The 125,409-nt window shown below is 39.2% G+C and overlaps 6 protein-coding genes across 7 annotated transcripts; 5 read left to right on the forward strand and 1 right to left on the reverse strand.

The window, feature by feature from the left end:
• Positions 1-27,703: 27,703 nt before the first annotated feature.
• Positions 27,704-30,116, reverse strand: LOC132144174 (microfibril-associated glycoprotein 4-like). The gene is made up of 4 exons (XM_059554937.1): positions 29,913-30,116; positions 29,736-29,832; positions 29,465-29,632; positions 27,704-27,967 (listed from the first exon to the last, which is right to left on the reverse strand). The coding sequence occupies exons 1-4, from the start codon at positions 30,108-30,110 to the stop codon at positions 27,714-27,716; spliced, it is 717 nt and encodes a 238-aa protein (XP_059410920.1). The 5' UTR covers positions 30,111-30,116; the 3' UTR covers positions 27,704-27,713.
• Positions 30,117-33,880: 3,764 nt separating this feature from the next.
• On the forward strand, positions 33,881-40,788 carry LOC132144297 (zinc finger protein 883-like). The gene is made up of 3 exons (XM_059555075.1): positions 33,881-34,039; positions 34,156-34,561; positions 39,725-40,788. Exons 1-3 carry the CDS (start codon positions 33,881-33,883, stop codon positions 40,744-40,746), a joined length of 1,587 nt encoding a protein of 528 aa, XP_059411058.1. The 3' UTR covers positions 40,747-40,788.
• A 9,842-nt stretch (positions 40,789-50,630) lies between these two features.
• Positions 50,631-70,191, forward strand: LOC132144167 (zinc finger protein 239-like). 2 transcript variants are annotated; one of them, XM_059554930.1, is made up of 2 exons: positions 50,631-50,987; positions 54,627-55,982. In XM_059554930.1, the coding sequence occupies exon 2, from the start codon at positions 54,920-54,922 to the stop codon at positions 55,646-55,648; it is 729 nt and encodes a 242-aa protein (XP_059410913.1). In that variant the 5' UTR covers positions 50,631-50,987; positions 54,627-54,919; the 3' UTR covers positions 55,649-55,982. The 2 variants fall into 2 exon arrangements, 1 of the variants encoding a protein (XP_059410913.1); XR_009434335.1 differs by lacking the exon at positions 50,631-50,987 and adding an exon at positions 70,127-70,191 and having other exon boundaries at positions 53,812-55,806.
• LOC132144298 (zinc finger protein 845-like) lies at positions 57,032-70,067 on the forward strand. The gene is made up of 9 exons (XM_059555076.1): positions 57,032-57,037; positions 57,718-57,885; positions 58,002-58,404; positions 58,731-59,805; positions 61,879-61,933; positions 62,458-62,625; positions 65,198-65,365; positions 65,482-65,734; positions 69,002-70,067. The coding sequence occupies exons 1-9, from the start codon at positions 57,032-57,034 to the stop codon at positions 70,033-70,035; spliced, it is 3,330 nt and encodes a 1,109-aa protein (XP_059411059.1). The 3' UTR covers positions 70,036-70,067.
• A 4,850-nt stretch (positions 70,192-75,041) lies between the features above and the next one.
• On the forward strand, positions 75,042-89,203 carry LOC132144165 (zinc finger protein 664-like). Its single transcript, XM_059554927.1, has 2 exons — positions 75,042-75,394; positions 88,134-89,203. The coding sequence occupies exons 1-2, from the start codon at positions 75,214-75,216 to the stop codon at positions 89,150-89,152; spliced, it is 1,200 nt and encodes a 399-aa protein (XP_059410910.1). The 5' UTR covers positions 75,042-75,213; the 3' UTR covers positions 89,153-89,203.
• A 4,585-nt stretch (positions 89,204-93,788) lies between these two features.
• Positions 93,789-99,767, forward strand: LOC132144299 (zinc finger protein OZF-like). The gene is made up of 3 exons (XM_059555077.1): positions 93,789-93,947; positions 94,064-94,463; positions 98,094-99,767. The coding sequence occupies exons 1-3, from the start codon at positions 93,789-93,791 to the stop codon at positions 99,116-99,118; spliced, it is 1,584 nt and encodes a 527-aa protein (XP_059411060.1). The 3' UTR covers positions 99,119-99,767.
• The last annotated feature ends 25,642 nt before the right edge of the window (positions 99,768-125,409 follow it).

Raw genomic sequence — 125,409 nt, forward strand, 5'->3', positions numbered from 1 at the left:
AGTTGTCATGAAGGGCAAAATTAGCTATATAGATCAAAATCATTTTTTGCACCAGGCTGAAAACATGTTTTTTTCTGCTGTAAAGTTGGGCATTTTAACATGGGTAGTCTATGGGATTGACTCTCTTTTGCAGCCAGCCTCAAGCGGCCAGTCGATGAATTGCAGTTTTAGTCACTTCCTTATTGGCTTCACTAGAGAGAGCGGGAGGTTGCCGCTCGGAATTCATACTGTTTTAATGAAAAACAGTATGTTACTGTCAAAATTTGGCCTTTTGTTTACAGCAATTTTTAACAGTGTGTAGCTGTAGTGTTTTTCTGAGGGGTCTCTGGGTTTCTGGTAGGGCTGGGCGATATATCGAATGATATGATCATGCGCATCTAATCAGTAAAGCTGCTTCCGTGATCACCGCTAAAATCTCTATCACCTGCTTATAATTGGAGTGGCATTTAATAGACAGAGCCGTAGATCGCTGACAAGCCACGCCATATCGCGTTCATTATTGCAGATGAATCGCCTTCGATAATGAACGCGATATGGCGTGGCTTGTCAGCGATCTACGGCTCTGTCTATCAGAGGTGGGACTTTCAAGTCACAAGCAAGTCTTCAAGTCATATTCAAGTCCTCAAAGGGTTAACGCTAAAGAGATAATTAAGTGACTAATTAAATGATGATTGTACATTAATGATGAACATCTGCTGTTAACAATCAACATCACTGAAGTAAAGAGAACCACAAGAACTACAACTGAATTTAGCCACAGCCTTCAAATGAAAAAAAAGTAAAAGAAAAAAAAACACTATGCCACCATAATTGTGGTCAAGGTTTGCTTTAAGTAGTGTCTTGACCCTTTTACTGATTCAGAGCAATTTGATTCAAAACAATTGCAATGTTGTATTCGCAACAAACATGTATGCATTGCTGAGTTGAACCTTGCAGTAACAGATGACCTTATGCTTTTTCTGCTTATAACTCATGATGACTGAACATCATGAAATTGTGTTTATCTTTGGATAGTAGACTGACACTCAGCCATTACTGAACTGAAGTAAAAAAAAAATCACAATGCTTCAATGTTTAAAGACACAAAAGGAGACAATCAGTTCAGGTTTTTAGACAAACACACTTATCACACGATCCTCAACAGTGGTGACAATTTTTCATACTGCAGTGCATGACGGGAGTTTTTACTAAGGTTTTACCCAGCATGCAACATTTTGTTGTCACCACTGTTGAGAGTCATATGCTGGTTCTTGATGTCTGTGTGTGTCTACAGAGTGTAGTTTTTTCAAATTTTGTATGCACTTAGTAGATTTAAAATTCACTTATTTTTTTCCATAGTGTTGTTTTACTGGGTTGATTATGCCAAACTTAAATAGAGCTAATGTTAATTTGATTGTAATCTGACCACCTATCACATACAGATTAATGTCTTCTCTCTGCTTTACAGCACCTCATGCAATGCTACATAAAGAGATCTAACATGACAGTCAAGGGTCAAGAGCCCCACTAAAGCAAACACTGATCTCCATTATGGTTGCATCATTTTAACCAATAAAACATCAACATCTGATGCTCTGTAATTCTCAAGAACAGCAGGTGTTCATCATTAATGCATAATCATCACTCAATCACTTAATTATCTCATTAACTTTAACCCTTTGAGGACTTGGGATATGACTTGAAGACTTGCTTGTGACTTGAAAGTCCCAACTCTGGTAAAAGCTGAATGTCAGTCAACAATCCAAAGACTATCTCACGATGTCCAAGTCAACATGAGTTATAAGCAGAAAAAGCATAAGGTCATCTGTTACTGCAAGGTTTGATTCAGCAATGCATACATGTTTGTTGCAAAAACAATATTGAAATTGTTTTGAATCAAATTGCTTTGAATTAGTAAAAGGGTCAAGACACTACCTAAAGCAAACCCTGACCACAATTATGGTGGCATAGTGTTTTTTTTTTTTTTTTTTCAGTTGAAGGCTGTGGCTAAATTCAGTTGTAGTTCTTGTGTTTCTCTTTACTTCAGTGATGTTGATTGTTAACAGCAGAAGTTCATCACTAATGTACAATCATCATTTAATTAGTCACTTAATTATCTTATTAACTTTAACCCTTTGAGGACTTGGATATGACTTGAAGACTTGCTTGTGACTTGAAAGTCCCACCTCTGCTGTCTATTAAATGCCACTCCCATTATAAGCAGGTGATGGAGATTTTAGCGGTGATCACGGAAGCAGCTTTACTGATTAGATGCGCATGATCATATCGTTCGATATATCACCCAGCCCTAGTTTCTGGGGGCTGCAGGTGTTTCTGCTTTCCTTTGGATGTTGCTGGGCTGTCATACTTGTCAACTTGTACAAAATGTGCATCCGATGGCCGCTTTAATGCGGTCTCACACGAGAGTGTGCTGCTGCTCTGCGCCGCTAGAGGGAGCGCGAATGTCCTTCGAGTCGAGCTAAAAAACGAAAATGAAAGTAGCGAATACAACAATTACAAATATCTGAACGTTGCGCTTCACATTTTTATGTTTAAAAGTAAACAACAACTAACAAATATTCAAGAACATTTATTAAAAAGAGAATAACAGCTGCTTGCAACAGCTGTTCAGTTCAGTTTGAAAAGCTGCTGTTGTGTTGTCTGGGCTGATCTGCAGCTGTGCTGTATTAAGATGAATTTCATTTGAAATGAAACTTAACTATAATACCCATGAAGTCCAGCAGATTACTATATCTGTATTCAACAGCAGATTATATGCATGTTTAACAATAAATGATTGTATGTCATGTCTGTACTAAAGTGTATTACTTAAATAGAGAGTCCACCCAAAAATGAAAAATCATTTGCTGTCCCCCATGGAACTACATCCTTCTCTGTAATGAGTTTCCATCACTTTAAAAAAAAAGGCAAAGGCCACCAAATGTTTACCATTAATGGCAATAACAGTCAAAGACCATCAACTGAAGTAACATGTTTAGACTGAAAGAAAGAGCAGAAACATAAGAACTACAAGTGATTTCCAGCCGCAGTCTTACATGAATTCAGCTGAAGATAAAAGACATTAAATCTGAAGATCTCAGCAGAAGAGGATCAAACAACACAAACAGCTTCACCAGCTTCACACTAACCAGACTGACTTTTTAGTCTACAGGAGATCGTATTGGGAATTACATAAATTTAAATGATAATATTTATGTTGATTTTTTTTTTTTATGACGCAACTGTAGCATACAGACAAATAATTTAAATTTTTATCTTATACTATAATTATGATTTATCTCACAATTTCAACTTTTTATATCAATATTTTTAGTATAATTTCCACCATGTCAATTTCAAATTTATAATTACAATTTAGTATGTCATAATATTGAGTTTTTATGTCATAATTATCACTTTTATTTCACATATAAATGTGTTAATGGCTGTATAAAAGGCAGCTCCAGTCATTTCTTCCAGCATTCATCTAGACACATAATTTTGTGCCTTAAACCAACAAATGCAAAGCAAACTAAACTAAGATTTCATCAGAAGCTGATGCTTAAGATTATTGCATGATTGATTCAGTTTTAACAATCATTTAATATCAGACAGAGAGTTATAAACACAGGTGCAAAGTGACTCAGGGAAACCTTTACCAAAAATAAAAAGCCCAGATTATGAGAACAGCGTCCTCTGCTGGTCACTCTTGATGCCTTACAGTGACAAGCCTTTTACTCATAAAATAAAAGTGTGCTTAATTCATTTGCAAATCTCACACTGTTAAACCTACTCCTGTAATTTATTTTCCGTTATCATTTTTCTTTTTCTGCATGTTTGTGTAGTAACATGAATGTGAAAAAGGTTTGGCCCAGCTGAGAGAGCGGGGAGCTGTACTGGAATCATCCCGAGCTGACGCTCACAAGTCCGGGGTAAGTATACAGCGTGCTGTTAACAGTCCCACCATGTCTACTCCATGTGTTTCTCTGCACAGGCCCGGTGCACCCAGGACACGATCTTCCCAGAAGTCCTTCACTCCGGCGCCGGGACACCACGGACCCTGGGTGCATCCACAGCGGAGGACGCGAGCCAGGCCCCGGGCGACGACTTCTCCCCCACATCTGACAACATCTCCAGGACACTTTACTCCATGTGACTAGTAAGACAATTCTCAAATAACTATTATGATGACTTTTGTTCCACCCGCTTAAATGATAAAAGTACTTGCGCTGTACAATCTATTAAGACTGTGTCTGTTCCCCCAATAATGAGGTCAAAATATAAATTGAATGTAGGATCTAGAAAAAATCTTATCATGATTAAACCAGAAACATGTAAAGTAAATGAACAAAAACAATCTTTAAAGTTTGGGCTCATAAATATTAGATCACTCACACCCAAAGCAGTTATTGTAAATGAAATGATCACAGATAATAGTTTTGATGTACTCTGCTTGACTGAAACCTGGCTAAAACCAAATGATTATTTTGGTCTAAATGAGTCTACTCCACCAAACTACTGTTATAAGCATGAGCCCCGTCAGACTGGTCGTGGCGGAGGTGTTGCAACAATATATAGTGATATTCTCAATGTTACCCAGAAAACAGGATACAGGTTTAACTCTTTTGAAATACTTCTGCTAAATGTTACACTGTCAGACATGCAAAAGAAATCTAATGTATCTCTTGCTCTGGCTACTGTGTATAGACCACCAGGGCCGTATTCAGAATTCCTAAAAGAATTTGCAGATTTCCTCTCAGACCTTCTAGTTACAGTTGATAAGGCGCTAATCATGGGAGATTTTAATATTCACGTTGATAATACAAATGATGCATAAGGATTTGCGTTTACTGACCTAATAAACTCTTTTGGAGTCAAGCAAAATGTCACCGGGCCCACTCATCGTTTTAATCATACACTAGATTTAATTATATCACATGGAATCGATCTTACTGATATAGATATCGTACCCCAAAGTGATGATGTTACAGACCATTTCCTTGTATCGTGCATGCTGCGTATAACTGATATTAACTATATGTCTCAGCGATACCGTCTGGGCAGAACTATTGTTCCAGCCACCAAAGACAGATTCGCAAATAACCTGCCTGATCTATCTCAACTGCTATTTGTACCCAAAAATACACATGAATTAGACGAAATGACTGACAACATGGGCACTATTTTCTCTAATACATTAGAAGCTGTTGCCCCATCAAATTGCAAAAGGTTAGAGAAAAACGTACTGTGCCATGGTATAACAGTAATACTCACGCTCTCAAGAAAGTAGTCTTGTAGTCTTGAACGCAAATGTAGAAAAACGAACTTGGAAGTTTTTAGAATTGCATGTAAAAACAGTATGTCCAGCTATAGACAGGCTCTAAAAACTGCTAGGGCAGAGCACATACACAAACTCATTGAAAATAACCAAAACAATCCAAGGTTTTTATTTAGCACAGTGGCTAAATTAACAAATTACCAGACGCCACCTGATTCAAATATTCCACCAACGTTAAATAGTAATGACTTTATGAATTTCTTCACTGATAAAATAGATAACATTAGAAATACAATAGCGAATGTAGATTCTACAGCGTCTAACACTTCAGTTTCATCCATCGCACCCAAAGATAAACTGCAGTGCTTTACAAATATAGGACAGGAAGAGCTAAATAAACTTATCACTGTATCTAAACCAACAACATGTTTATTAGATCTTGTACCCACTAAATTACTGAAAGAGTTGTTACCTGTAGCCGAATAACCACTTCTTAATATCATTAACTCGTCGTTATCTTTAGGTCACGTTCCAAAACCATTCAAGCTGGCGGTTATCAAGCCTCTTATTAAGAAACCAAAACCAGATCCTGGTGAACTGGCAAATTATAGGCCTATTTCAAATCTTCCATTTATGTTTACAAAAAAGAAAAAGTTGTGTCTGCTTGTTCGAGCACCTTCCTGCACAAAAATGATCTGTATGAAGAATTTCAGTCAGGTTTTAGGCCCCACCATAGCACAGAAACTGCACTTGTTAAAATTACAAATGACCTGCTCCTTGCGTCAGATCAAGGCTGCATCTCATTTCTAGTCTTACTTGATCTTAGTGCTGCGTTCGACACCATAGATCATGACATACTCATAGATCGATTACAAAACTATACAGGTATTCAAGGGCAGGCTCACAGATGGTTTAGATCCTACCTGTCCGATCACTACCATTTTGTTTATTTAAATGGGGAGTCATCTCATTTATCACCAGTAAAATATGGAGTGCCACAAGGATCCGTCCTAGGTCCCCTTCTATTTTCAATATACATGTTGCCCCTTATAGTCACATCGCAGGATGTGCGATGTAGGCTGTCGTAGTTGAACTGTTATTCATTAACTGTACGGGCCAACTGATCCCCGACCCTTGACGAATGTCATTCGCGGAGAGCGCGCGCGAGAGAGAGAGGTGAGAGAGAGAGAGCGCGCGCGCGCCACAGAGAGAGACAGAGAGCGAGCGAGCGAGCCCCGGCCACATGCTCACCGTCTTCAAACAACACGAGCGCTGTCTTGCTCTCTCTCCCTCGCGCATATTAATCACTTGACACGATGGTGTCAAAGTTTAAATCATTTAAAATGAAAATTGTGTGCTCACCCTATTTTTGTTTGTAAGAAAAAATTAGATTAGATTTCATATCGCAATATATATCGCAGAAAAATAAAATATTGCAATGTCATTTTTTCCCAATATCGTGCAGCTGCAGCCCTAGATGATACTCAGCTATACTGTATATCTCAACGAGACCAGATTCAACTTCTAAATTATCTAAGCTAAAAGAGTGTTAAAAATGTAAAAGATTGGATGACCAATAAATTTCTCCAATTAAAGTCGGATAAGACAGAGATATTACTTATTGGACCAAAAAACAGTACACAGAATCTTGTAGATTACAATTTGCAACTAGACGGATGCACTGCTACTTCCTCTACAGTCAAAAATCTGGGTGTAATATTAGACAGCAACTTCCCATGTTACAAAAACTGCATTCTTCCATCTTAGAAACATTGCCAAGCTACGAAACATGTTATCGGTTTCTGATGCAGAAAAGCTAGTTCAGGCATTCATGACCTCTAGACTGGACTATTGTAATGCACTTCTAGGTGGTTGTCCTGCTTCGTCAAAAAACAAGCTACAGGTAGTCCAAAATGCAGCAGCTAGTGTCCTTACCAGGTCAAGAAAATATGATCATATTACCCCAATTTTACAGTCTCTGCACTGGCTACCTATTAAGTTCTGTAGCAGTTAGAAATTATCATTACTTACCTATAAGGCCCTAAATGGTTTAGCTCCTGCGTACCTAACTAGCCTTCTACCACGCTACAACCCATCACGCACCCTAAGGTCACAAAACGCTGGACTTTTGCTAGTTCCTAGGATAGCAAAGTCCACTAAAGGAGGTAGAGCTTTCTCACATTTGGCTCCCAAACTCTGGAATAGCCTTCCTGATAATGTTCGGGGTTCAGACACACGCTCTCTGTTTAAATCTAGATTAAAAACACATCTCTTTCGACAAGCTTTTGAATAATGTATCTTAAATTGTGAGTGTAGTTGCATCTGATCAAATGCACATTCTTATTCTTTACCTTGGGTTAAACTAATTAATTTTACTTTGTTGGAACAGCAGCTATGCTAATGATGTCTCTATTTTGTTTCTATGTTTTGCCTAGAATTTTAACTAGGATTTACACAAGCTCCAGTCTGGATCCAGAACACCTGAGAAGAGATGATGCTGACCCTCAGAGGACCTCAGATGATGCTAACCATGAAACAACAAACAGAACTAACAAATATTGCTACAAGTGTGACTGCATCATATAATAATTATTAATTATTAATAATATGAATAATGTTCATCATCTGGCTGACTACGTCTTGTATTAATTTTTCTAAAAATCCTGTCATACGTGCACAAACTGATAGTCACCACTTATAAGATACTACTAAATATTGTAGAAACATAATTTTCTGTAAAATTGCTTTGTAACGATTTGTATTGTAAAAAGCGCTATGCAAATAAACTTGAATTGAAAATGCCCCTGTAGTTTATTCATTAAACAATCAGTGAAACTACAGACACTTGTACTGATTGTGCAACCACAACCTTAAATATTATATATTATAAACCATATGCACATTAATGGCATCCAAATTTGGATTTACACCAATCCTGAAAGCACTTCTCAGCCTCCTCCACTTTCTTCTTCAGCTCCTCTTTATTCCCATCAGTTGTTTTGTAGTAAACTCTGACCAGCTCTTCATTAAACCTCGGTGGCAGGAAACTGGAGAGCTGACAAAACAAGACCATTCATTCATTCAGAATCATTCATATCTAAAGAATGATTTGAAATATAATGGTTTAAATGTGATGGGTACCTGATAATCTTTAATGGCAGAAGCTTCGTTGGGTTTCCTCTTGCTGTAGAAAAAGACCTTTTCAATGGGGTTTTTGTCCTTCATGCCGTGATCCAGATCAACCACCTGAGTAAGAGATGAAATGGTTTATGAAGACATGAGGAAAAGATGAATTCAGTAAACAGCTGAGCATCTTATTTCAGTGCAAAAACCTGTATCTAAACTCCTGCAATCTAGTTTAAGTTTGCAAATCAGCCCTGAAATACAACATAACTTACATAAACGGAGAAGTCATCAGCGCTCAGAGAAACAGTCGGGTCTGCAGGTTCATACTTGTGTACAGCTGCCTTCCATGAATCTGTCAGCTTTTTCTGATTTGAGAGAGTCAGCAGTTACTGGCTTGTGTTTGTGACTCAGAGTTTAAAAGATCATGTTTGTAATGACATTTGGACTGACTCCTTGTGATTTTATGATTATTGTCTGATCTGTAGTTATTTAAATAAATGATAAGGCATGTTTTTTTTTATATTGGTCATGTCAGACAAACACTAAACCAGTGTTTTTCAGTTACCTTTGACATGCTGTTCTCAGTCAGTCGAGCTTCTCCAACAAACTTTGGCAGTTTTCTTCTGACGATCTTGTTCAAGATGTCTCTGGATTTCTTTAGATTATCAGAAGTGGAGGATGAAATCTGCTCAAAGATTTCATCTGATAGTAGAACAGAAGAGTCATTATTAGAAATAAATAGAGGTTTCTCAACATCATCTCATATGTACATAATAAAAATCATTATTTAATAATAAAAATATATAATTTTACATATATTACATATATATTTACATATCACCATGAATCCCCAAGAAGCAAAATGTTAAACTCAGTACATGGAATATGTACTAAAGGCAAAATTAACCAAATACACAGCAAAATATCTAGAATGAAATTAACTCTGCTGGGAGTACATGTGAGACCACACACAATAGTGTGAAAGTGTTAAAATAGGAGTGTTAAATTAACACTGAAGCTGAGTTAAAGTTAATGAGATAATTAAATGATTAATTGAGTGATGATTGACCATTATTGACGAGACCTGATGTTAACATGCAGAATCAACAAAGACGAAAATCACTATTTTAATGTTGTCACCATTATAGTGGTCAGTGTTTGGTTTAGTTGGGCTCTTGAGCCTTACATTTTCAAACTCAGATTTGGTTTGGCTGTTACAACTGAATTTTAACAAACAGACAAGAAAAGAAATCAAAACGTGGGCATTTGACCTGAATCACCAAACTCAATTAAAGCCTAAACACATTTGATTGACCTCATTGATTATAACAACCCTGTGATTGTACAGTATCCGCTAATTAAAAGGATTTCTTAAAAGTTATGCTTTTTGTTCTGAAAAAAAAAGCTTGTTTTAGGCAAACACATCCATCAAAAACTAGCAAGGAATCTCAACATCGGTGACAAACAGCATATACAGAAAAACAGAACAACTCTAAACATTAGAAAACTAACTACTAAAATTAACATAAAAAAACAAAAGTAGAATAGTAAGAATAAACGAAATTACTGAAACAATTCAGCTAATAGTTTATTCATTCTGCAATGCATCATGGGAGTCATGGATGATTTTTAATAGGCGGCACCCAGAATGCACTGCAACATGATTTTTGGATTTTCACCATTGTTTCACCATTGTCACAGGTTGATTCTTGATGTTTGCAAGTTTAACCGAAAGACCCTTTTGAAAGATTTTTGAACAAACAACTTTTAAGAAATTCCTCAGGTTGTATTTAAAATGCTGGAAATACTTTGTTGATTATTGCAGCCCTATTATTCTTCAACAATGTAACTTTAACTCAGTAATTCAGGGATAACAATAGACTTTGCTTGTCCATCATTTTTATAGCTCAGTTATAACAGCCAATTAAAATCTGACTAACATTTTAGGGGTCAAGGGCCCAACTAAAGCAAACACTGACCACTATAATGGTGACACCATTAAAATAGTGATTTTCATCTTTATTGATTCTGCATGTTCAAGTTCAAAATGGTGCGCAACGTTTTGCTACAGTTTCCCCGGTTGAACGTCATGTTTCCTGGAAATGGCGTGCACCGGTGTGCAATGGGGTTTGAGATGCGTTTTCTCTTGTTTGGTGGGTGTGTCAGAACTGCAGTCCAATCAGCAGCAACATGTATATAAAGCACGCGGTAATAAAGTGAACTCGCACAATGGCTTCAAGGATAATAATGTACAAATGTGTTCGTTGCAGCTCGGTATACGCAACAACTGAGGATATTAGAAGACTTGTTTGTCATAAGTTTTATTGTACAAATATAGGATATCAACATAATGGTGTAGTTGTTTATATTTTTAGCTTCATTGCAGGTGTATGACATTTGGTATAGAAAACAATGGTAATTAAGTGCTTTTCCTAAAAATGAGAAAGAAAATACAGGGTATTAAAACCATATGAACTACAAATAAAGTCAGTATGTGAGGCTAAATAGATGGCGCCGAAAATTCTTCACAAAGAACGGCCTTCTCAGCTGCCATAGTTGCAACTCTTGCGTCATCAGAACAGTGTGTTCAACGCATCACCGTTTCGGTTTAAAAAACGTTGTGCAAAGTTTTGTCGGGGATGAACGCAGCCCAGGACTTGTCAATAATGGTCAATCATCACTCAATTAATCACTTAATTATCACATTAACTTTAACTCTGTTAAAATAGGAGTGTTAAATTAACACTGAAGCACTTTCACACTCTTAAGTGTGGTCTCACATATACTACCAGCAGAGTTAATTTCACTCAGATTTTTTTTGCTGTGTACTGTCTAATATATGTATTTGACCTTCAGCGCGTCTTTCAGCTGACCTGTGAGTTTGCTGTAGTCTTCTGCTGTTTTTATGGATTCAGAAATCTTTAGCATATCTTCAGGTTTTCCTTCATGAAGATCACGATCAGCTAGTACGAGTGCTTCTGCAAACCTAACAGGGAGAAAAACATCTGAGTTAGAGTTTGTTTTAACATGCATAAAGAGCACAGCCACAAAAGATGAATCTGTATAATCTTCATAAAAGAAGAATTGGTGATGCAGCATTTTAATATCGTGGCATCACAGATGTGACATTCACTGCTGTTTGGTATCTGCAGGTGTTTTATATCCACATCCTCTTCATTCCAGAGAAACTCACATGGTGTCAATGATGTAGCCCATCTTGTGCTGATAGGCCTGGCGATGGAGAGTGTATCGAGTGCGAAACATGTCATAAACATTATCAGCCTCCTGTTAGACACACAAACATCAGTGTATCAGAGATCCCATAATGCAGTGCTCACATTAAATCTCAATATGGGAAAAACACATTGAAAAAGTTCCATGGGTGACTTTAAATTATTGACTGTAGGGCTGTCCATCAGCGTAATATTGGTGTTTTTCCAAACATGTGCACACGTGAAGATGCTGTTTTACCTGGATATTTGCACACGAGTGAATAAAACTAGTTGTGAAGTTTATAATAGCCTAATTATTGTTTAGAATTAACGCCACTGTAATGTTTATAATGTTTGTAAATGTTTCATTTACCAATACGTTACATTATTTTTGTGTGTGTGATAACTGAATCAGGCACCTTGTCTCTGAAGCAGATGTGTTTTCTGCCGTTAACTTCACAGACTCGAGCAAACTTCAGCAGACGCTGATGGTCAAAACTGTTTCGAATGCCCAGGTGATGACAATCTCTGTCAAATAAATATTCAATATGGGTCATTAATAATAGGATGACCTTTAGACCAGCTTGTTGATGGATAACTTTATCACACGAACAAATGAACAAGACACAGCTAAATTTAAGTTGTCACATATAACATAATAATATTAATACATGTTTTGTTTCAGCTCCATTGTGGAATTAGAAAATAATAACAATAATAATAATAATAATTAAAAAATGATTTAGCTGAAAAGTTGTACTTCAGTTCATTGACTTGTCATTGTCTTTATACTCAAGAAAGCACATCATTTAAAAGCATGAGATGTAAATAATCAAATTAGGTTAAACATGTCAACACATTTTTAGACGGATGAAAAAATAAACAGAGATAATAATATTTACCGTGCGAAATAGTCCCATTTGTCCACATCGATGCCGTTCTGTTTATTTGCAACAATCTCATACAGGAAGGATTTGTCTTCATCTCTGCCTTCGTATCCCCACTGAAAAATAATCACTTTAACATTTTCCACCACAGACTGTGAGTCGATTAGTTTAATTAACCACATCAATATGTACACAGCAAAATCTCCAGTGTTAATTTAACACTCTGAGTGTGGACTCATATAAACACTGAAGCAGTGTTAAAAGTAACACTGAAGCAGAGTTGAAGTTAATGAGATAATTAGCTATATTGAAGACACCTGATGTTAACAAGCAGAATCACCAAACGAGAAAATCACAATTTGTGTGTCACCATTATAGTGGTCAGTGTTTGCTTTAGTTGGGATCTTGGCTTGTGGCTTTTTACTTTTAAAATTTGTTTTGCAAGTCAAGAGCAAAAGTCGGGTGGTGATGATTATGTTTTAATGCAATCGTTGTATGACCTGAGTTGCTGAACTCATTTACAGTGTTTTCTCTAAATACTTCTCCATTATTGATTGTAACAGCTTTGATTACACAATGAAAGCATCTGCATTTTCTATTCATTTTGTAGCCATCTCTTGCAAGTGATTCAGATTTTTTTTTTTTTAATTAAGGAGTCTTAATTAAAAAATTAGGCACACAGAGATAACAAGAATCAGCGTATGAATCTCAACAACGGTGACAAACAGCATAGATAAACAGATAAACAGCCAGATAAACAGATCTACTCTGAACTTCACAAAACTAGATACTAAAAATTCACATAAAAACAGCAAAAATGAAATATAGTTAGAATAAAAAGTTAAAAAGACAGTTCAGCTCATAATTTATTCATGCAGCAATGCATGATGGGAGCCATGGATGAGTTTTTATTGGCTACAACATGCTTTTTTGATGGTCACTGTTGTTGTGATGCTCACACTGATTTTTGATGTATGTGTCTCTAAACTAAAGAATTATTTTCTTTATGTAGAACTAACTTTTAAAAAGTTGTCATATTGTGCCAAAAATGCTGGATTGCTATCTTTTTTTTTTCAACTTAATTTATGTATACATTAATGAAACCTAAACTCACACATTCAGGTCATTCCATGACAATTAGGCCAAACCACAATCAATAGCACACACGATTGCCTTTGCTCTGGTCTGTATGTTATAACTCAGTTACCACAGCCACACAAAGTCTAAAGTAAACAACTGAAGGGTCAAGATCCCAACTAAAGCAAACACTGACCACTATAATGGTGACACACAAATTGTGATTTTCTCGGTTGGTGATTCTGCTTGTTAACATCAGGTGTCTTCAATAATGGTCAATCATAACTCAATTAACTGCTTAATTATCTCATTAACTGCCACTCTGCTTCAGAGTTTATATTTAGTCCACAGACTCCACACTCAGACTGTTAAATTAACTGGAGATTTTGCTGTGTACCTCTGAAGTTTTTGCCCCTTTGATTAACTCTTTAATGAAGGTGACGTCTTTATCATCCAGTTCATGTTCTTTAAACACATCTTCATTCTCAGCCTTCAGACTCTTCACAATGTCAGCGAACATCTGGTCTGACATTTGCTCATGCTGTTGGTAAGAAGATTGAATGTAAGCAATTATGAAATTGTTGATTATTTTCAGTATCTACATTTTTAACTGTTTTCAATCAGTTGTTGCAGCCCTAAAATTGCTCACCTTCCAATTTTCAGGAATGTCATCAGGTAGGCCTAAGAAAAACAATGAACTCTCGATCATATCAGGTTTAGTGTGATCACATACACACTGTCCTTACATATAACTTGAGTCCTGCATGTCCAAATATAACAATGACACAAGTACGATACTTGCATGTTCACTGATCCTTCTGATTAGATTTCATTTTACACAAGCACTTACCTTCGGATCTTTTAATTTTTTTGGCTTCAGGAATAACCCGACCATCAAATGAATGAGAAATTGGACCATGACCTAAAAAAAGAAATAATAATAATAACAATAATAAACAGTATTTTGTGTAGAATTAAAAATATTACAGCCAAAAAAAAAATATATATATATATATATATATTAAATGTTATAAATATTATACAAACCCGATTCCAGAAGAGTTGGGACACTGCACAAATTGTGAATAAAAACAGAATGCAATGATGTGGAAGTTTAAAATTTCTATATTTTATTCAGAATACAACATAGATGACATATCAAATGTCTAAACGGAGAAAATATATCATTTTAAGAGAAAAATACATTGATTTTAAATTTCATGGCATCAACACATCTCAACACAGTTGGGACAAGGCCATGTTTACCACTGCGTGGCATCTCTTCTTTTATAACAGTCTGCAAACGTCTGGGGACTGAGGAGACAAGTTCCACAAGTTTAGGAATAGGAATGTTGTCCCATTCTTGTCTAATACAGGCTTCTAGTTGCTCACCTGTCTTAGGTCTTCTTTGTCACATCTTTCTCTTTATGATGCACCAAATGTTTTCTATGGGTGAAAGATCTGGACTGCAGTCTGGCCATTTCAGGACCCAGATCCTTCTTCTACGCAGCCATGATGTTGTAATTGATGCAGTATGTAGTCTGGCATTGTCATGTTGGAAAATGCAAGGTCTTCCCTGAGAGGGACGATGTCTGTAAGGGAGCATATGTGGATCTAGAACTTGGATATAGCTTTCAGCATTGATGGTGCCTTTCCAGATGTGTAAGCTGCCCATGCCACACGCACTCATGCAACCCCATACCATCAGAGATGCAGGCTTCTGAACTGAGCGCTGATAACAACTTGGGGTGTCCTTCCCACTGGGCAAAGTTATGTCCAGTTGACTTCTTGTGGACGTCTTTTTATGTCTTTGCAGACGTTGAAAAGACGTCCACTGAGGAGTCAGAATTAAAGTTTTTATGACGTCTTTTTTTGACGTCTTCTGTACGTCCGATTTAGACGTTCACAGAACCTCCTTACAAGGTTAAAAACTAGTTCAAAAGTGGTCAGCGGAAATATTTCAACATCATTTAAGGTTCATTTAGACATCATTTATACTGTTTCTGGACCGAATCAACAGTCTCAGGATGCATTAGATTTAGACTCATGTTATTTCAATGTAATTTCCAGACACTGTGTTTGTCCTAAAATCAAGAAAATAAAATAATCTTCATGAAATAATGAAATAACTGATGATTGAGCATGTGGTAAAATCAACTGCAAATCAAATACATTAAATCTCTGAAGATCTCAGCAGAGGAGGATCAAACATCTCCACAAACATGAGAATCATTAGATTGACTTTATTTCTGTCAGACATCTAGAGAAGCTCTTATTGAGAATTAACAGAGGTTTAAATATTGATATTTGATTCATTTGAAGTCACCATTGTGGTGATCAGTGTTTGGTTTAGTTGGGATCTTGGTCCTCATACTTCTTGTGTTAGCTTGTCTCTGGCTGTTATAAGTGTGTGTTAGTGAAACAAAGGATTGTTGTAGCAAAGGAAGACAAATTTAAGAGAGTTCAGGTGTTATCAGCAAGAGTGTTTTATAACACACAGTTACAACAACCAAAGACAAGCTAACACAAGCAGTATGAGGACCAAGATCCCAACTAAACCAAACACTGTCCACCACAATGGTGACTTCAAATGATGTTGATGTAAATGATGTAAATTGATCCTCCTCTGCTGAGATCTTCAGAGATTTAATGTCTTTGATTTGCAGTTGATTTTACCAAATGCTCAATCATCAGTTATTTCATTATTTCATGAAGATTATTTTATTTTCTTGATTTTAGGACAAACACGGTGTCTGGAAATTACATTGAAATAACATGAGTCTAAATCTAATGCATCTGGAGACTGTTGATTTGGTCCAGAAACAGTATAAATTATGTTTAAATTAACCTTAAATGATGTTGAAATTATTTCTACTGACCACTTTTGAACTAGTTTTTAACCTTGTAAGGAGGTTCTCTGAACGTCTAAATCAGACGTACAGAAGACGTCAAAAAAAGACGTCATAAAAACTTTCATTCTGGCTCCTCAGTGGACGTCTTTTCAACGTCTGCAAAGACATAAAAAGACGTCCACTGGACGTAACTCTGCACAGTGGGTTGTCCTCTTTAGTATGAATGACATGGCATGTTTGGCTGCATCATGTTAAGATATGGCCTTTTTTTTACCTATAGAGTTTTAGCCGGCAACGGTGAATGGCACGGTGGATTGTGTTCACCAACAATGTTTTCTGGAAGTATTCCTGAGCCCATGTTGTGATTTCCATTACCTTATTATTCCTGTATGTGATGAAGTGCCATCTAGTTGCACGAAGATCACGGGCATCCAGTATGGTTTTCCGGCCTTGACCCTTAAGCACAGAGATTGTTCCTGATTCTCTGAATCTTTGGATGATATTATGCACTGTAGATGATGATATCTTCAAACTCTTTGCAATTTTTCTCAGAAAAACTCCTTTCTGATATTGCTCCACTATCATGTTGCCAACTGACCTAATAAGTTGCAAATTGGTCCTCCAGCTGTTCCTTATATGTACATTTAACTTTTCCGGCCTCTTTTCCAACTCTTTTGGAATGTGTAGCCCTCATGAAATCCAAAATGAGCCAATATTTGGCACGACATTTCAAAATGTTTCACTTTCAACATTTGATATATTGTCTATATTCTATTGTGAATAAAATATAAGTTCATGAGATTTGTAAATTGTTCCATTACTTTTTTACTCACACTTTGTATAGTGTCCCAACTTTTTTGGAACCGGGTTTGTACTCCTCCTTATGATTTTAATCTATATTCATTTTGAAATAACTTTAATCCACACAAATAAATACACACAAAAAAATCAACAGCAATTCAAACAAAAGTATCAAATCAACACAAATATGAGATGAAGATATTAGGACTGACTAATAAAGGTTGCCGTTTTATTTTTTTTGCTGTATAATTTTCCATAAGCATTAGTGCTCCTCACCCAAGTCATGACACAGACCAGCGATCTGAACACACAGGAAATCCTGTTTGGTAATGTTGAGCTCAGGCTGATTGTCATGAAGGATCTTCACCAGACAACCTGCTAAATATGCCACACTAACACACACACACACACACACACACACACACACACACACACAAACAAACAAGATATTAGCTTACTGATTCTAGAATTTTTACTGAGCAGACTGAGTGATTATGCAATACAATAATGTTTTTAAAATAGTCAATCAATAAATGAAACAAAAGATATAGAGCGCCCACTGAATGTTGGAAACCAGCTTTCTACAGTTTCACAGTTTTGAAGGCTCAGTTCAGATCATTTCTCACCTGAACTGAATTTAATAAACCTTTGAATATAATAATATCTCACCCAAGCGAGTGTTCAAAGCGATTGTGAGAAGCGCCAGGATAGACCAGGTATATCCCTCCCAGCTGTTTGATGTGTCTGAGTCTCTGAAACTGAGGAGTGTCAATGATCTTCACCAGCAGGGGGTGCAGCTCCATGTGTCCATGAATGGGGTCATTGAAGATCTACAAGACAAAAGGCATCTGTTTGCTAAGTGCACTAACTGGTTTTAACTTATAACTAAATATAACTTAACCAACTGGGATAAGATAATAGTTACATAAAATACCTAAAGATGTTATTTTGAGATGTTGACCAATATATTCGCTGCCAAGTAAAACGCCGAGCCTGGGATGGAGTGTGTAAAGCACACTAATACTGGACACTGACTCGTCTCAATTTATCAAAGCATGTCCAATAGCTCAGAAAAACTGTATATAACAGAAACTATGGACTCTTTTATAGCACTTTAGATACAGTTACTCCTTTACAGCCCAGAAAAAGGAGCGCATCACAACTAGATGTGTTTCATATAGCATGGAGGGAAAGTACTTCTACTTATAGAATAGCTCTTAAAACTTCTATGTATGTTTACGTTTTGTCTCTTTTAGAAGAAATCAAACAAAACCCCAGGTATTTATTCAATGTAGTAGCTAAATTAATAACATATAAAACATCAACAGGCGCAGACATTTCCCAAGGAGAAAAAATATTTAAATAGACAATCCGTGGTGATGGTTTTGGAATTTTATTGAGGTTTATAAAGCATACTCATGAATTCTTAAACTGTTCCCTTGGTTTAACAAATTGTGCCCTTGAATGAAAACATATACACTTCCTTCTAAACATGGCGCAATATCCTGTAATGTCCAATTCTCAGGGCATTTACTGTCAAATAGAAAAATATGTGTATTAGAGTTTTGTATAGTTTCGGTTTGACTTGCTCCGTGTCCAATGGTATAACGTATTCAGTTTTGCTGATTAAAATGTCTCCCTTTAAGATAGGTTTGTAAATAAATTAAAACAAATAAAATAGATACAAAAATATTATCTTAAATATCTCGGATGTGGAAACTGTGCTACTCAACTAAACGCTAGTACTCAATTTCAACATTCAACATATTTCAATGAAAAGGTAATTCAAATGATAGATCATAATTTATAGTGTCAGCACATGTTTACTGGAGGTTGTAAAACCGATTTGGAATTTGTTGCTGTAAAATGTGCTATGTAAATAAAATTAATTGACTGCAGATCTCTGTCACATGCAGATATTTAGGTGATAAAGTGCTTTAGTACAATGTGTGCTCTTTCACTCTGCAGCGAGTGCACGAAACAATGTAAACAAGAGCTCATAAAAGTAAGTTAATGATAAAACTCATGATTTCCCATAGAGGAGATTTTCTGCTTCTGTTTTAATGCTTCACTTGCCTTCATGACATCTTTTGAAAAGAGTAAGGAGTATTTATGCAACTCATCGATTTTCATCTGTTTTGCCACTGCAGAGAAAAAATAAATGCTATTTTATACCTGATAGAGAAATATAGAATTGTTTCAGCTTTAAGAAATAAAAATAAAATAATATTCTGTATAAATAGCAAAATTAGTAAACAGAAAAAATATTTACATTCAAAATTATTACCATGCCATTGAATTTGCATTCTTATATTTATCTAAAATATTGATTAAAAACATGCAATTCTTAAATGTATCAAATGAGAGCTATATCTTAATTTTGTTTATACATCTTTTTTTCTTCTCACCTTCTTTTGTACCTTCAGATTCAGCCATCTTCTCTTCTCAAGTATCTGATGATGTTCTTGTGTGCGGTTGGAGATGATGATGATGATGATGGTAATGAGGATCAGTAGAACTGTGTATGATTTTATGGACCGAGAGGCTCCGCCCACTGCAGCATGTTATCAGGGCTTTAAATGATGAGGGTGTGTCAGAATGACTGGCGAGTCAATATCGAAATGAACAGCTCTTACTGGAAATGAAAGCTGTTTTCAGGTTGTCAAGGTTCACCTCACTTTCTTTCTTAATATTTCTATTTTGACAACAATGAATCTGTGAGTCTGTTAAAGGCTGATTATTTTGAAAATGAAATAGAAACACAGAGATCATATAAAAACCATCAGCAATAAGAAGTGGAGAGATACTGTTGTGAAATATAACACTGTTGAACATAAAAATATAAGAGGATGTCAGTAACTGTCTGAAGCAGTAAAGCTCAGTGTATTGCAATTGGTATGCATGCAGTGATTTCAGCTTTGTTGTAATAAAAGTATTGTAGTAAAAGTATAGTTTTTTAAGAGCAATATTTTTTAAGGACACTTTAATTAGTTTGGTATTACATTTTTAGGGTGTAAACTTATTTACTTCATATTAATAATTCTAATAAATTAAGGTTTTAATTTTGACAGAGCTAACTGTACTCAAAAAAAAATCTACTACTGACAATAATAATAAGACAATAATAGATTACAAAACAACAACAGCAGTGTGAATGTAAAATGAACTGAGAGCCCAACATATTTATCTAAATGTTAGTCAAAACTGTAAAACGAAACCTTTCCAAATAAACGTTCCTTGAGGAAATCAATAAAATGCGGATACCAATAAAAGAAAGACAGTAAAGACTTTGGACTTATTCTCAGGTCTATGATATAAGTATTTTATTATAGAGTTAATTGGGTTGTTATGGTCATTTAAGCACTCCCTCCTCGATTAGTTTCTCATTATCCATATCACCCAATAAAATATAAATCAGTCACTAAACCTTTTATATGTGTGTGTGTGTGTGTGTGTGTGTGTGTGTGTGTGTGTGTGTGTGTGTGTGTGTGTGTGTGTGTGTGTGTGTGTGTATTTAAATGTATACATGATCTGAAAGCTGAATAAGTAAAACTTTACATTGATGCATGGTTTGTTAGGAGGACAATATTTTGCTGAGATGCAACTATTTAAAATCTGCAATCTGAGGGTGCAAAAAAAAACCAACTAATCAAAATTCATTTTTAATACATTTACATTATTTTTGGCATTAAAGAAAAATCCACAATTTCTACCAATACAATGCATTTTTTGCCTATTGCTACAAATGTACCTGTGCTACTATGATGACTGCTTTTGTGCTGCAGGGCACATACAGTATTTATATCACAGAGTCTTTGTTATTGACCTCCAGCACACAAACAACAATGACACACAACACGTCACTTAACAAAATACATGCTCTTTAAATTTATGTCCAGAACATCCATTACATCCAGAAAACAGATATGATCAGTTCAACATACTCTAGGACTCAATACCAGACACACAAACCTCAAGAAAGGTGACAACCAACACATGTTAAAAAGATAAGCTCTTTACATCACAGTAAGACAAATAACTAACAATAATAAAAAAGTTGAAATTAAGTCAGCAAACAGCAAAACAATAATGCTATAACAGTAACTGCATAATTTATTCACGCTGCAATGCATGCTGGGAACTCACTAAGCGTTAAGATTTCAACAATATGAAATTCTTTGTTCAGACAACTGTGTTTGACTAGTTGGGGCAACATTTGGAGTAATTTTGTTGGTCTGACAAGGATTTTTGTGTAGTTTCAAGAAAGCTCCTATGAAAATCCTTGGAAAGCCTGTCCAGCCGGTTGCCATGACAAATTTCAAATGAGCATGTGCAGATAAGTTGACCTCACTCTAAGGGCCGTTACATAGTCAACGCGAGAAACGCGAGCAAGCGACGCGCTCCCTTTCATAGTTTAAACAGTGGATGCAAGCGTCACTGGCGATGCGTGTATGCAATACACCACTCACGCAACAGGGGGTAGTAGAGTCAGGGTGATATTAGTAGAGTCGGGTCGCGTGATATTCAGATCACAATGGCAACTGAAGAGGAGTGTATTCTGTTGCTGATTTTACATCGGCGGCAACAAAGGCAACGCAGAGATAGGGCCGTTAAGTTTGCATAATTTTTCCTCTTCGCCCGCCATTATATTCAAACCTTCTTCTTCTGTAAACACAATATACTTGAATTAATGTACAATACTTGCAATGTCGCCCCCACCGACAACGCAAAGTATTGCGTGCATCGGCGTGTCACGTATCAAAAACTAGGACGACACATTTGGCTACGCACCGACGCATAATGGCGGCCGAAGCGTAACGATGCGTAGCCTCGGGGACGCGTATGCGTACAGATGCGTTGACTATGAAACGGCCCTAACTGGGTGTCAACTACAACTTCAAAATAAACTCAACTCAATTTATAAAATAAGATGAACTTTTCCTCAGAAACGTCTGAAAGTGAGTTCAAGTTGCTTACAACAGATAGTTCAAGTTCCAACTAGCAATTTTATTGTCAGTGGATGCAAAAATCTTAGTAAGGTGAACAATTTTGAGTTGTCGTTTTTACAGCGTAGTTTGCACTGCACAAGACATGGTTTCTTTATAATAGATAAACATTCACTGGTTTTATGTGGTAATATAAGTCATCCGGCGATGCAGGTTGTCATTAAGACCACCGGAACGGTTTCTGATGGACTAATATTGTAGTTGCTACTTCCAGTAGACTGATGCAATAGCCAGCTCCAGACGTGCGCTCTCCATTAGTGAAAGTGAAAGTGAAAGTGAAGTGACATTCAGTGTTCAGTGTTGTGCGTTTATGCAAACAAATGTGAGTAATCATGTAAATATTTAATTAACACTTTGTAGTTATAATTGTGAATGTCTGGCGATCTGTGGAATGTTTTTGAGATGTGTAATGAAGATCGCGATGTGACCGCGGATAGGCGCTAATTCCATAAGCCGCGTTAGTCTGATCACATTGAACTCACACGTGTTGTTGTATTTCATGCTGCGTCATGCCATGTATTGGAGTTTACTTTCTTATATAATATTCATATATTATCTGATAGTTGAGTATTCATTTGTGATGAGTGATTTAATCAGTTATTAATATTTTGTGAGTTAATTTGCAGTGAATATATACAGATGTTGTATTCATATTGTATTCTTTATCTGTTTCACAGACCACAACGCAATAACCTCTGTTAAATACTGCCATTTGATCTATCACATCTTCAGATGATGTTGTAAGGGATATCACTGATTACCGGAAAAGTACTATTAAAGAAAAGCATGAAAGGATTCACATCGACCATGTCTGATTATCTAACAGGAATCAATGTCCATATGTGTCCGCCAGTAGAACTGAAAATTTAACGAGGTTGACAGAGGTGGTCGCCTGCAACACAGGTTAAATGAATAAAGCAGCTCGGAACGGACGAGAAAATCAGACAACGATTAGCTCAGATCTGATTCATTTGATCTAAACATTTATTCGTTGTTGATTATGCGCTTCTGAGGAGAGCTCCACTCCATCAAGCTGGGGTCACAATATTTCAGTATTCCTGGTCATAAGTGTCTGTGATTTGAATAGTTTTCTCGTTCAGTTCAGAATGTTACTATTGTTAACTACTATACATCTAATTTGCATATTCTGACGTCACCAGGGGCGGTCATCTCTGATTTCATAATATTTAGGAAATATTAGATATTGATGTTTGAACTTATTTGCATGTTTTGTGTGTTTGTGTATGTGTGTGTGTGTGTGCGTGTGTCTTTTTATCTTCATTCTAAATGATCAGAAAATAGGAAGCCAACAATAAAACAGGAGAAAGTACTAAATTATTTCTATATTACTACACTATATAGCAGTAAAACACATGAACAGTAGCCTACTTTTTGATCAGTTCATCAGTAATATTCAGGAAATAATAGATATTGAATGGATGTTTGAACTTATTTGCAAGGTTGTTTTTTTTTTCATATTCCAAATGATCAGGGAACAAAAAAAAAAAAACGCGAAAAGTAGTAAATTATTACTATATTACTGTGCCATAGTAAAATACATGCGCCTTTTTTTGGATCAGTTGACCAGCTATCTGCCCACTCTGATATCTAGGTGACACAGTTGTAGTTCTTGAGAGTATGGTACCAATCTCTCATTGCATGGCATATTAGGGCTGTCAGGAGAAAGCTGTTGTAGTGACTGCTGAACTACAGCAGAGAGCAGCAAATTACACTGCTCCAGCCATCTAACAGAGAAGTACACGCTACCTTGAGACTTCAGGAGTCATTCACTTCAGCTATTATAACAGTCCATTGCGCTGCTTTACATTACACAGTGCATCAGAATGATTTCACTTTCTTTTCCTTGTGATGAATGCAGGATGAAGCATTCACAAAAAGTCACTGTGAATAGCCCTATTCAGATTGTAATTGTTTCTCGGGGGGACGTAAGTGATTCTCACCATTTACAGTTGGTGTTTTTAATGCCGTCTGAATCCAGGATCTATGTGCTTTTCTCTCACCACCCTCGTAAAGATCCCCTTCAGAAATACTACTGTTTTTAGACAAACACAGAGGTCGAGTGGTGATTTAATTGCTGCCCGAATCCCTGAGTTTACAAGAAGAAATCGATTTAAAATTCAGTGTTTAACACCTTTTTTTAATAACTGTAATTTGCATACATATTTATTTCTGAAATGCTGGAAAGTATTGTGTTTTTTGAGGGAAAGATAACCTTCAGTTCAGTTGCACACGTGTGTTAGCATGGCTCTCAAGTCTTACGTGTCCACAGTGAGACACACGCATGTCGAGTTCACACGCCTTGTATTTCTCACGCTGAGAAGTAAGGGATAGCTTGTCCCACTATTTAAAAAATTAACTCTTTCCCCGTCAGCATTTTCTTTTAAAACAGTTTGCAGCCACCGCCAGCGATTTTGATGATTTTCAGTCAAATTTGATGGTCTCCAGTATATTTTGCTGTATGCAATACACTAAAATAATGATCGGATTTAAACAAAAAAATCTGTTTTATTTTATTTTTTTTTATCAACACTAGAATATAGGTAGGTTTCATAAATAATGGATAATTTTGAGCAAAAAGTTGAAAAAAATCTAATTTTTGTCAAAAGCTACATCTGCATAATATTCAGTATGAATATCAAAGCATAAATCCTGTAAATCGCTTCCATCAACACCTCCAAAGCTAGCACAGATATATAGACCACTTCCTGGATCAACATTGTACTCTGTAACATTATGCTGTTTTCATTTATATGCTGTCTATTGTTGATAATCACATTATTTTTCATATGCATCTGTTTACATAAGAGATTAATGTTTGACCATCCTTTTCACGTGTGTTTTTGTTCGGGAGGTCTTGTACTCGTTCAGAAGATGTGTAATAGTGCCCCCGAGTGTATAACAGTGAAAACTCGTTATAACTCATCAATGGAAGGGAAAGAGTTAATAGACAAGGCTGAGGAAGTTATCTGTCGAGGTCATATCTGTCTCAGATTTTTACCTAGTTACATGCCATCTACCAGCCAATCAGAAATTAGAATGTTTTTTCTGTGTAAATATGGTGATCCCACTGAGAGCATGAACATGGATGCACACCCACACAGAGAGTAAGTTAATAGAGAATTTTTTTTTTTTTGCATTTTTAACATTTAGATTTTACGATTCCTGGACGAATCGCTTACCTCCCCGTCAACACTTTGCTCTCACAGTGATGTCACCATGAGCTCCCAGGATACTCATGATGAGGTCACAATGTGAGGTCACTGTGAGCTAAAAGTGTAACCTCACACTGCACTCAATAGGCTTGTTCGACTTCATGCAGCTCTGCGCAAACCGATCGTCGGCTGACTTGAAGCAGTGCATGCCGGTTAGAAATTTTGTCCGACAGTGCTGACGCCACGTGACTGTGACGTGTGCCATCAAAGTACCGCGAGAGCGATTCCAGAGTAGCCGGAGAACTCAGCCAGCGCAGCTTCTGAAGAGCGGCTGCACCGGTTCTCATGACGACACAACTGATCCACGATTGGCTGGATTCACTGATGACACCGATGACGTGCGTTTCAAGTTTATTGCAACGACTTCAGTTTCAGAAATTCTCATATGGACTTTTAAAACAGTTCAATACGTTTTTATGTCGTCTTCATCTTATAAATCATATTTATTAAATATTGTTTTACTGTATTTACTTTATTGTTAATATAGAGTTTGTGTATGCTAATTTTGCATGACTTTATTTTTTACAGAGACCTTTTACAGTATTCAGCAGCATAACCTATTCAAATGAGCATTTTTAATAACTAAAATGTTAATCTTAAAAACAAACAAACTAATGTGGTCATAAATGTATGCTCCTATACAAATGATACATAATACATTATGTTCCTCCATTTGTTTGGTTTCTTCATATTCTCTAGTTTATTTTGCTGTGTTTATACTTCACCTGCATGTGGTTAGCAAACTGCTAACAACTTGCTGTAACTTCAACTTGACAACATTCTGTTCACTTTCAAATAGAAGGTCTAAACCACAATATAAATCCAACAGAATTGTGCTTTTCTGTATATGAAAATCAATGGTGTTATGTTTAAAATGTTACAAAGAGCTCAGCAGGAGGGTACTGTAAATCTTGTTGTTGAAACCTTCTTAAAAAACACATACCCACCAGGGAATTTTTTTATAGTTTACTTTTATCATTTTGTATTAGCAGAAACACCCATGTAATACTGCTAAAGTATATATCCAATATGTTATCTTGTTTTGGAAGACACCCTTCCAAAACACCACTTATACACACATCTTAAACGCGATCAAGTAAGCAAACGCAGTTTTAAAAAGAAAACTTTTTAGAAAAGTTGCATCCGCAGGCAATGTCGAACACACCTAATGTGTGCTCATACTAATGTGAGGTCAAAGTGCACTCACTGTTCAGAGACTAGGTACCCAGCATGCATTGCAGCATGAAGCTTTTAATTGTCACCATAGTTGAGATTCATACACTGATTTTTTTATGTTTCTCTGTTTTTAAATGACACTGTAGTTTAAAATGCTTGTGACTTGTTATGCTTTTACATAAATTATTAAACTGCTGGCATCGTTAAATACCTTTTATAATTAAAAAACGTTAGATAAGTAGCTCCCCACAAAAACTGCATATTGAATCTGGGTGCTGATTGTGTTATCAATAACAATCCGATATCACCTGGTTGCAGTTTTTTTTTTTTTTTTTTTTGGTATTTCTTGCTTTAACAAATGTGTTTTACAAACACAGTTACAGCAGCCCAAAAAATATAATGTCTAAAAAGTCAAGGGTTTAGAGTCCAACTAAAGCAGATACTTATCAGCTTGATGCTAGTGTGTGAAGTGAAACAATCAAAGATCATCATCTAAATCTCTGTTCATTCTCAATAAGTGCTTTTGTAGATGTCTGACAGAAATAAAGTCAGTCTGATTAATAATGAGTGAAGCTGCTGATGCTGTTTGTGGAAGTAATTGCAACTTCTTACAACTGTGATTACATGATGCAATTCTGAGAGAAAAAAAAAAATTGTGTGGAAAAATGTCAAAATGTTAATTTCTAAGGCGGAAATAGACTTCCAGAGAAGTAGCTTTCAAACCCTGCAGATTTCTGTCAGTGTGGATAATTCACACAGAATCTTATTTAAATTACTGGATTTTGGCCGCAAATGTTTTTCTGAGCAACTGTAAATTGGACCGTACCTTTATTTAAGCATTTGTTTCACTTATGTTATGATTTAGTGTTCATAAAATGATTGATTTCCGATTAGATCAAATCTGACATAATGTACATATAGACATAATACTTTCAATGCAGTTGAAGTTTATTTGAAGGTTTGCTACATTTATACAATAGTAAATCAAACGATCAAAAACAAAGATAAAGTAAAAGCTTAAACCCTTCACATCTGTCAAATGGTGAAAAAAATATCAGACATTGGTTTCTGAAAACACTGATGTTTCTAAAACACACGTTTGATCTTCATGCGGATGGATTTCAGACCCACATCAAGCCCCTTCCAACTTTGCCAAACATCTCCAATGGCAAAAAAGTTTGGATCTTTTCCCCATAAATACACACCGTTGGGGTTTGTACCATGACAGTTTTTGTACCAAAATGCGCCGAGATGCAGACCGGCACAGTTATGTTCATAGGAATCTTGGTCCTTGTCAAAGGTGGAGAACTTCTCTCCGTCATGGTACAACAAAGATTCACCTGCAGAGGAAGAGCATCCTTCAGCACATTGAGATCTTATGACTTATTCACTTGTTTATGACATATTGACCATTTATAATAATACATTTCTGATTATTTAGAATGACATCTATTTCTGATAAAATAAAATAAAAACTCTGATGTTCTACTATACAAGGAACTCTCTAATTTGGTATATTTCTGTAATATTAGAGGTTAAAATGAACAACAGAGCCCAAAGTACTATATTCAACTGCTATTTGTTTTCAGGTTATCCACTGATGTATATAATGACTGGATGCTTATTGCGTTCTAAACTACAGACAATGACTGACAGCCAAAACACTGACCCACATCACCCGATTTGAAGCGTATCAGTCGCACGGGATTAGTTTTTATGATATTTGCATGTAAATTAATTTTTACTTCTACCTGCAATATTCTAATATAATGTGAAATTACATAAACTGGCTGTGCAAGGCAAATTAAGGTATGTGAATAAAAAGCATCAATCTTTATTCAGATTTTGAGGATTTCGTCTGTCCGTCGTTTATCGTGTTCTTCTGTTGTGAATATGAATGTAACTTTTTAATAAGCAGGGGCAATTCCCTACATTCAAAAAATAACTGTTTACATGCTTTGTGTTGTAACTGTAAAGGTATACTTCAGATATAAAAACGCTGAATTGTTAAGGTGTTTTTTTTTCATTAAAATCCTATGATTTTCTGTTAAATTGCATGAGCAGAGCTGGGTACAGGAATCCTCAAGGCAGTTTTGAAGGGAAGACTGGTTGAGGAAGCAGGTTTAGTGATTGACAGGGCTGGTGATGACGAAGAACACACTGTGATGGTGATGGTGATGAAGAAGACTCTGAGCTGAGCCGGATCAGCAATGACGAAGACACACTTATACAGGAGAAAGGTTCATGGGTGGGAAGCACCCTCCATCTCCCAGTCAATAAGCCATTCCCCTGAATCCAGCTCCACCACAATAATCACAGGCAGGGATGTTGTGGCAGGCTCACACATCTGGTCAGCCAGAATCTCAGGCTATTCCTCATGGAAAGTATTTAGCAGCATCCAGTAGGACTTTACCTGGGGCGTCACAAACCAGATCTTGCTGCCAGATCAGACCCAAAACCCCTCCATGAGGGTAATGTTATTTCAGATGACGAGATGGCTGGCACCAATGAACTTCTTCACATACACCTCCAAGTCTCTTCTTCTTTGTAAAATAAAGATTGTGGCCCAGTTGGGGTTGTAATGATTTCACATTGGGGCCATATTTATTCAGGCAATCTCCAATTTAATGTTTCTGTCACAATAATGCTTGTAAAGACAATGATGTTGAAAAAGGTAAAGATCCAAAATAGTCTTTAATAACAGTCACAGGTTGAACCAAACAAAGCAGGCAAGTAACACAAGCATAACAGAGACGACACCAGACAAAGATCTGCAAGAAGGAACAAAAAAGATTGTACCATAACACAAACACACAGATCAAAACTGTAACACCTACCTGCTCCGCCATCTATGAATCCTGAAACATGCAGTCGATACCCATCAGCTTCAGGACCCACAGAGAAAGATGAGTACACTGCAAAAACAGTGTTTCCTTCAAAGTCCTCCAGATCTACTCTCAGCGTGTACCTCCTGTTGCGTGTCAGCTGGTACATGTTCTCCAGCCCTGATCATACACACATGAAGAACACGTTCAACCAAACACTGGACACGAACATCCACACAAACACACACACACACACACACACTCACACACTGTGAGATCTTACCCAGCCAGTATTCACTTTCCACATTCCCAAATCCTCTCTTGTACTGATCCCACGGCCGATAGAAATTCACACTGCCATCCATTCTCCTCTGAATCACCTGTGATGGGTTTATACAGAAGATATTATTTATAATCTATGTTCTGATGTGGGTTTAATGAGCTGAAGTCACATTCGTACCGTCCATCCTCCATTGTCTTCAACTTTCCCATCTGAGATCATCTCACAGTAAACCCAGAGAGGAGCGTCGCCTGCTGGATAGATGGGATAAATCCCACTGATTTTTTGTCCCGAGTTAAAAATGTCAGAACAGTCGAATGGCATGAATTTACAGTCACTGCCCAGTACAGCCGGAAGAAGAGCCACTAAAAACACCATTATCTATATGAGACAGATAGATAAAGAGATGAAATAAAAAAAAATGCTGAACACATCTCTATGAATGTAGAGTTAGTATAAACTTACTGCCATCGTGTCAATCTTTCCCACAGCAGATCACAGCAGAGATCTGTTTTACCTTGACAAAAATAAAAATCATTTCTCTGTTATGTCTATTTCCTGAAAGTTCAAGTTTATGTTCTGTAAAGTAACTGACCATTTGTGTTGTGCCTCTTGTGTTGTTCTGTTTGATAAAAACACTCTTTATATATCTGGCAGATTCTCAGGCGCCTCCTCTGCATCTTTATGTAAATGTAAGCACTAGATGTCTAGCTACATGATCATATTATCTGTAATGTATGTTTACAGAGAGAGAGAGAGAGAGAGAAGATGCAAAATTAAATATTGGATTCTGGCAAATATCCCATTCTGCAGCCAAAAGTTATTTGCACACTAGGTCACACACCATCACTTATAACAAAGGACAAAATGGCCACAACTGTTTTATTTATATTAATTAATTGAGAGAAGTTCAGAATAAGGATTGAAAATAATAATTTTTTTCACATATTATTTATTTATTTACTTATTTATTTGTTGTGTCCTTATAAGTTATCCTCAAAGAAACATATTAAAAATAATAAAAAAAATCCATCTCATGAGCCCTTTAAAGAAAGAAACTTAAAAAGAAGAGGGTTCTGGCTTCAGAGATGTTATTTTCAGTGCTGCTTGGATGTTTAGACAGTTTCACTGTAAATTCTGTAGAAAAATATAGTTTGTTCTCGTTGTATGTTTTTGGGTAATTGATGTTTGTCCTCGATGGGTTTTGGTCTTGAATGTGTTCTAGTGAAAAGAGCTAATAACAGATCACATGAACTCCAGCGTTGCATGTGTCAGAACAGAAATGAGCCTTATGTTGGTTTTTGGGATGTCAACAGCTCAAACCAATTCATTTATTTATTTATTTTTTCAGAGAAAAACATATTGTTTTGTGTGTCAAGAGTACAAATGTATAAAAACAAATAAAGCACTGTGAAGACACAAATACAGACAGCCAGGGTTCTAAATTAAAAATAAATTAAATTAAATTAAATTCTAAATTAAAATAGCCAGGTGTTAATTAAAACTTACTAGCCAGTTTGGCTGGTGATCCATGGCGATTAATGTAAAATAAACGCTAAAAAGAAGACTATTTTGTGAATGCTGATCATGGTCTCGTTGGATACTATGAAAAATAATGCTTAATAAACAGAAATGAATCTGCCGGTGGGGGCAGAGCCACAAATGTGTGCTAGTTTACAAATCCGTGGGAATGGATTGCGAAAGCGTGCGCATGGATTATGAATTCGTGAGTACGGATTCAAAAACCGAGGGTACGGTTTACAAAATCTGAGTGCACGGATTGGGAATCCGTGGGCACGATTTGTTAAACCGAGGGAACAGTTTATGAATTCGTGAGTACGGTTTATAAACTGAGGGGACGGATTGCAAAACCGTTGCCACGGATTGATTTTTTTCTCCTACAGGTGACGTGCGGGGCTTCGTATTACGGACAGAGAAACGTAATGTAATGCAATGTAATGTAATGTAATGCCAAATGGCTGACGGGTCATGAATGGCTTGTGTTTGATCTCAAGAATGTCGTAATGCTTTGTCAGGATTGCCGCATGTAAGTTATACGCGAAAGAAAAGACAAAAGAAATTTCGTGGTGGGAACTAATAATTTTAAATTTGAGTCAGTGTATATTTTGTTGTATGCATTGTACTTTATATGTGTTTTTCATGCCAACAATGTTAATAAAATGATCAAATACATTTAGTGGCACTCATAATTTGTTATTTTTCCCGAAAAAAAAATGGCTAGTGGAAATTCTGATTGGCTAGTAACTTTAGAAAGTTACCAGCCACATTGGCTGGTGATCAAAAATGTTAATTTAGAACCCTGCAGACAGTGTCTTGAAATGTAAGCCTGTTTACCTCTCAAACATCTGATCTACTGAAGAGCAAACCATTGAGGGTGTTGTGTTTTGTTTTGAACATGTCATGTCATCTGCAAAGAAAAAATGGATCCAAGAAACATGTTTGTTAATGTAAGTTAAACAGTACATTGTGAATTAAGATGAATTTCCAGGTGAAGGCAGGTGTGAGTGCATGTGATCTGCATGCAAAGTGAGGCCAAGACTTTTGGAGGGTGCCTGGTGTCAAGAAGGGCAGCGATGAACCCACTTCTCTCCAGGAAAAGCATCAGTGCAGACTGGACTTCATCAAAAGTTACAGCGATTGGACTGCTGAGGACTGGGGTAAAGTAATTTTCTCTGATGAATCCCCTTTCTGATTGTTTGGGGAATTCAGAATAAAGCTTGTCCAGAGAAGAAAAAGTGAGTGCTACCATCAGTCCTGTGTCATGCCAACAGTAAAGCATCCCGGGACCATTCATGAGTGGGGTTGCTTCTCAGCCAAGGGAGTGGGCTCTCTCACTATTTTGCCAAAGAACACAGCCATGAATCAATATTGGCACAAAAACATCCTCCGAGAGCAACTTCTCTCAACTATCTAAGAACAGTTTGGAGATGAACAATGCCTTTTCCAGCATGTTGGAGCACCTTGTCGTTCGGGGAACAAAGCATCAATATTTTGGATCCCTGACCAGAAAACTCCCCAGATCTTAATCCCATTGAAAACTTGTGGTCAGCTTTCAAGAGGTGGGTGGGCAACCCAAAACCCACACACTCTGACAAGATGTTAATGTTTACACAATCAGTTAAATTCCTTTTTTTTTTTTTTTTTTTTTTTTTATGTGATCTTAAATTATCTTGTTTGGCAGTGGTCACTTAAGAAAAATCTGTCTAAATTTAAATTTGATGTAATTCAATTGCATAACAATTTTCCATTCATTTAGATTACATAGTTTTAACATAAAATAAATTAATAAACTAGGTGATTAAATAGCCTAGACTATTTATTATTATTTATTTAACTCATAAACAAAACATTTTATATTATTTATGATTTAACATAGCATTGTTTTTATTTATTTATTTATTTTGAGCAATTGTGCTTTCTTCCATTCATTAATAATTCGCACCGCACTCTGCTCCGGGGCAGATTAATTATATAGGGATGCTTTCCTGTGTATTCTGGCTTTCACTGTAATCTTCTCACTACTGAAAACCATCGAGCATCGGTCGCTCCAGTCCAGCAGGAGGCGGAAATGCGTCATTTGTCGCTGCGCGAAACCGCGAAGAGCCCACAAAAGTAGTTTTGCTGCTGAGCGTTCAGCTCGTGCGTGTTTACCGTGTTTTACTTAATGTAATTTTATGTTGGACAGTTTACATCGTTTACAGGTAAAGCAGGAACGAGCAGAAATCTGAGAAATCCATCTGAACGTAAACATCGTAAATTAAGGTTGTAAAATTATTTATTATAGAAAGAATCATGCTCATAACATTTTACTGTCGTTGGCAGTTTGTGATTTGTATTTATTATAACTACTATATTTAAAAGGTTTTGTTAGTTAAACATTACGTTAAAGTAAAATACCTTCTACAGACTGTATTACTTTACCATTGTCCCAGACGTTTGGCCGAAAACCTTAAAAAATAAAGATTTTATTGTGTGGAAATGATATATGAAGAAAAACTATCCTTTAGATGAAATGTAAGATGTGATATCTCAAGAAAATACAGTCAAATTAAGGTAAATCAGTTTTATCAAATGTTAAACAACCATCTATATCATGCTAATAAAGTGTTTGTGTTCAGATGTTGAGCATGAAAGCGCAGGTGGATGTGGTCTGCTGTAAATCAGTAGGAACTGATCTGTCCATGCTGGATATCGAGGATTTCATCACAGAAATCTGTCAGCTGAAGAAAGAGGTGGCTTCACTGGAGGCAAAGCTGAGAGAAAGAGGAGACAAACTGAACAGAGAGGTTTGAACAGATCTTCAGTTCATCTTTAGCTGCTAATATGGACTGATTGTTGTGTGAATCAATGTCTTATTGTTAATCATACTCTCACTAGATATATTACTGATTGTGTTTGTCAGGATGTGGAGCAGGTTTGGGTGCGTGAGACTGATGGCACAGAAGCTCAGGATTCAGTCTGGAGCGTCAGAGATCAGAGATCCAGAGACACACAGGACTCAGAGCTCAGCCTCACTTTACTCTGTTATACTGACGCTCAGGATCATGAATCCACTGATCAAACCTCTGACTGTAACGCTGGAGAACAGCAGATGCTGCAGACGCCGCTGAAGATGTGCTCCGTCAAACTGGTGGACTGCAGGAACCTGATCGAGAGCAGAGGAGAAGAAACCACCGCAGAGAAACAACAACAACACACTGATGAGGAAGAGGAGGAGGAGGAGGAGAATAATGGGGAGGATGATGAAGATGGTGATGATTGTGCTGAGAATAATGGGGAGGAAGATGATGATGAAGATTTCATTCCAGGTTTGTTTCTCCTTTTATGACTTTTAGTTTTTTCATGACACTTGAAAGTCAGCAGAGACTCTGCAGGATCAGGTTCATATTAATTGATGGTTCAAATTTTCTGAGATATTTAGGAAAACAATGGCAAATGTTAAAAGGGAAATTAAATAGACATTTTTTGAATGGGATTAAAAATTTACTTTTTTAAGAGCTACAGGTTTTCTGTGCTTGTTTGTAGGGCTGCAGCATTTGGCTAAACATCACACTTTGGTTGTTTTTCAGTATACTGTGACGATTATTCATACATTATGAATCATAATAATTATTAACTAATTAATAACTAATTGCAAACAAAACATAAAAAGCATTATGCAGACCTGTTTTTTGTGTGGAGCAGCATTAGCTACCAAGCAGCAAAAAAACAACAGTTTATATTTATTATTGTTGATTTGATCTGGATGCATATGTTGTTAATAAATAATGGTGCCAGAAGAATGGAGTGAAATCATCTGGATTTGTCATTTGGTAAAATTAGGTAAAGGAATTCGTCACTGATGGTTCTTGTTTCATTTGTGAAGAAAATTGCGAAGTCATCAGCTGTAAGATTTGATGGAGGAGGGAGAAGAGAAGAGAAAGCTTTAAAAAGTGTTTGAGTGTCAGAACAGTTGATAATTTTGTTTTGGTAGTATGTCATTTTAGCAATGGAGACATTTGCAAATACTTTTATCGAAAGCGATTTACAAATGAGAACAATAGAAGCAGTCAGACCAACAAGAGAACAACAACATTAACAGTGACGTACAGCCAAAGTATGGTGACCCATCTGCATTTAACCCATCCAAAGTTCCCAAACCCACATACAGCAGTGAACACACACCTGGAGCAGTGGGCAGCCAATTATGCTGCGGCGCCCGGGAAGCAGGTCGGGGTTCGGTGCCTTGCTCAAGGACACCACAGTCATGGTATTGCCGGCCCGAGACTCGAACCCACAACCCTAGGGCTAGGAATCAAACTCTCTAACCACTAGGCCACGATTTCTTCTATACAAATGCCTTGACATGTCTTAGTTAGTCTAGCAGAGTACACGTAGCTAGTTTTTTTAATAGAATGGAATAGAATAGAAAAAGTAAGTGCTAGTATTAGTTAGTCAGGTGCTTGCAAAAAAGATATGTCTTAAGATCTTTTTTTTTTAATTGGTTAAAGAGCTGTTCGAATAGGATCAGAAATGATTCCACCAGCTGGGCACAGCTCAGGAAAAGGTCAGTGAAAGTGATTTTGTGCCTCTTTTGGTTATCAAAACAAGACGCCATTCAACTTGCAGAACGCAACCTTCTTGACGGTGCTTAAGTTTAATAAGTTTAAGTTTATTAGTTTTCAAACAAAGTTTGAACTAGCGATATTAACTTTAGGTATATTGGTTCAGTGCCAGTGGTTGTCTTGTAGGCATGCATCAGTACCTTGAATTTGATGCTAGGGCTGACAAGCTACGCAGACAAGCTGACAAGCTAGAGCCGTAGATCACTGACAAGCTACGCAATGTCACGTTCATTATCGAAGGCAATTCATCTGGGATAATGAACACGATATTGTGTAGCTTTTCAGTGATCTACGGCTCTGTCTATAAAATGTTGCTCCATTTAAAAGCAGGTGATGGTGATTTAACGGTAATCAGGGAACCAGATTTACTGATTAGATGCACATGATCATATCGTTAGATATATCATCCAGCCCTATTTGATGCTGCTAGCCAGTGTAAACTGAAAAGGAGAGAAGTAACGTGAGCTTTTTTTGGCTAATTGTGGACCACTCTCACTGCTGTTGTATATGATAGTACATGCTGAAAGGGCCGTCAAGAGAGCATTGAAATAGTCCAGGCTAAAGAGAACAAGAGCTTGGACAAGAAGTTGTGTGGCTTGCTCTGACATGAAGGGTCTAATCTTCCTAATGTTGTATAAGGCAAATCTGCAGGACCAGGCCGTTATAGCAATATGGTCTGTGAAGCTCAACTGATGATCCATCATAACTCCTAGGTTTTTGGCTGTACTTAAGAGTTATGGTTGATGAACCCAGTTGTATAGAGCAGTTGTGATGAAACGATGGGTTTGCTTGAACCTCAAACAGTTCTGTCTTAGCTAGAAATGTCTGTCTGACAGACTGCAAAGCGAGCAGCTACCGCCGAATCATCTGGTTGGAATAAGAAGAAGAGTTGAGTGTCATCAGCACAGCAGTGGTAAGAAAAGCCATGCTTCTGAATGACAGATCCTAATGACGACATGTAGACAGAGAAGAGAAGTGGTGCAAGCACTGAGCCTTGAGGAACCCCAGTAGCAAATTTTGTGATTTAGAAACCTCACCCCTCTAAGACACCCTGAAGGATCTACCAGAGAGGTAGGACTTGAACCACAGGAGTGCAGTTCCAGAGATGCCCACTGTTCTGAGGGTGGACAGGAAAATCTGGTGATTAACAGTGTCAAAAGCAGCAGACAGGTCCAGTAAGATGAGTACTGAGGATTTGGAAGCTGCTCTTGCCAGTCGCAGGGCTTCAGTAACCAAGAGCAGAGTAGTCTCAGATGAGTGGCCACTTTTGAAGCCAGACTGGTTGCTGTCCAGGAGGTTGTTCTGTACAAGGAACATAGAGAGCTGGTTGAACACAGCTCGCTCAAGTGTCTTTGCAATGAATGGAAGAAGGCATACAGGTCTGTAGTTTTTTTTTCTAAAAGTGCTGGATTTAGAGAAGCTTTTTAAGCAGTGTGCTTACACGAGCCTGCTTAAATGCTGTAGGAAATGTACCAGAGTGAAGAGAGGTGTTGAAAATGTGTGTTAGCCAAGGTATGACTGAAGAAGAAATGGCCTGAAGGAGGTGATTGGGGTCAGAACAGTTGATAAGTTTGATTTGGTAGTACGTCGTTTTAGCAGTGGAGACTTTGCAGAGAAGGAAGAGTTTTTTGATTTGCACTATTTCCTCTCTGCAGCCCTGAGTTCAGAGCGATGTTCTAGGGGGCAGATGGGGTAGTGCATGCTGGTCTGGATGAAAGTGGGCAAAATTTGTCAAAGCAAGATGTTAGAGTGGAGCAAAGATTGTCAGAAGCACTGTTTGTGTCCAGTGCTGAAAACTGAGAGAGTGAAGGAAGTGAGGATGAAACCATAGAGGATAGGCGAGAAGGAGAGAGTGGGCTTAGTTTACATCGAAAGGTGACCTGCGGAGGAGTGTGTGCTGTGTCAGGAGTTAGTGTGAGGTTGGAAGTGATGAAGTGGTCTGAGGTGTGCAGTGGAGCAACTAAAGGGTTGTCAGTGGAGCAATAGCATGTGCAGATGAGGTCTAGTTGATTACCCGACTTGTGAGTAGCCATAGTGGACGCTCGCTTTAGATCAAATAACGAGAGCAGAGTGTTGAAGTCAGCCGCCTGGGGTTTATCAAGATGGATGGTGAAGTCACCGAGCAGTACCAGAGGAGTACCATCCTCAGGAAAGTTTGACAGTAACACATCCAACTTCACCAAGAAGTTGCCCAGTTGACCAGGGGCACTGCAAAGTAGATTCTAACAGGGTGAGCAATAGTAATTGCATGTGATAGAAGATCAAATTTCGATTATTATTTGAGATTAGGAGACCAGTACTTCCATCCCTCAACAACAGGTGTGGGAAACCAAAATTATGAGGCCAAAAATAGCAACAAAAAAAAAAAAACTCTGTTGGTGTTTAAATATGCAAAAAAGGCCGAACAGCGCGACGTGATCAAATACCAACCTGCATAGAGTGAGAGCTGTGCACTAATGCAGCAAACATGTTGACAGTGTGGAAGCATCTTAGGGTGCTGTCACACTAGCACTTTTGGTGCGCACCTGGGTTCGATTGACGTCAAAGTTCGGTTCGTTTGGATGATGTGAATGCTGTCTTCCGAACTCGGGTGCGCACAGGCAAACCGTACCCGAGTCCACTTAAAACGGTGGTCTGGGGTACGGTTCATGTGACCTCTGTACAGTTCGCTGATGATGTGAAAGCAATCGTACCAAATCGCGGAAGTGAACCGCTATTAATGATGTATTATTAGATTATATATAGACGTATTATGTCTTTGTGTGTTAAAAGCAGAGAGCTGTACATCTCATGTCTGTTTGCTTTCAGCGTCCTTTAAAGCATTTGCAGTACATTCATAAGGCAGACGCAAGTGCCATTATGTACCAAAGCTTTGTAAACAAAACGAACGGTACAAAAACGTAAATACATAAAAGGGTTGTAACGATACACCTGTGTGACGATATACCGCGATATAAACATATACGATTATCATACCGTGTACATTTGCTTATTTACGGTATTGAGAGAAAATAACAGACACAGAATCTCACCTGCGCCTAGGCAACAACTTTCCACCTAACTGTTCTCTTGCTCCACCCACACGTACAGCGGCGACAACATCAGAGACAGAGGCCATTATCTCTAATCTCTATCCCACGTCAAAATATGAGTTAAAATTGGCACTAGTATGGGAATACTTTTTATAAAGAAAAGTCGAATGCTTATTTGTACTTGAGGGTAGACACCATTTACAAAAACTGGTCGGAAAGTGGCTGCAAAATGAGGAAACGCATCGAACATGTTTACCTATTCAGAATATCATCCCTCCGAGCTGATACAGCTATGTCCCATTTATAATTTAAGGTTAATGCATTATGATTTCTGTGATGCGGAGTGAAGCACAGAATCCAGTCATGACAATGAATTTACAGTAGCTAGCTACTCTGCAGATGTCACATAAAATGTGCGATTTGATGGATTGATTAATAAATAACAAACAAAGCTGTAAAATAATGACAAAAGCACTGCTATATAAATATATAGGCTAATATGTTTGTTTTGCATGTCTATCTGTGAATGAGGGGCGTTGTCATGTACTACATACTCAAGTATGCACCAGCGTGGCTTAAAGTGCCAGGTTTAACAGTGCTGCTGTCTCACTATCTGAGGACGTGAACACAAATACTGAGATGAAGAAATGTGATGTCCGCAACACTGCTAACTCCCATAATTTATTAAAAAAACAAGCAACGTTTCGACCCTCAGGTCTTCATCAGGCTTGATGAAGACCTGAGGGTCGAAACGTTGCTTGTTTTTTTAATAGATTTTAATAAAAAATGTTAATAAAAAAATAAAAGTTGTTTATTAAAGTTTTGTTCCTTTCAGATGTCAATGGTGGCTCATCTTCTGATGAAGATGAAGAAACAGTCTCAACTTCAAAAGAGCAGCTGACGGCCAAGAGTTTCTCCTGCAGCACCTGTGGAAAAACACTGAGTTCAGAGGATCATTTAGTAAGACACGAGAGAACACACACAGAACAGAAAGACTTCAGCTGTAAGATATGCAACATCAGCTTTCCTACCGCAGAAGAAAGGAGACTTCACTCAAAAGAGCACAGCGGGAAGAAGGAGTATCACTGTGAACAGTGCGGGAAGTTTTTTTTCACCACTGCTAGTAATATGAAAGCTCATATAAAAAGACACAATGGAAAGTTTTTCCACTGCAGTGATTGTGAAAAGTATTTCTGCACCAAAGCAAATCTTGATGTTCATAAGCGAATCCACACGGGAGAAAGACCATACAAGTGTCCGCACTGCGAGAGAAGATTCAGTCATGGATCTCAACTGAAGAGACATGTGCGTGTTCACACCAATGAGAGACCGTATCAGTGCAGTGAATGTGGGAAAACATTTAAAAACTCAAGCTCTCTAAATTCACACCAGAAAATCCATTCAGATGAAAAACCATTTCAGTGCAAACACTGCGACAAACGATTCCGTCAGATTGCTAATCTGAATTGTCACGAGAGGATTCACACCGGAGAGAAACCGTATCTGTGCGCCCACTGTGGGAAGAGTTTTTCTGATCCAACTCATTTCAGGGAACATAAGCGAGTCCACACTGGGGAAAACCCATATCACTGTAGCATCTGTGGGAAGAGTTTCAAACAAAACACTAATTTAATAAAGCATCAGAGGATTCATAACGGAGAAAGACCGTTTAAATGCTCACAGTGTGACAAGACGTTTGCTCGATCAGACGTCCTTAAGATCCATCAACGAGTTCATACAGGAGAGAAACCTTACTCCTGCCCCATCTGCGGCGAGAGATTCGCTTATTTAGGTAGTTTCCAGACCCACCAGAACAAACACACTAAAGAACAAACTGCTCCAGAATCATCAGAGTGACTTTTCATGTCTTGGTCTGTCAGTAAAGGCTTTATTTCGGCAGTTGCTTTCATCATTCATGCCATGTGATATATGACAATAAATCATACACATGATGATTTCAATTTAAAACATTAACCATATATTATAGATCAGGTGAATAGGATTTCCAGGATCACTGAGTGATTTCACTGTTCATACAGTGGGCCAGAGGTGAGACAAAGTCATTGTTATGCAAGTCACAAGTAAGTCTCAAGTCTTTGCCCTCGAGTCCCGAGTCAAGTCGAGTCAAAGATGAGGCAAGTCCCGAGTCGAGTCAAAAGTCAAAGCCAACAAGTCTCAAGTCGAGTCCAAAGTCCTACCATTTTAGTTTCAAGTCATTTCAAGTCTTCTTACCACAGAAATAAAATTTATACAAATCATATATGCGTGTAAGATTTGTATTTATTTAAACCTTTTTTAATACAATTGTGACGAGTGGGGCGGGGCCGAGGGATGTGGGAACACGAGTGAGGCCGGTGGAGTGATTGGGAAATCCGCTACACCTGCGACCCACCACCGGTCTTGAGTCCCACAGAGGAGATGGAAGGATATAAAACTGGAGTGACGACAGTGAAGGACGAGAGAGGACCAGGCCTGGGCTTTTAGTTGTGTTTTGGTTTTTATTTGCGCGCACCAGTCGTCCGTGAGAGGCTGGTGAGCTGTTTTGTGTTTATTTTGTTATTAAAGTTTCATTGTGATTGTCCGCCGGTTCCTGCCTCCTTCTTGCCGAAGATTACAAAGGTTGTGATTCATTACAACAATGACATTAATCAAATACAGTAAAAAACGGAAAATTAAAATTTTCACAAAAAATGCTTGTATTTCAACAGCATATTGCACTAAAACAATGGCCTGTTTTTGTCTCGTGTGTTGGAGAGACTGAGATATACATTTGTGTTTATCCATCTAGCAGCAAGGTAGACTTTCAAAACGGACGTTGACATGATGTTGACGAGGTTTTCCATCTGAGTGTGTTACACTAATGTACCTCATATAATCCGGGTTCAAAAATCCCTATTTTTGTTAGCATGAACCAGCAAGGGAGACTTGCGTTTACTGTCTCATTGATACAGTACGGTACATCCGATAAGGTGCTTAGTATTCGTCCAAAACTTACCTTTCTTTGTGCAACTTCAGGTGTTGAACAAAGTTGGACATTGTGGCAGCTCCGCCTGTAATCTTCGACCCGCATGTTTTGCAAATTTGTCCCCTTGGAATTATAAGGTTCTATCTGGCATTTTTGTCAATTTTGTTATTTACATATTCTTATTCTGTCAACATATTTACATTATGTGATAGATTTTTTAACGTTGTGTACATTATGGGACTTTTTATTTAAAAAACAATAAGGTTCTATCTACACAGTCGAATGGAACACAAAAATTTTGAAGCTCAATATCTCAAAACTACTCGGAATGCAGATAGAATTGCAACTCGTTTTTTGTCAACTACCTCGTAATTTTTATGGCTTAACGAAACTATCTTTGGTATCATTTTGCCAACTGGCGCGTTGTTGCTTGTTGCGCTTCAGTGGTTGTCTTGCAATGTGCCTGTTTAAATGCTGTTGAATCAAACCAACGTGGGACTACAGTGATTGGATGTCGTGCAGGCAGCGCACGTGCTCTCTGCATGCATACAGGTGGTGCACATTTTTTTCACAGATGCAGATACACTGAGAGTGGCGCGGCCGTGTGAAAATTGTTTTTCCCCAGGTTTTCATGGGAAGTAGCAATTCTTCTCGAGTCGAAAGGCGCAAGTCCAAGTGAAGTCACGAGTCATTGATGTTAATGTCCAAGTCGAGTTGCAAGTCTTTGTACATTTTGTCGAGTCGAGTCTGAAGTCATCAAATTCATGACTCGAGTCCAAGTCACATGACTCGAGTCCACACCTCTGCAGTAGGCTATTCCACACCAGAGAGTGAGTTGTGTTATTTTTCTCATATAACGTTGGTGTCAAACTCATTTCCTGGAAAGCACAGCTCTGCACAGTTTAGCTCCAACCCTAATCAAACACACCTGATCCAACTATTCAAGCTCTTCAGGATCACTAGAAACTTCCAAGCAGTTGTAAGTTGGAGCTAAACTCTGCAGAGCTGTGGCCCTCCAAGAATTGTATTTAAGAAAATATCTCAGTTATGGAGCAAAAGCACATGAACTATCAATTAAAGTTTGAAGTTACTCAACATTAATTGTTAATAACACGATTAAATAACCCAAACAATTATTGTATAACTGTTGTATTCACAGTTGTCCTGATGTGCAGAATATCAGTGTTAATGTCACAGAAAAATTAAGATCAGAAACTGTTTGTCAGAAAAGTACTTCAGTAATAGAGTGGGGGAACTATGACATCGCTTTGTAGGTCGATCGGCTGTTAGCATGACACTGGTTATCTTGAATAAAAGCTATCTCGGTTATGTATGTAACCACGGTTCCCTGAATGGGGAATGAGATGCTGCGGTGACGTCACCAAATGGGAACACCGTTTGGTGTGACGAATGTCTGAAGCCCTGTACCATCCTGCCAATCCTATTGGCCAAATAGCACTTGGCACCATCTTACGTATGCGCAGGCATAGTATAACTGCATGCTGCATGCAATTTTGCTCATATTTCATGGACTAAGGAAACGCTATCAAAGGTACGGAACGGCCCGAACCACAACATCTTGTTTCCTATTCAGAGAACCGTGGTTACATGCGTAACCAAGATTTTCCCTTTCATAGGTCACTTCAATGCTGTTGTGATGTCACCGTATGGGAATGCTATACCATCACGCCGGACATAAATGAGATAGCTGGGATCCGAGGAAAGCATGTGCTCAAGCGGAAAGAACCCAGGAGTCATGGGCTGTCCTCACATCCAAGCTGTAGAATTTGATGAAAGTGCTCTGTGAGTACCATCCTGCTGCAGCACATATCATCCATAGAAGATCCACTACGGAAATCTAGCGGTGAAGCCACAGCCCTCGTGGAATGTGCTTAGATTCCTAAAGGCGGAGCGAGCCCACGCGCGTCATAGGCTAAGGATATAGCCTCCACCAGCTAATGGGACATCCGTTCCTTTGTGACTTCACAACCTTTATTTTCACTACCAGAACAGCTGATAGATTCATGCCATTGGGCATGTACGATGAACATAGATCTTCAGCACCCTCACAGGACAAAGGCTTAGATCTTCTGAGCCTGCCTCCGTGGGGGAGAGAGCTTCCAAGACCACCTGCTGGAAACGCAAAGGATTCAAAGCGAACTTAGGAACATAATCAGGCTTTGGTCGCAGCAAAACCTTCACCAATTTTGGTGCGAAGTCCATGCAGAAAGGTGAGTTAGAAAGAGCTTGTAAATCCCCAACTCTCTTGAGGGAGGGTAAAGCAAACAGTAGGACTGTTTTTAGAGTTAGGATAGCACCGCTTGAATTAGCCAAATCGGTGGAAAAAACATACAAACTGGATGTGGGCCATTTGTGAGCTAGAGCGTCCAGTCCCAGGGGCGATGGGGGGGATAGGAGGAACCATAGTGGGAAATGCATAGTTGTGCTTGATGCAAACACCCCCCAACCTGTCAATGACCCATGTGAAGTAAGCCTAGACAGATTACAGGGAATGCTGCTGCCATCAGACCCAAAAGTCTCACCTGCACAAACTTATCTGCATCTGTACAGCCTGCTTTGAAGTGGCTAAGGTATGACTTGAAAGGCTGAACACATGGGGGGAAACAATCGTGAGATCATCCCGTGCGAATCCAGATCTATCCCCAAAAACGTTATCCATTGGGAAGGGATCAAAACACTCTTTTGGAGGTTCATGTGTAAGCCCAGGCTGCTTAGATAATTTAACACGAAATGTTGGCGAAAGCATGCTTGAGTCTGTGTGAGTTTATGAGTGTGCTAATACCAGCCAATTGTCTTGGTAATTTAGCACACAAACTCTGGAGCTGCAATGGGGCTAGAACTGTGCCCATGCATTTTGTGATGAGGCTTATGGAGCCAGGGTTGTCTGAGGGTGCGCTCTGAGTGGTGGCTTACTCCAATGCTGCTCCAGGTGCATTCTGTGGTGAGACAGTCAATGTTTAAGCCTGGGAGCTGCAGTGAAATGGTTGGATGCACATTAGTGGTCCAACAGCACGTTCTAGTGGAGGGCACAGCTCCCAACAAAATGTAGAAGGATAGGAACTGCTGTTAAGAGCCTGAGGACGGGAGGATTTTGCTGTCAAGTTCAGGTCTAGTCTTTTTCTTTATAACGGTGAGGTTGAACCAAAGGTGGCGTTCAACCATCACCATCCCCGCCATCGAACTGGAGGAGGAAGCGTGAATTCCAGGCTGCGGCTGAATTTGGCGTGGGATGTTCAACTAAAGACTCTTCCACCGGCGGCATCGTTGCATAACCATGGCCCCACATGTCAGCAATGGTGGCAAAATCTGTGGCCGTGGGGTTTGTGATGTGTGCTGAATAAAGCTGCTTCCAGGACCTCAAGACCTCCTGGTGGAGGTCCGGGAAGAAGGGGAGTGACTTATGAGGCTGAGCAAGTGCACAACTAGTTAGGAACGATCGTCCATCTTAGACTGAGATTCCTGAGTCGCGTCTGCTTCCCAATCCAGCCCCAACTTATCCACCGCGCGTGTGACCACATCCAACAGCCTGGCCCCAAGCCATCGCCTCGTGAAGCGCCTCCGCAACCACCGAAACAGCACGCGGGGGTTGGACGCAGGGGCAACCTTAGAAAAAACTTTTACCCTCGAGTGCAGAACATTGAGCCAAAGGCTGTCACAGTGGGGGCATGTTGACAGGACACCTGCGTGTTTTTCTAAAAAGAAATTTGCAGGCCCAGGCCCACAACTCTCCTTTCATGAACGTCCCCTGCCATGATAAACCTGCTACATGATTCTTACCTCTCCGATGAGTCATCTTGTCTGCAAAGAGGTTGTCGCTGAGAACGCAGGATGCTTTTCTAGGGCACAGAAAATTATCTTTCGCTTTTCTAAAGGAACTGAAATCTGAGTGAAATACCTGCGTGACTTGCTATACTATGCTTAGGCATGCACAAGGCGGTGCCAAGCACTATTTGGCTGGTAGGGTTGGCAGGATTGTACAGGGCTTCAGACATTCGTCACACGTCAACACAGCATTGAAGTGACCTATGAAAGGGAGCTATAGGATTTTTCCATAGGCTTTTGCAGTGCAAAAAAAATTGCATTTGTGTTCAACTGTAGTTCATGAAACTTACATGTTTTGTGCTTCAAGATCATCTTCACAAAATAATGTAACTTTGATGAATATTGAAGCCTAAATAAAAGCACCAGAACTTTGGCTTTCGACTTCAGCGTCACCACCTCAACGCTTCCCACAAATTTTTCAAACTTATTTTTAATGTGTTCAGTGAAAAGGATTCACTCTGTATATGAATGTTAATCCATGTTACATTAACCTTTTCAGATAAACTGCAATAAATATAAAATGAGCCAAACTAAAATAAGACATTAATAATAAATATAATAGTGAACAAATGAAACAATCATAACTAAAGGACATATTAAAGCACGTATTTCTGTACATTTCAAATTAAGGTGCATTAAAAATAAGTATAATATGAATATTTTAATTAAAAACATATCTCCACAAACTATTCAATAAAATCCTTTGCATTTAATCTATTAAATAACAGCAGAGTGAGCGGGTTTTTGTATATGATCAGATAAAACTTCTTTTTGTGAATAAAGTACCAGATTTCGGCTTTGTTATGGTGGGTAAGTTACACAAAATGTTATTTTATCTTTGCTTCTAGAAAATCCTCAATTTATGCTTTCAAACAGCTTAATGTGGCTGTAAACACTTAAATTTTGCTTGGTTTTAAAGCACTATGCATCGTTAAAGTTTCACTTTTACTGTGACTAAGCCATTAAATGTGGTGTTTACATGGAATACTCTTAATATGAGTTTACCTTACTTTCCTCTGTATCAGTAGGAAAGTGATAAAATGCGCATCTGAAGACGTCTTGCAATTCAGGACAAAGCAAAAAAAAAAAAAAAAAAAAACCCATAATCGACCAGCAATATAAAATACAGGAAACTATTAATTGGTTATTCTGCTATTAATTGTATTACAAATTATACTATGACTGGAAAACACTGTAAATTAAGAACTGTTTGGCATGATGACCTTTCATTTCTGACAGCGGCCACAGTCCCATTTAGCAACTTGTTGGCAACCGTCTTTTTTAAGAAACATAACAGTTAAAAAAAATCACAACTGGGTGTAACTGGTGTGTTTTATGTTGTAGAATAAAACGTGAAAGTTGAACCTGTGTGAATCACGGATTTATTTATTTTTTGATGCTGGGATGACATGCACATCACCAGCATAAACCAGCAAAGGCCCAGCATCAAAACATACCTAACCAGCATATGTTTTTTATTGTTTTTTTGTTTTTTTTCAGTAGGGTTGTATGTAAATTATTATTATTATTATTACTTTGTAATTGTGACATTACTGCATATGATTACATTTACCCCATATATTACCATATACTTTATATTATACTTATACTATTTTAAAACAGGCTTTAAACAGATGTACAGTATTTTAGAAGAGCAAATATTTAACAGTTGCTTTCAGGATAACTGTCATTAACGGATTTAAGGCGGGGCTTGAGAGAGGGACAGTTATTGTTACATTTGTTGTTCATTTTAGGTGAAATATGTCCCGGACATATGTGAGTCAAGTAATTAGTGCTTGGCTAAATAACACCAGCAGTTACCTAAACTCACATAAATAATTTTATAGTCTGCAAATCGGTGTCAATAAAATCCACTATTTTGCTCAAGTATGTTTTATATGCAATATAAAATGGGTTAACTAATCATTATATCTGTGGTTGTTGTAGTACTTATTTTCCTACAATCATCCGTTGTCTGTCAGTGGCGCTCATTTTCGTCAAACTGAAGTCATATCCAGCGCTTCAGTCCAGCAGGGGGCGGAAGTGCGTCACATGTTGCTGAGTCTCGCGCAGAGCTCACGACGGAAGTAGTGTAGAGATTTCTTTCTGCTGCTGTGAGATTAACGTAGTGCAGAGATTTCTTTCTGCTGCTGTGTGATTTCAGGTTGGTTATGTGAATTTACTTCATAATGTACTTTAAGAGATTATGACCGTGTGCTTTATCGTATCTCGTTAATGTGTGTCGGACGGCCAATGATTTATGGTTTACAGAGAAGCGAGTTCAATATCATGTTTTAATACTTCAAATCCAGCTGCTAAACGTTTCTTAAATGTGGTTAATATTATGCATTATTGTATAATATTTGATAGAAAGCATAAGTCATCTTTGTAACATTGTTATGATTTCTTGAGCACTTTTTTTCTCTCTAAGGTCAATTTTTCATAGTAAAATGTAAACATTTTTGATATGAAAAGATTTTTATTTAAAACGTTTTATTGAATGATTAGATTTGATTTTAGATTTGGCTGTTTTACCATTATCCCAGACATTCAGTAGAAAACCATAAACAAGTTATTGTAAATATTCTTTGAACTAATAGTTAGTACTAACTTTATTAACTGGCCATGAAGGCAGTTCATTTTAATAAATAATATTAATATAAAGAAAGGTTGGTGAGATTGAAGAATCTGAAGAAACATCTAATTATATGTGAATTCGTTTTTTTTTTCAGTTCATTATCAATGTGTCTTTCAGTAACCATGTGTTTGTGTTCAGATGTTGAGCATGAAAGCGCAGGTGGATGTGGTCTGCTGTAAATCAGTAGGAACTGATCTGTCCATGCTGGATATTGAGGATTTCATCACAGAAATCTGTCAGCTGAAGAAAGAGGTGGCTTCACTGGAGGCAAAGCTGAGAGAAAGAGGAGACAAACTGAACAGAGAGGTTTGAACAGATCTTCATTTCATCTTTAGCTGCTAATATGGACTGATTATTGTGTGAATCAATGTCTTATTGTTAATCATACTCTCACTAGATATATTACTGATTGTGTTTGTCAGGATGTGGAGCAGGTTTGGGTGCGTGAGACTGATGGCACAGAAGCTCAGGATTCAGTCTGGAGCGTCAGAGATCAGAGATCCAGAGACACACAGGACTCAGAGCTCAGCCTCACTTTACTCTGTTATACTGACGCTCAGGATCATGAATCCACTGATCAAACCTCTGACTGTAACGCTGGAGAACAGCAGATGCTGCAGACGCCGCTGAAGATGTGCTCCGTCAAACTGGTGGACTGCAGGAACCTGATCGAGAGCAGAGGAGAAGAAACCACCGCAGAGAAACAACAACAACACACTGATGAGGAAGAGGAGGAGAATAATGGGGATGGTGATGATGATGATGATGATGATGAAGATTTTATTCTTCACGGTTTATTTCTCCTTTTATGACCTTTTTTTTATGACACTTGAAAGTCAGCAGAGACTCTGCAGGATCAGGTTCATATTGGTTGATGGTGCAGATTTTCTGAGATGACATGACGGAAAATGAAAAACTTACAGCAAAATCAAATTGACATATTTCTGACAATATTTTGATTAAGTTGTCCAAGCACTGAGCCTTGAGGAACCCCAGTAGCAAGAAGTTGTGACTTAGATACCTCATCCCTCCAATACACCCTGAAGGATCTGTCAGAGAGGTAGGACTTGAACCACAGGATAGCGGTTCCAAACATGCCCATCCTTCTGAGTGGGACAGAAGAATCTGGTGATTAATGGTGTCAATAGCAGCAGACAGGTCCAGTAAGATGAGTACTGAGGATTTGGAAGCTGCTCTTGCCAGTCGCAGGGCTTCAGTAACCAAGAGCAGAGCAGTCTCAGTTGATTGGCCGCCTTTGAAGCCAGACTGGTTGTTGTTAGCTGTAAGAGTTGATGATGGAGGAGGGAAAAGAGGACAGAGAAGAGAAAGCTTTGAAAAGTGTTTGAGAGTCAGAACAGTTGATAATTTTGTTTTGGTAGTATGTCATTTTAGCAGTGGAGACATTTGCAGAGAAGGAAGACATGAGTGACTGATACACTTTAAGGTCGGTAGAGTTTTTTTGATTTGCACTATTTCCTCTCTGCAGCCCTGAGTTCAGAGCGATGTTTCCAAGGGGCAAGGGGGTAGTGCATGCTGGTCTGGATGAAAGTCCTGCTGTGTCAGGAGTTAGTTTGAGGTTGGAAGTGATGAGGATGTCTTAAGATCTTTTTTTTTTAATTGGTTAAAGAGCTGTTCGAATAGGATCAGAAATGATTCCACCAGCTGGGCACAGCTCAGGAAAAGGTCAGTGAGAGTGATTTTGTGCCTCTTTTGGTTATCAAAACAAGACGCCATTCAGCATGCAGAACGCAAGCTTCTTGACGGTGCTTAAGTTTAATAAGTTTGTTTATTCATTTTCAAACAAAGTTTGAACTAGCGATATTAACTTTAGGTATATTGGTTCAGTGCCAGTGGTTGTCTTGTTGGCATGCATCAGTACCTTGAATTTGATGCTAGGGCTGACAAGCTACGCAGACAAGCTGACAAGCTAGAGCCGTAGATCACTGACAAGCTACGCAATGTCGCGTTCATTATCGAAGGCGATTCATCTGGGATAATGAACGCGATATTGTGTAGCTTTTCAGTGATCTACGGCTCTGTCTATAAAATGTCGCTCCATTTAAAAGCAGGTGATGATGATTTAGCGGTAATCAGGGAACCAGATTTACTGATTAGATGCACATGATCATATCGTTAGATATATCGCCCAGCCCTATTTGATGCTGCTAGCCAGTGTAAACTGAAAAGGAGAGAAGTAACGTGAGCTTTTTTTGTTTAATTGTGGACCACTCTCACTGCTGTTGTATATGATAGTACATGCTGAAAGGGCCGTCAAGAGAGCATTGCAATAGTCCAGGCTAAAGAGAACAAGAGCTTGGACAAGAAGTTGTGTGGCTTGCTCTGACATGAAGGGTCTAATCTTCCTAATGTTGTATAAGGCAAATCTGCAGGACCAGGCCGTTATAGCAATATGGTCTGTGAAGCTCAACTGATGATCCATCATAACTCCTAGGTTTTTGGCTGTACTTAAGAGTTATGGTTGACAAACCCAGTTGTATAGAGCAGTTGTGATGAAACGATGGGTTTGCTGGAACCTCAAACAGTTCTGTCTTAGCTAGAAATGTCTGTCTGACAGACTGCAATGCGAGCAGCTACCGCCGAATCATCTGGTTGAAATAAGAAGAAGAGTTGAGTGTCATCAGCATAGCAGTGGTAAGAAAAACCATGCTTCTGAATGACAGATCCTAATGACGACATGCAGACAGAGAAGAGAAGTGGTGCAAGCACTGAGCCTTGAGGAACCCCAGTAGCACATTTTGTGATTTAGAAACCTCACCCCTCTAAGACACCCTGAAGGATCTACCAGAGAGGTAGGACTTGAACCACAGGAGTGTAGTTCCAGAGATGCCCACTGTTCTGAGGGTGGACAGGAGAATCTGGTGATTAACAGTGTCAAAAGCAGCAAGCAGGTCCAGTAAGATGAGTACTGAGGATTTGGAAGCTGCTCTTGCCAGTCGCAGGGCTTCAGTAACCAAGAGCAGAGTAGTCTCAGATGAGTGGCCACTTTTGAAGCCAGACTGGTTGCTGTCCAGGAGGTTGTTCTGTACAAGGAACATAGAGAGCTGGTTGAACACAGCTCACTCAAGTGTCTTTGCAATGAATGGAAGAAGGCATACAGGTCTGTAGTTTTTTTTTTTTCTAAAAGTGCTGGATTTAGAGAAGCTTTTTTAAGCAGTGTGCTTACACGAGCCTGCTTAAATGCTGTAGGAAATGTACCAGAGTGAAGAGAGGTGTTGAAAATGTGTGTTAACGAAGGTATGACTGAAGAAGAAATGGCCTGAAGGAGGTGACAGGGGTCAGAACAGTTGATAAGTTTGTTTTGGTAGTATGTCGTTTTAGCAATGGAGACTTTGCAGGGAAGGAAGAGATGAGTGACTGATACACATTAAGGTTGGTAAGAGTTTTTTGATTTCCTCTCTGCAGCCCTGAGTTCAGAGCGATGTTCTAGGGGGCAGAGGGGGTAGTGCATGCTGGTCCGGATGAAAGTGGGCAAAATTTGTCAAAGCAAGATGTTAGAGTGGAGCAAAGATTGTCAGAAGCACTGTTTGTGTCCAGTGCTGAAAACTGAGAGAGTGAAGGAAGTGAGGATGAAACCATAGAGGATAGGCGAGAAGGAGAGAGTGGGCATAGTTTACATCGAAAGGTGACCTGCGGAGGAGTGTGTGCTGTGTCAGGAGTTAGTGTGAGGTTGGAAGTGATGAAGTGGTCTGAGGTGTGCAGTGGAGCAACTAAAGGGTTGTCAGTGGAGCAATAGCATGTGCAGATGAGGTCTAGTTGATTACCCGACTTGTGAGTAGCCATAGTGGACGCTCGCTTTAGATCAAATAATGAGAGCAGAGTGTTGAAGTCAGCCGCCTGGGGTTTATCTAGATGGATGGTGAAGTCACCGAGCAGTACCAGAGGAGTACCATCCTCAGGAAAGTTTGACAGTAACACATCCAACTTCACCAAGAAGTTGCCCAGTTGACACGGGTCACGATAAATGACTACAAAGTGGATTTTAACAGGGTGGGTTATAGTAATTGCATGTGATTCAAATGAACTGCCTGGTAGAAGATCAAATTTCCATTAATTTTAGATTAGGAGACCAGTACATCCACCCCTCCCAATTGTGCGACGGGTGTGGGAAAAAGGGAAATTAGTGGAGAGGGCTGCAGGAGGGGCAGTGTCCTCAGGTTTGATCCAAGAGACAGGCTGTAGATTATTGGGATAAGCCTGCCTCCAATGTGCAGTTTGTGATTTTTTATGGATTGCATAGACTAGTCTAGTATTTGGCTCTGTCGGAAACAATTGACTACTCGAGCATGCATTAACCACAATGCATGCACTGAGTTTGCAAGTACGACGTGAATTTTTGGATTACAATAGTGCGTGTAGCAGTTAATTTCTAGGACTTTATCTATGTTGCATGTAAAATTAAAATATGTAATGTAATAATTAGGGGTGTGCTCGAAGCAGAATAGCCTACTTTATTCAGAAAGGCACGGATAATGGCTTCAAAAACAAATAACGGACAAGGAATAATTCTGCCTGAATACTCGGCTGAACCTGGCACAGTCTGGTGTTTGCTAGATAACAGTTGAGCCAGGGGATCAGCGCAATATTATACACAGACCTTTAGAGTCACGAGTGTGAAGTGAATGAATGTAAACTTTAGGAATGAAAAGAGCGCAAATCAAACACCGCATTGCTGTTGTCTCTCTGTGCATCTCTCAGAAATCAGAGCTTGGCAAGATTCATATAATCTATAATAATACATCACACACGTTATATTATTTTTATATATTTAAAAGGCGTCTCATTCTCTCAAAAACCAAACCAGTTCTCTCGTGAGACCAGGCTAATAATCAACTTACATACAGATACATTTTCTACTTGTCCTACATGTTTGCATCTTTATCTTTTGCTGGTTTGCATTGCACACGAACATTAGTGAAGTTCACTAAACATTAGACTCGCTTAAAGAGTGCTGCAAAATGTGTGCATTTAATTAATTCAGTCGAGTTCAAATGATCACTAAACGTTTGTCATGACATCTCTCTGCTTGCATGATAAATATTATTTTAGAAATTAATAATTATTTTATTTTGACACGGCATACTTTTTCAGTGATAACTATGAAAAAAGAAGATAAAAAGTGTTAACGGTCTTATCAAGTAACTGTACTACGTTGTATCCGAATGCAGATACAAAATTTTTTGTTATTTTTACAGATACAAATACTGGCTGTTACATTAAAATTTCAATATGTAATGTCATAATTATAAAGTTTTGACAATTTACACATGTAACTGTTGCATACGGCTATGAATTAATAAGCGTTTAATGATCAGAACTATTTAATGTCTTTTCATTTACAGTAGCATGAACCAAGAGTAGTCGAGTAACTCACGTATTTTTTTAATAAAAAATCGACTAGCAGAAATCAGTTGTCGTGCAACCCCTAGTGATTTTTGAGTGTTAGTAGTAATAGTAGAGATTTAAAAGCACAAAGTGAGAACAGTTGTCCTAAACAAGTATATGAGAACAAGCTGTAGAAAGAGTAAAGAAAAGTAAAGAAAGGGGATTAAATAAATACTCAAGTGCCTTGTCGATGACGTCACACAGGTAGTATTAAAAGATGTCAGTGAAAGACCAAAAATCATTACAAGCACTGACAGCGAGATACTCATTAGCACTGCATCTTATGTCTTCGATGAGGAGAAAAGAGTTGTTGCTGGTGTAATGGAGAACAGAGAGTCGGAGCTGTGCAAGTAAACCTCACTCCCCTGATCTCAAGAGATGTATTAGTAATTGATGCAAGTGGCTGCAGTCATTTAGCCTACTTGTTATTGCATCTGCATGGCTGAGATCTGGGTTTTGAGGCCCAGTTGGAGGAAGGACGAGGTGTGGCGGCGAGGACCCAGGGGAGAGGGGTTACATTGGTGCCGTGACCCGGATGAGAGTGAGGTTTAGGGGGGGTGAGTGTAATGGATGCCAGCGGGTAGGTGCTGTGCAGGTAAAACCTCACTCCCCTGATCTCAAGAGACGCACTAGCAACTGGCTGCAGTCATTGAGCCTCCTTGTTAGTGCGTCCACCTCCAATGCTGGAGTCCCAGGTTTGAAGGCCCACTCAGAGTGAGTACGTGGTGTGGCGGTGAGGACCCCGGGAGAGAGGGGTTACACTGGTATGATTATTGAAATTACAAAATGGGCTTCAGCCAAGAATTTTCATTCAGTGCATCCCTAGATGTTATCTAACTTTATTCAGCTATATTTTAAAGTTGTTTATTAAAGTTTTGTCCCTTTCAGATGTCAATGGTGGCTCATCTTCTGATAGAGATGAAGAAACAGTCTCAACATCAAAAGAGCAGCTGACGGCCAACAGTTTCTCCTGCAGCACCTGTGGAAAAACACTGAGTTCAGAGGGTCATTTAACAAGACACGAGAGAACACACACAGAACAGAAAGAGTTGTGCTGTAAGATATGTAACATCAGCTTTCCTACCACAGAAGGGTGGAGACTTCACTCAAAAGAGCACAGCGGGAAGAAGGTATTTCACTGCGAACAGTGTGGGAAGGTTTTTTTCACCACTGCTCATATTATGAAAGCTCATAAAAAAACACACAGCGAAAAGTTTTTCCACTGCAGTGAATGTGACAAGTATTTCAGCACCAAAGCAAATCTTGATGCTCATAAGCGAATCCACACGGGAGAAAGACCATACAAGTGCCCTCACTGCGAGAGAAGATTCAATCACGGATCTCATCTGAAGACACATTTGCATTTCCACACTAATGAAAGACCGTATCAGTGCAGTGAATGTGGGAAAACATTTACAAACTCAAGCTCTCTAAATTCACACCAGAAAATCCATTCAGATGAAAAACCATTTCAGTGCAAACACTGCGACAAACGATTCCGTCAGATTGCTAATCTGAATTGTCACGAGAGGATTCACACTGGAAAGAAACCATATATGTGCGCCCACTGTGGGAAGAGTTTTTCTGATCCAACTCATTTCAGAGACCATAAGCGAGTCCACACTGGAGAAAAACCATATCACTGCAGCATCTGTGGGAAGAGTTTCAAGCAAAACACTAACTTAATAAAGCATCAGAGGATTCATAGCGGAGAAAGACCGTTCAAATGCTCACAGTGTGACAAGACGTTTGCTCGATCTGACGTCCTTAAGATCCATCAACGAGTTCATACAGGAGAGAAACCTTACTCCTGCTCCATCTGCAGTGAGAGATTCGCTTATTTAGGTAGTTTCCAGACCCACCAGAACAAACACACTAAAGAACAAACTGCTCCAGAATCATCAGAGTGACTTTTCATGTCTTGGTCTGTCAGTAAATGCTTTATTTCGGCAGTTGCTTTCATCATTCATTCCATGTGATATATGACAATAACATCATACAAATGATGATTTCAATTTAAAACATGAACCATATATTAAAGATCGGGTGAATTGGATTTCTGAGCAGTGTTCGTAGTGTGGATATTAAGTCCAGGATCACTGAGTGATTTCACTGTTCGTACAGTAGGCTATTCCACACCAGAGAGTGAGTTGTGTTATTTTTCTCATATAACGTTGGTGTCAAACTCATTTCCTGGAAAGCACAGCTCTGCACAGTTTAGCTCCAACCCTAATCAAACACACCTGATCCAACTAAGCTCCAAGCTCTTCAGGATCACTAGAAACTTCCAAGCAGTTGTAAGGTGGAGCTAAACTCTGCAGAGCTGTGGCCCTCCAGGAATCGGATTTAAGAAAATATTAGATGGTCATGGAGAGAAAGTCATGGAGCAAAATCATATGAACTATCAATTAAAGTATGACGTTACTCGACATTACTTTCTAATAATAAAAAAAAAAACTCAAAACTACTGTTGTATAAATGTAGTGTTCACAGTTGTCCTGATGTGCAGAATATCAGCGTTAATTTCGAAGAAGAATGAAGATCAGAAACTGTCAGAGATCTACAGTAATTCACATGAAATATGTAAAAAATGGCCATGTTGTATGTAAATTATTATTATTTTGTATTTGTGAGAATACTGCATGTGATTAAATTTACCCCATATGCTTTACTTATGTACTGTATATTATACTTTATTATATTTATACTTTATTATATTTTAAAACATGCTTAAACAGACTTAAAGTTTGTTAGAAGAGCAAATAGTTAACAGTTGCTATCGGATAACTGTCTTTAACGGATTTAAGGCGGGGTTTAAGAGAGCAACTGTTATTGTTAAATTAGGCTTTCTACATGTGTTGTTAATTTTAGGTGAAATATGTGCCGGACAAATGTGAGTTACGTCAATGCTTGGCTAAATAACACCAGCAGTTTCCTAAACTCACATAAGTTATCTTATAGTGTGCAAATATGTGTCAATAAAATCGGCTATTTTGCATAAATATTTATCATATGTAATATAAAATTGGTTAATAAAAACTAATCATTATGTCCGTGAATGTTGTAGTACTCATTTTCCTACAATCATCCGTTGTCTGTCAGTGGCGCTCATTTTCATCATCAAACTGAAGTCATATCCAGCGCTCCAGTCCAGCAGGGGGCGGAAGTGCGTCACATGTTGCTGCGTCTCGCGCAGAGCTCTCGACGGAAGTAGTGCAGAGTTTTCTTTCTGCTGCTGTGAGATTAACGTATTTCAGGTCGGTTATTTACTGCATAATGTACTTTAAGAGATTATGACCGTGTGCTTTATCGTATCTCGTTAATGTGTGTCGGACGGCCAATGATTTATGTTTTACAGAGAAGCGAGTTCAATATCATGTTTTAATACTTCAAATCCAGCAGCTAAACGTGTCTTAAATGTGATTTTATATTATGCATCATTGTATAATATTTGATAGAAAGCATAACTCACGTTTATAACATTGTTTACTTTTTTGTCTCTAAGGTCACTATTTTAATATTTGTTATGAAAAGTTTTGCATTTGACACGTTTTATTGAATGCTTTTTATGTTTAGATTTGGCTGCTTTACCATTATTCCAGACATTCAGTAGAAAACCATAAAAAGTTACTGTAAATATTATTTGAACTAACAATTAGTAACGTTAGTAACATTATAGACTGGCAATATGAAGGCAGTTGATTTTACTAAATTATATTAATATGAAGAAAGGTTGGTGAGATTGGTAACAGTCACATTTACAATATTAAGTTAATTGATAAATTATTTTACTAATCACTCCAATAAACATTATTTTAACATCTAGTAGTGTAAAAAAATGATATCATATATGAAAGACTAAGATACATTTTAAAAATACAATAAAATTAATCTGAAGAAACACCTAATCATATGTAAATTAGTTTTATCAGTCAGTTATGAATGCGTTTTTCAATAATCATGTTGTGTTTGTGTTCAGATGTTGAGCATGAAAGCGCAGGTGGATGTGGTCTGCTGTAAATCAGTAGGAACTGATCTGTCCATGCTGGATATTGAGGATTTCATCACAGAAATCTGTCAGCTGAAGAAAGAGGTGGCTTCACTGGAGGCAAAGCTGAGAGAAAGAGGAGACAAACTGAACAGAGAGGTTTGAACAGATCTTCATTTCATCTTTAGCTGCTAATATGGACTGATTGTTGTGTGAATCAATGTCTTATTGTTAATCATACTCTCACTAGATATATTACTGATTGTGTTTGTCAGGATGTGGAGCAGGTTTGGGTGCGTGAGACTGATGGGACAGAAGCTCAGGATTCAGTCTGGAGCGTCAGAGATCAGAGATCCAGAGACACACAGGACTCAGAGCTCAGCCTCACTTTACTCTGTTATACTGACGCTCAGGATCATGAATCCACTGATCAAACCTCTGACTGTAACGCTGGAGAACAGCAGATGCTGCAGACGCCGCTGAAGATGTGCTCCGTCAAACTGGTGGACTGCAGGAACCTGATCGAGAGCAGAGGAGAAGAAACCACCGCAGAGAAACAACAACAACACACTGATGAGGAAGAGGAGGAGGAGGAGAATAATGGGGAGGATGATGAAGATGGTGATGATTGTGCTGAGAATAATGGGGATGTTGACGATGGTGACTTTGTTCCTTCAGGTGTGTTTCTTCCTTTAATGACCAGAAATGCAGAATAAACAAAATTGGTGTTCATTTATAAAAAGTGTTATGTATATACAGACCTAAATTCATGAGGAGCAGTATTTGTTGTGAATTCTGCAAATTTGAGACACTTAGAAAAACATACCATTAGCTGCATGTGTATAAAATATCAGTGCGTCACACATCAGATTGTGTATTTATTTCAGTCACAGCCTTTGCAGTTTGACAATCATGATAAGACATATATCAATTTATTTTGGCTGATTGTTCCACTCAAAGTTATAGAATAATATTCATTTTATGCACATTTTTGTTTCTTTCAGATAACAATACTGGTTCATCTTCTGATGGAGAAACTGCATCTACATCCAAAGACCAAAAGACAAAGAAGAGTTGTGCAAAAACATTCAGCAAACAGTGTAATTTAACAAGACATGCCAGAAAGAAAAAACACACCGAACAGAATGACTTCAGCTGCAAGATCTGTAACATCAGTTTTCCGACCTTCAAAGAGAGAACCGTTCATTCAAAAGAGCACAGCGTGAAGAAGGAGTTTCACTGTGAACAGTGCGGGAAGGATTTCTTCACCACTCCTCATAATATGAAAGCTCATATAAAGACACACGAAGAAAAGACTCTTCAGTGCAACGAATGCAACAAGTATTTCCGGAACAAACGAGATCTTTCTGTTCATATGAGAATTCACACGGGTGAGAAACCGTATCAGTGCCCTAAATGCGAGAAAAGTTTTAACCAGGGTACGCATCTGAAGAACCATTTACTCTTGCACACCAACGAGAGACCGCATCAGTGCCCTCAATGTGAGAAGAGCTTCACCCAGGGATCTAGTCTGAAGACACATCTACTCACACACAGCAATGAGAGACCGTATCAGTGCAGTGAATGTGGGAAACCTTTTATGAGCACAGCTTCTCTAAAGTTACACCATAAAATACACTCTGAAGACAAACCGTATCAGTGTTCACACTGTGAGAAACGTTTCCGTCTTTCGAGTCTCATGAAAACCCATGAGAGGATTCACACCGGAGAGAAACCGTACCTGTGCTCCGACTGCGGGAAGAGCTTCGCGAGATCATTTGCTCTCAAAATTCATCAGAGAAGTCACACAGGAGAAAGACCGTATCCCTGTAGTGATTGTGGGAAGGGTTTTATTAACGCAAATGACTTAAAAGTGCACCGGAGGACTCATACGGGAGAAAAACCTTTTAAATGCTCATATTGTGACAAGACTTTCATCCGAGGATGTGTCAAAAATGTCCATGAACGAATACATACAGGAGAGAAACCTTACTGCTGCTCCATCTGCGGAGAGAGATTTGCTTTTAAATGGGTTTTTCAGACCCACAAGAAGAAACACGCTGCTCCAGAATCATCATAGCTTCTTCATGTTATTATTTTTAGATTCTTTAAAACACAGGAATGTTGTTTTATGGTTGTAAAAAGTAAAACCTATAGCAAGAATGTCCCTAGAACAAACTCAAACCTGCTCCTGGAGGGCCGCTGTCCTGCAGAGTTTAGCTCCAAGCATAATTAAACACATCTGAAGCATCTCATAAAGAGCTCTGTCCAGAATCACCACTATACCCTTGAATAGGACACTATTTGAGAAGAACCACAGTGGACTTTACTCAGTGTGCTCATTCAATCCCACAATGCACTGCAATAATGAGTGTACAACTGATGTACACCAACATCTAGTGAAAACTCAAAATGCTCTGTAAGGATCGAGCCAAGTTAATTCCTGTGTCTCGCAAGAAGATGGCATCTGCAGCTGAACCATGTTTATACATGCAAGTTTCTTTGACAGTTCTAGATACATCTTTTATCTGCTGGTGGATGAGGAGAGACCCCCTGACTATGTAAAGTGCTTTGAGTGCCTAGAAAAGCGCTATATAAGTGTAAGGAATTATTATTATTATTTTAATCTTAACTCCTTCAATTGGTTTAATAGTGATTAAGGGAATATGGGGTGATTTCAAACAATGCAAATGTCTTGTGTGTGTTTATGGGTTTTTAATCACAGTAACAGAATGATGAGGACTAATTATTTTACCAGTTATTAAATAATTCCTGAAAAACATGATGACATCTAATGACCCTTATTGGCCTCAGTCACTTTGTTACACAAACTGAAGTGATCCAGACATAGATATGTAATGATATGTCACAGTCAGTTTTTGAGAATGACAACGGCATTTACTTAAAGGTGTGAATCACGGAGTGTCCCGTTAAAGGTCCACTGAAGTAATGAATGTGATGTCATTTAAACTAATACAAGAAGACAGGGGATGGGATGTATCGAGGAGCTCCAGCCCTCTGTTAAATGGCCAATAGTGTTTATATCAGCTTGGGTGAGACTGGGGTAGTTGTGGCCTGGAGCAATGGGTGAGCTGGAAGGAGGTGCTCCAAAAGGTAAATCAGCACAACTTCCCCTAACCCTGACAGACAGCTGTGTCAATCAATCTTGAAGACCTTTCTTCATGCCCCTACCTTTTGGGATGTCTTAACCTCACAACATGCCCATTGCTCCAGCCTGCTCTTATCTCTGTTTGACTTGGCCCAGAGTCATTGAGTCCAGTAGATCCACATTTGATTGCTTTTGACATCCAGATTATCCCTTTGGACTCAATTTGAAATTGTTACTAAGGCAAAACAGTGATCATAATCTTGCTGAAGATTGATATATTTGTGAAAGGGTACCACTGGTGCCATTCAACAATATATGTCTATACAGACTCCACAAATTAACCATGGCTTTGTTTACCACATATTGTAAAAAACATTTGATTGGACAGAAAGTTGGATGAGAAGCTGAACTACAGAGGGAAGTCATCAAAATTGTTGATTCATATTGGTGGACATGAGAGACTAAGTTAATGCTTATGTTAATGCTTTGTCGTTGTTTTGGAGCACACAAGGTTATAGATAACCTTAAGGCCATATAAAAATGTTTACTTCAATTTTGATTTCATTGGGACTTTAATCAGCTACAGCACATTGAATATTAACTGTACGCAATGGGATTAAAGCCTGTACTATTTACTATAGTAACCATATAACATCTTAGCATAGCCTACAGTAAAGCAGTGTAATACAAATAAAAATGCAAGTTTACAGTGTTCTCTCTGTTGTCTTAATCTCTTTACTGCGCTTCTCTGATTCTGCGCGCGCTTTCTCTTGTCCCGTCCTCCAGAAAGCCGCCAACTGGAGTTATTCAAAAATTAACGGTCATTTTGATTGACCAGCTGACTAACATGATCGATGACTTTATTTAATAATTATATATAATATTAATATATGTATATATTCTATCAATGTTGTCAACTCCACTGAAATACAGAGGTTTTTTTTAAATTAAAGATATTAGGTTTGGTGAAACACACACCTGCTGAAGCGTCTTCTCTTCATCTCTACCGCTCGTACTGTAGGGGGCGCTCTGACGACCTTTAGTTCAGCGGGAAAACCAGTGAAGAAAGAAACGAGACTAGCCCGGAGCTCTCGGAGGGTAAGTGTCTAATTAATCCGTTTTCCATTATTAATGAATTTTAGCTGTTTATTCGTGGACATGGTTATTTCTCTGTCGCAACGAAAATTAACCATGGTTTTACTACAAATAAAACCAAAAAACCATGGTTACTATAGTTTAACCATGGTAACCACAAATTAACCATGGTTTTGCTATATTAACCGTAGTTTAACCATGGTATTTGTAGTAAATCTGTGGTTATACAAATGGTAGTCAACACGCCAAAAAAACATGGGTTACTACAGTTTTATTATAATAAAACCATGGTTATTTTTCGTATATAGTGTAGAAATCTGAGGTGTGTCTAGGTTTGAATGGCTCAATATTGACACAAAACACTTACATCTGAAATAAACATTTATGAATATTCTCTGAAATGTTATTTTATTTAATAACGAATCAATTCTAGGTAGTTCAGCTCTTGTTCGGTCAGATCATTTTGAGGCTAAATCAGTGTCAGTTCATATGAATGCATCTTGTAATAATGTTGTGTTTGTGTTCAGATGTTGAGCATGAAAGCGCAGGTGGATGTGGTCTGCTGTAAATCAGTAGGAACTGATCTGTCCATGCTGGATATTGAGGATTTCATCACAGAAATCTGTCACCTGAAGAAAGAGGTGGCTTCACTGGAGGCAAAGCTGAGAGAAAGAGGAGACAAACTGAACAGAGAGGTTTGAACAGATCTTCATTTCATCTTTAGCTGCTAATATGGACTGATTGTTGTGTTAATCAATGTCTTATTGTTAATCGGTTAATCGGTTTGATGACAAACCGTATCAGTGTTCACACTGTGAGAAACGTTTCCATCATTCAACTCACAGAAAAACCCATGAGAGGATTCACAACGGAGAGAAACCGTACTTGTGCTCCGACTGTGGGAAGAGCTTCGCTAGTTCATTTGCTTTCAAAGTTCATCAGAGAATTCACACAGGAGAAAGACCTTATCCCTGTAGTGATTGTTCGAAGAGTTTCTATAAGCTAAGTGACTTAAAGCTACACCGGAGGACTCATACAAGAGAAAAACCTTTTAAATGCTCACTCTGTGACAAGACTTTCGCTGTATCAACTTCCCTGAAGATTCATGAACGAATACATACAGGAGAGAAACCTTACTGCTGCTCCATTTGCGGAGAGAGATTCACTTTTAAATGGTGTTTTCAGACCCACAAGAAGAAACATGCTGCTCCAGAATCATCATAGCTTCTTCATGTTACTATTTTTATGGTTTTCAAAACACAGTGACGTAATGTTATTTTGTGGATTTCTTTAGGACAGGGATGCCTAAACCTGCTCCTTGAGGGCCTCTGTCCTGCAGAGTTTAGCTCCGACCAAAAATAAACACACCTGAAGCAGGTAACCTATTTGAAATGGCAGCCATTTGAAATGGCATCTGAAACCACAGTGGATTTTGAGCACACTCAATCAATCCCACAATGCACAGAAATAACTGATGTACACCAACAGCTAGCAAATACCCATAATGCATTGTGAGGGTTGTGTCAAATTAACTTGTGTGTCTCGCCAGATGGCAGCACCTGTAACTGAATCATCCATCCATTTTTTAAACCATTGGCCCAGTGTGTCTACAGTGTAATACTGTATTATGCAGCCATATATTCCTTTTTATTTGATTATCACATTGTTTTATTAAGGTTTATACACTGCTCAGTAAATTAAAGTAACACTTTAAAAGCACATCAGACCTCAATGGGGAAAAATTAACCACATTGAATCTGATCGATGGAACTGGAATATAATCAAATTAATTTGCATCTGTAATAGTAACTTTTCCAATAGCACCTTGGTTATTAGAACAACCTGAAGTTGACTTAAACATACATAAAGAAATGAAGGGAAGGGGGGACAATTTAAAAGTGTGTGTTAAAGAATATATAAAAAGTATGCACTATTTATTTCTCCAAATTTACACACAGACCAGAAAGTGGAAGGACAGGTGATGTATTTTTCATTCCAGAATTTGAGGTTAGGAAGACTGGAAGAATTACAGACTTAACATCCGTATACAGCAATGATGACATTGTGGTGCGTATATGAAGTAAGACTGAATAAAGTAAAAATATGCTCAGTGGCGGTTCTTATGTGTTTACAATCATGGCAATCAAACATATACAGTATTAAACAGATAGGGATAATTACTCTTGTTTATATGGGTACCAGCACGTGTGGGAATTCAAGGTAATGTAGAGGTAGATGAAATGGCTAAAGAATCCTTAATGGTCGATCCAAGAATAAATATTACCCCGAGCAGAAGAGAAACATGAAATATTAAGAGCATGCAATATTGCAGACATATGGGACTCATGTCAAACAGGTAGGCATTCGCACAAAACACAAAGGAGCACAAAGAGAAGTAAAATCATTCATATCATAAGTAGAAGGTAACAAGTCATTTTCATTCACATTTACGAACAGGACAACATTATAAGGAAACATAATACTGGTCTTTGTGTGTTTAACAGATGAATCAGTGGAACATGTTCTGAATTACAATCTTCTAGTTTTCTGAAAGATGGTCCGAATGCAGGAAGAAAAGCGTATAAGTGCAGTCTTGATATTTCTTTGGAATTGTGGAGTAATGAAGAGAATATTGGCTTTAGGTGAGAAACTGTCCATTTTCTTCACACTCCATCACAGTAGGTGGCGGTATGACCAATAAAGTTTGTTTAACTCCCGCCATGAAACCAAACGAAGAAGAACCACTGTAGAAGAAAGAAAGGAGACTGAGCACTCGGAGACAGTAAGTGTTGAATCCCTTTGACATTATTCATGTGTTTTGGCTGTTTATGTGCGTGATCTGGTTGTTTTTCTATCGCTAGTGTTTTTATGAATGAAGTTTCATCGCCACTCGCTTTATGAAAAATAACGACGGTTTTACTACAGTAACCGTAACAAATCACTTGTAACATTTGATAATATTCATTCTCTTTCGAAACGAAACCGTTTATGTACCAACACTGGTTAATTCTCAGTATTATACGGTTCTAAAGTTTTTACAGTTTAAGGATAAATTAGTAGAAATTTGACAATATCCGATATATGATAATCATGTCCAGCTTTATACTGGATCAAGATAGTGAATATTCTCAGACATGTTATTCTTTAATAAGTTCTAGGTAGTTCATCTCTGGTTCAGTCATATATGTAAACAATCATTTTGAGTTTAAATCAGTGTTGATTCATTATAAATGTTTCTCTTAATAATCATGTTGTGTTTGTGTTCAGATGTTGAGCATGAAAGCGCAGGTGGATGTGGTCTGCTGTAAATCAGTAGGAACTGATCTGTCCATGCTGGATATTGAGGATTTCATCACAGAAATCTGTCAGCTGAAGAAAGAGGTGGCTTCACTGGAGGCAAAGCTGAGAGAAAGAGGAGACAAACTGAACAGAGAGGTTTGAACAGATCTTCATTTCATCTTTAGCTGCTAATATGGACTGATTGTTGTGTGAATCAATGTCTTATTGTTAATCATACTCTCACTAGATATATTACTGATTGTGTTTGTCAGGATGTGGAGCAGGTTTGGGTGCGTGAGACTGATGGGACAGAAGCTCAGGATTCAGTCTGGAGCGTCAGAGATCAGAGATCCAGAGACACACAGGACTCAGAGCTCAGCCTCACTTTACTCTGTTATACTGACGCTCAGGATCATGAATCCACTGATCAAACCTCTGACTGTAACGCTGGAGAACAGCAGATGCTGCAGACGCCGCTGAAGATGTGCTCCGTCAAACTGGTGGACTGCAGGAACCTGATCGAGAGCAGAGGAGAAGAAACCACCGCAGAGAAACAACAACAACACACTGATGAGGAAGAGGAGGAGGAGGAGAATAATGAGGAGGATGATTATGAAGATTTCATTCCAGGTTTGTTTCTCTTTTTATGTTGTTTTAAATGACACTTCAATGTCAGCAGCGAGTCTGCAGGATCAGGCTCATATTGACTGATGGTGCAGATGTTTAGAGATATTTGGGACCATGATGGAAAATTTTAGTAGTGCTAAACGATTTACAGGAAAATGAAATTGACATTTCTGATAATTTTTTGAATTGGATTAAAAATGTACTTTTTTAAGAGCTCCAGGTTTTCTGTGCTTGTTTGTAGGGCTACAGGGTTTGGCCAAACATCACACTTTGGTTGTTTCAGGAAAAGGTCAGTGAGAGTGATTTTGTGCCTCTTTTGGTTAGCAACACAAGACACCATTCAACTTACAGAACGTTACAGAAGTTTAATAAGTTTAAGTTTATTAGTTTTCAAACTAAGTTTGAACTAGCGATATTAACTTTAGGTATATTGGTTCAGTGCCAGTGGTTGTCTTGTTGGCATGCATCAGTACCTTGAATTTGATGCTAGGGCTGACAAGCTACGCAGACAAGCTGACAAGCTAGAGCCGTAGATCACTGACAAGCTACGCAATGTCGCGTTCATTATCGAAAGCGATTCATCTGGGATAATGAACACGATATTGTGTAGCTTTTCAGTGATCTACGGCTCTGTCTATAAAATGTTGCTCCATTTAAAAGCAGGTGATGGTGATTTAACGGTAATCAGGGAACCAGATTTACTGATTAGATGCACATGATCATATCGTTAGATATATCATCCAGCCCTATTTGATGCTGCTAGCCAGTGTTAACTGAAAAGGAGAGAAGTAACGTGAGCTTTTTTTGGCTAATTGTGGACCACTCTCACTGCTGTTGTATATGATAGTACATGCTGAAAGGGCCGTCAAGAGAGCATTGAAATAGTCCAGGCTAAAGAGAACAAGAGCTTGAACAAGAAGTTGTGTGGCTTGCTCTGACATAAAGGGTCTAATCTTCCTAATGTTGTATAAGGCAAATCTGCAGGACCAGGCCGTTATAGCAATATGGTCTGTGAAGCTCAACTGATGATCCATCATAACTCCTAGGTGTTTGGCTGTACTTAAGAGTAATGGTTGACGAACCCAGTTGTATAGAGCAGTTGTGATGAAACGATGGGTTTGCTGGAACCTCATACAGTTCTGTCTTAGCTAGAAATGTCTGTCTGACAGACTGCAAAGCGAGCAGCCACCGCCGAATCATCTGGTTGGAATAAGAAGAAGAGTTGAGTGTCATCAGCATAGCAGTGGTAAGAAAAGCCATGCTTCTGAATGACAGATCCTAATGACGACATGTAGACAGAGAAGAGGAGTGGTGCAAGCACTGAGCCTTGAGGAACCCCAGTAGCAAGATTTTGTGACTTAGAAACCTCACCCCTCTAAGACACCCTGAAGGATCGATCTGAAAGTGAAAGTGACGTGACATTCAGCCAAGTATGGTGACCCATACTCAGAATTTGTGCTCTGCATTTAACCCATCCGAAATGCACACACACACAGAGCAGTGAACACACACACACACTGTGAGCACACACCCGGAGCAGTGGGCAGCCATTTATGCTGCGGCGCCCGGGGAGCAGTTGGGGGTTCGATGCCTTGCTCAAGGGCACCTAAGTCATGGTATTGAAGGTGGAGAGAGAACTGGACATGCACTCCCCCCACCCACAATTCCTGCCGGCCCGGGACTCGAACTCACAACCTTTCGATTGGGAGTCCGACTCTCTAACCATTAGGCCACGACTTACCCTGAGAGGTAGGACTTGAACCACAGGAGTGCAGTTCCAGAGATGCCCACTGTTCTGAGGTTGGACAGGAGAATCTGGTGATTAACGGTGTCAAAAGCAGCAGACAGGTCCAGTAAGATGAGTACTGAGGATTTGGAAGCTGCTCTTGCCAGTCGCAGGGCTTCAGTAACCAAGAGCAGAGCAGTCTCAGTTGAGTGGCCACTTTTGAAGCCAGACTGGTTGCTGTCCAGGAGGTTGTTCTGTACAAGGAACTTAGAGAGCTGGTTGAACACAGCTCGCTCAAGTGTCTTTGCAATGAATGGAAGAAGGCATACAGGTCTGTAGTTTTTTGTTTTTTTCTAAAAGTGCTGGATTTAGAGAAGCTTTTTTAAGCAGTGTGCTTACACGAGCCTGCTTAAATGCTGTAGGAAATGTACCAGAGTGAAGAGAGGTGTTGAAAATGTGTGTTAGCGAAGGTATGACTGAAGAAGAAATGGCCTGAAGGAGGTGACAGGGGTCAGAACAGTTGATAAGTTTGTTTTGGTAGTATGTCGTTTTAGCAATGGAGACTTTGCAGAGAAGGAAGAGATGAGTGACTGATACACATTAAGGTTGGTAGAGTTTTTTGATTTGCACTATTTCCTCTCTGCAGCCCTGAGTTCAGAGCGATGTTCTAGGGGGCAGAGGGGGTAGTGCATGCTGGTCTGGATGAAAGTGGGCAAAATTTGTCAAAGCAAGATGTTAGAGTGGAGCAAAGATTGTCAGAAGCACTGTTTGTGTCCAGTGCTGAAAACTGAGAGAGTGAAGGAAGTGAGGATGAAACCATAGAGGATAGGCGAGAAGGAGAGAGTGGGCGTAGTTTACATCGAAAGGTGACCTGCGGAGGAGTGTGTGCTGTGTCAGGAGTTAGTGTGAGGTTAGAAGTGATGAAGTTGTTTGACGTATGCAGTGGAGCAACTAAAGTGTTGGTTACCCGACTTGTGAGTAGCCGTATTAGACGCTCGCTTTAGATCGAATAACGAGAGCAGAGTGTTGAAGTCAGCCACTTGGGGTTTATCTAGATGGATGGTGAAGTCACCGAGCAGTACTGGAGGAGTACCATTTTTAGGAAAGTTTGATAGTAACACATCCAACTCCTCAAAGAAGTTGTTCAGTTGATGTGGGGCACGATAAATAAATGACTACAAAGTGGATTTTAACAGGGTGAGCAATAGTAATTGCATGTGATAGAAGGTAAGATTTCCATTATTATTTGAGATTAGGAGATCAGTACTTCCATCACTCCACAACAGGTGTGGGAAACCAAAATTATTCGCCAACTAAAATTATGTGGCCAAAATAGCAAAAAATAAAGCTCTGTCTGTGTTTGAATGATCAAAAAGGCCAACAGCGTGACGTGATCAAATATCTTTATTCAAGTATATTTTAAAGTTGATTTATTAAAGTTTTGTTCCTTTCAGATGTCAATGGTGGCTCATCTTCTGATGAAGATGAAGAAACCGTCTCAACTTCAAAAGAGCAGCTGACGGCCAACAGTTTCTCCTGCAGCACCTGTGGAAAAACACTGAGTTCAGAGGGTCATTTAAAGAGACACGAGAGAACACACACAGAACAGAAAGACTACAGCTGTAAGATATGTAACATCAGCTTTCCTACCGCAGAAGAGAGGAGACTTCATTCAAAAGAGCACAGCGGGAAGGAGGAGTATCACTGTGAACAGTGCGGGAAGGTTTTTTTCAATCATTCTAGACTAAAACTTCACTTGAAGACTCACGGTGAAAAGTCTTTCCACTGCAGTGAATGTGACAAGTATTTCAGCACCAAAGGAAATCTTGATGTTCATAAGCGAATCCACACGGGAGAAAGACCATACAAGTGTCCTCACTGCGAGAAGAGCTTCAGTCATGGATCTCATCTGAAGAGACATGTGCGTGTTCACACCAATGAGAGACCGTATCAGTGCAGTGAATGTGGGAAAACATTTAGGCAGTTATTTACTCTAAATTCACACCAGAAAATCCATTCAGATGAAAAACCGTTTCAGTGCAAACACTGCGACAAAGGATTCCGTCAAAGAACACATCTGAATTGTCACGAGAGGACACACACCGGAGAGAAACCGTATCTGTGCGCCCACTGCGGGAAGAGCTTTTCTGATCCAACTCATTTCAGGGAACATAAGCGAGTCCACACTGGGGAAAAACCATATCACTGCAGCATCTGTGGGAAGAGTTTCAAACAAAACACTAATTTAATAATGCATCAGAGGATTCATAGTGGAGAAAGACCGTTTAAATGCTCACAGTGTGACAAGACGTTTGCTCGATCAGACGTCCTTAAGGTCCATCAGCGAGTTCATACAAGAGAGAAACCTTACTCCTGCCCCATCTGCGGCGAGAGATTCGCTTATTTAGGTAGTTTTCAGACCCACCAGAACAAACACGCCAAAGAACAAACTGCTCCAGAATCATCAGAGTGACTTTCATCAGTCAATCTGGGAAAGAAAAAACATGAACCATATATTATAGATCAGGTGAATTGGATTTCTGAGCAGTGTTCGTAGTGTGGAGATTAAGTCCAGGATCACTGAGTGATTTCACTGTTCGTACAGTAGGCTATTCCACACCAGAGAGTGCCTGTTTTGTTTTAATATATATAACTTTGGTCTCAAACTCATTTCCTGGAGGGCACAGCTTAGTTTAGCTCCAGTTTAGCTGAATAAATGCTTGAGCACTGGGACTATCCCCGTCATACTAAAACAAGCTACTTTTACACCTCTCCTTAAGAATCCTTCACTTGATTATAGAGATTTTGATCATTTCCTTGACACTTCCTTTTATTACAAAAATATTGGAGAAAACGGTTCTCTATCAACTCCAGTGTTTTCTTAAATAAAATTCTTGAAACTTTCCAGTCTGGTTTTAAGTCTCTGCACAGGACTGAGTCTGCTTTATTAAGGGTTTCCAATGATATACTGTTAGCGACTGATGCTGGTGACTCTGTGATCCTAATACGGTTAGACTTAACCTTGGCTTTTGATACAGTTGATCATAAAACTCTCTTATCCCAAATAGAATTGTATGTGGGCATCCAGGGAACTGTCCTAAGTTGGTTTAGATCCTATCTAACAAATATAAATTTTTCTCTTGAGGAGTGCCGCAGGGGTCTATTCTAGCACCCATTATTTTCCCTCTGTGTTTACTTCCCCTCGGCTCTTTCTGAAAGCATGGTGTATCATTTCATTGCCATGCAGATGATACACAATTTTTTTTGCCTCTGAAACGCATCAAAGATTCTGCTCTGAAATCTCTTTTTGCATGCCTAGAGGAAGTAAAAATGTGGTTTCTCAAAACTTTTTATTTTTGAATGAATCCAAAACCGAGGTTATAGTCTTTGGACCCCATGACCAATTTAATTGCAGTAACATTGATTTGGTTTACCTTTCTCCAACTTCATCTTGCACTAAGAACTTGGCTGTTCTCTGGGACCACAACCTCAAATTTGAAAAACCTTTGAGATTGCTGTCCATGCATTCATTACATCACAGTTGGATTATTGCAACTCTCTCTATACTATAGCATCGCCAAACACTCTATTGCTCGTCTCCAATCAGTACAGAATGCTTCTGCAAAGTTCCTCAAAAGAAAACGTAAACAAGTTGGCTACCTGTGCATTTTAGAATTGAGTTTAAAATTCTTCTCTTTGTTTTTAAATCCGTAAGCAATCTAGCACCGAGCTATTTGTCCGAGCTTCTCTGTCCACACAATTCCACACGAAACCTGAGGTCTGGTGATCAGAGGCTTTTGGCTGTCCCCAGATCACGGCTAAAGAAAAGAGGAGACCGAGCCTTTGCGATTGCTGGGCCTAGGCTGCTTACAAGCCCTCCAGCTTACAATTGAACACTCACCCCCGGTTTCACAGACAAGGCTTAAGCCTAGTCCTAGACTAAAATGTAAATCTGAGCTGTTTTAACGAAAATAAACTTGCACCGACTGATCTTAAAACATGTCAGTGCCTTTATTTTGTCTTAAGATGCACACCAGTAATACTTTTTTCGAAGGAATGTTTATAAAAATTACTTAAATGTCCTAATTGAACTATGGCCTAATCCTGGTTTAGGCTAAGCCCCGTCTATGAAACCGGGCCTCAATCTCTTAACTGTTTTTAAATATTCTCTTAAAATCTACCTCTTTCTTTAGCTTTTAATTCATTGTCATGTCATGAAAGTGTTATTTTTATTATTATCTTGTGCATTGTTTAGTACTTTGGTCAGCCCTGCTTGCTGTTTTAAAATGTGCTTTATAAATAAATACAAACTTGAAACTTGATGATGTGGAAAAAAAAATATATGGTCGGTCTGTTACTTTATTTTATTAGTGTCCATTTATTTTATTAAACTGGATAAGTTGTTACACCTTTTTATATTTATGTGGTGTCATGACTTTATTAAAATTAAATGCTTTCTCTTAATCTTTAAAGGTGCAATGTGTAATATTTACAACGATCTATTTACAGAAATGCAATATAATCAACATAACTGTTTTCAGTGGTGTATAAAGACCTTTCTTAATGAACCGTTATGTTAGATTGAGTTATTTCTATCTACATACACCACATGTCCTCTTACATGGAAATCGCCAACATGTTTCTACAGTAGCCCTAAATGGTCAAACTGCTCTAAAGAGCGCGTTTCATAACTTTGTTGTTCTTGCGAATAAAACACTGACACAATGTCGAACAAGTATGTTAACATTCACAATAACATTGATTTATTGAATAATTAAGTAAATATAATTCCTTGATTTACCTTTTTTAAAGAAATCGAATTGCTCTCTGATGTCTTTACCGACGACATCTTTACATGCGTCCGCCACCGTGGTTTCTCTAAAGGGAGGGTGAGCGGGGCACTGAGCCGTTGGATGCGATTCACAACCTCACCGCTAGATGCTGCTAAAAATTACACAGTGCACCTTTAACATCTCTCAATCGTACGTGTGTGGATATATCCGTGCCAGCTCAGCTATTCGACACTCCAGTGTATTCATGTTGCTAGTGACTAGGAGATATTGTTCTCTCTTTCCTGACCTCTGTTGAATAAGAAATGAACAAAGGAAAAACAAATGGACGTCAAAGAAGGTGGAGTTTCAGAACACACCCACCGATTGCTGGCACGGACCAATGGAAGCTCAAAGGTGTTTAGTAGCCAAACAAATTCAAAACGAACTTTTTGTTCTGGCCTAATTATGTTCGAAATGACGTCATATAAGTTCATTCTTCGATTTCTTTTGAAGTATATTGGGGCCTTGTTTTGTTTTTTGTCGAGGACCATCCCGCTGGGACAGTGAGCAGCCAGTGCCCCATTGGTTTGTCTGCTGTATTGACAGTGTAAACATCCAATCACAATGCGCTATAGACAGAGTAATTATGTATTTTGTTCTGGCTAAATAAAGATCGCTTCACCCCATCTTCCTTATCGTTTTCCCCCAAGTTTTCACAGCAGCATTATCAAGAACAGGCTTGTTCTGCGGCGAGGGATGAAAGCCAAAGAGGCAGGCAGGAGAAGAGAGTCGTTGAATTGGCAAAGCGCTTTATAGAGACTTGCAGCAGAGGCAGGCATCTAAACCTTTCCTAATGTGTGCACGCCATGAGTGTAGAATATGTAAACCCTTTTTAATAAAACATAAATTAGTCCCCTGCGATTTTTTGGCATTAAAAGAAATCAATACTTTTATTTAGCAAGGATGCTTTAAATTGATCAAAATTGATTATAAATACATTTATAAAGTTACGATTTTTTTTTTTATTTCAGATAAGTGCTGTTCTTCTTAACTTTTTGTTCATCAAAGAAACCTGAAAAAAATTATATATGTTTTCAACATAACAGTAATAATAAATGTTTTTTGAGCAGCAAATCAGCATATTTGAATGATTTCTGAAGGATCATGTGACTGGAGTAATCATGCAATCATTCAGCTTTGAAATCGCAGGAATAAATTAGATTTTAAAATATATTAAATTAGAAGAGTTATTTAAATGGTAAACAAATTTAATAATATTACTGCTTTGCTGTGAATCAAATAAATGCAGGCTTGGTGAGCAGAAAAGAATAATAAAACAAAAAAAAAAACATTAAAAATCTTACGGTTCAAAAACTTGACTTTTGTCCCAGTCCAGCCCTACCTACAATAAAATCGTAAAAGTATTTATCATATGTAATATAAAATGGGTTAACTAATTATTATGTCTGTGAATGTTGTAGTACTCATTTTCCTACAATCATCCTTTGTCTGTCAGTGGCGCTCATTTTCATCATCAAACTGAAGTCATATCGAGCGCTCCAGTCCAGCAGGGGGCGGAAGTGCGTCACATGTTGCTGCGTCTCGCGCAGACTCAGAGCTCTCGACGGAAGTAGTGCAGAGTTTTCTTTCTGCTGCTGTGTGATTAACGTATTTCAGGTCGGTTATTTACTTCATAATGTACTTTAAGAGATTATGACCGTGTGCTTTATCGTATCTCGTTAATGTGTGTCGGACGGCCAATGATTTATGGTTTACAGAGAAGCGAGTTTAATATCATGTTTTAATACTTTAAATCCAGCAGCTAAACGTGTCTTAAATGTGATCTAATATTATGCATTATTGTATAAGGAAAAGTCTCGTTTATAACATTTTTATGATTTCTTGAGCACTTTTTTGCCTCTAATATCTTTTTTTTAATCTTTGTTATGAAAAGGTTTGTATTTAAAACGTTTTATTGAATGGTTTTTATGTTTAGATTTTGCTGTTTTACCATTATCCCAGACATTCAGTAGAAAACCACAAACAAGTTATTGTAAATATTCTTTGAACTAATAATTAGTAACGTTAGTAACATTATAGACTGGCAATATGAAGGCAGTGAATTTTACTAAATTATATGAATATAAAGAAAGGTTAGTGAGATTGGCAACGGTCACATTTACAATATTAAGTTAATTATTTTAAATTATTTGACTGTTCACTCCAATAAACATAATTTCAGCATTTAGTAGTGTAAAAATGATATATGAAAGACTAAGATAATGTTTTTCAATATAGTAAATATAAAAAAATGAAAGTAATCTGAAGAACCTAATCATATGTAAATTAGTTTTATCAGTCAGTTTTGAATGTGTTTTCCAGTAATCATGAAGTGTTTGTGTTCAGATGTTGATCATGAAAGCGCAGGTGGATGTGGTCTGCTGTAAATCAGTAGGAACTGATCTGTCCATGCTGGATATTGAGGATTTCATCACAGAAATCTGTCAGCTGAAGAAAGAGGTGGCTTCACTGGAGGCAAAGCTGAGAGAAAGAGGAGACAAACTGAACAGAGAGGTTTGAACAGATCTTCATTTCATCTTTAGCTGCTAATATGGACTGATTGTTGTGTGAATCAATGTCTTATTGTTAATCATACTCTCACTAGATATATTACTGATTGTGTTTGTCAGGATGTGGAGCAGGTTTGGGTGCGTGAGACTGATGGGACAGAAGCTCAGGATTCAGTCTGGAGCGTCAGAGATCAGAGATCCAGAGACACACAGGACTCAGAGCTCAGCCTCACTTTACTCTGTTATACTGACGCTCAGGATCATGAATCCACTGATCAAACCTCTGACTGTAACGCTGGAGAACAGCAGATGCTGCAGACGCCGCTGAAGATGTGCTCCGTCAAACTGGTGGACTGCAGGAACCTGATCGAGAGCAGAGGAGAAGAAACCACCGCAGAGAAACAACAACAACACACTGATGAGGAAGAGGAGGAGGAGGAGGAGAATAATGGGGAGGAAGATGATGAAGATGAAGATTTCATTCCTCCAGGTTTGTTTCTCCTTTAATGAGCTTATGTTCAGTTCTTACACATCTCACAGCAGTCATGAACTCTTCTTTCAGTTCTTACACATCTCACTGCAGACATGAGCTCTTCTTTCAGTTCTTACACATCTCACTGCAGACATGAGCTCTTCTTTCAGTTCTTACACATCTCATTGCAGACATGAACTCTTCTTTCAGTTCTTACACATCTCACTGCAGACATGAACGCTTCTTTCAGTTCCTACACATCTCACTGCAGACATGAACTCTTCTTTCAGTTCTTACACATCTCACTGCAGACATGAGCTCTTCTTTCAGTTCTTACACATCTCACTGCAGACATGAACTGTTCTTTCAGTTCTTACACATCTCATTGCAGACTTGAACTCTTCTTTCAGTTCTTACACATCTCACTGCAGACATGAACTCTTCTTTCAGTTCTTACAGCAGACATGAACTCTTCAATCAGTTCTTACACATCTCACTGCAGACATGAACTCTTCTTTAAGTTCTTACACATATCACTGCAGACATGAGCTCTTCTTTCAGTTCTTACACATCTCACTGCAGACATGAACTGCTCTTTCAGTTCTTACACATCTCACTGCAGACATGAACTCTTCTTTCGGTTCTTACACATCTCACTGCAGACATGAGCTCTTCTTTCAGTTCTTACACATCTCACTGCAGACATGTTCTTACACATCTAACAGCAGACATGAACTGCTCTTTCAGTTCTTACACATCTCACTGCAGACATGAGCTCTTCTTTCAGTTCTTACACATCTCACTGCAGACATGTTCTTACACATCTAACAGCAGACATGAACTGCTCTTTCAGTTCTTACACATCTCACTGCAGACATAAGCTCTTCTTTCAGTTCTTAAACATCTCACTGCAGACATGAACTGTTCTTTCATTTCTTACACATCTAACAGCAGACCTGAACTCTTCTTTCTGTTCTTACACATCTAACAGCAGACCTGAACTCTTCTTTCTGTTCTTACACATCTCACTGCAGACATGAACTCTTCTTTCGGTTCTTACACATCTCACTGCAGACATGAGCTCTTCTTTCAGTTCTTACACATCTCACTGCAGACATGTTCTTACACATCTAACAGCAGACATGAACTGCTCTTTCAGTTCTTACACATCTCACTGCAGACATAAGCTCTTCTTTCAGTTCTTAAACATCTCACTGCAGACATGAACTGTTCTTTCATTTCTTACACATCTAACAGCAGACCTGAACTCTTCTTTCTGTTCTTACACATCTCACTGCAGACATGAACTCTTCTTTCGGTTCTTACACATCTCACTGCAGACATGAGCTCTTCTTTCAGTTCTTACACATCTCACTGCAGACATGAGCTGTGTTCCTGTGTGTGTGGGTAGCGGGTGTGTGTCGTGTAGAAGATTACGTCACGGTAGTTTTCTGCGTCGTCGCTACGACGGCCAGGTACTATTGTGGAAGTACCATCTGCAATGGAAAAAAGCTAAAGGTGAGTCGAGTCGAGTTGAGCTGGTACTGGTAATGGAAAGGTGCCATAATCTTCCTAATGTTGTAGAAGGCAAATCGGCAGGAACAGGCCATAATATGATCTGTGATGCTCTGTTCCGTGAATATGGTCTGTGAAACTGATCATTGATCATAACTCCTAGGTTCCTGGCTGCCCTTGAAAGAGTCATGGCTGACGAACCCAGTTGTATAGAGCAGTTGTGATGAAATGATGGGTTTGCTGGAATCTCAAGCAGTACTGTCTTAGCTAGAAATGTCTGTCAGACATGCTGCAATGCGATCATCTACCGTCATATCATCTGGTTGGAATGAGAAGTAGAGATGAGTGTCATCAGCATTGCAGTAATAAGAAAAGCCATGCTTCTGAATGACAGATCCTAATGATGACATGTAGATGGAGAAGAAAAGTGGTGCAAACACTGAGCCCTGAGGAACCCCAGTAGCAAGAAGTAGTGACTTAGAAACCTTACCCCTCCAAGACACCCTGAAAGATCTATCTGAGAGGTACGACTTGAACCACAGGAGTGTGATTCCTAAGATGCCCATCCTTCTTAATGAGTGGGACAGAAGAATCTGGTGATTAACGGTGTCAATAGCAGCAGACAGATCCAGCAAGGTAAGTACTGAGGATTTGGAGGCTGCTCTTGCCAGTCGCAGGGTTTCAGTAACCGAGAGTGGGGCAGTCTCAGTTGATTGTCCATTTTTGAAGCCAGACTGGTTGCTGTCCAGGAGGTTGTTCTGTGAAAGATGGACAGATTTGCTCAAGTGTCTTTGCAATGAATGGAAGATGGGATATGGGTCTGTAGTTTTCTAAAAGTGCTGGATTTAAAGAGGGTTTTTGTAAGCAGTGGGTTTACCCAAGCCTAAGTTATGATTTCTTTATTACACTCAGAGTGTTAAATTAACACTGGGGATTTTGTTGTGTAGTTGGATGATCGTAAAGTATAAGTTTGGAAATTTCCATCTCGGAGAGTGGAGAGAAGGAGGAGAGAGAGTGTGTATTTGTCGTTATGAAGTTATCTTCAGTTTGTGATCTGGGGAATTGGTCACTGTTGGTTCTTGTTTTATTTTTGAAGAAATTGCAAAGGCATCAGCTTTAAGAGTTGATGGAGGAGGAGGGAGAAGAGGACAGAGAAGAGAAGAAAGTTTTGTGAAGTTTGAGAGGGTCAGAACAGTTGTTAATTTTGTTGTGGTAGTATGTCATTTAAGCAGTGGAGACATTTGCAGAGAAGGAAGAGACGAGTGACTGATACACATTTAGGTCAGTAGAGTTTTTTGATTTGCACTATTTCCTCTCTGCAGCCCTGAGTTCAGAGCGATGTTCTAGGGGGCAGATGGGGTAGTGCATGCTGGTCTGGATGAAAGTGGGCAAAATTTGTCAAAGCAAGATGTTAGAGTGGAGCAAAGATTGTCAGAAGCACTGTTTGTGTCCAGTGCTGAAAACTGAGAGAGTGAGGATGAAACCTTAAAGGATAGGCGAGAAGGAGAGAGCATAGTTTACATCGAAAGGTGACCTGCGGAGGAGGAGTGTGTGCTGTGTCAGGAGCAGTGTTGGGGAGTTACATATTACTAATAACGTGTTACTGTAATGCAGTTACATTTGACAGTAACTAATACTGTAACGCATTACTTTTTAAATAAATTGACTCTGTTACCATATGGTGCATTTTCCGTTAATTTTTTAAATTAATTAATTTTGGCTGAAGTGCAGCTTACAGCCTAACCCGTTTACAGTAGTGACGCATAGTTTTCCAATCCGTCCCCTCAGTTTATAAAACGTACTCACGAATTCATAAACTGTTCCCTCGGTTTAACAAATAGTGCCCACAGATTAACAAACCGTGCCCACGAATTTCCAATCCGTTCCCTCGGATTTGTAAACCGCACTCACGGATTCATGCTGCAAGCTGCTACGTGTTAACAAAGTTTTATTGAATATCATTATGTGGAACAGGCCTACAGTAAAGTGATTCTCTATCAAGTGTAGTACGAGGTGGAATACAACGATTTAGAAAGATATGCATCAAAATCTTGTTCAATTTGTGATAATCTTAACACTTGATTATTATTGTATAATAAACCTGGCATTGTGACCAGGGCCGGATTAAGAATTCCAAGGCCCCTGGGCACAATGTCTTGTAGGGCCCCCCCCCACCAACCGCCATTCCCCCCCCCCATCCCCCACCCCAATCAAGCTTTTACATTTTTGGTTACTATTTGCTGGTAAAATCTCTACTGAGCAACTAGCTGGCATTTGCAATCACATAGAGCCTCACCTTTACCAATCAAGTTCTATGAATCAAAATAACTTTCATAATTCACAAACAAACACATAACACACCTATTAATGTCTCCTTCCTGTCGGTCTCTTTTCTCCTCTCCTGTCCTCTTTTCCTCGGTTCTCCAGACCAGGGGCTGCCACTCTTTGTCTCTCTCCCCCTTTTCCTGTGATGAAAAAGTGAAATGGTAGAAGACACATTACAAGATGATTTAAACTGTATTCTGGTATAATATTGGTTGCTTTTGAATTACAATTTCTGGAGTCATGACCTGTCCAAAAATTGACAAAACTGTTTCACATAAGCTGTTATAAGCTGTTGCATAAACACACACACACACAAACACTCAAACACAGACCACACACACACAAACACTCAAACACACACACTCAAACACACAAACACACAGTATACCTCCTCCTCCTCTCCTCAGGGGCTGTCTGTCTATCTGTCTTTCTCCTCAGGTGCTGTCTGTGTGTGTGTCTGTCTTTCTCCTCCTCTCCTCAGGGGCTCTCTGTCTATCTGTCTTTCTCCTCAGGTGCTGTGTGTGTGTCTGTCTTTCTCCTCAGGTGCTGTCTGTGTGTGTGTCTGTCTTTCTCCTCCTCTCCTCAGGGGCTCTCTGTCTATCTGTCTTTCTCCTCAGGTGCTGTGTGTGTGTCTGTCTTTCTCCTCCTCTCCTCAGGGGCTCTCTGTCTATCTGTCTTTCTCCTCAGGTGCTGTGTGTGTGTCTGTCTTTCTCCTCAGGTGCTGTCTGTGTGTGTGTCTGTCTTTCTCCTCCTCTCCTCAGGGGCTGTCTGTCTATCTGTCTTTCTCCTCAGGTGCTGTCTGTGTGTCTGTCTTTCTCCTCCTCTCCTCAGGGGCTGTCTGTCTATCTGTCTTTCTCCTCAGGTGCTGTCTGTGTGTCTGTCTTTCTCCTCCTCTCCTCAGGGGCTCTCTGTCTATCTGTCTTTCTCCTCAGGTGCTGTGTGTGTGTCTGTCTTTCTCCTCAGGTGCTGTCTGTGTGTCTGTCTGTCTTTCTCCTCAGGTGCTGTCTGTGTGTCTGTCTGTCTTTCTCCTCAGGGGCTGTCTGTCTATCTGTCTTTCTCCTCAGGTGCTGTCTGTGTGTCTGTCTTTCTCCTCCTCTCCTCAGGTGCTGTCTGTCTTTGTCCTCCTCTCCTCAGGGGCTGTCTGTCTATCTGTCTTTCTCATCCTCTCCTCAGGTGCTGTCTGTCTTTGTCCTCCTCTCCTCAGGGGCTGTCTGTCTATCTGTCTTTCTCATCCTCTCCTCGGGTGCTGTCTGTCTTTCTCCTCCTCTCCTCAGGGGCTGTCTGTCTATCTGTCTTTCTCCTCAGGTGCTGTCTGTCTATCTGTCTTTCTCCTCAGGTGCTGTCTGTCTATCTGTCTTTCTCCTCAGGTGCTGTCGGTGTGTCTGTCTTTCTCCTCAGGGGCTGTCTGTGTGTCTGTCTTTCTCCTTCTCTCCTCTCTCCATCTGCCCTTAAAAATACTTCTTCCTGGCTTTCCTGTTAGCAAACTCAGTTACAATATCATCAAAATCCAAGTCCATGACCAGCTGAGATTCAATGGCCATCAGTGAAAGTGCACTGAGGCGATTTTGTGTTTGTGTTGTTCTGAGTTCATTTTTAATTCTTGCCATTTGTGAAAAAGATCTTTCTCCTTCAGAGTTTGTAACCGGCAGTGTCAAAAAAATATGTAGGGCTACAAACAAATTGGGGAAAGTTGATTGCAGACCATGTTTCAAGAGCACCTGCAGCAGTTTTTGAGGAGACTTATCCTGCTCGCTCTCTATAAAGAATCTGAACTGGATAATTTCATCTGCAAGGTTCTGATCTAAATCCGAAGGATATGAAGCGCTGAGTGCATCCGCTTGTTTACGAACAGTGGGCAAATCTTCTGATTCCATGTTCAGTAGAATCCCAAAGATGTCATTAACGTTCCGGTATGCATCCAGTCTATGGTCTAAACAGCTGATTAGCTTATCAATAATGACATTGAATGTTTCTACCTGGTATCGCTCCTGGCCTTTCAGAGTTACTTGATGCTCTGTGCATTCATCTGAAAATGCTTTGCGCTTTTTGACCCTCTGCAGTTCATCTTTATATGACTGACACACACTGGGAATGTTCTTTGCAGAGGTTTCAAAATGGTCAAATTGTTCTCTAAGGGATTCAACCCATGATCTCAAAGACCTGAACAGATTAATTGCAGTCATCAGATCAATGTCGGCCTTTTGTAATGCCTCGCTTGTCACTTTAAATCTGCTTAAGAGACAGTGCCAAAACTGTGCCATAAATGACATGTCAAGAGTGCCCAGTTTTGAGAACAGTGCTGCTGCCTCGTTGCGTGTGTCACGGTTTTCTTCTGTATCAGAAGAAATGCTCTGAAGTATAGCCCTGATTTGTGCATAATTGCCACAAAGGGCTTTAGCTGCATCTGCACTGCAACTCCAACGTGTTGATGACAGTGATTTCAACGTCATATCTACCTTGATGTCTGCATTATTGAAGAATCTGTTCCATCTACGAGTGGAACCCGCACAAAATGCATATAGGGACTGCATGAGGCCGAAGAACTGACTTGCATTTTGACAACTGCCATCAATACTGTTGACACCCACCAAATTGAGAGAATGTGCTGCACAGGGTATGTAATGGATTAATGGATTTTTTTTCTTCAAGTGAGCCTGCAGCCCATTGTAACGCCCTGACATATTGCTTGCATTGTCATATGCCTGGCCTCTGCAGTTTGCAATATCTAAGCCTAAATTGTCAAGCATAGCCATTACAGTATCAGCCAGACTCTCCCCTGTGTGACTCTCAATTGGTACAAAGCCAACAAATCGTTCAATTATTTTTCCTTCGTTATTCACAAATCTAAAAATAAATGTCAGCTGGTCAGTATGTGACAGGTCAGGTGTAGAGTCCACTATTACAGAAAAATACTTTGCCTGCCTTATCTCTGCAGCTATGATATCTTTTACTTTGTTGCCCATTTGCTGAATCAATTCCTCGCATATAGTGGATGAAAGATAGGATGTGCTGCCTCTACCCTTCTGTCCATACTTATTAATGTGCTCGGCGAGGAAAGGATCAAACTGAGAGATGACTTCCAGAATGCCGAGAAAGTTACCATTATGTGGTGAGCCAAGTATTTCGTCATCGCCACGGAAAGGCAGTCCTCTTTCGCTTAAAAACTTTATGACAGCCACAACCCTCTTGAGCACCTCCCGCCAATACCGCTTCTCTCCATCTAGCTGTTGCACTAGTTTAGCATCCACAGTCCCGCTCCCGGTGACAGATGAGTGCCGAAGCAATGCTAACATGCAATTACAATGCTCTGTGCTTTTTTCATGCTCACGCACACGTTCAGGGTGTTTCCAGTCAGAAAAACCACTAACAAATTGATTTTTCTTGGTAGAAAAAAGCATACAGGCAAAACAAAAAATATTACCTGTAGATGGTGAATAGGTGATCCAGTCTCTGGAAACTTTTTCCCTATTTGGGAGTTGACAGCACAGCAGATCATTAGTAAGGGAGCGCTTAACGTTACCACCCAGACCCCCATCACGGGTTGAGGCTAGATATGTGCTCTTTCTGTTATGAAAAGCAGCAGGTCCACGATCGATAAGAACAGCACGAGCATCCTCGTCGATTGCCCCCCACAATGCCGGGTCAGACACCTGATTAAACCACTGCTCATCATGGTCGCTTCTGCTGCTGCTATCGATAACGTTAGCGCTAGCAGGTTGTGCTGCCTTGCTAACGTTAGCCTCAGTCTCCACGACGTCCTCGGGTCCCTGGTTAGCAGCATGCTCGTCATCATCATAATAATCTCGATCTACCACACATTCTTCACCCTGATTCTCCGCCTCCTGGGCCTCAGCCTGGCTACTTTTAAAGAATGATTTGATAGATGGAAGCTGTCTTAATAAAGACGCCTCCCTCTCATCTTTTTCTCTTTTTCGTTTGCGTTTAAAACAACCGCTTCTTTCACTCATTTTCTTGACCTACAACGTCAACGACTCATCCCACAGTCCGCGCTCAATTCAGTGCGGATTTATTTGAAGTTCGCGTGGGGGCGGGGTTGTTAAGTCAGTGCGTTCCCACAGCTGCGCTTGAATTATATTATGAATACAAATATATCAGCCTGCCTTTCAGCATGTGAAATTCTTAAGGAGGCTTAACTTTATACCATCAGTGATCAATACACACTGATATTAACTTGCTTAATAAAAAGATAAGCCAGCGTCATTTATTATGCATAGCCTATATTAAACCTTTCACGCTTAATCCAAATGTATTGTTTTACTCGGTGCTTGCTTATATGTATTGAAATGTCTGAAACCTAAAATAAACATTATGAGGTTGAAAAAACTGCATAGTTGTGTGCTGCATATAAATAATAACCATATCATATCAAAAGTGAGAAAGAAGAAGATCAAGTTCGGCCAAAGGCAGATTCGAACCCGGGTCCAACGCGTCAAATATCTCAAGTACCAACGCCCTACGGTCTACGCCACTGCACTGACTGCAGATATAATGCATTAACGTGAGTCTTTTTGCTAGAAAGACAGACACTTAGCGCAAGATGCGCAACTATACAATACGCTCCGTAAAAAGAAAAAAAAAAATATTTTCTTTAGAATTTTTTTTTTTCCTTTTCTTGGGCCCCAAGTGCGCATGGGCCCCTGGGCACGTGCCCATAATGCCCATTGGGTAATCCGGCCCTGATTGTGACTGACTCTGGAGTAATTTGTTTCTCTTTTGTAAGTCGTTTTGGATAAAAGCTTTGTATACATAACCTGTTTAATAATATATAATAATGATAAAAATAAATAATATAATATAAATATTTTTTATAATTTTAATTTATAGGTTAAATAAATAAGACAGTAAAAATGTGTGTCATAAAATAATTAATGACTGAATTTATTTTTAAATAACCTTTGATAGTTTTGGAGATGCTTGTGTACTATTCTTTGATAACATGAAGACTTATTATTGTGATTTTAAGCTAAGCTCCAACATCCCATCACATTCAGGCAGCTCGTTAACATGATAACATACATTTAACTTTTAAACAGCATTTATATATATATATATATATATATATATATTAATGCATATAATTTATGATTGTCAATAATTGCAGTTTTTTGGAGTTTTTCGAAATTGATTTTGAATAATTCATATTGCTTTTATTTAAAAATGTTTTGTGTTATGTTGTACATTGTTGATATTCATACTTAAGCTGTGAAAGGAACATTTTTATGGGCTCAACAGCTTTTATGATGCAGGAGCTACTTTTGAGTTTTTTATTCTGAATATATTATTCAGCTTGTTTTGTTATTTATTTCAGAAATCATTGTGATATACAGTATTTAGTTTGTGCTGGTCTGACTTAAAATAGGGTTTAAAAATTACTTTAAGTCAGTTTTGCGTTTGTATAGACCAGTGGTTTTCAACCTGTGGGCCGTGGCCCCCTACTGGGTCGCTCTGGTATTTCAGGTGGGCCGCCAATTACTAATAAAATAAATAATAATACATTTCATATATATATAATTAAATAACAAAAAATAAATATTAAACTGGAACTATGCTTCCACTATTCGAGCTTGCTGATTAGTTTAAGAATACACCGCCAATTTATCTTAGATATTTTTGCTGCATATGCTACAGAACAACAAATTCAAACATGCATAAATGGCTGTCAACATGTTCCCTCCTGACTGCTTGCTCCGCTGACTGTCTATCCGCTGCCGAGCTCTGCCTGGATCTGGTTTTCCCGTTTTGCTGAGCGGTGCCAGCCCGAGTTATTTTCTGTTCATTGCCAGTTCATTCTAGGGCTGTGCGATTCATAGAAATCATCATAAAATAACGATTTGAGCGTGTGCGATTTCTAAATAGCTTTATAGCACGATTTCCCGTGGCCCTGACCTCCCGCAGTATGCTATCTGATCCAATCAGAGTGCAGTGCGCCTCTAGCGCGAGAACAGAACAGACTGGGCATATGCCTAACTCCAGGTTCACACACTGTCTGTATTGCGCCTTTTTTCCGAGCCCATGTTAACGGATCAGAGCGTTCACACTGCACGCGGTAAAAGAGTAGAAATAAAAACGTGCAAAAATAATTAATATCTAGCACATGAGCATAGAGAGAGTTGTGAGTGCACAGGACGCAGTTTAAGTGAGAGGAGACATGTTTTAAATGCGCACACTCTCACCGCGTGAGAGCAGCGTGCATCTGAGCAAGCACGTCTGGTTTTGTGACAGAGCAAAGGAAATCTGCATGTGACCGGAGAGATTCGCGCTCGTGCATTATTTTAATGTGCTTTCACGTTACAATAATGCGCTCTCGCTGCTGCTTCTGCACTGCTTACACATACTGTGAACCTGTATAATGTATAACAAATCTATTTCAACACCTGAGGCACCGCAACAATTAATGAGCTCTGTGAACAATGCATGGCAAAAAAGAAAAAAAAAGTCCCTGGACACGGGATTTATTTATTTATATTTTATTTCTTTTTTTGCCATAAGTCTATAGTCTATAAATGTTATTACACCTTTACTATAGTGATTATTTTGACTTATGTCTGTTCTAGAGACGTTACAACTTTTTGATAAAGCTCTAATCGGTTTTCTTTTGGAAATATGTTTCCAATTCATCCTAAATGCATTTATGACTGTAAAGCATATATGTGTGCGTCAAAATTGTTAAAATCGAAATAGAAAAATTGATCAAAGAAATCACGATATGTTTTTTTTTGTTGTTTTTTTTGTCCATATCGCACAGCCCTAGTTCATTCAATAAATAGTTGACAATCTAGCTTCTGAGTAGTAAGTTATTAACCCAACAACAGGGTCAGTAAATTATTTTTTTGCAGTGGGCCACGCAAACATATGTGTTTGGTTGTGTGGGCCGCGAGTTGAAAAAGGTTGGGAACCACTGGTATAGACTATAACGCATAAAAGGGCATTAATGGGAACATTAAAGAACATTCTTTAAAAAAGTAACTAAAAAGTTACGTTTAACAGTAATGCATTACTTTTGGTGTAAGTAATCAACAAAGTAACTGAGTTACTTTTTGAAAAAAGTAACTAGTAACTGTAACTAGTTACTATTTCTTAGTAACTAGCACAGCACTGGTCAGGAGTTATTGTGAGGTTAGAAGTGATGAGGAAGTGGTCTGAGGTGTGCAGTGGAGTAACTAAAGTGTTGTCAGTGGAGAAATAGCCTGTGTAGATGAGGTCTAATTGGTTACCCGACTTGTGAGTAGCCGTATTAGACGCTCGCTTTAGATCGAATGAGGCGAGCAGAGTGTTGAAGTCAGCCGCCTGGGGTTTATCTAGATGGATGGTGAAGTCACCGAGCAGTACCAGAGGAGTACCATCCTCAGGAAAGTTTGACAGTAACACATCCAACTTCACCAAGAAGTTGCCCAGTTGACCTGGGTCACGATAAATGACTACAAAGTGGATTTTAACAGGGTGAGCAATAGTAATTGCATGTGATAGAAGATCAAATTTCCATTATTATTTGAGATTAGGAGACCAGTACTTCCATCCCTCCACAACAGGTGTGGGAAACCAAAATTATTCGGCAACCAAAATTATAAGGCAAAAAAAAAAAAAAACACTTTTTCATGTTTGAATAAGCAAAAAGGCCAACAGCGTGACGTGATCAAATATCAACCTGCATAGAGTGAGAGCTGTGCACTAATGCAACAAACATGTTGGCAGTGTGGAAGCATTTATAGATGTCTAAGAAAGATGCAAAAATCATTACAAGCACCGACAGCAAGAGACTGTTTAGCACTGCATCGCATGTCTTCGCTGAGGAGAAGAGAGTGGTTGTTAGGGATGTCCGATTCGCGAACGAATCGTTCAATTTAACCGGTTCTTCTTAGTGAACCGGTTGAACCAGTTCACCAAATCGAACGGAATCTTTTGAAACGGTTTGCATCTCCAATAAGCTTTAATCCACAAATTACTTAAGCTGTTAACTTTTTTAACGTGTCTGACACTCCCTCGGATTTCAAACAAACCAATATCCCATTAATTTACTCAAACAGTACACTGACTGAACTGCTGTGAAGAGAGAACTGAAGATGAACACCGAGCCGAGCCAGATGACGAACGAACACGCCCACTGCTGGAGTAGTTCTCGTTCTCGAGTCAAGAACCGGTTGCATCGGTTTTCGGATCATCAGTACACTGAACCGAAAACCGTCTTTCGGACGCGTCCGATTCGAGAACCGAGGAGCTGATGATACTGCGCATGTGTGATTCAGTGTGAAGCAGACTGACACACAGAGCGTCTGAACCGAACTGATTCTTTTGGTGATTGATTCTGAACTGATTCTGTGCTAATGTTATGAGTGCGGGTAAACCGAGGGCTTGAATGAAGGTGCTATCTGGCAAAATGTTAGTTCATTTAATAACCAATACATGGCAATGGATTATGTATAGTAAGTGGATCATGGTTTCTGCGCTGTTGACACCTAATTTATTTACTTTATATCTTCAAGACTTAAATCCTCGTATGCACATTATTGCTGTTACTGTATTTGGGTGCGTTGCTGCAAAACTTAATTGTAAACTTTTCATGATTATGAGGTTTTTAACTGACTAAAGTTGTGATTACTGACTTTATATATTTGAATGTTTGATAGACGTGACGCCATTACATCATCGCCAATGACGTCATTACGTCGAGCGTAAAAAGAACCGGTGAACCGTTTTTTCAACCGGTTCATTGAATCGATTCAGTGGAAAAGAATTGAACTTCCCTTCACTAGTGGTTGTTGCTGGTCACTGTATGATTATTGAAATTGAAAAAAATGGGCTTCAGTCAAGAATTTTTATTTCTGTGCATCCCTAGATGTTCTCTAACTTTATTCAAGTATATTTTAAAGTTGTTTTATTAAAGTTTTGTTCTTTTCAGATGTCAATGGTGGCTCATCTTCTGATGAAGATGAAGAAACCGTCTCAACTTCAAAAGAGCAGCTGACGGTCAAGAGTTTCTCCTGCAGCACCTGTGGAAAAACACTGAGTTCAGAGGGTCATTTAAAGAGACACGAGAGAAAACACACAGAACAGAAAAGCTTTAGCTGTAGGAGATGCAAAATCAGCTTTCCTACCGCAGAAGAGAGGAGACTTCATTCAAAAGAGCACAGCGGGAAGAAGGAGTTTCACTGTGAACAGTGCGGGAAGTTTTTTTTCATTCATTCTAATTTAAAAGTTCACTTAAAGACTCACGGTGAAAAGTCTTTCCACTGCAGTGAATGTGACAAGTATTTCAGCAATAAAGGAAATCTTATTGTTCATAAGCGAATCCACACGGGAGAAAGACCATACAAGTGTCCTCACTGCGAGAGAAGATTCAATTACGGATCTCATCTTAAGACACACGTGCGTTTGCACACTAATGAGAGACCGTATCAGTGCAGTGAATGTGGGAAAGCCTTCACAAACTCAAGCTCTCTAAATTCACACCAGAAAATCCATTCTGATGAGAAACCGTTTCAGTGCAAACACTGCGACAAACGATTCCGTCAAAAAACACATCTGAATTGTCACGAGAGGATTCACACCGGAGAGAAACCGTATCTGTGCGCCCACTGCGGGAAGAGCTTTTCTGATCCAACTCATTTCAGGAAACATAAGCGAATCCACACTGGGGAAAAACCATATCACTGCAGCATCTGTGGGAAGAGTTTTAAGCAAAACACTAATTTAATAATGCATCAGAGGATTCATAGTGGAGAAAGACCGTTTAAATGCTCACAGTGTGACAAGACGTTTGCTCGATCAGACGTCCTGAAAGTCCATCAGCGAGTTCATACAGGAGAGAAACCTTACTCCTGCTCCATCTGCGGCGAGAGATTCGCTTATTTAGGTAGTTTCCAGACCCACCAGAACAAACACGCTAAAGAACAAACTGCTCCAGAATCATCAGAGTGACTTTTCATGTCTCGGTCTGTCAGTAAATGCTTTATTTCGGCAATTGCTTTCATCATTGTAACCAGTGTTGGGAGGGTTACTTTAGAAATAGAATAGGTTAAAGATTAAAATTTACCCTATTTAAAATGTAATAGTAGTGTAACTTTTTAAATTACTTTAATAAAGTAATGTAACTAATTACTTTTGAGTACTTTTTGATTACATTTACATTACATTTACATGTTATCATTTAGCAGACGCTTTTATCCAAAGCGACTTACAAATGAGAACAATAGAAGCAGTCAGGTCAACAAGAGAACAACAACAGTATACAAGTGCCATGACAAGTCTCAGTTAGTCTAGTATAGAACACATAGACAGTTGTTTTTTTTGTTTGTTTTTTTTTTAATGAAAAGAAAAGGAAAAGTGCTAGTATTAGTTGGTTGAGTGCTGTCAAAAAAGATGAGTCTTTAGATGTTTCTTGAAAATGAGTAAAGACTCAGCTGTACGAATTGAGATTGGGAGGTCATTCCACCAGCTGGGCACAGTCCAGGAAAAGGTCAGTGAGAGTGATTTTGAACTTCTTTGGGATGGCACCACAAGGCGTCCTTCACTTGCAGAGTGCAAACTTCTGGAGGGCACATAAGATTTAACCAGTGAGTTTAGGTAAGTTGGTGCCGTGCCAGTGGTCGTCTTGTAGACAAGAATCAGTACCTTGAATTTGATGCGAGCGGCTACTGGTAGCCAGTGTAACCTGATGAGGAGAGGAGTAACGTGAGCTTTTTTGGCTCATTGAAGACAACCCTCGTTGCTGCATTCTGGATCAATTGCAGAGGCTTGACAGTACATGCAGGAAGAGCCAGGAGAGCATTACAATAGTCCAGACTGGAGAGAACAAGAGCTTGGACAAGAAGTTGGGTGGCTTGCTCTCACAGGAAGGGTCTAATCTTCCTAATGTTGTATAAGGCAAATCTGCAGGACCGGGTCGTTGTAGCAATGTGGTCTGTGAAGCTTAACTAATGATCCATCACAACTCCTAGGTTTCTGGCTGTCCTCGAGGGAGTAATGGTTGACGAACACAGCTATATAGAAGTTGTGATGAAGCAATGGGTTAGCTGGAATCACCATAAGTTCTGTCTTCATAAGGTTAAGCTGAAGGTCATGGTCATTCATCCAGCTAGAGATGTCACTCAGACAGGCTGAAATGCGAGCAGCTACCGTTGGGTCATCTGGCTGGAATGAGAAGTAGAGTTGGGTGTCATCAGCGTAGCAGTGATAAGAAAAGCCATGCTTCTGAATGACAGATCCTAATGACGTCATGTAGATGGAGAAGAGAAGTGGTCCAAGTACTGAGCCTTGAGGAACCCCAGTAGCAAGATTACATTTCTAAATTTCTAATTAATGTTTATTTGCAACTGTTAATCATTTTCAAACATTTACACCATGCAGGTTTAACCTTAAAGTAGTGCTCAATACTGTTAGACTTTCACCATCCTTCATCACTTGAATTAAGATGATCACATTTGAACACATCCACCACACAATCAGACTTTAGTATTGCCTTTTACTTTGAGATTGATCTGAAGTTCAATGCAGATTTAAAATCAAAAGAAATTGTTTATAGATACTGTTTTTGAAACCAAATCTTTGCAAACAAACACTGCATCTAACAATGGTTTTGGGAAAAAATAAAAGCATATACATAAACTCAAATACGGTTATCTAATAAGCATGTGTCCTATTTTGTGTACTAAACTCCTGAAAAGGTTTTTTTTTTTTTTTTTTTAACTGCTGTCTCTTTGTATATGATATGATGATACTTTCTCAAAATAAGTAAAATGCTCATGAAGTGATGCACAGCAGTTCTAGAGATTATGTTTGTGTTCATGTACTCATAAATTGAGGCAGCAGAGGCTGAAAACAATGCGAGCTTCAGTAGGCCAATGTAGTAAATGAAACTGCATGTCTGCGCCATTAATTTCTATGAGGTGCGGACTGGGAAAAAAAAATAGGCTGGGAAATCTCACACTCATACACCCACAAAACATTCTGAAACATGAACAACCCTTTTTTGTGTATGGACCTGACATGATGAAGATTTAATTCCTTAGGTTGGGGACATGCAACATAATTAAGAGTTGTCTCCTGAACTGCACCTTCACTTCCATTATCCATCCATCCTCTCATGACTTTAATACTGAAGATTTTTATTTGACTTTTACCATGTTTTGTAAGTGCATTTTAGTTTTTTGGCAAATTAATTACCACTTGTATTTATTTTTACTACAAATTTCATGGTTAAACTATGGTTAGTGCCATGCCATAGGCTACATTAATTTTCCTAAGGGTTGTGTTTTTGTCTGTACTAGCTCCCCCTAAACCTATGATAAAATATGATGATTTGTCTGCTAACTTACTACTGTAACATTACAATAGTTAATGATGTCATTTATAAAGTATTTTGAGTGAGTGTGAGCAATGTGCTGCTGCTGCTTGACTAAGTAAACAAAGACAAAACTACAATAGCATCTTTACAGATGAAACTGACCTGCACTTGAAACCCTGAACAGAAGTGTCACTTTTCTGCTCCAGCTGTGCTCTTCCACGGTCAAATTTCGGGGCAAAAAGTAGTTTGAAGAGGCTGAGTGAAACATTTATTCCAAATGCATGTATTTGGTACTTACTACCTTATATCTTTACTCTTTCCTTTCATTCTTTTCATGGCTTTGGAAAACTTGTCAAAATTACGTCATATCGTTCTTCGATTTCGTTTGAAGTATATTGGGGCCTTGTTTTGTTTTTTGTCGTGGACCATCCCGCTGGGACAGTGAGCAGCCAGTGCCCCATTGGTTTGTCTGCTGTATTGACAGTGTAAACATCCAATCATGATGCACTAGACAGAGCAATTATGTATTTTGTTCTGGCTTCACCCCATCTTCCTTATCGTTTTTCCCAAAGTTTTCACAGCAGCATTATCAAGAACAGGCTTGTTCTGCGGCGAGGGATGAAGGCCAAAGAGGCAGGCAGGAGGAGAAGAGAGTCGTTGTGTGCACGCCATGAGTGTAGAATATGTAAACCCTTTTTATTAAAGCATAAATTAGTCCCCTGCGATTTTTTGGCCAAGTCAGTTCAAGAGTGTTCATAGAGGTTTCCATGAGCCAATGTGAATAAAGCTAATTAAAATAATAATAATAAACATATATATATATATATAGAAATTAAAACCTATTTAGCAAGGATGCTTTAAATTGATCAAAATTGATGATAAATACATATATTGTTACATGTTACATAACTGTTTCAGATAAATGCTGGTCTTTTGAACTGTCTATTCATCAAAGAATCCTGAAAAAATATATACTCAGCTGTTTTCAATAATATAATAATAATAATAAATGATTGTTTGAGCAGCAAATCAGCATATTTGAATGATTTCTGAAGGATCATGCGACTGGAGTGATCATGCTAAAAATTCAGCTATGAAATTGCAGGAATAAATTAGATTTTAAAATATATTTAAGTAGAAGACTTGACATTTTTTTCCTGTATTTTGGATCAAATAAATACAGGATTAGTGAGCAGAAGATAATTATTTAAAAAAACATAAAAAATCTTACTGTTCAAAAAAGTTTGACTTTTGCCCCAGTCCAGCCCTACCTACAATCATCCTTTGTCTGTCAGTGGCGCTCATTTTCATCATCAAACTGAAGTCATATCGAGCGCTCCAGTCCAGCAGGGGGCGGAAGTGCGTCACATGTTGCTGCGTCTCGCGCAGACTCAGAGCTCTCGACGGAAGTAGTGCAGAGTTTTCTTTCTGCTGCTGTGTGATTAACGTATTTCAGGTCGGTTATTTACTTCATAATATACTTTAAGAGATTATGACCGTGTGCTTTATCGTATCTCGTTAATGTGTGTCGGACGGCCAATGATTTATGTTTTACAGAGAAGCGAGTTTAATATCATGTTTTAATACTTCAAATCCAGCTGCTAAACGTTTCTTAAATGTGGTTAATATTATGCATTATTGTATAAGGAAAAGTCTCGTTTATAACATTTTTATGATTTCTTGAGCACTTTTTTGCCTCTAATATCTTTTTTTAATCTTTGTTATGAAAAGGTTTGTATTTAAAACGTTTTATTGAATGGTTTTTATGTTTAGATTTGGCTGTTTTACCATTATCCCAGACATTCAGTAGAAAACCACAAGCAAGTTATTGTAAATATTCTTTGAACTAATAATTAGTACTAACTTTATTAACTGGCCATATGAAGGCAGTTAATTTTACTAAATTATATGAATAATATAAAGAAAGGTTGGTGAGATTGGCACATTAGTTGTCACATTTACAATATTAAGTTAATTATTATAAATTATTTGACTTCACTCCAGTAAACACAGTTTTAGCTTTTAGTTGTGTAAAAATTATATCATATATATATATATATATATATATTTAAAAATATAATTATATATATATATATATATATATTTAAAAATATAATTATATATATATATATATATATATATATATATTTAAAAATATAATAAAATTAAGGCAATCTGAAGAAACATCTTACCTTATGTAAATGAGTTTTATCAGTCCATTATAAATGCATATTTTATTAATCACAAAGTGTTTGTGTTCAGATGTTGAGCATGAAAGCGCAGGTGGATGTGGTCTGCTGTAAATCAGTAGGAACTGATCTGTCCATGCTGGATATTGAGGATTTCATCACAGAAATCTGTCAGCTGAAGAAAGAGGTGGCTTCACTGGAGGCAAAGCTGAGAGAAAGAGGAGACAAACTGAACAGAGAGGTTTGAACAGATCTTCATTTCATCTTTAGCTGCTAATATGGACTGATTGTTGTGTGAATCAATGTCTTATTGTTAATCATACTCTCACTAGATATATTACTGATTGTGTTTGTCAGGATGTGGAGCAGGTTTGGGTGCGTGAGACTGATGGGACAGAAGCTCAGGATTCAGTCTGGAGCGTCAGAGATCAGAGATCCAGAGACACACAGGACTCAGAGCTCAGCCTCACTTTACTCTGTTATACTGACGCTCAGGATCATGAATCCACTGATCAAACCTCTGACTGTAACGCTGGAGAACAGCAGATGCTGCAGACGCCGCTGAAGATGTGCTCCGTCAAACTGGTGGACTGCAGGAACCTGATCGAGAGCAGAGGAGAAGAAACCACCGCAGAGAAACAACAACACCACACTGATGAGGAAGAGGAGGAGGAGGAGGAGGAGAATAATGGGGAGGATGATGAAGATGGTGCTGAGAATAATGGGGATGATGATGATGAAGATTTCATTCCTCCAGGTTTGTTTCTCCTTTTATGACTTTGTTTTTTTTTCATGACACTTGAATGTCAGCAGAGACTGTAGGATCAGGTTTATATTGACTGATGGTGCAGATGTTCTGAGATATTTGGGAAAGCGTTAGTAGTGATGAACAATGTACAGGTTTTTTTTTTTTTTGTTTTTTATAAATGTGGGATTAAAAATTTGCTCTTTTAAGAGGTCCAAGTTTTCTGTGTTTGTTTGTAAAGCTGCTAGATTTGACCAAATATCACTCTATGATTGTTTTGCATAGGGTTTCTGCAGGGTCTTAAAAAGTATTAAAGTTGATAGATCAATTTAGAAAAAAATAAGGCCTTTAAAATTGCAACTAAATTTATTTAAAAATGGCTATCCCTGTACAGCTGTGATCACCAGTTCCTTCAACTTGGCTGAGCTTTCAATGTTGTTATGAGAAAGGATGAAGCTGATTGGTTGGTTTTTGTCACATCACATGACCCGGTGCGCCTGCAGCATTCTGAAAAGTTGAGATGTCTCACCGCACTTTTACATTTGAAATAACAAACTTGAGCGCACAGAAGAAACGATATGTGAACGGCCCCTTAGTATGAACTGAAGTCTGATTTGTTCACGTTTGTGTAGCTGCACAAACCAGTGGTACTTTAGCCCACCAGAAAGGGTGGAGTTGACCCCTATATAAGTGGTTTAGACCATCATTCTCCTTCAGTGATGAGGACCATCTCTTCTCTGAAGCTTAGCCTGCAGCTCACGGATATAAAAGAGTCCGGCAGAGGACGAAGTGAGAAGATTTCCCCCGTGGCTATCTGGCACTTAAAAGAGCAAATATCTGAACAAATTTTAAATGTTGTGCTGCGAGGCAGAAGGAGAGTGCGTCATCTGTCTGGGCAGCACCCAAGCAGAGCCACTCGCTCACTGAGACCGAATGCTTTGGCTTTCACTGGAGGCATACGAGTCTGTTCTTGCCTTGCTTGTGGATCCCTTTCTAATGAAGGCGGCCCCTCCTCTCCCACTCTCACGTTCCTCCCCTCCAGTTTTGTTTTAATTACAGTAGAGGACGTTACTCACTCTAGTTCGCTCATGCTGAGGAAACAATACCTCTAGTGGCTTTTTTTGGTTGCTACTGCCTTGTTCCAAAGAAAGATGGTGGGCTCACATCTCTTCTAGACCCCAGACATCTGAATTGCTCACTTATGAGATGGAGGTTCAGATGTTAAATTTGAAATGCATCCTCGTGCAGATTTGCCCCTAGGACTGGTTTCTAAAAGTGAACCTGAAAGATGCTTATTTTCTCATCTACATAGCTTCCATCACAAACCGTTCTAGAGATTATAAGGAGGTGCTTATCGGTATGCAGTTCTTCCATGCGGACTGTCTCTGGCCCTGCACACTTCTACAAAGTGCATAGACGCAGCTCTTTCCTCTCTGAGACAGATGGGAATCTGCATATTAAATTGATGATTGGTTGTTTCTATCCCACACAGAATAAGAATTGGCAGCTCACAGAGAGCTGTTGCTCAGCCACTTAAAGCACCTCTGGTTGACGATCAAACCACTGAAGAATTATCTGTTACCCAGCCAGCAGGTTGCCTTTCTGGGAACAACTTTGGACTGGCTTATGCAGGAAGGATCCCTGACTTCAGCAATTAGCGGTATATCTCAAACCGGGAACGGTGTGTCCCTTCAAGGTTTTTTTCAGAGGTTACTCTGCCTTATGGTGGCCAGTGCCTCTGTATTACCTCTAGGCCTGATCCACATGCTGCCTCTTATTTTGGCCTGTGTTTCATCCCATGCCTGGTGACTGGGACAATTTTGCGTCAGGGTAAACCAAAGCTTTGTCAGTGCTGTTGCCCCTGGACAACCTCTCGCCTGTTTCAAACAGGGATGCGGTTAGGACTGACCATCAAAAGGAAGGTGGTTACAACAGATGCCTATAACTGGGTTTGGGTGCCTGGTTGGAGGGCGATCTGGCATTCAGCTCAGCCCCAAAAAGCAACGCCAGTATATCAACTGCATAGAAATGTTGACGGTTTCCTTAGACCTGAAAACAGTCCTACCAGCCTTAAAGGGGCACCACATCTTAAGCCCTGCAACAGCAAAGCAACACAATCGCATTCATTTTGATCGAGAGCTGGCGATCTCCAGCGATTTGACAAAGTTAAGAATCCTACCACTTCATGCAAATGAAGAGGAACTTTCGGAAGCATCAGCCAATAGGAAAGAAGATAGTAGAGCTCATGTGATTGTTCTCCTCTCAGTTGTAGATAAACATATGCAATGGAGGAAAGTAGGCTCTGTTTCTCATTTATTTGTGTTTGCATGTATTTAATTTAGATTTAGATTAAATTTAGTATTTTGCCTAAAAAATGTATGTACTTAGCAGCAAGAAACCTGATTCACTGTCAAGGCAACCAGTATTGAGAACACCCAATAGTTACCTCATCGCCAGCCCCTCATGACATGCAGTGACAAAAGTCGCTGCTAGGGCGAACAGGGCTTAAGTCCGGCCGGACAGCATGACGGTGGTGGCCTACATCAAATCACCAAGGCAGTCTCAGGTCACACACTCTTTACAGGATGGCTAGTCACCTCCTCTTTTGGGCACAGAAAGAACTCCTCTCGTTAAGGGTGGTTCATGTGCCAGGCAGATTGAACCTTTTTGCATGTACGCTGTCCAGAGGCAAGGTAGCCCCTGGCGAATAGGCCATACATCCTCAAATGGTTAAAAAATCTGGTCAATCTACGAAGGGCAGAGGTTGACCTCTTCACCTCAGAAGACAACTCTCACTGCTCATCATACTTTTCAGTACAGTGAGATGCTCTGGCCCACAACTGGTCAGTGCTCATCTGTACACTTTTTCCCCAGTCACCCTGATTCCTCAGGTCGTCAGGCGGGAGTACTAAGTGCTCTCTCCTCCTAGTGGCTCCACTCTGGAAGTACCAGGCCTGGTTCCCGAATCTAGTGCAGCTCTCAGCAGCAGCCCCGTGGCCCATTCTACTGAGGAGGGTCCTTCTCTCGTAGGCGAAAAGCATGATTTGGCATCCCCGGCCAGAGTTGTGGAGCCATGTATGGTGCCCCAATGGGAACTTAATCAGCAATGCCCTAAAATAGTCGCTCTACCACAAAGGACTGCTGGTTCCCTTATCTCAGGGAACCGTGTTTACATCAGTAACCGGAGCGTTTCTGTGCAAATGGTGGGAAGATAAGGAGATGGAAACATGACTAATGGCCATGAGGCATACTGTTAGAAGGTGATCAGATTCAGATTAGAAGTGTTTAATCCACGTTCATTATCAGCACTGATTTGCGCATCTTGTCAGTTAACAACAGCTCTGTGTGGTAACAGCTTCTCAATGTGAAATCACGCACCTGATGGAATTTACTGATTAGAGAACCGGCTTTACTGACGAGATGTTAATATTAATTATTGGCCGATATTTATCATGCACCCCTACAAATGCGTCAGTCCTTGCCTTGGTAACGCAAGTGTAATATGAGCAGCGATATGGACGATATAGCAGAATCATAATTATTATTAATAAATTGCTACAAAAAAATATTAAGAGCATAATGCAGACTTACTTTATTCAAGTATATTTTAAAGTTGTTTTATTAAAGTTTTGTTCCTTTCAGATGTCAATGGTGGCTCATCTTCTGATGGAGATGAAGAAACCGTCTCAACATCAAAAGAGCAGCTGACGGCCAAGAGTTTCTCCTGCAGCACCTGTGGAAAAACACTGAGTTCAGAGGGTCATTTAAAGAGACACGAGAGAACACACACAGAACCAAAACAGAAAGATTACAGCTGTAAGATATGCAAAATCAGCTTTCCTACCGCAGAAGAGAGGAAACTTCATTTAAAAGAGCACAGCGGGAAGAAGGAGTTGCACTGCGAACAGTGCGGGAAATTGTTTTTAATTTTTTCTAAACTACTAGTTCACATGAATACACACCGTGAAAAGTCTTTCCACTGCAGCGAATGCGACAAGTATTACAGCACCAAATTAAGTCTTGATGCTCATAAGCGAATCCACACGGGAGAAAGACCGTACAAGTGTCCTTACTGCAAGAAGACCTACAACCACATATCACATCTGAGGACACATGTGCGTGTTCACACCAATGAGAGACCGTTTCAGTGCAGTGAATGTGAGAAAGCCTTCACAAACTCAAGCTCTCTAAAGTCACACCAGAAAATCCATTCAGATGAGAAACCGTTTCAGTGCAAACACTGCGACAAAGGATTCCGTCAGAGATCATATCTGAATCTTCACGAGAGGATTCACACCGGAGAGAAACCATATCTGTGCTCCTACTGCGGGAAGAGCTTTTCAAATTCTACTCATTTTAAAGAACATCAGAGAATCCACACTGGAGAAAAACCATATCAATGCAGTGTTTGTGGGAAGAGTTTCCGAAGGGGTGTTGCTTTACAGATGCACACAATAATTCATAGCGGAGAAAGACCGTTCAAATGCTCACAATGTGACAAGACGTTTGCTCGATCAGACGTCCTTAAGATCCATCAACGAGTTCATACAGGAGAGAAACCTTACTCCTGCTCCATCTGCGGCGAGAGATTCGCTTATTTAGGTAGTTTCCAGACCCACCAGAACAAACACACTAAAGAACAAACTGCTCCAGAATCATCAGAATGACTTTCATGTCTTGGTCTGTCAGTAAATGCTTTATTTCGGCAGTTTCTTTCATCATTCATGCCATGTGATATATGACAATAACATCATACACATGCTGATTTAAATTTAAAACATGAACCATATATTAAAGATCGGGTGAATTGGATTTCTGAGCAGTGTTCGTAGTGTGGATATTAAGTCCAGGATCACCGAGTGATTTCACTGTTCGTACAGTAGGCTATTCCACACCAGAGAGTGAGTTGTGTTATTTGTGCCTGATATATATATTTTTTTTCATTTACTTTGGAAATATTTTCATTTATGGAGCCAAGACCATGAACTATTGGTTACAAACTGATCACTCAACATTAACTGTTAATAAAACAATTCAATAACTCCAACAATTATTATGTACATTAAATGTTCTACTCACAGTTGTCCTGATGTGCAGAATATCAGTGTGGATTCCACAGAAGGAGTTCAGAAGTTCACGGGAGAGATTTTCTTTATTAAAGCCCCCGAGAAAGATTAGAACAGAGTCAGGGTGGTGTTGTTCTGTCTTGCAGTTAATGAATAGTTTCTAGATCTGAACAGCACATCTTATTTAACACTTTTACATCTGTACTCCACCTTTCGTTGATGTGAAAGCATGTCTTGGCGCCGCACGATTGCCCCGTTGATTCTGGGAACAGCTGAAAGCCCGGCAGATGGAGTGCGCTGTCTGGAATGGTGTCGTTTAGCGAAGTTTCCATGAAACACAGGGCAGCAGAGTGTGAGAAATCCTTATTTGTCTGGGAGAACAGGAGTTTGTCCGTTTTGTTGGGTAGAGAGCGTGCCAGATGGATGCCAGGCAACGGCATTCAAAATCACGAGTGCGCCAGCTCTTTTTCCCCATCTTCACATCCTGAAGCATGTGTTCAACACAGCTGTTGAAGTGATGAACAATTATGAACATTTTTTTCTTCGTTGTGAATAGGGATGCACCGATAAAAAATTTTAGGCTGATACCTATAACCGATAATTCTTTAAATATGAAAGCCGATAACTGATATGTTGGCCGATAAGTCTAAATCCACATTTTAACATAATTTGAGAGCTTGATTACCAAAAAGATATCTGCATTAAACACTTCAACATAAATCAAACATAAAGCAGCTTTACATATAAATAAATTAATGCTTATTTAATGGAAACAAGTAACTGGACAACATTACTTATGTGTAAAAAAAAAAAAAAATAAGGCGATAAGATGGATAGTGTTAAAAGAGGTCTAGTATGTAAGGACTATTGCCAGAGATATTGTCAAAATCATTAAATATTGTCATTATTAAGAGTATTTGGCATTTCCAATTAAAGTGGACCTGTAAATGCACACGTGAACTCGAACTAGGTCCATTGTGGATGTGATCTTCCCTTAACAACACGCTAAAACATGGGCAAACTAAGATTCTGTTACATTATTTTACAGTAACTAATGATTTCATTATATGACAGACTTGCCCTGCAGATGTTGCAGTTCACTGTATTTTCCATTTTGAAGTGTTTCCAATAATATTTCAAGCAATTAAAAACCATCATGGTGAAAAGTGTGCATCTGAAGCGCCTATGCAGGAAATAATGCATTAATTACAGGGTCTAAGATATCAGCCACATTATTTTACCGGTTCGTGACATTAATATGATCAAATTTCCCCCGTATACACTTTTTATGAACTGAATATCTTACTTAAAATATTTTAAAATGGGCTTAATCATAGAACAGCAAAATATCTCATAGAAAGGTAAGTGACAGTTGCTGTCAGGATAACGGTCATTAACGGATTTCTAGGCTTCAGAAGGGACAGTCATTGCCATGATGCATCTGAATGAGCTTAACTTTGCCTTTCTCAAGCACTACAGTATATATAATTTCAAGTTTTGTTTTGGAAACATTTAACAAAAACTTCAACAAATTAGAATATGGTGACATGCCAATCAGTTTATCAACTAAAAAATTTAAAGTACTGGGAAGATTAGGCAAATAGACTGGTGACGTAGGTTTGCGCGCGTTTCTCAATACAAAGTACGCTGATTTTGGACGTGCATCCTCGGCAGTTCAGACTATGTGCTTTAGACTCGGGAGTGTGATGTCCACGACGACGCAAATCCGGTAAATCTGCAAACAGCAGCGTGCTTGATCACATCAGTCAGCTGACCATGGCTACTGCAATTTTCCTCTCTGTATATTTACAATAAAATTAAATGGGATATCAAATACCACTGCCTCCTTTCGTTTTCATTTAAACATAATAGGGCTTGGGCGCCGAGTTGCATTCTGGGACGTGGCGGCCATGTTGCTAGCCAGTTGAACGAGAAGAGCAGAGTTGGGAGAAAGAAAAAAGATGTTAAAATCGCGAAAAGGTTATGGGATTTATAGGGATACGCTAAGTAGGGATGCCAGGGACCGGTATGTGGACAAAATCGGCACTATTAACAGTTTGGATCCATATGAAATTCCCAACAAATAGTGGAGTACCGACGGAGACTTGCTGCCGCACTTTTGCATTACAGATATCTTCAGCTACCTTGTTTGTTTTGTGAGCGCCTACACTTCAGAATAGTTCCGAAGCTACAAGTCATTGAAGTCTCATATACAGTTAGTTCACAAATGGATTGGTTCAGGAGCTGCAAATCATAGAACCAGAACAGCGGCAAACAGTATACAGTAATCCGGTAAGCTGCACTCTACCTAGCTGCTAGTTTAGTAACCGTTAGTGCTAACAACCATTCACACATGAACTTTAAACAATGTGTTTCAAAAGTGTAGTTAGTAGCTATCAACCCTCCCGTTTTTTCGGGGTTCTCACGTATTTGAGCTCTTTTCCCGCTGTCTTCCCGTTTTTGTATTTTCCTGTAAAATATCCCGTTAGCCCTTCAATCGGACCTGTCAAGTTTCTGTGTTGTTGTCCTGTTGCTACTCCTTGCCCTTCCAGTGAAACAGATGTTTTCAAAGCATCGTTTTGCTTACTTGAAAGCAACCTTAGCGTGATGTTGGGCTTTTTAAGATAGTGTGCTTGTTGTGAGAGCACGATTTCACGCCAATCTGTAACTAAAGTCACGTTAGACTTAGCTTCACAAATCGCTTAACGTTAGTTAATGCAGCAGTTTTGTAGTACAAATTTTTGCTGTCAGCAGAGGGATAGCAACAAAAAGATGAATGTTGAAATTTCCCGTATTTTGGATGAGTAACCCGAGAAATTTCCCTTATTTTCAATGTTGACTTAAGCTATATAAAATTAATATTCAGATGTTATGGTCTCCGTGGTCGCGCCTCCAAGCAGGAAAGCGGTGGAAAGTTAATCCATTCTCATTTTATTTTCCCCATGGCGATTATGTGTTTTTACACCCCACAATACAGCAACGGTTTACCATGGTTGAGAAAGATTTTTAATTAATCAAATTAAGACACAAGGATGAGAGGGAGTATGTCTAAACACTGCGCAGTAGTCAGAGTAGCAGTAAAGGAGGCTATCAACGTGGCGGCCACGCCAAGTAATGACGTCACGATGCCCAAGCCCTATAACAGCTGCAGAAATGTACTTAGTTCAGGGAAATGTGTATATACAGTCATTACAATGAAACTAAATATTATATAAAATTGCCTTTTTTATTTTCATTTTAACATATAGATAAATTGAATACAGACCAAAGATAACCTGTTAGATTTACCCAAAACGAATTATACGTTATGTTTAACCACTAAAGAGACATCAGAGCCAGCGGCACACATCAGAAGGTCTAGCTGAGGTGAGAATGCTCTCGGTGGATACATAAGCACTGATCACCCGCTAATCGCGTGGAGCTCACGTCTCCGAGATCAGCGAAACAAATGTTTAAATAGACAATGTCTTTATAAATAAACCACAGATTTGAGTTTTAAACAACTACATTCTCGCCTGAAATACTTTTAAAATTACATTTCATGACACAATAACAGTAATATTTTGAAAATGATCTGAATAAATGGTGGTTGAACCCAACCAATGCTGTGTGAACTCAACCAATCAGCATGCTTAGCGCGCAATTCCCGCCCCAGAAAGTTCCGGAACTTCGAAAAAGTACTACCTCGCCAGCAGGGACTTTCTGAGGGGCATTTTTTTCCCCAGAACTTTATTTAGTTCCTAGTTCCTGCGGTGGAAACACACTGAGTACCAAGGCCAAAGCCCCTAGTTCCTGGGTAAAGTTCCTGCAGTGGAAATGCGGCAATTGACACCCTTCACAAGGAGGGTAAGACACAAACATTGCAAAAAAAGCTGGCTGTTCACAGAGTGCTGTATCCAAGTATGTTAACAGAAAGTTGAATGGAAGGAAAAAGTGTGGAAGAAAAAGATGAACCAAGAGAACCGCAGCCTTATGAGGATTGTATAGCAAAATCAATTCAAGAATTTGAGTGAACTTCACAAGGAATGGACTGTGGCAGGGGTCAAGGCATCAAGACTCCTCACGCGGAGGCTGCTTTTATTGTTGCGGGTGATTTTAATCACTGCAAATTAAAGACAGTGCTTCCCAAATTCCACTAGCATGTTTCCTACCACACCAATACAAAACTTTGGATCATGTTTACACAAACATTGATGGAGCTTACACTGCGACCCCTCCCCCACTTTGGACAGTCTGATCACCTTTCTTTGCTTCTCACCCCTAAGTATTCACCCCTCATCAACCGTGTGAAGCCATCAGTGAGGACCATCAAAGTGTGGCCAACTGGAGCAGACTCTTTACTTCAGGACATATTTCAATACACGGACTGTAGTATGTTTGCTTCTCAGGCTGCCTGTGGCTCTCACACGGACATTGATATCTATACCTCCTCTGTACTGGATTACATCAACACCACCATTGACAGTGTTACAACAGAAAAACAGATCACAACATACCCTAATCGGAAGCCTTGGATGAACAAAGAGGTGCGACTCCTGAAAGCCCACAACACTGCCACAGATTAGATGACGCTCAGGCCTACAGCAAATCCAGGGCTAACCTGAAAAGGGGCACCAAAAAGGCCAAATACTGCTACAAGCTGAAGGTAGAGGAACACCATCCAACTCTGACCCCCGACGCATGTGGCAGGGCATCCAGATCATCAGTGACTAAAAGTCAAGCAACTCCGCTCCAACGGTCACGAATGTCTTCTTCCTTAATGAGCTAAATTACTTTTAATGCTCGCTATAACAGCAACAGCAAGGAGACTGCCACCAAAATCACACACTCTGCAGACCACCAACCCCTCAAACTCACCTCCACAGATGTCCACACTGCACTGAGCTGGATCAGCGTACACCAGGCTGGTGGCCTGGACGGCATTCTTGGACGTGTGCTTAGGGCATGTGCAGAGCAGCTTGCAGGAGACTTCACAGACAAGTTCAACCTGTCCCTCACTCAATCAACTGTGCTAACATGTTTTAAGTCCACGTCCATTGTGCCAGTACCGAAACACTCCTCCCCGATGTGCCTGAATGAGCACTCACACCCATCATTATGAAGTTCTTGGAGCAACTGGTCCTAGCACACCTCACAGACTGCCTCCCACCCACACTGGACCCACACAAATTTGCCTACCGCAGAAATAGGAGCACAGAGGATGCAGTATGCACAGTGCTGCACTCTGCACTCACAGACTTTGACAACACATATGTACGGATGTTGTTTGTTGACTTCAGTTCAGCATTTAACACCGTCATTCCCTCCAAGCTGACCACAAAACTTGGAGATCTGGATATTAAAACCTCCCTCTGCAACTGGATTATGGATTTTCTGACCAACAGGCCTCAGCATGTTTGGTCAGGCCACACCTGCTCCACCACCATCACACTTAACACTGGCGTACCACAGGGCTGTGTGCTGAGCCCATTCCTCTACTCCCTCTACACCCACGACTGCAAGCCTGTCCAAGGATCCAACTCCATCATTAAATTTGCAGATGACACCATGGTGATTGGACTCATCATTAACAATGATGAGACTGCCTACAGGGAAGAGGTAAAGCACTTGGCCACATGGTGCGCTGACAATAACCTGCTCCTTAACACCAGTAAGACAAAGGAGCTTATTATGGACTTCAGGAAGAAGAATGGAAGCACGCATGACCCCATCCACATAAACGGGATGGTTGTTGAATGTGTCTCCAGCTTCAAGTTCCTGGAAACCACCATCTTGGAGGACCTGTCCTGGACCACAAACACCTCCAGGCTGGTCAAGAAGGCTCACCAGCGCTTCTTCATCCTCAAGACACTGAAGAAGAACCAGCTGTCTTCAGCCATCCTGGTGAACTTTTACCGGTGTGCGTTTGAGAGCATCCTGACCAGTTGCATCACAGTCTGGTATGGGAACTGCTCAGCTGCTCACCGCAAGTCACTGCAGAGGGTGGTGAAAACTGCCCAACGCATCACAGGGACACCACTTCCTATTATTGAGGACATCCAGAGGAAACGCTGTCTACGTCGAGCTCGCAGCATTCTCAAGGACTCCTCTCACCTTGACCATAGACTGTTTAATCTCCTGCCTTCTGGGAGGCACTTCAAGAGCCTCCGGACAAGGACCACAAGATTCAGGAACAAATTTCTCCCCACAGCTGTCTCCTTAATAAAACTTTTACTCCTGAATAAAAATGTGTAGAAAAGATTAACCTGTTACACATATGTATGTGTAGTTTAGAGATCAAAACTTCTTTGTTTACACACATTATTTAACACAATACGTGTAGACCGATGTGTTTAACCCTTTATGTGTAGATTTTAAAGACGTCTGTTATTTAAATTAGCTAGTGTGATGTAAGGCTCTTTGAACAGAATCCAGTCAGCCCATAGTTTTTAGTCTGTAATGACAGCAACATTCCATTTCTTTTTACTTCTGTATTGTTGTAAGTAAAATATTGTGTATATATATATATATATATATATATATATATATATCATAATCACTTGTTACGTCCAAGGACGTATATATATTTGTGAGACCTGCATGGTACTGTGGTATGTGTTTCTTTCTTCCTGTTGTTTTTGTTTTGTGTATCCTGCTCTCCTTTGGCTCCTCCCACTCTTTCACTCTGGCAGGTAGCTGATTGCGTCCCCAGCTGCACCTGCTTACCAACCAGGAGGGAAGCAGCATAAAAGCCAGCAGAACTCTCAATCGGGGAGAACAGTTCTCCAGAGCTTGGTCTGTGTCCTGCCCGGTCCAGTTGTTTGAAACTGTTGTGTTGAATGCTGTAGTCTGCTCATTGTTGAATGCTGTAGTCTGCTCATTGTTGAATGCTGATGCCTAAGAGCTCTGTTGCTGGTGAGACGCCCCTAACATTTCACTGTTATAAAGCCACCCCTTTTTTTCTCTTTTTCAAGCTGTTATTCTCCTGATTGTTTACTTTTTTTGTGTTACTTGGGAACTGTAGGGAGGTGGGCGCCATTTTGTTTTGTAATCCTGTTTTCTCCTGGTTTGTGGTTAGGTAGGGAGTGAGTGTACATTTCTGTCATTTTATTTGTTTGTGAAGCTTATTAAGAATTCAATTTCCAGGTAGACTAAACCTTTGTTATTTTGGCATTGCCCCCTTCTGAAGTCTTTGTTCCCCCCAAAGTTTTGACATGGATGTACACGTTCTTTCTGTTAAGAGCTTTTAAATAAAAGCCTTAAGACGATTCTTGCTGTTGTGGTGCTGTGGCAGGGCCCTGACTAATGCTCTTTAAAATCCTAATTTTGTTACGTTCAGACAAGAACCCTAGACACTAGTAGGACGTAACATATTTGGGGGCTCATCCTTTGCGAATTTAATTATTTGTAGAGTTAACAAGTGTCCTCTACAAAGTTATTTGTTGTTAAACTTTCCTATTATGGGTGACTTTCTCTTGTAAAAACACACATTTATGGGGTAGAGCATTGTAGCACATTGTTGGTAGGTTAGTAAAGTAAGTTTTGGCTGCTTTCATTTTTTTTGGGGGTGAGGGCAGACTGCATGCGTAAAAATGGAATTTGATCTATTGGCGTTTACACTTGTACCAACTACAGAAGTTTTTAATCAGTGCAGAAAGAAAGATCTGTTATTAATTGCTGAATTCTTCAATGTTATAGTAAATAAAGATGCTACCAAGCAGGTGATTAAAGAGAAGCTGTATGATGAGTTGGTGAGTACAGGCATTTTACCTGCTGAATCACCACAGGATGTGTTAGAGGAGAACGTAGGAGGGAGAGAAACTTCTTCTTCAGAGGTATCCCTTCCTGCTGAATCTCGATTAGATCCGATAACGGTAGTTAAATTGAAAGAGCTTGAGTTGGAGCTAAAAAAACAAGAACACGATATTAAAGTAGTACAACTCCGTACTGTCGAGGTTGAAGCAGAGCGTGACATCAAGCTAAAAACTCTTGAATTAGAAGCTGAAACTTTGCGCAGGAAGCCTGTTCCCCTTCAAAGCTTGGGATCTCCCTCCTTACCAACGTTTGAGAGTTCACCTTCACAATCCAACACGGTTGGCTACGACCCAGTTGGCAATACCCAGCCTAACTTTGATATTGTGAGGTACGTAAAACTGGTACCACCTTTTAGAGAAGCTGAGGTAGATTGTTACTTCACCACTTTTGAGCGCATCGCTGCTAAGTTGGGGTGGCCAAAAGACATGTGGGGGCTCCTTCTACAGTGCAATTTTATAGGTAAGGCACAGGAGGTCTGTTCTTCGCTTCCGATTGAGCAGTCTCTTGATTATGAAATTGTCAAAGCGGCAGTATTGAGAGCATATGAATTGGTTCCTGAAGCCTACCGTCAGCGCATCCGACACTTAATGAAAACAGCCAAACAAACATATGTAGAGTTTGCGAGAGAGAAAAAAACACTCTTTGAGAAGTGGTGCCTCTCTAATAAAGTCACCAGTATTGAGCAGTTGCAGGAACTTATCTTATTGGAGGAGTTTAAGAATTGTGCACCTGAAACTGTAGTTGTCCATTTGAATGAACAAAAGGTAAGCACGCTCTCTGAAGCTGCTGTGGTAGCAGACGAGTTTGTGCTCACCCATAAGACAGTATTTCCATCTTCACGTCAGTCCAAATGTCAGTTTAATACTGAACAGGCGGAGAGCGAAACTTCCAGTGTTTTGAGGGAGATGGCAGAAAAAGGTTGTAAAGCTGATGCAAAACGCTCCAGTAACAAACGTGTTTGTTTCTACTGTTTGGATCCAGGCCACTTGATAATGGATTGTAAAGCATGGAAACAGAAAAATGCTGCTGGGAAATCTAAAAGTGTAGCTTTTGCTCAGGCTGTCTCAATCCCGAAAAACTGTTCAGTGTCGGCTGATGGTACTGGGTATGAACCCTTTCTTTTTAAGGGTTCGGTTTCCCTTGGTACTGACTCTCTGGGTAAGCCTATCTCAATTCTGAGGGACACAGGAGCAACACAGTCATTTATTTTAGCAGATGCTTTGCCATTTTCTGCTGATACGTACTCTGGTACTGATGTGTTGGTGCGTGGAATTGAGTTAGGATGTGTGAGGGTCCCAGTGCATGTGGTTTATCTTAAGTCTGATCTAGTTACAGGTGTGGTTCCTCTTGGGGTGCGAACTGAGCTGCCTGTGGATGGGGTAAGCCTTATCTTGGGGAATGACTTGGCAGGCGGTAAGGTTTTTCCTTCTCCGGTTGTTGTTGATACGCCAGAGATATCGCCTGACTCTGATGTTGCGATTTGTTTCCCTTCCGTGTTTCCAGCGTGTGCAGTAACTCGTGCTCAGGCACGGAAGTGGGAAGAGACAGTGAATCTTGCTGACTCATTTTTGAATCCAGAAAAAAATCCTTTGGAGTGTACTCTATCTATTAAACCACAATTAGTCCCTAATGATTCTGTGAAGTCAGGTTTAAAAGCAACAGCTCTGAGATTTGAAAGAGAACACTTAATTGCTGCTCAAAGATCTGATCAATCTCTAGCACCCTGCCTTGAAGCTGCTGTTCAGTTAGAGGACTCGTACGATACTAGAATAGCTTTTATTTGGGAAGATGATGTCCTAATGCGTCGCTGGAAGCCACATGATGTTGATGATGCTTTAGCTGTCTGTCAGATTGTTTTGCCTTCTGATTATCGTTCTGAGGTATTGCAGCTTGCCCATGAGCATCCACTCTCTGGCCATCTCGGCGTTAACAAAACCTACAAGCGCATTTTTCAATACTTCTTTTGGCCTGGATTAAAGTCTAGTGTTTCCAAATTCTGCAAGAGTTGCCATGTTTGCCAAATCGCGGGTAAGCCGAATCAGACTTTACCTTCTGCTCCCCTCCATCCGATTCCAGTAGTGGGTGAGCCGTTTGAACGGTTGATTATGGATTGTGTCGGGCCGTTACCAAAATCAAAATCAGGGCATCAATATGTTTTGACTTTGATGTGTGCTGCAACTCGGTTCCCAGAAGCTGTTCCGCTCCGTACTCTTAAAGCCTAGGCGATAGTGAAGGAGATTGTTAAGTTCTGCTCAATGTTTGTTTTGCCTAAAGTTATCCAAACCGATCAAGGTACTAACTTCACGTCCAAAGTGTTCGCTCAAGTGTTAAGAGAGTTAGGAGTTGATCATAAACTATCCAGCGCATACCATCCAGAGTCCCAGGGTGCGCTGGAACGCTTTCACCAAACTCTAAAATCAATGCTACGTGCATATTGTCTCAGTACTGGCAAAGACTGGGTTGAGGGTTTGCCGTTGTTAATGTTCGCAGCTAGAGAGACTGTGCAGGAGTCATTAGGTTTCAGCCCTGCGGAACTTGTTTTTGGGCACACTGTTCGGGGACCCTTGAAACTGCTAAGTGAGCAGTTATTATCAAAAAAGAAAGTGTATTGGACTACGTAAGTGATTTTCGTGAACGTCTCCATAAGGCTTGTGATGTAGCAAAAGCTCATCTGATAACTGCACAATCTAAGATGAAATTGCGCTATGACAAGAGAAGTGTAAAGCGCAATTTTCAACCAAACGACTTGGTTTTGATCTTGCTTCCGGTTCCAGGGTCAGCACTGCAGGCTAAATTCACTGGTCCTTATGCTGTTGAGAAAAGGCTTAGTGACACTGATTATGCAATCTCAACTCCAGATCGTAGGAGAAAAAGTCGAGTGTGTCATGTGAATATGTTGAAGTCTTATGTCACGAACGAAGTCGCAAACAAAACCCCTGTCTCCGATGTGGTGTCGGCAGCTACTACTACAGTGCTCTCTACTGCATATTGTCCATTGGAAGATGATCTGATTGAAAATGAAGATCGAATGTCTTGTACACGTCTAAACAATTCTGCAGTACTGAGTAATTTAGACTCGTATCTTGCTCATTTGCCTAAGAACCAACGCACAAATTTAGTGGAATTGATAAGTGGGCATCCCACCTTGTTTTCTGATGTTCCCCGCCAAACTACTGTCCTTGCACACGACATCGATATAGGTGACTCAGTACCCATTAAGCAACATCCTTACCGTGTCAATCCGCATAAACGTGAGGTAATGAAGTCAGAGGTTGAATATCTGTTGCAACATGGTTTTGCTACACCCAGCCAAAGCCCCTGGAGTTCACCATGCTTGCTTGTTCCTAAATCTGACTCGTCCTATCGTTTTTGCACTGACTATCGCAAAGTTAATAACATCACCAAGCCTGACTCTTTTCCTCTACCTCGAATAGAGGATTGTGTTGACAGAGTTGGTTCTGCGCGATATGTTACCAAATTGGATCTTCTAAAAGGGTACTGGCAGGTGCCACTCACACCTCGAGCCTCAGAAATCTCTGCTTTTGTTACCCCTGACCACTTCCTACAGTATTCCGTTATGGCATTCGGGATGCGAAATGCGCCTGCGACCTTCCAACGCCTAATGCAGCACGTGTTGTCAGGGGTGGCCAACTGTGAGGCCTACTTGGATGACGTAGTGATCTATTCAGCTAGTTGGGAAGACCATCTGAATAGACTTAACCAAGTTTTTATTAGGTTATCTGAGGCGTCATTGACGTTAAACTTAACAAAGTGTGAGTTTGCGAAGGCTGTAGTTACCTATTTGGGTAAAAAGGTGGGCCAAGGTCAAGTGAGGCCAGTTGAAGAAAAGGTTGCTGCCATATTGAATTTTCCCGTTCCTACTAACAAAAGAGAACTGAGACGATTCCTGGGTATGGCTGGCTACTACAGAAGCTTCTGTAAAAACTTTGCTTCTGTTGTTGCCCCGTTGACAGATCTCCTGAGCACCTCCAGAAAATTTGTGTGGAGTCATGATTGTAATTGTGCATTTAATGCTGCAAAAGATCTGTTGTGCCATGCCCCCGTCCTATCAGCTCCGAGTTTTGATCCGTCCTTCAAGTTGCAGGTGGATGCAAGTTCTTCAGGAGCAGGCGCTGTGTTGCTACAAGAGGACTCGGCTGGTGTAGAGCATCCTGTGAGTTACTTCTCCAAGAAGTTTACCAAGTGTCAACAAAAGTACAGTACTATTGAAAAAGAGGCTCTAGCCTTACTATTAGCATTGCAACACTTTGAAGTTTACTTGGGAGGTAGTTGTAATCCGGTGGTGGTTTACACTGATCACAACCCCTTAGTGTTCCTTTGGAGAATGTGTAACTCAAATCAACGTCTGATGCGCTGGTCTTTAATCATTCAAGAATACAACCTTGACATTCAGCATCGAAAAGGTTCAGAAAATCTTGTAGCCGATGCACTTTCTAGAGTATACAGTGTGGATAATTAGGGTGCAACTAACAAAAATAGATGTTGTTAGGATGTTATTAAGATATTGCCTAATTCATGAGTTTACAAACATTTCTTTGGGGGTATTGTTTGTAACTTATGGGTGGGGGTGTTACGTCCAAGGACGTATATATATTTGTGAGACCTGCATGGTACTGTGGTATGTGTTTCTTTCTTCCTGTTGTTTTTGTTTTGTGTATCCTGCTCTCCTTTGGCTCCTCCCACTCTTTCACTCTGGCAGGTAGCTGATTGCGTCCCCAGCTGCACCTGCTTACCAACCAGGAGGGAAGCAGCATAAAAGCCAGCAGAACTCTCAATCGGGGAGAACATTTCTCCAGAGCTTGGTCTGTGTCCTGCCCGGTCCAGTTGTTTGAAACTGTTGTGTTGAATGCTGTAGTCTGCTCATTGTTGAATGCTGATGCCTAAGAGCTCTGTTGCTGGTGAGACGCCCCTAACATTTCACTGTTATAAAGCCACCCCTTTTTTTTCCCTTTTCAAGCTGTTATTCTCCTGATTGTTTACTTTTTTTGTGTTACTTGGGAACTGTAGGGAGGTGGGCGCCATTTTGTTTTGTAATCCTGTTTTCTCCTGGTTTGTGGTTAGGTAGGGAGTGAGTGTACATTTCTGTCATTTTATTTGTTTGTGAAGCTTATTAAGAATTCAATTTCCAGGTAGACTAAACTTTTGTTTGTTATTTTGGCATTGCCCCCTTCTGAAGTCTTTGTTCCCCCCAAAGTTTTGACATGGATGTACACGTTCTTTCTGTTAAGAGCTTTTAAATAAAAGCCTTAAGACGATTCTTGCTGTTGTGGTGCTGTGGCAGGGCCCTGACTAATGCTCTTTAAAATCTAGATTTTAAAAAAAAGCTAGATTTTTTTTTTTTGTTCTAAAAATTCCCATGATTGTTCTAACAATGTTTTTAAAGGCTAGTTTTATTTTTGTTCCCAGAACGTTCTCTCAAAATATAGGATGACGTTATCTAAAAACATTCCAAAAATGTTTATTAATAACTTTATTAGAACATTATCCCCTAACATTCTAATTAAGATTTAAGTACATAATTACATATTATTTATTAAATCAGCTTAATGGACTGAGACCCAGCTAAATTTAAAGCAGATTATTTTAAGGATTAAAAAAAATATACTATCTTTGTCACACAAACATCAAGATTCAGTGTATGAATCTCAACAATGGTGACATGCTTCATGCTGCAATGGATTCTGGGTACATCACACAAAACTCATCCATGGCACCCAGAAGCATGTCACAATTGTTGAGATTCAACCAACATTTGACTTCTGACGCATCTCTTTAACCTGGCTTACACATAACATACTAATATGCTTTTAATATCCTAAAACGTTAAAGGATTTTTAGGCTGCATTAATTAGGTAAACCGGAATCGGGAACACTTCACATAATACCCTATGTACTTGCTACATCATTAGAAGAATGGCATCTACGCTAATATTTGTCTGTTTCTCTCTTATTCCAAGATCACCGTAGCCACCAAATCCAGTATGTATCCAGATCAGAGGGTCACTGCAGTCACCCGGATCCAGTACGTATCCAGACCATATCAGTCCCAGATACGGATCCCCTGTAAAGACCTTGTCTCAGGGGAGCACCAGGACAAGACCACAGGAAACAGATGATTCTTCTGCACAATCTGACTTTGCTGCAGCCTGGAACTGAACTACTGGTTTCGTCTGGTCAGTTGGCCCCCCAACTGAGCCTGGTTTCTCCCAAGGTTTTTTTCTCCATTCTGTCACCGATGGAGTTTCGGTTCCTTGCCGCTGTCACCTCTGGCTTGCTTAGTTGGGGTCACTTCATCTACAGCGATATCGTTGACTTGATTGCAAATAAATGCACAGACACTATTTAACTGAACAGAGATGATGACATCACTGAATTCAATGATGAACTGCCTTTAACTATCATTTTGCATTATTGACACACTGTTTTCCTAATGAATGTTGTTCAGTTGCTTTGACGCAATGTATTTTGTTTAAAGTGCTATATAAATAAAGGTGACTTGACTTGACGTAACTTTATGTTACAGTAAATCAATCCGCTTTCTGTTGGTTAGCGCGGCGAAAACGCATTGAAAACTGTTTTCAAATAGACAATCTTTTCCCACTTTCACTCAAACTTCCCAAGAGTGAAGAGAACTTTACAAATGACTGAATTTAGCACACGGGATTTCGCATGTTTTTGCTGTTTAGCTGTTTTTGTCAATAAAGGAATGGTGCTAGTAATGCTATTTATTTATTATGTCTAAAGTATTTAAAAGTTGCTGAAATGATTAGTACACAGCAAAAAATGAACAATGAAAAATGAGTGAAATGAACTCTGATGGGAGTACATGTGAGACCACACTCAAGAGTGTGAAAGTGTTAAAATAGGAGTGTTAAAGTTAATGAGATAATTAAGTCATTAATTGAGGGTTGATTGACCACTATTGACGAGATCTGATGTTAACTTGAAGAATTAACGAAGATGAAAATCACTATTTTAATAGTGTCACCATTATAGTGGTCAGTGTTTGCTTTAGTTGGGCTCTTGACCCCTAAAATGTTAACGCCAGGTCTTAATTGGCTGTTATAACTGAGTTATAAAACTGATGGACAAGCAAAGTATATGGTTATCCCTGAATTACTGAGTTAAAGTTACGTGGTTGATTATTGCAGCCCTATGGTCCTTCAACAAAGTATTTCCAGCATTTTAAATACAACCTGAGGAATTTCTTAAAAGTCTTTTGCTCAGAATTCTTTCAAAAATTCTTTCAGTTATACATGCAAACATCAAGAATCAACCTGTCAATCTCAACAATGGTGAAAATCCAAAAAGCATGTTGCAGTGCATTCTGGGTGCCACCTATCAAAATTCATCCATGGCTCCCATGATGCATTGCAGCATGAATAAATTATTAGCTGAAATGTTTCAGTAATTTCCTTTATTCTTACTAATCTATTTTTGTTTTTTGTTACTTTTAGTAGTTTGTTTTCTAATGTTTAGAGTTCTTCTGTTTTTCTGAATAAGCTGTTTGTTACCGTTGTTGAGATTCCTACACTAATTTCTGATGTGTGTGTGTGTCTAACACAAGCTTTTTTTTTATTATCGCAACAATTTTCAAGAAGTCCTTTTAATTAGCGTGTACTGTACAATCACAGGGTTGTTATAATCAATGAGGTCAATCAAATCTGTTTAGGCTTTAATTGAGTTGGGTTAATAAGGTTAAACGCCAATATTTAGTTTTTTTTCTTGTATGTTCATTACTATTTGTTACAGCCAAACCAAATCTGACTTTGAAAACGTAAGGCTCAAGAACCCATCTAAACCAAACACTGACCACTATAATGGTGACATAAAAATAGTGATTTTCATCTTCGTTGATTCTGCATGTTAGCATCAGGTCTCGTCAATAATGGTCAATCATCCCTCAATTAATCACTTAATTATCTCATTAACTTTAGCTCAGCTTTAGTGTTAATTTAACACTCCTATTTTAACACTTTCACACTCTTGAGTGTGGTCTCGCATGTGCTCCCAGCAGAGTTCATTTCACTCTGGATATTTTGCTGTGAGGGAACATTATTATTATTATTATTATTATTATTATTTATTCCCACAGGTGGACAAAAACATTGAGTTGGTTTTAAAAGGCTATTTTGATAATGACTTTTACTTCTATACTGTGTAAAAGATGAAGGAGTACAGACATTGATAATAAGAAATGTTTTTCAAGCATCAAAGAGACTTCTTTCAAAATACTTTTGGCCACCAGTGTAATGATTGTGAAGGTGAGGTTGTGTCATGTTGTCTAATAAGATGAATAGAACTGTTTTGACTGCTTAAAATTGTACGAATATTCAGCAGTTCTATAAATGTAATTCTTGATATTTCATCATAATAAATATTTTGACAATATGCTACACAACCAACAATTTTTCCATTCATTTTGTCAACCAGAAACATTTTGTTTAGAATTTCATGAATGGTTTTTAATATGATGTATGTAGTTCTGCCTATAGTGTACATAAACTTTTATAAATTCCTTCTGTATAGTATGTTCATAGTACACCTATCTGTATATCATGCTGATAGTATTTAAAATATGTAAATGACAGAGGTGGGATTTTCAAGTCACAAGCAAGTCTTCAAGTCATATCCAAGTCCTCAAAGGGTTAAAGTTAATTAGATAATTAAGTGACTAATTAAATTATAATTGTACATTAGTGATGAACATCTGCTGTTAACAATCAACATCACTGAAGAAAAGAGAAACACAAGAACTACAACTGAATTTAGCCACAGCCTTCAAATGAAAAAAAAAACACTATGCCACCATAATTGTGGTCAAGGTTTGCTTTAGGTAGTGTCTTGACCCTTTTACTGATTCAAACCAATTTGATTCAAAACAATTACAATATTGTTTTTGCAACAAACATGTATGCATTGCTGAATCAAACCTTGCAGTAACAGATGAGCTTATGCTTTTTCTGCTTATATCTCATGATGACTGAACATCATGAAATAGTCTTTATCTTTGGATCGTTGACTGACACTCAGCTATTACTGAACTGAAGTAAAAAAAAAAAAACCAAGGACCCTCACAATGCTTCAACGTTGAAAGACAAAAGAGGAAACTGTCAGTTCAGGCTTTTAGACATGCACACTTATCACATGATCCTCAACAGTGGTAACAATACTGCAGTGCATGACGGGAGTTTTTACTGTGGTTTTACCCAGCATGCAACATTTTGTTGGTTGTCACCACTGTTGAGAGTCATATGCTGCTTCTTGATGTGTGTGTGTCTACAGTTTAGTGTAAATTCAAAGATAAAGACTATTTCATGATGTGTAGTCATCATGAGTTATAAGCAGAAAAAGCATAAGATCATCTGTTACTACAAGGTTCCAATCAGCAATGCATACATGTTTGTTGCGAAAACAATATTGCAATTGTTTTGAATCAAATTGGTTTGAATTAGTAAAAGGGTCAAGAGACTACCTAAAGCAAACCTTGACCACAATTATGGTGGCATAGTGTTTTTTTTTTCAGTTGAAGGCTGTGGCTAAATTCAGTTGTAGTTCTTGTGTTTCTCTTTACTTCAGTGATGTTGATTGTTAACAGCAGAAGTTCATCACTAATGTACAATTATAATTTAATTAGTCACTTAATTATCTCATTAACTTTAACCCTTTGAGGACTTGGATATGACTTGAAGACTTGCTTGTGACTTGAAACTCCCACCTCTGGTAAATGATGTCCATAATACTTATCTGTATAGTAAATTATACATTTGTAACATATTATAGACCTTGTATATTCTGTACTTACTGCTTATTGCACTTCTGGTTAGATGCTAACTGAATTTCGTTGCCTTGTACCTTACATGTGCAGTGACAATAAAGTTGAATCTAATCTAATCTAATCAAGAGCCACCACACACAGACGTGTCAAGGAGTTATTTATTGGTATTCTAATTTGTTTAAATAGTGAATTGGTGGGTTTTTGTTAAATGTGAGCCAAAATCATCACAATTAAAGGAACCAAAGACTTAATCTACTTCAGTCTGTGTCAACAGACAGATGTTGTGCTAATTGTGTTTAGAGCTTTGAAAATCTGACTAGAGATTGGACTAAGGGATGAAAGCAATTAAAAAAAATGTAAGAGATGGTATCTTTGTTTATGATTCTTTAACTTTCCACGAATAGCAGATAGATATTCAGTAGTTTTAGGTGGTAATGAATCCAGTGAAGCAGGTTCAATGAATAAAGCAGCTCAGAATATATCAGTCATCATTTTATCATTCTGTACACAGAAAAATCAGTCCACTCTTGGATATAATGTGCATGTTGGCAGGGATTGTTTGTAAAGACTGATTAATGATGGTTATAAAACAAAGAGTTTGAAGGGGTGTCAATAGACACTTGTAGTGATTGCTGAATTACAGCAGAGGGCAGAAAACACCATTAGCTCATTTTTAACATAAGAGCATTTATTTATTTTGAGAAGTGATATATTTTAGCTGATTCCAGTTCTTTTACCTGTACAAAAACAGAAAGCTGCTTTATGTTGCAGAGTGTTGTTTTATGGTGACTTTGCAACCATCACACGCTGCCAGTGACGATGATAATTAGGAGGGAGGCAGCCTACTCGTCACAAAATAAAAGATCAAAAGTATTAAAGGGGTCACATGATGTTGCTAAAAATAACATTCGTTTGTGTATTTACAAAACCTGCAATTTATAAAACGGACAATGGGAAGGTGATAGTGGAAGATGAACTGTTAAATTTCATCGTGGTTAAAATGAAGACGTTAAGCCATGATGAGATTGTTTTGCTAGCAACTAATAACTTTTCATCTGAGTGGATAGAGGAGTCCAAGCGGCTTTTGTTTGATGTATGCCCGGATACCACGCTACGCTGTATCGGACACAAAGGTCCACAGAAGGACGTGAATAATATCAAGGCCTGTTTGAAGGTTTTTTAAATGAGTGTGGTGAGAATATTCCGCGGTTTGTTTCACATTATTTGGATGAACTGCCACCTGTGGGATTTGGCCATATGGATGCCTCGGCGTTGCTTAGCCGAATGGAGCAGCTGAACCAAGAAGTTTCTGGTCGCTATTATGAGGCCCTCACAGTGGAGCGTTGTTGTGAAAGAAGGTCGCAAAAAGTCGGGGTCCCTTAAAGTAACTGTGCCACGGAAATCCCACAACAAGCAAAGTCACCTTAAACGTGGGCAGAGGAATGTGGGAATAATTGGTACCGGTACTGAGAGCAACATTGGAGTGGTGAAAACAAAGTTGGTGAACGTGTTTGCCACTAGGTTTTCTCCCACGCTGAATGCAGACACGCTACGTGGATATTTATCTGAGAAACTGGAGAATGGAATAGTGACGTGTCGGAAGATCGAGACGGCCCATAGCAGGTATGGCTCATTTCACATTACTGCTGAATGTAACAATGTTGCTGATATATACAATCCAAAACTCTGGCCCGACGGGACTTTATGTTCGCCGCTATTATGAGGCCCGTGGCTCCAAAGTCTTGGGCAATGAGCGGAGTGGTGAACTGGATTGTCATGGTACACTTGTAGCTCCACACGGGAGTCAGTCTGCAGTTGCTACTATGTAATTAATTCATCTATATGAACATTTGTGTCGCGTCTAATGCGCGCGGACTGCGTCTTGGCCACAGTGATACTGATAAATCACCCCGTGTCGTTGTGGGCAAATTGATGGAGAGATGTGACATTTTGTGTGTCCAGGAGACGTTCCTTGCTAAACAAGAACTGGATGGATTAAATTCCCTGGAGCGGGTGAATCAACAACAGACTTAAGTGCTAAAGTTGTCCGGGGAGAATTCCTGGGGGGGTTGCTACGTTGTGTAATAAAAAATATGATCAGTTGGTCAATGTTATAAGATTGGGAGTTGATTGGGCCATTGGTATTGAGCTGTGTTGTAATGACAGGAAGATAATAATTTTGAATGTTTATACGCCATATGAGTGCATATTTAATGAGGATGAGTACCTCAGTAGATTGGCATTTATCATGTCTTTTATTCAGGATAATTCATCCACCTGCATATATGTTTTAGGTGACATGAATGCTGACATTACTGATGCAAACTCTTCATTTGGTAATCATTTATTGCAGTTTTGTACAGACAGTGGATTAATTTTATCTAGTAAGGTACTATTGCCAAATGATAGTTATACTTATATCAGTGAGGCCTGGCACTCTACTTCCTGGCTAGATCACTGTCTTTGTACAGTGGATGCCCATGACTCCATTGAGATAATGAAGATTGAGTATGATCTGGCTACTACGGACCATATACCTTTTTTCGTGGTGCTGAACACGGGCACTATACCGGTGTTGTTGCCTGTGGACAATGGCATTGATGTAGATAAAATAAATTGGTCAATAATTTCTATGCAAGATCTTAATAGTTATGTTGATCATTCAGATGCTTTGCTGGCCAATATTGAGGTCCCAAATGATGCTTTATTGTGTCGGGATATGAATTGTAAGAATGTGCAACACTGTAAGGCTTTATGTTCCCTGTATGAAGCTATTGTGCAGTCTCTCAGTATTTCGAGTAGGCCTCTATATAAACCTAGGAAAAATGTGTGCCTTGTTAAGCCAGGGTGGAAGGAATACATAGAAGAGCTTCATGTAGAGGCCCGTAATCCTTTTAAAAAATGGGCTGAGTCAGGCAAAAGTAGGCATGGCCCCTTGTTTGAAACAAAAAAAAGCACTAATGCCAGATTTAAATGTGCACTTCGCTATATTAAAAGAAATGAAAACATTATGAGGTCTGATTCACTGGCATGGAAGCTGCAAAATAATAATGATAATGATTTCTGGAAAGAAATCAAAACTATTAATAATTGCAAAATATCTCTTCCGTCTAATATAGATGGTGTGAGTGGTCCTGATGAAATTTCACAGTTATGGCGGAAACATTATTGTGAACTACTAAACTGTGTAAAAAGTAATCTGTCTGTGGTGGATAATGTGGAGTATAATGATGATGTTGTTATTACTTCTTCTGAAATCCATGAAGCAATACTGAAGCTAAGGGATAATAAGGCATGCGGTCCGGACCATATTACAGCTGAACATCTTAAACTTGCCAGTAAGAAACTGTGTCCTCTGGTGGCTATGTGCTACACAGGGTTTTTTGTTCATGGGGAGTTACCTGACTCTATGCTGTCTGTTGAGCTGGTACCTGTTATCAAGGATAAAGTGGGGAAGCTGAATAGCTCAGATAACTATAGGCCAATAGCTTTGGCCAGTGTTATGTCAAAAGTGTTGGAGACAGTTAATCTGTGTAGAGTTGAGAGGTATGTCATGTCTACGGATAATCAATTTGGTTTTAAACGAAAGCATGGTACTGATTTATGTATTTTTGCACTGAAGGAAATATTAGATAGATATAATAAACAAAAAATTCCACAATGTTCTTGTGCTATATTTATTATTATTTTTTTCTGTGTGTGTGTATTACTATGTATGTGTTAAGTATTGTATTATGGATCCCTCTGGGTCTGGAAATAAAGTTTAATAATATTTGGTGTAATGCAATGTGTTTATGTGGTTTAAAGGGATAGTTCACTTTCAAATTAAATTTTGATATGTTTTAGCTTACCTCAAGGACATCCAAGATGTAGGTTTCTTTGTTTCCTCAGTATTTCCCATTTTGATATTTTTAGGTCCAACCGTTCTTGTCTGTGACTCACATAATGGATGTCTATGGTCACCACCTCAAAGAGCATGCACAGAGGAGTCAAAATTAAACAATTCCCCATCGTAACTACACATTGATGACCTAAGACACGAAACGAGCGGATTGTGTAAGAAAACGAACAGTATTTATATATTTTTTACCTTTTGTACACAACCACGTCCAGCTGATCTGAGTTCGCGAGTGCTTCCTGATATGACGTGCGCGCTCTGGCTTTAGTCTGTGCAAGCGCGGAAAGCCCCGGATGTGATGTCTCGCGCATGCACATCACTCATTGTTTACCTCACGCTATGCTTTCAATCTGCACTGTCTGAAATATAATGCAGTAATTGTAATAAATTAATGTTTATAATGCACCCTATAATCGTTGCGTTTATAATAAAAATACAACACATTACTCACTCTATTGACAGCGTGCCATTGGGTCCCTCTGGCATTGGACGCCGCCTCCAGTTTATACGTGGCAAACTAAACACAATGTGCAAAACGCTGCATCTCAACAGCGGAGAAAAATCAGGATCGTCAGTCAGGCAGGTGTGTGATGTGATACTGTCAATGTCCTCGTCGTAATCTTGTAGTTGTTCCATTCGTGACAACATATGCTCTCTACTTCTGTTGGCATCTCACAACACTTGCTACTAAAACACCACCAATTTTGAAGAGATCTCTGTCTCTGAGGCTTGAAGACGTGCTGCTGCAGCAGATCGCTCCTGAGTACTTGGTCTGTGTATTCTGTTTCAAATAAATATGGTTGTGAAAAAAATTCAACGTTGTCTATGGATATATTGAAATCGTCTTCCATTGCAATTTCCTGTACGTCTAAATATGTTTAGATCTTCACAGTGAAAGGTAATACTTCCGAAATCTGTGTAAACCATAGGCAGTAAGTGTAAACAATGAGTGATGTACACGCGCAAGAGATCGCTTCCGGCGCTTGCGCAGACTAAAGCCAGAGCGCGTGCGCACGTCACATCGGGAAGCACTCGTGAACTCAGATCAGTTGGACGTGGTTGTGTACAAGAGGTAAAAACGATATAAATACTGTTCGTTTTCTTACACAATCCGCTCGTTTCGTGTCTTAGGTCATCAATGTGTACTTACGATGGGGAATTGTTTAATTTTGACTCCTCTGTGCATGCTCTTTGAGGTGGTGACCATAGACATCCATTATGTGAGTCACAGACAAGAACGGTTGGACCTAAAAATATCAAAATGGGAAATACTGAGGAAACAGAAACCTACATCTTGGATGTCCTTGAGGTAAGCTAAAACATACCAAAATTTAATTTGAAAATGAACTATCCCTTTAAGGTTCAAAAACACATTATCTTCCATATAATGTAAATTATTGTTTCTCCTCTATGCCCTGCCTTTCTGATACATTTAATTTTTTTTACAAAGCTAATCAGTCTGAAAAGTGTGGTGTGCTCATATTGGCCAGCTATCCAGTGAGTTGTGATTGGCTGAATGCCTCAAGCTGTGACGGAAATGTTACGCCCCTTACAATACAATCTCTCGCCTTGGGCACCAAATAACCTAGAGCCGGCCCTGACTGGCTGTATGTGTTAAGCTAGTAATTGTGACCTCATCTGATTACAGTAAAATTAACATTTGTTTTATTTGAGTTTTGCATAATCAACCCAGTAAAACTACAGCATGCAATACAATTACAGTGAGTGAATTTTAAGTCTATTAAGTGCATACAAAACTTGAGCTCCACTACACTGTAGACACACATAGACATCAAGAACCAGCATATGACTCTCAACAGTGGTGACATTTAACAAAATGACGTATGCTGGGTAACACCATAGTAAAAACATCCTGTCATGCACTGCAGGATCGTGTGATAAGTGTGCATGTCTAAAAGCCTGAACTGACTGTTTCCTCTTTTGTCTTTCAACATTGAAGCATTGTGGTGGTGTTTGGTTGGTGGGTCCTTTTTTTTGTGTCAGTCAACAATCCAAAAATAAAGACTATTTCATGATGTTCAGTCATCATGAGTTATAAGCAGAAAAAGCATACGATCATCTGTTACTGCAAGGTTTGATTCAGCAATGGATACATGTTTGTTGCAAAAACAATATTGCAATTGTTTTGAATCAGTAAAAGAGTCTAGAGACTACCTAAAGCAAACCTTGACCACAATTATGGTGGCATAGTGTTTTTTTTTCAGTTGAAGGCTGTTGCTAAATTCAGTTGTAGTTCTTGTGTTTCTCTTTACTTCAGCAATGTCGTTTGTTAACAGCAGATGTTCATCACTAATGTACAATCATCATTTAATAAGTCACTTAATTATCTCATTAACTTTAACCCTTTGAGGACTTGGGATATGACTTGAAGACTTGCTTGTGACTTGAAAGTCCCACCTCTGACATACACTATATGTTTGCTTTGAACTGGAATCATGACAGAATATCCTTTGATGTCCACTTCGCAGAGCTCTTGCGTCCGAATAGAACAAACGTCTGAAGAGCGACCTACAAAATGTGCAGAGCAATGGGGGGGTGGGGGGTACACGAGGACTTATATTGTGAACCGCTGCTTTTGTTTGTAATTGAGGCACAGTGTCATGGAGAGTCACAAAGAAACATTGTTGAGAGCTGTTGTGAGCTAGATCTGACCAGAGGTGTCAAGTCCAGGGGTCAGAAAGTAAAAGTCCTGCCATATTTTTGTTCCACCCATGAACTCAGCAGCTGATTTCACCAGAGGAGGAACCAAGTCATTCCTTTCAAGTCACAAACGAGTCTCAAGTTAAATCCCAAGTCCTCAAAGAGTTAAAGTCAATGAGATAATTAAGTGACTAATTAAATGATGACTGTGCAGTAGTGATAAACACCTGTTGTTATTGAAAATTACAGAGGATCGGATGATTTATTGTTTAAAATGATGCGACCATCATGGAGATCAGTGTTTGATTTAGTTGGGCTCTTGACCCTTTTAATAATACAAAGTAATTTGCTTTTAAGCACTTGCGGTTGTGTTACATAGTAAACATTAACACATTGCTGAATTGCTAAATTAAATTGCTCTTTTTTATCTAAAACATTTAATGAACACCATGAGTGTGTCTCTCTTTGGTTTGTTACATGATGTACAGCTATTTCTGAACTACAAAAAATCCTATTAAACAAATATTATTGCAATTCTTAAATATTGGGGGAAAATTATACAGGCTCAGGGTTTTAGACATGAGCACTTATTATATGATCCTCAACAGTGGTGACAAAATTATTCATGCTACAGTCCTTGATGGGAGTTTTACTATGGTGTTACCCAGCATGCACTTCAGCTTGAAGAGTTTTGTTGATTGTCACCATTGTTGAGATTTATATGCTGGGTCATGATGTCTGTGCGTCTTAGTAGGACAAGATTAAAAAATATATATATATATATATATATATATATATATTCATTCATTACATACTCATTACATACATTAGATTTCAAATTATTTCATTATAACTATTATACCAACGGTTTATTTGCATGTGGCAGTTCCACAAGGTAGGTTATTTAAAAAAAAAACTGAACATATGGTGAATGAAATAAACTTTTTTTGAAAATAAACAGACTGATACCTAACAATTACTTTGTCATGTAAAACCAGCTAGTAATGGTTTTCTGCACAGCACTGATCACACTGCTTTATAACAGCACATGTACTTCTACAGGATGTACTTCTACAGTTTAACCAATAAAACATCAGCATCTGATCCTCTGTAACACACAATAATGGCAGGTGTTCATCACTAATGCACAATCATCATTTAATTAGTCTCTTAATTATCTAATTGACTTTAACTCTTTGAGGACTTGGGATTTGACTTGAGACTAGTTTGTGACTTGAAAGGAATGACTTGGTTCCTCCTCTGGTGAAATCAGCTGCTGATTTCATGGGTGGAACAAAAATATGGCAGGACTTTTACTTTCTGACCCCTGGACTTGACACCTCTGGATCTGACTGCAGCTACATCACAAACTGTAAGTAAAGGATTCATAATGCTTTTTCTGGAGATGACTGTTTCATTTTGATCATGTTCTCAAAACAGACTTAAAATAGTGAAGTGCATCCCGTGCAATGACTTTAGCCAATCATAACAGTAAAAGTGAAAGTGAAGTGAAATTCAGCCAAGTATGGTGACCCATACTCAGAATTTGTGCTCTGCATTTAACCCATCCGAAGTGCACACACACACAGAGCAGTGAACACACACACTGTGAACACACACCCGGAGCAGTGGGCAGCCATTTATGCTGCGGCGCCCGGGGAGCAGTTGGGGGTTCGATGCCTTGCTCAAGGGCACCTAAGTCGTGGTATTGAAGGTGGAGAGAGAACTGTACATGCACTC

This window comes from Carassius carassius, chromosome 7, assembly GCF_963082965.1.
Source record: "Carassius carassius chromosome 7, fCarCar2.1, whole genome shotgun sequence".
NCBI classification, from domain to species: domain Eukaryota; kingdom Metazoa; phylum Chordata; class Actinopteri; order Cypriniformes; family Cyprinidae; genus Carassius; species Carassius carassius.

What these genes read in the sequence shown, in the direction of transcription:
- LOC132144167 (XM_059554930.1), top strand. Translation starts at nt 54,920, where the DNA reads ATGAAAGCTCATAAAAAAACACACAGCGAAAAGTTTTTCCACTGCAGT.
- LOC132144299 (XM_059555077.1), top strand. Translation starts at nt 93,789, where the DNA reads ATGAAAGCGCAGGTGGATGTGGTCTGCTGTAAATCAGTAGGAACTGAT. An exon ending in GAGACAAACTGAACAGAGAG is followed by an intron (nt 93,948 to 94,063) that starts GTTTGAACAGAT and finishes TGTGTTTGTCAG; the next exon opens with GATGTGGAGCAGGTTTGGGT. An exon ending in TGAAGATTTCATTCCTCCAG is followed by an intron (nt 94,464 to 98,093) that starts GTTTGTTTCTCC and finishes TGTTCCTTTCAG; the next exon opens with ATGTCAATGGTGGCTCATCT.
- LOC132144165 (XM_059554927.1), top strand. Translation starts at nt 75,214, where the DNA reads ATGCTGCAGACGCCGCTGAAGATGTGCTCCGTCAAACTGGTGGACTGC. An exon ending in TGAAGATTTCATTCCTCCAG is followed by an intron (nt 75,395 to 88,133) that starts GTTTGTTTCTCC and finishes TGTTCTTTTCAG; the next exon opens with ATGTCAATGGTGGCTCATCT.
- LOC132144298 (XM_059555076.1), top strand. An exon ending in TGGTGACTTTGTTCCTTCAG is followed by an intron (nt 58,405 to 58,730) that starts GTGTGTTTCTTC and finishes TGTTTCTTTCAG; the next exon opens with ATAACAATACTGGTTCATCT. An exon ending in TAGCCCGGAGCTCTCGGAGG is followed by an intron (nt 61,934 to 62,457) that starts GTAAGTGTCTAA and finishes GTTTGTGTTCAG; the next exon opens with ATGTTGAGCATGAAAGCGCA.
- LOC132144297 (XM_059555075.1), top strand. Translation starts at nt 33,881, where the DNA reads ATGAAAGCGCAGGTGGATGTGGTCTGCTGTAAATCAGTAGGAACTGAT. An exon ending in GAGACAAACTGAACAGAGAG is followed by an intron (nt 34,040 to 34,155) that starts GTTTGAACAGAT and finishes TGTGTTTGTCAG; the next exon opens with GATGTGGAGCAGGTTTGGGT. An exon ending in TGATGAAGATTTCATTCCAG is followed by an intron (nt 34,562 to 39,724) that starts GTTTGTTTCTCC and finishes TGTTCCTTTCAG; the next exon opens with ATGTCAATGGTGGCTCATCT.
- LOC132144174 (XM_059554937.1), bottom strand. Translation starts at nt 30,110, where the DNA reads ATGGTGTTTTTAGTGGCTCTTCTTCCGGCTGTACTGGGCAGTGACTGT. An exon ending in GGAAAGTGAATACTGGCTGG is followed by an intron (nt 29,633 to 29,735) that starts GTAAGATCTCAC and finishes GTGTATGATCAG; the next exon opens with GGCTGGAGAACATGTACCAG. An exon ending in ATTCATAGATGGCGGAGCAG is followed by an intron (nt 27,968 to 29,464) that starts GTAGGTGTTACA and finishes CTTCCTCTGCAG; the next exon opens with GTGAATCTTTGTTGTACCAT.